We start from the raw sequence: 144,179 nt of genomic DNA, 5'->3' as shown, positions 1-144,179 counted from the left end.
GCAAGAAACTTTTCTAAAGAGGGGCATTTGGCAAGAAGAGCATTCAAAACAGCTTTACTTTAACAGAACTGAATTACTGGATGTAGAATAATATTTCAATGGAACCTGTTTGGAAGACCTCATATTGGTGCATACCCAAACACTGCATTTTCCTCCACGTACAAATCTTGTGAAGGGTGAACCAGGCGTGTGAGGGGATATCCTTTCTGCCATGACAAGTTATAGAGCATCTTACAGGCTCACTTCCTTTTTACATAACATAAGGTGAAAAATCTGCTTGACATAAATCAGCTATGGAAGAACACCAGTTTACTAAATACATCTTTAAATTAAGGCAGTATTCTCCATCAGTACTAGATCAAAATCTCAAGTTATATTTAACCTCTAATGAGAAGCAGCCTTATTTTTTGGGGGTTGGGGCAAAGGGCCAAGAAAGCTAAAGTCTTTGATTCCATTTCTCCATCACATAAGCAGGGATTATAAGTATTTGGTTACCCCACAATGGCTTTAGGAGAATATATACAGTTCTTCTGTGTCATATTTAATAAACTCCCACAACACAGTATGTGTAATCTAAATCTAGAATATTTCAGATCTAACTGAAAAGAAAGCATAGGAAAATATGTGGATTAGAAAAATAAAGTGATTATTAAATTAGAATAATACAATTTCAGATTTGAAGAATGATTATAAGAATATCAAAAAGGGAGGGTCAGAGAGACTCTTTGTTTCTTTGATTGTCACATTGTTTAGCAATGGGAAAAAAATGAAACAATACTTCAAATGGTAAGTAAACAAAGAATAGTCATCCTTTGTTTTTTCTACATCTGTTAGTTTCATCCACAACAGCTATTTCTTACACCAAATTAAACCTCCACCCATCCACGTATAGCCCAATACCATCACGGTTACAGCACAGTCTTCATGTCTCTCCCCTTTCTGCCCCAGAAATTCCTGTAAGAATTATTTGGAAAACAACGACAAAGTAAAATATATGCCTGTGAGGGAAGTAGCAGGGCCACTGTGTCTACAATGTTCCATGGAGCCACAAGCCACTTCGGAGGCAAAATGAACAGGTATTACTGCAGTGAGGAGGAGGATATGTCTGGGAGCAGCTGTGTACACTGTACTACAGGGTCTGCCAACAACCCATACGCACCCATGGACCCACAGTCAGCATCCCTGTAGTGCATATGTACATACATTGCCTCTGCTCCGCAGAGCAAGAAAGTCTCAAGACAAAAGCCACAAGCATTGGCCAAGTCTCTCACCTCTCAACCCATTGCCAATATAGATGAGAAGAGAGGCTCTTCACCCTATACTAAATACAAGGTGACTTCGAGCATCACATCACTTTCTCACAGGACTCATGTGGTGAGTCCTGGCAGCTGGAGAGGTGGGAGATCTGGGAGGCACATCTGTTATGAGCTGAGCACAGAAGTGTTACACTCAGGCACAAGATTTCTAATGGAGCATAAGTAATCCATGTGCTAAATTCATGTGTTTTCAATAACAAACATGTTTATGGTGGTGCCTATCACACTTTATTAGTTGAAATCTATCGAAGCACCTACAAGAGTGACATTCCTGTATCATCATAAAGAGAAGGACCACCTCTTATGACAAAGCGTTCATAAGTCTTTTCAGACTTTGTGAGCCCAAGAATCTCAAGAATCTACCCACAGTAAAATTTTACTGCACACAGCACAAGAAGAGAAGAAAGGAAAATACTCACTTTCAAGTCTCAGGATGAATTTCTAGTAGTTACATTTTGGAAAACAAAACAACTTTTTACCCCATTGGTCATTTATTTTTACACTCAGTGACACTTCACAGACATTTCCTGGAATAGCAAAGGAGGTAAGGCTCAGGCATTCCTAAAGAGGCCTTAAACTGGCTGCAGCCTCTACGAACTCAGCTCTTTAGGTATCACCTAGAAAGTAGAACATGTATTTTTACAAAACTGCAGTGACACAAAATAGAAGTGACCTGGTAGAATTAGGGGAGATTTTAAGCATCAACTGCTGTAAATTCTTTTGAACTGAACTCTATTTCATACTCCAGAGCAGGTGTAGAGAGAAAGCATAGCTGCATATCTCAGTTCAGAAGTCCTAGCATGAGCTACAATATCTAATTTTACTAAGTAAATCAGAAAAGACTTCAGAATACAGAAAAAGAAATTTAAAGCAAGCACATCAGTCACATCTCTGTCTTTGACTCTTTTTACCTCTTTATGATTATAATGCAAGACATTTTAAAAAGTTAACAAAGCTGCAGAAACAACTGCATTTTCTACTAAAAGAAAGTAAGAACCACAGCTCTTGAATTGAAACAGTTTCCCCATGGCGGAAGAGAAACAGGGTTTCTAAAGGTGAATACTGAGTTCTTCTGCTGTTACTTACAGGCACAAAGTTTGAAAATAAGGACATTCCTGTTGTATACCAACCAAAAGCTAAAATTAACTGGTAATTTGAAAGTTGCTTGACTAAAAGAGCATTCAATCTGTACTTACTTTGGACTGCTGATATTTAACATGAGAGTAAAACGAGCAATGATGACCAAAATACATTACAGGGTAGAAAATTATTATTTTTAGATCTCTTCTAATCTTTGAAAATGTTTACCCCCAAAACTATTTTCAACTTAATCTTAATTCCATTTCTAAAAATTCACAAATCTGATGGGAATTTTTTATAAGTAGTAAGTGATAAGAAGGAAGAAAAATTATGGTCAAGGGTCATACTACTAGACAAAAGCTCGAGAGACTGTGCTTCATCAGTCTCTACTTATAAGTGTGATGCAATGAACTTGCTTATGCAACACTACGGTAAAGAAAAGATTCTCACAGTCTGCAAGATAACTCTATGGAAGTGAAGGTCATAAGAGTGAACACACAAGGAAAAAGATATTATTAGAAGGTAATGCGCTATTTTTTTGTCTATACAGAACACAATAAAATTCCTGCTCCTGATTATGATTTTGACATGAAAGTTGTTCCTGCTATAATGCCAAAATGCGTATTTAATGGCAAAGAGATTAATAAAAAGACTTCTGAGTTCTAACAAGTATTTAATTCAAAGTCATGTCTTCATATCTTTTATTTCCAAGGGGTGGGGGTCATTTTTGGTTTTGTGGTTTGTTTTTTTTCTTTTGTAACAGTAAGATTTGGGCAAGGAATAGATGAATGTTCTCAACCTGATCAGCTTAACAAAGTACTGTTTGTACTTTAAATACAAGCGACAACTTTGAAAAAAAAATAGTAGTACCTCATATTTAAGTACGAAAAGTTTATTTCAGCTTAAAACAATGTGACTCAAAGCTGAAGGACAAACCACAGTTCTTTACTTAATACCTGCTAAACTAAGATGTGAGTTATGTTCTAGAGTGTTCCTCTATCAGTAGGACTCCCAAGCTTCACAAAATTTTCCAGCAATTCACTGATCATACTATGGATTTAAACTACACATAAAACCTAAGGAAACAGAGGAGAGAAGCCTTAAACACTGCATTGGAACTCAGTAAGTTTCTTCCCACCTCTGCCAAAGATTTCCTAGGTTATTTTTGTTACACCAACCAGAGGCAGATTTCCCAATATCCAGAACACAAAATCCTCAGCACACATCTTCAAAATTGCTGAATATCCATACAGTGAGTGAAATACAGAGCAGAAATCCATAGGCAGCCTATTGCATTGGGCATCTAAAAGCCTGATTGTCCAGCACCTGAAATTGTGAACTTCTAAACCTCTAAACTCCTTGTGTTCAGGTAATGAAAATTTAATTGCTTTTTTCTTTTTTTTTTTGCATATCACTTCACTCTGTCTGCAAAACAAACAATACCACTTTATTTTCTCAGAGAAAGCCTTTTGTAATTAAATTATAACAAGCTCAAGTTTTGTCTCTTTTCATGAACAGAAAGCAAGACAGCAGAACCATAATTCTGACTGGAGGCTTTAAGCTCAACTACAATAAAAGCAACCCATCAGTATTTCTATATATTAATTTCTTAAGAGACAGTTATTGGATATAAAGGATATGAAGGAAATTATGTAAGGCATATAATAAGACAGAATGTTTTGACAGTGGAAATTGACAAATCGTTTCAATCTCTGCACAAAACATGAATGATTCTAAACTGGTTACAGAATATATATGCTATGGACAAAAATGTTCTCCAAATTTAACTGCATTTTAGACGGGAACAAAAGGCTTTCTAAATATAGCTTATATTCTGTGCATTAATGACATATGTTATAGTATTTGCAGTTATGACTTGGTAACAAAAAGCCACATTCCTATGACCATGCACACTGCTGAGACCAGAAAAAAACACAACCTCTGAGCTTGCACAGTGTTACTTGGCAAAAGGGTATATATGTAAGCAAACAGAGACCTCCAGATCTGTAACACAAGTTCAGGCTAGTCTGAAATGCTGTGAGGCTTTCAAAGCAATTGACTTTCCAAGCTGGTTTAGACCACTTCAGTAGATCAAATTTAAACACTCAAGGTTAATAGGTTTAATCATGAAATCTATGTGAACTTCAGTATAGATTACAGGACAGAGCCCATGATTAGCTATAAGGACATTCAAAATATGCAGAAAGTGGTCCTAAGAGCAAATCTGTGGACACTTTAAATTTGACCATGCTTACAGTTTCAAGTAGAGAGGTGTCTATTATTTCTGCATAATGCTGTTAAACACATACTAGCCACTCTTTCCTGATGTATTCTATTTATACATGTGCTATTTTGTTTAGAGCACCTGTTTCCTCCTCAGGAGGAGTTAGGACAGGGAGTTTCTACAAGAATGCAGTTCTAATTTTACAATTTGAGTAAAGGAAAATTATCCAACCTTTCTAAGCTTTCAACAAAAAAAAAAAAAAAGAAAATTATATGCTGAACTCATAGTCATGTTTTACTTTAAGTTTTGCAACTACGAAAAAAAAAAATCAAGTGCACCATTACCTGGGGGGGTGTGTCTTCTTTTTCATTCCTTAAACCTATATCTCCTCACAATTTCCCACGATTCCCATAAAAGCAGTAGTTTCGTTTTGACTTCACCCTTCTGCTCTCCTACAGTAACTTTACTCAAGGAAAAAGGAATCAAGATACCACCTTTCAAAACGTATTTCCAGGACTGAATTTGCATATTCTGTAATTCTCAGAAGTAGAGATCTGCCAAAAATGACACATTAATATGAACACATGATTCCAAGCAGTGAAAATATCATAAAATGTGAGAGTACGAGCAAGGTCTAGAAGAAAGCCGTCTTAACCAGGTCTTTCTAAACACTCAGATGCACCAATTTGCAGACCATTCTGATCATTTTGCAGAGGTTGAGCACACTTCAGCTCACAAGTGTTATCAAGTGAGACCTTAAGGCATTTTCAATGGGGTTGAAAGTACAAGGGAAGCAAAGAAATCAGAGAGCACTGTACAGGCAATGTTAAGAGGGTAAATTGCATTCATGTCACAAGGCATTTGCACTTTTTCAAAGGATCTAAGCTGTAGGCATTTTGCTGTCACTAAAAAGACAAGAATTTTTCCTGAACTTCAAATTTGAAGAACACAATGTTAAAGAAGCACATTATAAAAAACAGCATCAGCAGCCACTACAATTTTTTTCAAATCTAAGGGAAAGGGGTAAGAGTGTCTGTTACAGATCACATTGACCATATGAAAAATCCCTATATCATCAGGTAGGGAGTTCATTCAATAAAATTCACATGTACATGCTGAGATAAACCTTATTTAAATTGTGTAGAGCCACAGAAGCAAGGCTAGGTTTGATAAATTAAAGTTGGATCTTACCACTGTGCAGCTTGCTGGTCCCTCCTTTCCCACTTGACCCTTTGGTCCCTGGACAACAGAATGAACTCATTTTACAATATAAATTGTCCTCCTACTGAGAAGGACAACACTGCACCTTTCACCAGAGCAAGTTCAGTACATTATTTATAGTCCAATTTTAATTATTTAATTTTTCATAACCCACTGAGAAAAAAAATTAACTAAAAAGACAAGCAACATAATTGTCCCAATTTTTCCTTCAGCACACTCAAGAGGAAAATTCCCCAGAGCTTACAGTTTCGGAACAAAAACCTAATGGTACCTCCAAATTGAGGTACCTCCAAACAGTGGACTCCATCTGAAGAGTACAATGTTATATCCCTAGGAGACACAGGCTGCTTCTCAATGCTCTCTGAATTGTTAAGAACAAATAAAACTCACTTCACTCAGGTAGCTCTAAAATATGTACAAATACTTTTCGGACAGAGGATTACTTGCTGATACAGCAGAGCTATGAAATCAGCTGTCTTGTGGAGAACCACTTTTTATGTAACTAAATCAAATTCTCAGTTGATTGTCCACACAAAGAAACTTGAGATCCCTTTTCCCATCTCTAGTAGCATTTTCATTTCCTGTTTGCTTGGGGTTTTTTTTTGTTTTTACAATACATCACAATGTCTTTTTCTGTGAAAAAGAAGAGCAATACTAACACTGTTTTAGTTGTAATAGAAAAGCCCCAAACTAAATCTAATGAAGTTTGTACTAAAGCTCGTCTTAAGCTTTACAAAATAGTGTTTTAAAACAACATGAACTAAAAATTGTTGACAAACAAGGAGCAAGAAAATGCCAGAGAAGTTCCTAGTAAATGATACAAGAATCAAAAAATTAACCATTTTGTCTACATTTAAACCAGAATTGCCTTTCTTGTATGTCTCTGCGTCAGTCCTAGTTTTTAAACCAAATGGAGTATTTTAAATGGCACTAAAACACACCCGATATATGAAACTGTTTAAATTAAATCATCTTGAACAGGCCAGCATTAAAAGATCTAATGGTGACTGGTTCACATCATTCACATTTTCCCCTCTGAGGGGAACAAAGATTTACAGGACTTCACTTGAGGACTAATTTTGAATACTGAAACAAAGTGCCTCATCCTGAATGAATGAAAATTGAAACCATTTCAACACAGCAACGCTGGTTGCAAAGGCTTGCAGCATATATAGCATCCAAAATTACTAATGATTAATTATCTACCAATTAAACATAAGTGGTATTGCACTCTAACCAATGGCTATACTGGGATACCACATTTCTTTATTTTAAATGGTATTTAGTGCAAAGCATAATGTAAGTCTTAATCTACAAACATAATAGAATCATAGAACTCCTAGATTGGAGAAGACTTTTGAGATCATCGAGCCCAGTCGTACCTGTCCACTACTAAATCATATCCCTAAGCACTTCATAAAACCATCTTTTAAATACCCTCAGGGATGGTGAATCAACCACCTCCCTGGGCAGCCTATGCCAGTGCTTGATAATCCTTTCAGTGAAGATATTTTTTCTAATGTCCAATCTGAACCTCCCCTGTAGTGACTTGAGACCATTCCCTCTCATCCTACCTATTTGCCCTATTTGGGCAAATAGATCAACAATCACCTCACTACAACTGCCATTCAGATAGTTGTAGACAGTGATAACGTCTCCCCTCAGTCTCCTCTTCTATAAGCTAAACAACTCCAGTTCCCTCAGCTGCTTCTCATAAGATTTGTTCCCAAGCCCTTTCACCCACTTCATTGCTCTTCTCTAGACTCATTCCAGGACCTTAATGTCTTTCTTACAATGAGGGTCCCAGAACTGAACACAGTATTCAAGGTGTTGCCTCACCAGTGCCAAGTACAGGGGCAGAATCACTTCCTTGGACCTGCTGGCCACGCCGTTTCTGATACAAGCCAAGATGCCATTGGCCTTCTTGGCCACCTGGGCACACTGCTGGCTCATGTTCAGTCGGCTGTCAACCAACACCCCCAGGTGCTTCTCCTCCAGGCAGCTTTCTAGCCAGTCTTCTAGTCTGTAGCACTGCATAGGTTTGTTGTGCCCCAAGTGCAGGACTCACCATTGGTCTCAGCCCATCGATCCAGCCCATTCAGACCCCTTTGTAGGGACTTCCCACCCTCAAGCAGAACAACACTTCCTCTCAGGTTAGTGTCATCCTCGAATTTACTGAGGGCACACTTAACCTCTTAATCCAGGTCATTGATAAAGATATTGACCAGAACTGGACCCACCACTTGTGACCAGCCTCCAGCTGGATTTAACTCCATTTATCACAACTCTTTGGACCTGACCATCCAGCCAGATTTTAACCAGAATACAGTATATCTTTCCAGGCCAATAACAGCCAGTTTCTCAAGCAGAATACTGTAAAAATCATGTCAAAGGCTTTACTGAAGTCCAGGTACACTATACCCACAGCCTTTCCCTTGCCCACTAAGCAGGTCACCTTGTCATAGAAGGAGATCAGGTTAGTTTGGCAGGACATGCCTTTCATTAACCCATGTTGACTAGTCCTGATCACCTGGTTGTCTTGTATGCTCTGTGTGATAGCACTCAAGATGACCTTTTCCATGATCTTCCCCAGCACCAAGGTCAGACTGACAGACCTGTAGTTTCCTAGATCCTCCTTCTGGCCCTTCTTGTAAATGGATGTAACATCTGCCAGCCTCCAGTCAAGTGGAACTTCCTCAGCCAGCCAGGACTGCTGGTAGATGATGGAAAGGGTTTTGGTGAGCACCTCTGCCGGCTCCCTCAATACCCTTGGGTGGATCCCATCTGGCCCCATAGACTTGTGGGTGTCTAATAGGACAAGTAGGTCTCTAACCATTTCCTCATGGATCATCTGCCTCCATCACCTGCTCCCCCTCCCTGTCTTCTGGTTTAGGAGGCTGAATATGTGAAATTCAGATCTGTTTGTGAGGGGACAAGCCTTCCTCATCAGAGTTAGACACTTCAGTATACAACTCAAGACAACTATCGTACAGAGGATGCAAATCCTGAATATTGGCATGTAACTATTTAGAGTAACAGGAAATGCCGAGAATGAATAAAAAACACCAGCTCTCCAGTTTCATGCTCAACTGGACATCAGACATTTTAATAGAACTTTAAGAGCGTGCCTATACGCAGTAGGGATCCAAAGCTGAAAAAAAATTACAGCCACACTTTTTCCTGTCTTAGTTTTTTCTTGTGGCTCAAGACTTTCTGGCTAATTGGTCCTTAAGGTAGTCTTTTGTCATACGTTTTTTCCTTTTTCTAAGTTCATAAGTTCACATAAAATTTTCACTAACAACAAGTCAGGTCAGGAAGGGGGCTGTGTTTCACAGTAAAAAGAAAAGTGGTTTTGGAAAATGTAAGGGAAGTTGTTAGAGGCTTTGGCACAGGTTTACTGTGAAATTTGAAAAATATCTCAAAATATTTGGGTTTATTATTTAGAAGGCATAACTTGAATTCTTCATAGAAACTTCTTCTATCCTAAAAAAGCACAATAAGGGAAGACACTAGGAAAAGGGCTCAGGCCCCTCTGGAGCCTTCCTTTCCACATCATAACACAGCATAGGAATACTGTGATCACAGAGGTATGGGATGTGGGGAGACACCATCCCACGAAGTCTGGACAGAGGAAACAATGAAAAATGAGGAAGAACAGCAAATAAGTTTGTTGAATCTTGTATTAAAAAAAATGAGGCATTTGATTAGAGAATGCCAAGTCAAATAATTACTCTAATTATTGTTTTCCTTAGTGGTTCATACTGTACTGTACAAAACATTTCAAAGAAAACATTTTTTATTTGGCATGAAATGCCAAATGGCATGAAATCCTGAGCCTTGATCTATTCTTCTTAGTACGGGAGATATAATCTCAGAAGAAAAGTGTTCTTCCCAAAGTCTTAGCTAGACCTGTTCTGCTTTCTGAACTCTTTCTAGAGTTCAGAAAACCAAGTAGCTTCATCTGTCTCCTTCATGTGAATTGCAAAAATCTCTTGCCCCATTAACAGCAACTTCATACTTGGATGAAGTTTTGAAACAATTCCTTTCTTCTCCTACATAAGGGTAAACCTCTTTAAAAATAAGCATTTCTTGGCCAAAACTGCATTGAAGCACAACACACTCAAGTTTTTCTCACTTAAATGATGGAAAAATTCCAAAGAAAAGGCAGGAGAGAGGGCAATGCAGAAAAACGAGGTAAACGATAGGTATGAAGAACAGCTTAAGGAAAGGAAAGCTAGAGCTTCCTAGGGACAGAAGAAAAGTGAGCGAGCATATGTGTAAATAGCATATTTATGCAGAAAAAATGGAAGGCAAGAGAAAGAAGTAGGTTTGTTTTGCTTTTAATATAAATACATATTGATTTTTTTTCCCAAGAATGATACAATATGTTTACCTCTAACTCTTCCTACTAGGTTTACATGCTATTTTCCTTTCTTATTCGAGAATGTAAAACTGTTAAAATGCCAAATTTTATTCCCAATTCAGTCTAATACATCAAGATCTTAACAGTACTCAGTACCTCTAATTCCTCTGTAACATATAAACACTTACACCTTCATGTACCAAATCTGGTTTATGTCATGTTGCAATTTAAGTATTAACATGACTCTGAGAGGATTAATGCACCAGCAAGTGCTCGAACTTACAAAATATTGTCAATTTCACACTGGAGTTACACAAAAAACCTCTTCTAAGAAAAGAGACACCGACAGAGAGTAATAGTAGATGCTGTAATTTAATCTCAGAACCCCAATGATGTCAAACCTCTTGAGCATCATATACAGTTTATGGCATGGTATTATCACAATCCTTCAATGGAATTACATTTTTGTACCTAATCTCTCCCTATCAGTTACACTACACAAACTCTGAAGTCCAAATACAAAGACACCATAGGTGTGAGTGATTGCAATTGAGTCTTTTCCTCCAACCATATTTCTAAGCCTGAGAGTGATAAATGGCACACCAGTTATAAATGGGCAATAGGGTCAGTGGAACTAAAAGCTGAGAGTTCAAAGAAAAGTCACAGTTCTTAAGAGTTCAGGAAAAGGCCAGAGACTGATGTTGCACTGCCTAATGATAAATGACCAGGGTCATTATACTCCAATTAGAGAAGATAGTTGGTTGGCAAATTACTGTGAATGCTACAGCCTCAGACCATCCAAAACACCTTACTGCTCTGTAAGCATCATAGTTTTCCTGTATCAGTCTAAAATTTTTCCTTAACAATAGTCACAAGACATTCTGACAATAAGAAAATTAATTACATGAAGTAAAAATAAATCATTCCTAATTACAATAGCCCACATGATGACACCAAAGTCCAAGAGGAGAAGGAATTTGTCATTATATCTATGAACAAGATTTATCATAGTATAATGAAGGTCATTTTAAGTACCTAAAGTGGGGAAAATGCAGGAATGATAATTTAGGCACACAGGTTCAAAAACCTGACCCAGGAACAAATCTGCACAGACTCATGAATCACTACCTGTGCAACTCAGAAGTGAAAGATGAAGCTGGCAGCATATTTCTTATACAGAAAAGGTATAATGTTCAAGCCATTTTCGTAGACATCGATAAAATTGGGTTCTAGACCACCCCATTACTCTTACAATCCAGGTGAACACTCTACACAGCAAAAACACTTTCCATCCTGTGCTACTACACAATCAAGAGATGAATACTGATGGATCTGGAAGGAACACCAGAGGACAGACCAGAGGGCCTGGCCTTTTGCCATTCCCATACAGTAAGGAAAGATAGGAAGGTTCCTCATTTCAAGACTAATATTACTTCTACATTTTACACGACCGAATAATGTAAAAACAGTCACGATGGTGAGTCCTGGAATAGATCTCCTTCCTGCTAGATAAGATCTAGATTCCAGTTAAGCTAAATTGGAGAGATGTCCAGACACCTTTAAAAAAAGTTTCCTGAAGAGACATTCCCAGACCACATTTTCAGGGTTTGTGCAGAGCTGAAGGCACCGGATTCCCAGAATCTTCTTATGTCATGATCTTACAGTTGACTTTACATGACAAGGCCCTAAAATTGGATTGTGAAAGTGATCATGTATGGTAGCATGGAGAAAGAGGTGTGTTGGATATTAAATTGCACGAATTGTATAAAACCTCCTCTCCAAAATAAACAAACTTAATCTTTGCTTATTACTGTTTATTGCATCTCTGCAATAACAAGAACAAAAATATTTCTATGTTGAGTATTTTTACATAAATGTTTGAACAGCAGTGAGCTAAAGACAGATATATATTTGCCAGAAGACTGAGAGAGAGATCATGAGGAATTTTACATGGAACAGCTATTCACACTTCATAAAATATTTTCCAGAGATGTATATCAGTGCCTACAATAAAATAACATAAAAAAGTAATAGCAGACCATTCTCACTCTCATATGAGGAGGTGACTTTCCCCTTCTACTCCACTCTCGTGAGACCCCCTTCTGGAGTAATGGGTCCAGTTATGGAATCCCCAACATAAGAAGGATATGGAACTGTTGGAATAGGTACAGAGGAGGGCCACATCATGGAGCACCTCCCATATGAGGACAGGATGAGAAAGCTATGCTTGTGCAGCCTGGATAAGACAAGGCTCTGAGGAGACCTTACAACAGCTTTCCCGTACCTAAACGGGGTGTACAATAAAGCCAGGAAAGGATATTTTACAAGGGTATGTAGTGATAGGACAAGCTTTAGACTGGAAGGGAAAAGATTTAGACTAGACATAAGGAAGAAATTCTTAACGATGAGGGTGGTAAGGCACTGGCACAGGTTGCCCAGGGAAACCGTGGATACACCGTCTCTGGAAGTGTTCAAGGCCGGATTGGATGGGCCTTGAGCAACCTTGTCTGGTGGAAGGTGTCTCTGCCCATGGCAAAGGTGTAGGAACTGAATGATTTTTAAGGTACCTTCCAACACATACCACTCTACGATTCTACGATACACTTAAATGATGGATAAAATGTCCTAGAAATGCTAAAATATTTCACCTATAAAATGAATTACAAGAACATTCCATTTAAAAGAACTCACTTGCCTTTAAAGACTAGAGTTGCAATTGGAATAACATCCAGAACATTACTTACTGTTATTTTAAATATCATTATTCAATTTCCCCTATCAAATCAGTCCTTACCATGGCACTTTTCCCTTGTTTTCCAAACTTAACAAAACAACAGTATAAATTTTCTTAAGTAAAACATTCATGAGGCAGGAAATGGGTAAATTAATTCCCTATCGCATTTATATAGAGAGATTGGACAGAGTCTTTATGTGCTCATATAACACTTGCTAAATGAGTGTTCATCATTACAAATACTAAATGGGCACCTATTCAGTTTTATGCTGAAAAGTGACTGCTCTCCGTTCATGAAGTTCCTGAAATACAAATCGCTGGAAGTTAGGAAGATATTCTTGGAAAGTATCACTGCATGCTGATACATTACGCATTCTTCATTAAGCGTCCCCTACTGACAATTATCAAAGACGTAATGCTAGGCTAAACGGAATTGTGTTACAACCCCGACAGGACCACACCAAGAATGCTGTGACCAGTTAACAGTCCTGGTTTCACAAAGACTACACATCCAGTTAACACTATTTCCTTTATTATCACATGCTAGAGAATTGTATTCATTACATGTTTTTTCCAAATGTTTTGGAAGACCTGCCCAGGTCTTTCTTCTAGTTGTATATTTTGAGCCCTAATGGTATTTAGAGGAAATTTTTCCAAATAAGCCTACTTTAGCAAGCAAGTAAGTCTGACTGGTCTATAAATTCTCTGCAACTTAAAAAGCAATTATTTTATTTAATACTGTTTTGAGTTCCTGGCTCCCCTTCTGAAGCTTGCCTGGACACTCACCTGGGCACAGCATAGACAAATCTTGTTTAGCCTGATTCTCCCACTGCTTCAGGGCTGGTAACAGGGGCAGAACAGACAGGGAGGTAATGATCAAGTGGCCGCAGTTTGATGAAAGGGCTGGGGTGGACTCGGTGGGATTAAAGCAAAGAGAAGTAAATGATAAAAGATGGGAACAAAGCTGAAGTTCTAGGGATGTCTCCAAACAGATTGTTCTAGAACAGAACTGTGGTTCCCATTCATGAACACAATGAAAAACTTAAATAAGAACCTGTTCACAGAAATACACTATTAGGCAGCCAACCCTTCTTCAGCTAACCCTTTTGTAGGTCCATTTAGAGGAGATTGCATTTGTTTTGTAGAGTGTAGTTTTGATACACTATATCTGAAGCATCGTTTAACTTCGTAATTCATTGCCTTGTTTAGCAATTCTCTCCTTTTCCAGTTCCCTCCTTCATTACTTAAATACCTTCAAGAGCAAAGATGGGATCTCACAGTCTAACTTGCCACACAATCCTAACTCAGTCCCCTGCAGGTGAACTGAGCAATGCATGACATTCAGCAAGTATTCTGCAAGCGGTAGAAGATAAGGGAGACATATCTGGTCATATGCCCATTTGACCCTTTCAATAATATCAATACAGCACTATTATAGACTGTGCTACAAAACCAACAAAGAAGTCCTTTGGAAGTTCAAGTTCTAAACAGCAAAAACAAAAGTCACGTCAGGACAGAAACCAAAGGCTTTCAAAGTTTGCCATTCATTCACAATTATGGACCCGGGTTCACTTCAGAATACCATAGCTCTCAGGGCATACCTCCTAGCCATCTGAAATACAAACTCACGCGCCTGATGTGCGTGATGGGAGTTTTTAAACAGCAAAGAAATCTATGTGTTCGAGTTGTTCCAAAAGTGATTTTTCTTCAGTGGTTCAGAGGAAGGGGGTTTGAACCTTGGTCTCCAAGATTCCAAAGCATCTTGATCACCATCTATTGGAGAAACTACCTTCAGCTCAGCTGGAGCTATTCCACTTTGTATAAACAATGAGACACCCTGCCTAGACAGCTGGTGGTTGGGGTCACCCTCTGTTCATGCAGGAGAAGCAGCAACCTCAGCATGAACCCTCAGCTTCCTGGTACAAGTTTCCATAAGTGTTACTTGCTGTTTAATGACAGAACCTTTCTCTTTCTCTCCTCTTCTCTCCAATGAGTGGTCCGGAAGATTTCTTATTTATAAGAATTAGACCAAATTTCTTTAACTAGAAAATTCCAAATCTGCTCCATTCATACAAGGCAGACATAGGAGCTCTGGTTTCTTCTCAAAAATTTCAAGCTCTGAAAAAAAAAAATTAGCAATTTTGAGAGCAAAGCTCAACCTTGCCTTGAAGTCTAGATATCAGGAGCTGCCAATTGTTGCAAAGGAAGCACTGAACTTTGAAGTCCTGCACTTTCATTTAGTACAGCAAAAATCTTCATAACTCACACTTAAACCACAATGACTTTCCTCCACAGTGCAGACTGCTCCAAAGCTCTCTGGCAAAAGACTCTGAACTTTATCTTCTATTAAGAGAATACTGTTAAAAAAAAATACAATTTGGCACTTCAAAAGAGACATTTGACTTGTCCTTGTCTCAAATGGTATCCCCTTACAGCCCCTGAGCAACTGCAGCCTTAGCAGCATTTCAAAGAGAAATGCTCTAGCACTGTGTTCATCTGGTATCAGAGAAAGCAGTTAGTCTGAGCTACTCTAATTCCCATTATACTATTCTTTGCAAATGGGCTACTGCTTAGTGAGACATACAGTTTCATTTTCTCGGTCTCGTTTTTAAGCTGTGGTACCTAATATGGCTGATACTTAAGATGCAGGAAAGGTGTTTCAATATCTTTGTTTTCATTAAATCTGAAGAAAGTAATTATTGCAGCCATTTAGTGTAGTAATAGCTGAAAAACATCATTAAGTTCCTAAAGCCTGTGTTAAAATGTAGCCTGCTATTCTTAAGAAAATAATTTTAAAACTATTTAAGTGACAGCATGTGAAAAAAACCACACATTGGTATATGGTGTATATATACTTATGCTCTAAAATAATTTGCCATATTTGAAACAAAAAAACCAAAACAAAACAAAAAAGCCCCCACAACCACAAACTCAGCATTACCAGTATTTTTCTGCATTTAATTTAAAACACTTAATTATCCATACTGCTTCCTATTAGGTTCTCACATATACTCCATCTGATTGAAAACCTTATAGCAAGGTTACCAACAGGAACAGAATCAGGTCAGCACATTAAACTAGATTTTCTTCTACATCAGCTCCCAGGCAAATCTTCAGATTTTCCATGTTATTTAAAAGGACATTAAGAAGGCCTTGTTCTTTCTACCTCAGTGATTTATTCTTCCCATATGTAGATGTAGTAATTCTTTAGAAGCTGGTTAAGTATAAGCTCTAGCAATTGCAGTAGGATCTTAACGGACTAACTTTGATTTATCAATACTATAAAAGTCTATCCTTACTTTTCAGAATCTGATTTAACTATGGGATGTTCTAAAGAATAATAATTCTTAAAATAAATTAACTAAAAAATTCAGTGTGTGACACCCCAACACGTAACTGCAAATACAGTAATAGCTTTTACATAAATATTTGATTATTTGTTATAAAATATTTACAAAAATAATCTCTAACATCAGAAGTGTCAAAAGTTAAGCTTTTATTAAACATGACTTGGTGATAAGAGATGCATTTACACTAACACCTATTAGTATTGTCAAACAATTTGCATATCTGCAGTACACTCCCACACAAAGTTTTGTTAAGAGATGGGGGAAAAGGAAATCTTCACTTAGCAGATCTAGCTTTTAACTAGTATGTATTTTGCATTCAGAATTGGGCTAGTTTTTTTTCCCAAATGCTGCTAAACTTAGCCGCAGCTATGAGGATTCAGCATTAGGGTGCAGACATGAAATTTTGGAAGTGCTTCTACTCAGATATTTTACACTTGGACCATGTGGACTCTGTTCGTAACCTTGATTTGGTACAAACCACTGAACATCTGGAACCACATGTTTTGTTGACTCACTTCATGCTGTATTTAAATATATAAGGGGTCAGCAGTCACATCAGCTGTTCACTGTCAGAGTCACCACAAGTTTTTTCTCCTGATCAGGAAACAACTGCCTTATCTTTCTGCTCACAGAAGCTTGCACAAAGGCACCCATTCATTCTTACTCAGAAGACTGCGTGTAGATCACAGGACTCACAGACTAAGGCACCTAACCTGCAAACACACATGTGCTTAAGACTGCACACGTGAGTAGCCTCAAGGAATTCAGTTGTGTCACACAGGCAAATAATACAACCAGTACACAGTAAGTGATATAACACATTATTACCACTAAACAAATCATCAGAAACCATCTCCTGTATCCTGCCTGCCCTTTCCAGTATTCTTCCCCACATCCTCTCTGCTGAAAAAAAAAACCTTGATTCACTGGAGCTATTAAATGCTAAATGTAGTGCTATTCATTGTGAACCAGATGATTTCCCTCTTGCAGAAAGATGTAGGCTGTCTGTAAGAAAGTTTTCAATATATTTCTTTTTTAATAAAAAAATAACTGCTAGATCTGGAGTAATTACCTAGACTTACTTAGTTTATTGTTAAAGACAACAGTTTTATGGCTTTAGGAAGTTAATTGCTTACTATTACAACAGCTTTCAGAATAGAAGAATCCCTGCAAAAGGATCTGCGTAATATCAGATTTACATGAGATGAAGAGCAAGTGGCAAATACACCACTGTGTTCTCAAAGATATTTAGGTAAAACCAGAGGCATATTCTTCACACAGGCGTTTCCTAAGAGCTCTGTATCTGCACATTCAATTAGGCCCAGTGGAAAATTCAAAACCTTATCTAAACTGTAATAGTACATGAAATTAAGAATTACATTTTATAGCAAAGATGATAGTATTTGTTTCCATAAACGTCACTTAGAAAGTCATAATTTTTCATATCAGAAAACGTCACATCAGTAGTCAGTCATAGATACAGTCGGTTTTTATGTACCAGCTTTATCACCAGACTAATAGTAATCAGAATGCAAATATTAGGGTCCTGCAAAATAGTGATGACAAATCCACCACTCTTGCTGCCACCTAAACGTGATCAGCAGCTTGCACAAGTGGACACTAACTATAAGACTAAACAGGAACAAATTCTTCCCTAGGCTACTTTTGTTTATGTTTAAGAAAAGAACTGTTCTTAAGTTTCTTGAAGTTACGTAGCAAAACAAAAAACATATCATATCCTATGGACCTGGACAGTACATTTATATCAAAGATACTGTTAGCTTGGTTGGAAAACCCCTTAGGAAAATCTTACCTTATATGGAAGAGACTTCTTTTTCTCTTCTAAGGATGAATTTATCTCTTCACTTCAGTACCTCTGTGCTCTCTTCTGACCTAATTTTGTCTGTGATAAATGCCAGAGTTTCAGTGGAGTCACTTGAGCTCCTGTAAGAAAAAAACTGAAGTTATAAATGAATGCACTCAACATTCCTGCTCTGACAGATTGCTTGTCAGGACACTAAAAGCCTTGCAAGGCTGTAGGTAAGGTAAAGCCCTAGAAATGCCATACTTCAGACAAAACTACATTTTAGTTTTCTACTAATTATTCTGTACTAACGTAATGAAGTTCAAACTCATGCAGACTAAGCAGGTCTACGATTTGTACAGGCCTGATAGAGGCTGTTTTACAGGATTCATTCCCAGGGTATTGCATGGTTAAAAGACATTCAAATTAAATTTCAGCCTTGGTTTAGACAGGAGAAAGACAACAAATGCTTTCCACTGAGAAGCACTGCAAAGCACAGATGGCCAAAGATGTTTCTCAATTTAACTACTTTCTATTCTTTTCCCACCCACTTTAGTAGGAATGTTTTCCACTTCCTGATAGATGGTCAGAAAACAGCATGAAATATGGAGCACAGCTGGATCTGTTCTTGCAGAAATAGGTAGAAAATTACTACAGAAGGTGCAGGGTGGCTTCCCAACCCATCCCTTCTGAATAGATTCCAGAGTGTGGTGGAGGACCTGCCACCAAAGCCCATGTCACTGAATGAGGTAGGCAAAAAAAGCTCACACACATTAGGAAACAAAAACATGAAAAGGGCTGTACTGGGCAGGGCCAAAAGCTCTTCCAGACCTATATCCTGCCCTGCTGCTATCCTGTCCAGTAATGGATCCTAGGGGAAATACTATACGCTCCCAGCTTCTGGCACCCTGCAGCCTTGGGGCTTACTGAACCAGCAGGTTTTTCTTTCTAAGGCTACCAGCAATGTAAGGACTCAGTCTTCACCCACACTAAAGCCCTCCTGGATTTACACGATTTAGCTCTACCTCAACAGGAGAAAAGTTCCTTATAGAGCAAAGACTTTAGCTGGAGGGGAAAACTGAAGACAGTAGATCAGATTATGTCATAGCCACACAAAACATTTACGGAAGACAAGAGAGAGGAACTGTCTCAAAGTATGTGACAACTTATGGAACAATTGATAAGGGGAAAACAATTAAAATAGTATGTGGCTACATGATATATTATCTTAAGTCTTAAGATAATTTAATAAAAACCATATGAAAGGACTGTTTATAGTAGAAACTGCAACAAACTGTACTATTTTAATATCATGATCAGGTTCACTGATCCACTGCAAACATTCCAAAATAGTTTTGACTTACCAGAATACATGCAAGTATATGACTATTTTTCTGATGTCTCAGTTTGCTGAACAGGCAAACATTTTGTTAAGTTAGAAACAAGAAAGGAACGTCCAGTTCTATCTCCTCTTAGCAAAATAACCCTATGAGATATCTTACCTGAAGCACAGAACAAAAGTTGGCTGCTTACGCTGTTAATAAACATACATTTTGTATGAGATGAGCAAGAAAATATTTTCATCAGAAGACTAACTTATCCTCTATTTGAACAGCTTCATTCTTCCTAGAGTGTCCCCTCAATCCTCTGAAAATGGAAAAATAAAAGATAACATTTTTCAAGCAACAGTATTATCAGATTTTTGAACTAACAGTAAAATGCATTATTGTATACGTGCTAAGGTGTACTGTTTCCTAAGCTTATATGATAGAACTCCGCAATGTCTTAAAGGAGTGACTGAGACTCTGAAAATTCAATATTTAGTAATACTTATCAAGGCTGACTTTCAGGTGCCAAAGTGAATCATTAAAAAAAACCCCAAACCGAAACAACATTATTTAAAACAGTACAGCTACAGCTCTTCTTCTGTTCATTATTGCAAGAAAGATGGGTAAATTCACATAACTACTGCAAAACGCTGTCTACTCATCACTTAGATATCAAAACTTGCAGACCTACATAAAAGGAACACATTTGTGAAAGTTGCTACGGTTCATATTCTTGTGAATCACTTAATTTCTTCACCTCCTAGAAAGTATTTGGATTTTCAAAGAGGATTTAAGAAAAACAGGTGTCTTTCCCCCAATATCAATGATGCCAAAGTGTTTAGGGTAGCAGAATTTTTGAAAGCTCACTCTAAACTAAAAAGAAAATGTAAAAAGCATGGATGCAGGTGTATTAATCACTAGCATTCTCTCTTGCACCATGCTTCCACATTTGTTTTCATAGTACTTAAATACCTAAGCCAAAAGCAACCTGATCATGTAGAACTTCAGAGGAGACAATCAGTTTGAAAAAAAACCAACAAACCTCCTCACCCCAAAACCAGCATGACTTGAGCACCCCAGATTCTTTTACAGCAAAGAGATATTTAAACATCCCACTGCTTCGCTCTTCTTAAAATAAATTGTACTATTAGATATACACCATACAACTAGTATCAGAATACCAGTTACGGCAAACAGTAGCAATATATTCAAAGCTTCATACTGCTGCTGTTAGATACTTTCCTAGTTTGAGGACTCCTTTTTATAAACACTTTCTAACTTGTACTTGAATTACTCTAGCCCTTAAAACTTTTCTTCAAAATGCTGAATAGGATGTTAGGAAAAGCAGTTGGGACTGCAGTAGAGAAGGGGAAAGAAAATAATGTTTTACCTATCGTAGAATCATAGAATGACCAAGTTGGAAGAGACCCACCGGATCATTGAGTCCAACCCTTCCTATCAAACACTAAACCATGCCCCTTAGCACCTCGTCCACCCGTGCCTTAAACACCTCCAGGGAAGGTGACTCAACCACCTCCCTGGGCAGCCTGTTCCAGTGCCCAATGACCCTTTCTGTGAAGAATTTTTTCCTAATGTCCAGCCTAAACCTCCCCTGGCAGAGCTTGAGGCCATAATGTTGACATAGCTTGAGGCTATGTCTAATGTTGCTCTCTGCCTTACATGACTATACACATAATAAGGTTTCCAAAACTAGGATGTGAAACGCCATGTTTCCTCTACTTTGAAATCAAGAAGGGCATTTACCTCTGAGAACTGGAGTAGAAAATTACACGAGTACATTCTGCACCAGTTTGTAAAGTGAAATATTGAGAGAGAGGTGACTGTCATTATTATAACTATTACTATTTTTAAAAGAGTATCAGAAACTAACAGGGCTAAAGACAGCAAAGTCTCATCTTCCTTATATGTCAGCCTGCAAAATAGGTCCTGGTAAGGCATGAAAACCACTCCTTTGAACGTGTCTGGTTTCTGTGGCACCATAAGTATGGTATCAGTGACTCCAGATTCAGTTCTCTTTCTTCTATACTTTTGGGGGATCACAAAGGAGGAGTTGTCTCAGTGCACAAGAGTTTGCACAGTGGTTTAATCTTCTAGGACTGAGAGGACTGGAAAGCAGTTAATTCAGACGTAAGTGATGACAGCAAACCTATTTTTTTTTCATTTCCTTCTCCATCAGGAGGGAAGAAGTACAACTAAATAAGGACTAAAAGCTGGACCAGTTGCCACTAAGTGGTCATCTCAACAAGGTTGTTTTGCATGCGTATCCAAGTTTCTGCTGCTGCTGTTTATGCAAACAGTGATCCATGGTAGCCATGCAAAAAACAGGCTCAAAATAATTCTATTCTCTGGACTCTTACAGTTCACTCGGGACACAAAGGCTTCAACACAGGAAAAAAGGTGCAAACTAGAAGCTGTAAACGACAGTTTAAGTCCCACTTTTATCTTTAGTATTATCCCCAAAAATAGTTTGCTGAAATTCCATTTAGCACAGAAATAGCTAATAGCTGAGTAATTCCCTGTGGTGCACACACCTCAATAGTTTTAATATCATCATAATAAAACTGAATTTTAACTGACTTTGACATTACAGTTATTCTAAAATGAGTGTTACTCTGCTTTTAACTATATCCTAAGTAACATTTTCTTTTATATTACCTATAAAGTGACAATGTTATTCAAGGAAAGAAATACAAATTAGACTTGGAGTGTGAATAAACCACATCCCAAGGGCTAACTAACATTATGAAAAGTCTGTTTGTTCCATATAGCACTCCCAAACCTGCATAATCGTATTTGACCTATTATCTCCATAGATTTTTCACAGTTCCTGTTATACTTCTTAAATGCTTCTTTACTTCTGAAAGTGATTTTTAAAATAACTAATGTTTCAAAAATTAAAAAAAAAAACTTTAAATATTTTTTAAGGTTGAATATTTGAAGACGTCTGAGTAGCTTTGAACAAAAGCACTGATTACCAGCTTTCAAGATCAAACCACTGAGCGCTTGCAAAATATGCTCTCATGACAACCTGCAGCCATCCAGAATTTTTAAAAGTATGAGGCTAAGGTCTGTGTCTTTTTCTGAACATACAGCATATTCCATTTTCCCCTTTGTGGAAGAAGAATCATAATACACAAACATATATATATATACACACACACACACACACATTTGCACAAATCCCAGACTACAGCCAGCAATTGTTGTCTAATCTATAGGAGGAACAGATGAAAATTGGCTTTGCAGTACATGATAACAGTTGTTTTTTTAACATATTTCAGGATTTCTTGGGTGGGAAACAGGGAGCGTTAAAGGAACCTCTCTAGAAGTTCATGGCTCTAAAAGCAAGACTCAAATCCAGATCAGAAATGCAGTGCTCAAACATGTGGTCTTACCTTATTTATCTTTTATTTTTGCACAGCTTCCTTTCCATGCACTGACAAGGGCATAACTTTCTCCACTGTCTTTTACAATTAAAAGATGTTTAAGATAGTTATTCACTCTTACCATTAATGACTTCAGTACATGAACAGCAGAACTTTTCACTCAGCTGGGGTTTCAAGAACACACTCTAACACAAACCAGAAACTGATGATGAGACAACACATCTCCAAATTTAGTGTCCCTCCCTGCCTCAAGTGAGTGTCAGGTCCAGTTCCTGAAGGGCTGCATTTGCTCAGGGATACTGCTCATAAACTACGACAGACAACGCTTGGCTCTCCAAAACTGAAAGCATGTTTCCAAGACGTGTGTAATCAATCTTTCAGAGAAGGAATTGGGCAGGAATAAATTTTTCGTACTTTTATGACCCCCTCATTGCAACATATCACATTAAGATTTTTCCAGGTGTGCACCATTTCATTCCATACACATTACAACTAAATATTCCCACTGAACATTTCCATTACAGCATAAGCTTTGCTGAATGAACCACACAGGGCTCGTAAGCCTTCATACTTGAAGAGAGGATAGTGCTGCACTATGTTAGTTTTAAAACATTGGACAGAGAATCAGTCCAGAAATCTCCCAGTATAGTCTAGAAAGAGATGAAGAACAGCAAATCCAAAGATTATAATGACAAAAACCAAATTTCTGCACTTCTGTTCTGCAACAAGGCATGTGTATAGTTTGCAATAATACAAGGGCAGGTAAAGTACTGATTGTGTGGAGTTCATAAAAAAAAAAAAAAAAAAAAAATTGCTGTTTTTATTTTGCATCTCCCATCACTGTCAGTACTCTATTAAGAAAAATCCCATAGCTCAGTCTGGAACTCCATAGCTACAAGATGCTTACTCCAGGCTGAACTGAGCAAACTTGCATAAACAGAATGAAGATCCATTTGATAAAATAACTGAGTGTCATTACTGCACGCACTAACTTCATCCTTGACTTTCAGCAATCCTGCTCACTGAATATTTTGTAACAAAATAAGTTACCGCTACTTTTCAGCAAAGCATTTGAAGTAGGACTATGGGAAAAGCTCAGTACCAGAAGCATGACATATTTCCTCCTGTTCAGGGACAGGATTTTCACAGAGCAGGCTGGCAGCTGAGGGCTACAGTCTGCCCTCAAGCTTTCCATTTGAAAAGTGACAGAAATTGATTGTCACCAGGCTCACAGCCATATGACGTGCTGCCAGCAATCCACAACGTGACACAGTCAGGACAGAAAAGCTGAGCTCCACATAGCAGGTAGAACACCACATTCAGTCAAAAAAACCAGGAAGGATAGCAGCGAGCACAGAGCAGCTTCTGCATTGATGAAATTCATCAATAGCAACTCTCACAATTGGCCTAGTGGTGGCCTCAGTTCTCCAGCTCTAACAGAATGCTATAACCTTAAAGCAGTGGAAAAGTATTTGTTATGGCAAGAAAGAATAATAAATATAATAGGTCTTGAGAGCTGAGGTTTTTAAAATTCTTGACATTGAAAACTGAATATGTAAGAGATGTTGTGCTGTAAATTTGGCTTGTATTTAATAGGAGAAGTTTGAGTAAATAAACTTGTATGATGTTCTTTCCTGCCCATACGACTTCATATACTGTTAGGCTGTTAATGGGAGAAAGAAAATTTCAGAAGTCCTAAAGCATGTCGAGTGAGGAGAAAGAGTTGCAGAAAAGCTCTTGTAGATGTGCTACAGCAGACCCATTCCATCCATCTTCAAGGTTTTTATCATGAGCATATCTAAACATCTTGGGCTGTCTCCAACATTTTCACATACTCCTGTTTTGGCCTTGCATACGTGGGACTGAGTGGCACAGAGGAGCAAACATTGAGCAACACTTAAATTCATCAAAAAAGAAAATGTTACCAGCAGTCCTACTCTAGAAATTGTAAAAGACTAATTGTACCTCCCAATATGTCCTGCAAATAATATAATGCTACTCTGCAGCTTTTGTCCCCATGACAACTTTGGACAGTCATTTTTGGTATTTTTGTAATGTGCACCTCAGAGTTTTGTGTAGGAGGAACTCCTTACTCTCTGTAGGATGAAGAAACATTGTAATACTTGCCACAGGAAAGGAAAACACAAAGGCAAAAGACTTTTTGGCAAGAGTTTTCTTTCTTTGTTCAGCCTTCTGGTAAAAACCTAGCTAATTTAATTTGTGGCAAGTGATGCAAGAGACAAGGCAGAAAGTTGTTTGGGCACACACCAAGCCCAGTGTTACATGGTGAGAATCTGCACTTGCACACTTGCTGTCAGAGCACCACCTTCCCCTCCTGCACCCCTGGCCACGGCACAGCAGGGTCACAGAGTTTTCCTGCCCTTCCTTCATCAATGAGCAACTCAACACTTGCCTGCCCTCCACTTACCAGCTCTGCAAGTGGAACCAATAGCTGGCTGAAAATTAGCTCAGTACATGCTGACATACCACTACGGAAAGCCTATTCAAAAGGTTAATAATTTTTAAAATCCAATTAGAGAGCCAAATTAGCTAAAGTAATCTTTGGTCTGCCTACTAAATCTCAAACTAGGTGAACACAATAAAGATTAATTCCTTCTTCCTTTCTGCTTAAGCATCAAATAGGATGCTAGAGAACTCTGACCACCTCCGTTTTCAGGTGGGCACTGTGATGGTGCCTTGTTCAGAACAAGTTCAGATACAGCAGAAGAGGTAAAGCCACAGACCCTGACTACCAGCATCAGCCACTGAAGTATCGTGACGCTGATTAAGTAGGTAGGGGATATTGTCGTGCATACTAGAACAGAGACAAATCTGCCATTTTTGGAGGAGCTAGTGTGGCACATTGGGTCAAAATTATGTGGTTTGCTAGGCAGCAATTAAAATGTGATACCTAAAAATACAGACAGCAATTTTATTTCTTCAGTCAAGTGCTTCTGTGGACTTTTTCCTTTGTGACTTAGACCAACTCAGATCACCCTGTTTTCACTGTCACTTCTTCACATATATGCATTTCCAAGCAGACAAAAAAAATGTTAGCCAGTTACTAATCCACTAACTAGATATTAAGTAACCAGCTCTAGGCATTGACTGAAATATCATCCCATCATTTCATGGCCTTTCTCCTCCCTGCTAGGTGTCAGTAGTAGCCATCAAAAATAACAGAGAAAACTATTTCCCTAGAACCTTAAAAAAACCCAAACAAACCACAAGACTTCCAGCAAAAGCTCCTGAAAACTTCCAGCATACTGCTATCTTGAATCTGTCACTAGTACATAACCCCAAGGCAGAAAGATTAAATTCACAATACATCAGATTATTTTTAAACATCTTCTAATAAACTATCCTTGATTCTCTTCAGTGCAGACACCTGGGGTCTCAGAAAGCTACATCAGAATCCTAAGAGCACTTCCTGAGAGCTGGTATCTCCTGCCAAAGCAGTGGGATTGGTACCAATAAAAAAGTGAATTTCAGAACAAAAGGACTGGCCACTAAAATCATTGCACTACCAATCACTAGCCATTTTAAAATCAGAAAGCCATTTAGTATGAGTGGCAACAATAACTACAGCCATTAGAACAAACGTCTGAAAGAAACTGCCTACCCTAACAAAATAAGTAATCATTTCAGGTGTTCTGTAGTGAAATCTACAACATATTTCCAATCCAAGGAAAGAATGAAATTGTTCTGATTCACCTGAATACATCACTTGTTGGAGTGAGTCCAGAGGAGAGCCACAAAAATGATCAAAGGCCTGCAACGTCGTCCCTGTGAAAAGAGGTTGAGAGAGTTGGGGTGGTTCAGTTTGGAGAAAAGATGACACCAAGGTGATCTTATTGTGGCCTTTCAGTACTTAAAAGAGGCTTATAAAAAAGATGGGGAAAAACTCTTTAGCAGAGCCTGTAGGAACAGGACAAGTGTAATGGTTTTAAACTAAACAAGGAGAGGTTTAGACTAGATATTAGAAAATATTTTTTCTTATGCTGAGGGTGGTTGCCCAGAGAGGTTGTAGATGCCCATCCCTGGAAACATTCAGCCTGATGCTTGATGGAGCTCTGAGCAACCTGATCTAGTTGAAGGTGTCCCTGCTCACTGCAGAGGGTTGGACTTGATGACCTCCATCCCTGGAGGTGTTCAAGGCCAGGGTGGATGGGGCCTTGGGCAGCCTGGTCTAGTGGGATGTCCTTGCCCATGGCAGGGGGGTTGGAACTAGATGATCTTTAAGGACTCTTCCAATCCAAACCATTCTATGATTCCCCAACTGCCCCTTCCTGCGGCTCAGTGGCAGCTGCTGCTGGCAGGGGCCCCCACCCTGAGCGAGGGCTCCGTGCACACAGTGGGAGCGAGTAGTGGGAGCGAGAGGTTGTGCCAGGGCAGAGAAGGACTAAGCTCATGGCCCCAAAGTGTGGGAAAGGGCAGCTGTCGCCCACATGTGGCGAGAAGTCAGAGAATGGGTTGGAAGGGACGGTAAAGATCGTTCAGTTCATCTCCCACCAGACTAGGCTGCCCAAGGCCCCATCCAACCTGGCCTTGGACACCTCCAGGGATGGGGCAGCCACAAATTCCCTGGGCAACCTGTGCCAGTGCCTCACCACCCTCATCATTAATTTCCTCATTATGTCGAGTCTAAAACTTCCCCTCTCCAATTTAAAGCCATTGCCCCTAGTCCTATCACTACAAGCCTTTGTAAAAAGTCTCAGCTTTCCTCTAGCCCCTTCAAGTATTTGAAAGTCCCTATAAGGTCTCAGTGAATCCTTCTCTTCTCCAGGCTGAACAATCCCAACTCTCTCAGCCTGTCCTCATAGCAGGGGTGCTCCAGACCTGTGATAATCTTGTAGCCCTCCTCTGGACCCGTTCCATCAGTTCTGTATCCTTCTTGTGTTGAAGACATCAGAACCGGACACAATACTATCGGTGGGGTCTCATGAAAGCAGAACAGAGGGGCAGAATCACCTCCTTTACTCTGCTGGCCACACTTGATGCAGCCCAGCATGTGGTTGGCTTCCTGAGCTGCAAGTGCACATTGCTGGCTCATGTCAAGCTTCACCTCAATGAGCACTCCCAGATCCCTCTCCGCAGGGCTGCTTTCAGTCACATCGTCCCCTATCCTGACAGGGGATGCCTTTGGGCAGAGATCATCCTCAGGACTTACAGAACTACACCCAGAGTGCAAGCAGCCTCCCCCAGCCCTTGTTCTGCAGTTTCTCATCACTCAAGGCCAGAGTTTGATACTCCCAGTAAATCTATGCAGACAGAATAAAATTCAAATGCACCAGAATACTTTTCCCCTGGAGATCAAAAGCTCACAGCCTTCCCAGATAAGCAGCTGCCTCTACCACTGCAGAAAGCATTCACATTTGTAAGAGCGTGGCAGTGACATACTTCAGGCCTTAGCAAACCCTGTTCCCTTAGACAATACGTCATCAGAGATGCCAAAGAGATCATTCACATCGTTACCCCCTCTAGAAAACTTAAAAAGTATAACAGGCATAAATGCAACCCATACCCATTCCAGACAAAAGCCACAGGCACTGTAATATCTGCAATACAAAAGCATTGTCAGTAATACATCACTTTTATACATTTAAAAAGATAGGCTGTTCCAATTAATGCATTCTTTTTAAATTATTTCCTATGTAAGTTAGCTTAAAGGCTTCATAGGAAAGTTAAAAAAAAAAATGGACAGACTGTCACTGAGCTCTCAGTGAAAATTTTCAGATCCCCAATTTAGAAAGATGGGCCACTTAAGATATAGAATTTTTTACAATATTGTAATAAAGGTGAGAGCTTGGTCAAAACTGAACAAATGGGAAACTTCAAGCACGTTAACTTTATTCCTCATTGTTAAGCTGTCACCATGTAAGGTTTTTCAGGTAAAAAAAAGGTTCCAGTTTCAGCATATCTGTGACCATTTACATTCTGTCAGATGTCATTTTAACCTGAGTGTTTATCTTTCTCTGGTGTAGGAGACCTGCTAATAATGGTGAGATTTGTAACTCAGGGACTCAGTACATAAAGTACCTTCCCATGTGCAATCTGCTAATCTTCTACAACCCACTGCTGTGCATGCTGTTGGGACATTTGCTTTTTCTCTGGAGAACCATAAAACTAGTTCAAGACAACACACAGTGCTGGTGTCAAAGTCAGTCTAGTGCCAAGCCTAACTGCACAAAGTGGTACAGAGGTCTCCATTGCTACCTACAGGGAGAGAACACAAAGCATCACAGCAGCTATCTCATTACAGTCTCGTGGCTGTTAACCCTGCCCAAGATGGCTGCAAGACCAAAAGTTTATGGTTTATTCCAAATAAGTTTTTGTGGAGCCATGACATACATGCTTCTTGTTACTGCAAACTACTTTCCAGAAGAAGCAGTAATAGTGAGGGGAGGGGAAGGAGTCAGGTCCTGCAAAGATCTCTTCATCAGTGAGCTGAAATGTTAGCCATAACTGGCTGTCATGGTTTAGCCCTGACCTGCCTAATTTTGGCAGCGAAAATAGTGTAGCTGGCTATAAATTTCCTTCTCCCTACCTCCAGGGAAAGCAGAAAGGAAAATGAGAAGAAAAAAGACTTGCAGGTTGGAAACTAAATCTACACTGTTAATGAAAAGATAATAATAACAAAAATAATTGGAAAATAATAAAATAGATACACCTATACGCGATTGCACTCCTACACCTCGATAACTATATGTCACCACATATGCTGTGTACCAGACACAAGGGAAAGGGTCCATGGCTACAAGGGAGCTGGACTCAGGAACTGGATTCAGGAATGCATGGATCCAGAATTAGGAGCAACCAGACAGACAAGGTCCTCACTGGACACCAGCCATCACAGAAGAAGGCAAGACCCTCATGATCTCTCAGTTTTATACCAAGTACGATGCAAATGGGACAGAATACTCTGTTGGTAAATTTGGGGTGACCTGCCCTGTCTGCCCCTCCTTGCAGGTGTGGTCTCGTTTTGCCACCTCAAGGATGGACTCAGTTACTAAAGTATAAGCATTGGCCTTTCTGCACACCACTGCCCTGTGTTATCACTGCTAGAGAGAAACTGTCTGAAAAACATGCATTAGCATTCAGAAAACAATGCAGTTAGCATTCAGAAAAAGAAGTTACTTAGGTATGACTGAGTTAAGAGTCACAAAGCTGACTCTAATTTAGCTCAAACCACAACACTGACAAAATCTGAAAATGCTGTAAAACCTGAGGCAAGGATATACATTGCCATGAGTCAGCCAGACTGAGATTACTAGGTGAGCTGGATTCAGTTGAGTACAGGTTTAAAATAATACGATCCTCTGTTTCGCTATTTAGGAGGCACGAACATGACTTCGCTTATCCAACAGGGCTAGTAGCCTGTGACTCAGCTTACAGTACTGATTTTGGCTTGAATAGTTACTTTTCTTCTTAGCACCCACTATAATGCTGTGTTTTGCATTCAGTATGAGAATAATTTTGATAACACAACCCTGGTTTTAGTTTTTGCTAAGCAGCCATTATATCAAGTAAAGGACTTTTCATCTTCCTATGCTCTGCTAGTAAGCAGGTGCACAAGAAGCTGGGAGAGGACACAGCTAAGACAGCTGACTGGAATTGCCCAAAGGGATATTCCATACCTTGTGATGGTCAACCAGTGGTGCATCACTTGCTTTGTACATTTTTTTTAATTATCATGATTCATATCATTCTCTCTTCCTCTGCTGTCAGATTAAACTGTGTTTACCTAAACTCACAAGGTGCTTCTGGTTTGGTTTGTGGGTGTTTCTTTTTTCTTCCCCCACAAGTAACCGAGGGGGGAGGCAGGTGTGTCAGTAAGCAGCTAGGGTCAAACAATGACACCTAGGAAGGAGAGGCTCAGAAGAGACTTAAAAATTGAGTAAAAATGAGCTTGCAGCTGTGACACCAAGCAAGAGAGTAGCAAAGCAGGCACTCAGCCAACAAAGTAGGCTGCTGGTGGACAGATTTGTCAGCTCTGCACTCACACAAGCCTGGAGTTGCAGTCCTGTCAATGACATGGGGAAGGAGGAAAGCAGCGGGTACATGAACAGCGACTCCTATGGAAAAGAGGGGGCTTCTTCCAACTGCTGTATCCTTCACACTTCCACCCTAGGACTCCTGTCCAATATGTGCCTATTTCCTTTCCTTCTTCCACAGCAGAATATAGAATCATAGAATAGTTAGAGTTGGAAGGGACCTTAAAGATCATCCAGTTCCAACCCCCCTGCCACAGGCAGACACACCTCCCACTAGATCAGGCTGCCCAAGGCCCCAGCCAACCTGGCCTTGGACAACTCCAGGGATAGGGCAGCCACAACTTCCCTTGGCAACCTGTGCCAGAGCCTCATCACTCTCATACTGAACAAATTCTTCCTTGCATCTAGTCTAAACCTGCCCCTCTCCATTTTATAGCCATAGCCCCAAGTCCTATCACTACAAGCCTTTGTAAACAGTCTCTCCCCAGCTTTCATGTAGGCCCCCTTCAGGTACTGGAAGGAGCCCTGTACTCCACCTGTTAGGGGCAAATCTAGCTTTGCCTGCATTCCCAGGAAGCACTGAGTCTCCTCTGGGAAAAAAAAGCCTGTAAGTTGATCAAAGGCAAAATGAGGGAACATAGCCTTCACTCTCCCGCTCAGCAGAAATCCTAACAGAATATCTTTGCGTGTTCACACCTCTGAGCAGCTGATAACACCTCTTGTTTCTTTTCTGACCTCTTCTGGGATCAAACGCCACAATATTTTCACTCTCTTATGACTACAGAACTTAGGAGTCTTCAATGTTTACTCACAGTCCAGCACTTCCCTTTAGACATCCTTTGTGCAGCACCCTTTTATAGGGGGCATGTAAACAGCATTTGTAACCCTTAGCACACCACTGAAAAAGAAATTGTCTTCATAGCAGAAATAACACATAAACCAGATTAGTTTAAAACTACAAGCCTCTCTTAGTCAAAGCCTACTATTATTTGGTAGCTGCCTCTGGCCTCTTGAAACCATCTTTGCCAAACAACTGATTTCGCCCTAAGAAAAGAGGAACATTATTGTCTGCCCCAAGTCCACTATTTAGTTTCAAAAGTGTTTTGATTGGTGGTGGGGGGAATTAGACAAGTTATTGGATAGAGATAACTGAGGGTAAGTGCAAAGTGTCACAACTTCACTGACTTTCTAATGGAAAATAGCCATCTGAACCCATGACACTTTTTGCACATCAACAAGAATTGACATTATACATTTACAAAACAAGCCTGATGCAAACATATATAAGACAAAACACCTATAAAATTACTACAGAGCAGATAAAAAATACATCATAAATACTTTCAAGTCTGTATTTTTAGCTGTATGCCTACTCCAAGAACAAAGACAGGAACATAAAGACACTATCCATGCAAGTGTCCTTCCTAATGGATTACGACCAGTTTAAACACTTGACAGACATTACCTATTTTCTTCAAAAAGATACTCAGCTTCGCAAACCTTGTGAGGCACCGTGTCAAGGGAGAAATTATTTCATTTTAGTTTGTTGCTAATTAGAAAACAACATTACTGCCCTTCTCTGTCAATTACAACCCAAAAGTAATTAACTCCATCACTTCCCATTTCAGGTAAGCAATTTCAGAGTACAAAGCACTACAAAGTCTCTTAAGAAGCCCAGATAACACAAAGACATCACTGTCTCCAGTGGAAAAGACAAGAACAATTGCCAACAATCAGTACTGTTTTACTTGCCCAGTGCAAGGCATTTGAGTAACAGTATTAAACTGGACCAAGAAAAACAGGGAGTCAATTCTTAAAACACAGCATTATAAACCTTTGTATGCAAAGCATATTAAGGATTTCATCCTACAGCTGGATACTGAAGTGAGAAATTATCTCTTCAGGCACCTTGCAACTACCACAGAACTAAAATTACCATCAGCAGAGACTGGAACAAGCATCTGTGCCTAATACTCATTTCCAAAGGTATTGGAGATGACAAATTTTTCTTCAGAGTTTCAAAGGGAAATATTACATATTCCAAACCAGAACATGCTTGTTCAAAATAGATTTTGAGCACGGAAGGGAAGAGATAAGAAGTCTTTTGAGCATTCAAACTTAGCTTGTACTTCTCACAACAATATTATCTCCCCCAAGGAATGTGAGTTTTGTCCTTTTTGCAGGGATGACTATTTTGGTTGTGGTTTGTTTTTTTTTTTTTAAAAAAAAAAGAATCTGTTTCATGACACACAAAACTTAAAGAATCTTTCCAAACAAGAGTTTAATGACTAGGTTACAAGAATGTTGTTACCTTGAGCTTTTAGAAGTTACAAGACCTTCAGTTCCATAGATCAAGGCTTTTCTCGAAATCCTAACATTCTAACCTCTTCCCTCACAGATAGAGGTCACAGACAAAGTAAAAGTTTTGTCTCTTGAAGGAAACCTACAGGAATTATTGCTCTCTCCCTGTTGACTGCATGTCCATGAAATACAAATGCATTCAGAGAACTTCAAACACACATAATGAAATGGTCCCACAGTCCCACAGTGATAGGAAAAACACAGACACAGGTAGGGACTGCACAGATACCGGCTTAACCCAGCACAGTGAAACATAACTGCTTCTTGCCAAAGTTCATATTTGACTGCAGCTTTTATAATTCAAGACAAAGAACACAGATCAGGCTAAAGCGAACTGAAGATTATTCAGCATCAGGCACAGTCTCTACAACTTTCATTAACCTGGAGAGACACTGCCAAGATACAGTGCAGAAGACACCTCTCAAGCTTCTGAAGTGCTCAGTTAAATCGGTCCCCAACAAGTAATTGTTCTTGGTGGTTTTTAAGCGTGCCAAGAGTATACACAGAAAACATCTGCAGTTTGTACTAGCTATCCATACCTTTCCTATTTCAGGTTCTCAAACTCTGAGTTGCCAGATAGCATGTGTGGATCATATTATTTTACCTATAGGTCCTGCACAGGCATACACACCATAGCTGTTCCAAGAAAAGCAGTCAGGAGCCTGCAGAGGTGAAAACTGAAGGCCATGCTAATCAGCAGGAAGCAGAAGAATCCTGATTCCATGTCACTAACACTATCTGGTAGCGAAGGCAGAGTCATGAAGCATACACTAAAACTAGAAAGCTTGGAAAGTGGATACTTGAGTGATATAAATGGATAAAAACAAGGCAGAGGAGAAATAGGGAGTGAAAGAACGAACCATGGAGCCCAAACCTTTATTTGAGAAGCCCTTCAGTTAAGGCATGAAAGGAGAGAATGACCACATTCTTAACACTCATGATGGGTCCATGCAGCGAAAGCCATTCTGAAAATAAGCCTTTCTCACTATACATTTCCCAGCCTGTGGGAAGGGATTTGGGTTAATACTGACAACCAGAAAGCAAGTCAAGCCGTTCTTGCAAAGTGCTGCCTCAAGAAACCATTCCTGAGAAGTGGGAGTCTCTTCCCATACTTACAGTGAAGATCTGAAATTGATGATGAAGAAAATTTCACAGTCAAGTCCATGATTTTAAGGCCATGACAATAAAGTTGGAGCACACATGTGAACAGCAGCAATGGCTGGAGCAATAAGAAACACAAGGGTTTACAAAAGTTTTCTGACTTTGGTTCCATAAGGATCAAAGCTGAAATAGAAGAATTGAACCAAGCAGGAATGTTCTGCTGATAGAAACTCAACGCAGGGGAATATCAATACCTTTAGTTTGCCTACAAAGAAAGACACTTCTTAGGAATTAAGCGTTTTCAGTTAATAGCTCATACATCAACCCCAGGATTTCAAAAAATCTTCAAAGACAAAACACGTAAAGAAACACTAGGTATCAATCACATGAAAAATAATTGTTTCACCTAAAAGAATCACTCCCCTATTGAATTCTACCTACAGCATTTTGCTAAAAGACCTCTTAGGATAAGAGCTTTTTCTTTTTTTTTTTTTCTATCTGTATTAATATCCTCTCCAAAATCAAGTAATGGAAAGATGCAAACACTTTCCTCTCAACAACACGAGTGATACTCATTTTTCTTGCATCCCTCTAGACACAAAAACAGAATATATTTTTTAAAAAAAAAATAATGTTGGTATTTAAGTTGGAAAATGCTGCACAGATTAAGTGATTTATATAGTGGGAGTGGTGCATTTTTTTCATCAACATTCTTGACTTGTGCTTATATAAGGCCTCCCACAGACACCCAGACTCACTGGATTTTGAGAACAGGGAACAAAATAAAGAGTATGAACAACCACCACTGCCTCTTCGTGGACCTTTATGTTTGTTGGACAGTATCAGTCTTATTTCCTGTGTGCTACTGTTCATGCCCAGTACCTCCTTCTAGCTGCAGGCTTCCCATGTGTACTGGAGTAACCTAAAAAGAATCTTAAAGATATTTAATATTGACATTATCACACTTTTAGGTTTTTTCAAAATGTTTGAACTTGAAACACATGCTTTTGACTATGCTCATACTTCACATTTTCTAGAGCACTGGATCAGTCATTTACTGCAGTTAAAGTACAGATTGTCCACACCTAGGATTTTTGATATTATTGAAATATCAGATGAAGTGCAGCAGTATGACAGGTCAGCCAAAAAGAAGACATATGGGTAGGGGAGGGGAAAAGAAGGCACGAAAGAGACTGCCATGCTTTCAGGATCCTCCATGGTATGAAGTAACACCTGGAAAAAAAAACTCCTTACATTTACTTGATCATGCAGGTGATTCAGTAAATTAATTTGGGTTAAATGACCTTAATCTTTTTGTGTTCCATAAACTGAAAAAAAGCTTGATAAAAATCTCTCAAGTCCTACACTGAAGATAAACATCTACTTACATAACTCAGCCACAGATTATTAAGCAGCCAAATGAACTGTATGCTTTACTACCTTATAGAGTTTCTGCGCTAGGCATCACAAATAAAAGCTATCTGCAATCTTATTGCCATGAAAAAACAAGGTTTGAAAGATAAAATAGCACCGTAATCATTCAGCTAAATATTTAAATTAATACAAAACATTTAAAAGATATTAAAATAGTAAGATGCACATATATTTATGCTCTACTAGACAGACCTTCTCAACTCAAAAATTGGAAAATGAATATTTTCAGTACTATGAACTACAATGGATTATTTCCATTCTTTAAGAAACTGAATAGAACTGAAACAAAGAGCAAACAATCTCATCCTTGCTGGCTTCCTTCTAATTTAAAAATCTTAGATATTCTTTCCAAATGAAGTACTTTCTTCTTCATCTTAGAAAGAGTGTCTTTTTCCCTGTGTTTGTCTTGGAAGATTATATAGATGATGAGGGTAACTGGCTCCTGCAGGGTTAGAGGGAAGCTTTCCTTCAAAGTTTTCACAAACATTCCAACTCAAAACCTGTTAGCAATAAATACATTAAATTGCCCTTTCACCTTTGTTTCTACCATTACTGAAAAATGCAAATGAGAAGTCTAATCTGTTCAAAACCTTGTTTAAGACTAGACAGTACTAAGTCAGCATATTCTTGAGTTTCAAATCAAAGCAGAACAGATGCAAAATGTGAAATCTTCTAAAATGAATCTTCACCCTTTTCAAAATATGCATATCTTTTTCCTTGAGAAGTGGTATTTCACACAACAATACTTTCAGACCTAAAACCAGCTCTCGAGTAGTACTGTACTTGTAAGTGGTCAATGTATTTTTTAGAAACAACAATAAAATAAATGGATTGTTTGACAAGTTATGAAGCACTTCAGTACTGAAAACAGAAGAGGAAAACATCCCTAAGAAGATTTTGAATTGATGGCCATACTGTATTTTATATTGTGATCCAGTATCTCTCAAGAGAAAACAGCTTTCAAGACTGACATGTACTAAGATTGAACTCTGTCTCTTCTTGCATGGGATGCCCACATTACTGCCTACTACATTTCTAAATGAACTTAATCACTCCTTGTTCTGTGTATTCTTTTTTGAGTAGACATTCGAATAAACACCACTTGCATGCCTGTAATGAAAAGTTGAGTGTCGCTCCAATAAAAACATACAACGAAATATTCACATATTTTACTGTTCTAACACAAAATGTTCTCTATGGAGTGTAGGAATTAAAATAGTGTCAGGTAACAGGATTACCTGAGGACACAAAATTTTGCATAAAATAAAATTAAGTTTCTTCATTAAAAACAGAGAGTACTTCAGTTCTACAAAACAAACCCCGTAAATCTTTTCTTTCGTTTCCAACAGAAATTTAATTAGGACAGATAAAAGGTTTCTGAGATATTTTGTTGCAACAACAGCAACTGCTTTCAAGAAAGGCATTAATGTCAGGTTTTATTTCTGGTCACTTAAATAACTAAAATATCAATTTAAAAAACGTATTCATTCTTAAGCTTCACAAATTTCATTTTTTAAAAACTTCTTTCTGCTGCTTAAATCTATTTCTAGACATTTTGCTCAGAGGGTGATATAGTTCTACTGAAAATACTTTTAAATTTTTTTTTCTAAATTTTTTTCTAAGAATAGAAGGAAGGTGCCATTATTAGTTTGCCTCAGCAGCCAGTCCCTACTAGCAGGAAAGACTTGGAACAGCTACACACACAAAAGTGTTAAGGTGCAGTATCATACAAATCAGTAAAGAATATACAAAAAGCATTAGTGTATAATACTGTGACGGTCTTGTATTCACATACAGTAACGTCCAACTACCTGTAACTAAACTGGCCATAAATCCTGAAGAACCTTATCTATAAAATTAAGTAACCCATCAATATACTGTATCTCTTCTAAAAATACCCGTATTTTACACTAGTATACAAGGTATCTGCTTGCAAACACAGAAGTAGCCATAAATAAAACTTTATTCTTTCTTTTCATTTACAAGCTACCAAGTACCATGTATTCACACAGCACTGGACACTTAAAGTAGTTGCAGTCACAAAATGATCCAGACAGCTGTTGATAAAGTAAAGGATCTTAAGAGAAAAGCAAAGTAATACTGTAACAGAGAAGTGGCAAAAAAAGCAGTTTTGCCATAACGATCAGACTTGCATGTTGCATCAATTCTGGTTGAAACGACTGAGCGCCATGCGATTCTCGGCTTTAATTGTTTGTAGTCTGGCTAAAGTTTGTACAGTCATTTCTCTTTTGCAGTTGTTAAAATAAAAAAAAGTTAAAAACTATAGCAGCAACAAGCAAACCCTGTGACAGGAAGGCAAGGTTTAAGAACTAAAAAAGTTTTAACAATGTGCTTAGGAAGGTTGCAGAATTTATCTTCCATCAGCTGGAGTTCGACTGAGTGACAACATGATTCGGGCGTATCTTTCACACAGTTCGTGTGTGGAGTAGGAGGGTAGCTTTGGCGGGTCATTGAATCCTTTAATCTCTGTAGAACAATCTAGCAGTTTTGGCAGGAAATCTGTCAGCTTTTCTTGCAAGTTAGCTGCAAATAAAACACGAAAACACAAATATAAGCATTTACGGCTGCATGTGGAATTCTTGGGTTTGTGTCCAGCATTGACTTTTTTATTGGTGGGTGGGAAAAGGAGGAGTATCACTTCGAATAATCCACTTTCTTCAGGTCTGCCAGCAATAACTAGAACATACTAATTCCTAGTAAGAGGTTAATATAAATGCCCCTTCAGACGGTCTACCAACACAAATGTTTTTCCATTCAAAAAGCATATTTCCTTTAAGGTCTAATACTCCAGTGCAATACACGGGAAAATTGTTAATTTAAATGCATAAGGGATTATTCAAAAATCAGAGTGGGTCAAAATATATTACCAAGGCACAAAAGATACAGGCTCAATTCAAGACACTGAAAACATCACATTCATAAGAAAGGTGTGCAAGGGCCTTTTATCTTAATGAATAAATCACTTACGTTCCATTTCTTGTCCAAGATAGGAACACCAACGGTTTCTCATATCTTCCACAGCAACAATATCTTTTTCTTCCATTTCATCCACCAGTAGTAATGGCAAACACGGGACAATAAGCTCATTCATAATGATCAGGCCATTATTTACTTCCTGATCATCTCCCGATTCAAATAGTGCTGCAGCATGTTCATTTAGTTTCTTCATAAACCACCACAAAAAAGGAAAGCCTTTAAGTATAAAGCATTTCACATTCTACTGCACATCAGTTTGTTTGTTTTATAGTAGTCTTCCTTAAAAGCTACCTGGTAATTTGTATTAACTGCAATGAAGCTTCAATTTTTACAGCAACAATGCATATACTTTATTAAACCACTTGATCTTTGCTATTACTCAAGCCATCTCATTTGACACCTGCCAACTCAACCCCTGCAGCAGTTCTTTTTAAGACTGAGGTCCTATGACCTGCTTTTGTTTTCTCACTATTTACAAAAGTAATACAATCAAGGAAAAACACATTTGATTCCTGCTGATGCCTTTTCCAGTATTTGTCTCCCCGTCAAACTGTGCCGAGAGGGTGAGCCTGCTCACCCACACTGTCAGCTGTTGTTCCAACCTAGCCTAGACAATGGCAGTGAGCACAATATTTACAACCACAAAGATGATGATTGATAATTAAATAAAAATGGGAATAATGCTTTTCTCCTTACTTGTGCTTTTTTTTCTTACACAAGTCTAAGTATTAACTTGTTAATGAAAAGGGGTTTGGGTTAGTTTTGTTTTGTTTTATGTATGGCAACACCTTTTTACTGATTAATTTTGTTAAAGCTATGCAGCAAGTTCAACTTTTTGAAACATACTTCACCCTTCACTTACTAGCAAACATTCTCGTCTGTAGTGAGATATCAGCTCTTCATCATGCCCTCTGTACGGGCCTTTGGACAAGAGTTCTTTGTTATTCTGGTAAGCATAGATAAGGTAGAGCAAGGCTTCCATATAGCTGAAGTAAAGAAACAAAAGCATTAGATGCAACACCTGGATACCACATGACTCAACGTACTCTTCAAAGGACAGGAACTTCACCTGCTTGTGTGACTCCCAAGACCACCCCTGCCCACCAATCTCTTCATAATGTTTTTTCTACCACAGAAAAAAAAATTGTGAATTTTTAGCCTCAGTAACTGCAAGTTCTTCCAAATTCTTGAAGTACAAAGAGATGGAAGAAGCCACAAAAGTATTTCAAAACCAGAAGTGCCGCTACACTGTCAATATTTCTGTCTTTAATCTAAATGCAGAAGATAAATACAAGCCTAATTGCTGAAGGACGAGTAACAGAGGGCCTAAGAACCTAACACTTAATCAACAGAGACCCCTTTGCACACAGATTAACAATCTCCCCTCAAACCGTTGCATACCACTTCTAGCAAACACCTTAAACTGTTAATTCTCTGATTTGCAGAAACCCAGTTAAGACAGATAGCCACTGAAAGCAGTTCAGGCACCTACCCTAAAAACAAGCAAACTAATAAATCTAAAAAGATAAATTTCCTAATGAAGTAGTTACAGGAGCAGTATATTGTGCACTCACTCACACCTAGTGAAAACAGGAAGTCACAGTCAATGTTTCAACTAACAAAACCAAACCACCTAACTACTAAAAATGGCTAAAAATTATGTGAGTACACCCAGAGCATATCTGAAAAATACATGTCAGAATTTTCGAAAATCAACGAACTCAGGACTAATGCCTCCCAATGAGACAACATAAAGAGAAGGGAAACTGTTACTTGAAATAGCAACAGTTTCTTAAAGCTTTACTTAATAACAAGTTGAATCCTAATACCATAATTTCAGAATCTACCATGAAGTTATTTCTTCTGCCATGAGATCTGCTCAAAGTCCTTCGCAATCCTAAATCTTTATTGCTTAACTAATGTAAGTGCAGTCACTGCTCACCAATTTCTTGTCCTCAAAATAAAAAAAGCTATGTTTTCATTAAAAGTAGTCCTATTACCCTCTCTGCAAGTCCCTTTCTCTTACCCACTGAAAACTCTTCAAACCACTGATCATCCACACAACTGACCAGAGAGCAGAAAACATAATGTAGGAGGAAAGGGGAGAAAATGACTGAAAGGAACTGGAACTGCAGGTTATAAAATCAGAGGAACAGGACCTTGTCTCCCTTTCCATTCTTACTTCAGTAATCTGTGAAACTGCAGGTTGAAATTACAATGTTAACCATCATTCATCTAAATTAAAAACTTGCTGTTGGTAGTGGCCCTGTCCCTAGTCCCTCTCTTCCAGCTCCTTACCATAGTCGTGCGACCCTTCCCTGAAGCAACGGCAGTGCCATCTAACAGCAAGGTAAGCTGTTTGAAATCATCGTTACTATACATCCAAGCTCCAAGTTCTTATACATGTTGAGAGTCTGAGGAATATTACTACAGAGTAAATTAGTAAACAGGTTCTGCCTTTTCATTCCTGAAGTACACAGAAGTTCCAGCCTATGAACCGTAACCCTAAAATCATTGAAGCGGCTCAAAATTATTCAACTTACTGGGTGGTCTAGGCTTTGGAAAGATGCAGAAAGCACACAATGGCTAGATTTTAGCACTGCTTTGAAAAAGACATTTCGGTCTAAACTGAAAAACTGCACTGGCTTTTCAAGAAAGTTGAAAGTCAGTTGCTAAGGCTTACAGACTGTTCACTTCTCAGTTACTACCACAAGAGTGAGCTGCAGGTAAAACTCCTGCCAAGGTTCATTAGCTGGCTGCATTGATCTCACCCACAGCAGGTCCCTCCCTACTCTACAGTGCAGTCAGAAAAGATATGCCTGAAAGACCCTTTAACTCTCCATCTGCAGTGAAAACAGGGCCTTGTGAAACACCAAAATGGATCATGAATGAGCAATGAAAGTAGGCATGAACAAGATACACCAAACTTCTATTTTAATGTTGGTTTCGTGTTTGTTCAACAGGCTACTATTATTTATATAAATTAAGAGAACATCTGAGTAATGGACAATTTTTGGCTACATCTAGAGATTGAGTACTGCTAGGTAACAATTAGTGTTATCAAAACTAGTAACAGTTGGTCAAATGAAGGAGATGGGTTTCTGAAAAAAAACCAAAACCAAACAAACCTCAAAACAGATCCTGCTAATGAAGGTTGTATTTTAATTATGACAATCTATGTTTTCATAAATATTTCCAAAGTTACATTTTTATGATTTCAGTGTTCATCAATGTAGTCTCATTTTCAGAACAAGAGTGGTAGCTCTACCTTCTAGATGTGAACTCAGTAAACATCTCCGTTCTTTGGGAACCTGTAGCTGCAATATGGGTGCACAATTGCAACAGATGCCTACAGAGCAAATCAATGGATACCTAGATCCTCACCCATCCTGTAAGCATGCTCAACTCTAATCTTACAGTCCTTGTATTAAATATCCCTTGAAGAACCTACAGAATTGCATTTCTAACCAAAAGTAAGGAATACTACACTTCTTTGGAAGTCAGATCAGTCTGATAATACAATATTTTTTATTTCTGACCAATATCAGGGTCTAAGACTGATCATTATAGGCTTGTTTCCTAAATTACAAAGATGTTTGGTATACCTTAAATTAATTTGCAGAATTAGGGTAAGTCATGGAAAATTATACCAAAAATGTTGTTCAGCTCAGAGCAGAAACCTATGCTTCCCTCCCTCCCCAAGTCTAATCAGAATGTATTATGGTAAGAAGCAGATTAGTGAGAACACTGGTATATTTTGTAGTTGAAGGTGCCATCCTGGAGTCCCAGTGCCAAGGAACTTGAAGATCACCCATTCCTGCCAGCATGCTTAGAGTGTGCATGAAGCCCAGGGATAACAAGGAGGATTCCTATATACCACAGCGATGCCTGTGACATTTTTGCCTCCTTAAGGGATCAAGACGAGAGAGTTTTGTTGTTTTTTTTAAAAAGCCAAGGAATCTTCTGACCTGTGTTTCCCCATAAGCTGTTTACGACTGACAAAGTGGCATATTGCCATTTAGGTTATTGATGAATGCATTACTTATTACATGCTAGCAACCAGAAGACAGACTATGGGCTCATTGTGTTAGCCACTATACAAAGACACAGCTTGTCATAAAGACAAGGCAGTGTCTTTTCCAATCAATTCTCCTGTTTTGTTTGGAAACTTCCACTTTTGGAAGCATACAAGACAAGAAAAAAAAATATGAAGCCATTTACTACACCACATACAAACAAAAAAAAAATATATTTTATTCCCACTATAATTTCCCTACATAGTGTGTGGTGTTTAAGAATAGGAAATTGCAGGAATCTCTAAATTAGATGTAAGACCGAAGACAATAATGGATCAATTAAATGCTTAACTAAAATAAAGAACATGGTAAACAATTCTTAATTTAAAAAATACATTTACTTATCCATATTACATTTTGCCTTCAAATTGCTCTACTACATTAGCTCTATACTACCACTTACCTCTTTTTTTGGAAAAACTCCAATCCTACCATGAGAAACATGGTTGTTTCCCTGAAATGTCTATAGTCTTGATGCCATCTCTGCATATAAGAAAGGGTACATAGAAATTCATACACAAACATCAAATTTTTTTTTTATACCCACTTTACTTAAGTCTGCCTCAATCTGCCTTCCCTCAATAAAAAAAATTCTTAAATATTTAAAATACTTCCAGGTGAGATTATTTTTTACAGAATGCATTACCATTTGAAAGAAACACAAAGCATCTTCTCAGAATCACAGTCGGAATTATATTTTGCTTCTCAAAAATAGCTGAGAAGCTAATAACCTTGTTTCCTTCCCTACATTATGCTCAGTTATTTACTTAGAAAGTTTTAGATAAGGTTTTTTTTATACACTGTATATTAAGCTTTACTTTCAATATAAGAATGACACAGAAAAAGCCTGAACAATTTACATAGGAAGTAACAAAAAAACAAGTGCAATTCAGACTGTTGAGATGTTTATATTGTAGCAGAAAATTTATCTCACTGCATCACCTTTTATACAATGTGACTACCAGCACACTTTACAGGTAAGTGCTCTAAGTGAGAAAGGTGCTTTTACTGCAGTTGGTTAGTAGTCAGCTTTCAAAAGACAAAGATAAAATGAGGGACAGCATACCATAATACATAGCCACTTACATATTCAACACAAAGTGCATGAGAAAAGGTCCATGAAATGCCAATTCACTATCAAGAACAAAAACCAATACTATCTTGGGAGGAAACACCAGTTATCTGCCTCAAAAGCTGAAAAAGTGGCATGTGATCTGCAGGGGCATAGCATACACTGCAATCCCTCACTCTTAAAGCTAAGTCCAGAATTTTATATTCTACATGTGCAATGCCATTCAGAAAATGGTAAAATATTGAGCTTTGCACAGTCCAAAAAATCCAACAGAAATCTCACTATGAGAGTCCCCTCATAGTCCTCTTTCCCCTCATAGGTAAGGGAAGGCACATTATAATGTTGTAGCATTGACTGTAGGTCCTGAAGCAGGTAGGGAGAAATGACAAGTACATAATTTTCATTTGGTTTGTTGGGGGAAAGATTACTTCCACAGTCCTCATGAATAAGCTGTTTGGATCTAATAGCACAACAATGAGGTTTTAAGTGGTGCACTGAAATCTGCCTGGGACATAAATATCCACTGTTAAGAGGCCTTTATGAGCAGTATTAGAGCTGAAATTGATGCAGTAAAATCAGCTACAGACTTAAGTTTAAATACGAGATAAATTATTTTGGCAAATATTAATCATAATTATTTAATGTCCCAAATTTGCTGGTTTTCTTTTCAAGTTTTTCTAAGTAGCACAAGGGGAAAAAAATAAATAAGCTGGTTATGTATGGCCTCGGTAAACTAAAGAATCTGGTGCTCATAAGAAAATAGGAATAGATGCAGAGAGAGCTGGAAGAAAATTACAAATGTGACTGTGCCTGTGACCCATTTCTCAAGATGCACAAATCTGAACTCTGACCACTTTCACTCTTCCACTGCTAGCTGGTTTTGACTAGCAAAAGCCAGTTGGCTCCTATGGTGATAAATTATGAAATACTGATAGTAACATTGAGACACAGTAATTAGTAAGGACAAACTCAAATTTGACATTTATTTAGGGCTCTAATCATTGGAATTAGAGATGTGGAAAAAAACAGGTGAGCAGCCTCCTCACAAATCAATGGTCTTTCAATAACCACTTTTAACTTCTCAGTGTAAGACAAAAAAAATGTGAAATCAGTTCAACTTACTGAATTTCATATTACAATTTAACTTAAGGCATAAAAAATACTGACCTCATATTCCTCCATGTTCACTTCATCTGGCTTTATCATTTCAAGTTTAGCTTGAGCAACCTTCATTATGTTACGGCACCTTACAAAAAGCACCAAGAAATCATGGAATATTACTTGAAATTTGAAAAGGATATTGTCCATACAAAGACATAACAAATAGTATAAGCTAGAGCCTTATGCAAAACTTTATGAAAAAACTGTAAAAAACGTGCATGGTATAATCAGCAAGAGAGGGCAGGCTTCAGAAGTATGTGTGATGGAGGTCTGTGCTATTTAAGAATTACTTCTTGCTTCATTTTGCTGAATCACTACATTGCTCAGTCTCTCTTGAATGTTCAGATGGCTTGAAGCTCCCGAATACTTACTTAGCAAAAATAACATTAGAGGATTATTTACTATGCAGAAATCAGACTAACGTGCTCTATCTTTCATTTACTTATTTCTTCAAATAAGTAAATATATGGAATTTCAAGAGACATTCCTCCTAGGCTCGCAAGGCTTTTCTGTCTACTGTTGCCTTTCAGGGCACTGAAGAATGCAAACTACATAGCATTCCAAAGCATTTTGGGAGAAGGTACAGAAATCTATGCGCAATGTTATGAGCAACTGAGTATCTCTCCTTATTTCATGACAGAAACTCAACTTCTTGTTTACTCCTTTTATAGAGATTTTTATAAAGATATTAATTTTTAGAACGTATACTTGCAAGCTATTAACTAGTACATAAAAGCAAACACACACGCATTAGCCTCCCCTATATTACACACAGTACCTGAATCCAAAGGGGCGTCTCCACCCATCAGAGAACATTTGTGAGCACAGGAAATAAGACATGCAGAGCTTATTACCTTTCATCAAAGCTAAGATTGTGATCACCAAACTGTTCTAGTAATGTTCTCTCAATTATCTTCTTTGGTGCCTGGTTCTGGATGAAGTAAACAATTGCGTGACGCAAACGGTAATCACATTCAGGTGGTGGATCTTCCTGGGCTAATTTTAGCAGACGGGTGTATTCCAATTTAATTGCCTAAATAATTTTTAAAAATATACGTTATTCTTTCTGGCTTTTAACCCTTGAACACTACAGACACTAACAAGATAATTCATGTTCCATGGCCTTTTGCCTACAAAATATTTTTTTAACTATTCCATACTCCATCCTTCTAACAAGTCTGAACAGTGTTTGGGGAAAAGGAAAAAAAACCCAAACAACTACCACCAGACAAAAGTTGTTCCTGTGTCTCCCGAACTAAGCCTGCCAAAACAAAACACAAACACAAAAGTAGTTCCAATCCTGTGCTACGAGTCCCTGACAGAAGAATTATCCAATCCCTGGAGCAGCTTCTTTAAGCATTTACAGACCAAAAGCAGTAAAAGTTTTCAGATACTCTACTTAAAGGAATTTTCTTAAATTTCATAGGTAACAAAGCTACCCCTAACACATGGCTATAATGTGAATACACTAATAAAAAATTCCATGAAAAGTTTAATGAACATGTACGAATTTGGAAACATTAGGTTAGAATGGAAATGTCTTTGAACAAAAAATAAAGTGAATTATTTCTAAAGAATTTAATACTCCAATAGAAATAGTATCATCCTATAAGGCAGGATGGAATCTTCACTGAAGAATTTTAGATCTACCTTAGAGGTCATCAGAAGTGTTTGCTTTTCCAGCTTTGCCAGTGCATTAGATTTTAATAAACATCATCTGTTATGTTAATTAGATTTTATTCACTGAAGCTATACAACACAAACAAGAGCAACAACAAGAAAAATAATTAGAAAAATGGTGATAAATGTAAATATGTTCCATAAGTTATCTCTAAAAACAAGAGGTGACCAGATTGTTTGCTAAAACTAAATGTCAACCTGAAACAAATCACTCAATGCCATAGCTTCACACATAAGCAAAGTTTCAAACAATATATACACAAAAAAAAATCCTTCAAAGCAGGCAGAAAAATACCCATTTGATATTTCAAATTCCTTTATGTTAAGATACTTGTCAGCAGCAGGTAACTTCTTTAACGTCTACCTATCTGAAATTCAGGTTCCCACTCTCTGCTACTACCCATTCTATTTCAGGACTAACCACATGGGCAGGATACTGTTCATGCAGCCTTAAACACAGAGCACAGAGAATTTCAAAACTTAAGAGAACTTTCTGCATCAAGATTTTTAAATACTAATTATATGCATTGCTATTAAAAAGGAATTTTTTGAGAGTCAATTACAAATAGCAAAAGCCACAGAGCTGCTATTATCTTTGTTTAGAAGAACTTCTACCATTAGAAAAGCAACACAGACAACTATGCAGCTAACCTCATTGATTGGGGTAGGCCAGAAACACCAAAACGGTTTCTATTAGACATTCAATTTTTCAGAGAATTAACTTTGAAGCAGGAAAAAAATTAAACACAAAACCTGTATTTTCATATAGATATTTAAATAAAATAAACCAGCATACTACAGACTCAGAAATCCTATGTACAATGAAAAACAACACTATTACTTTAAAAAGAATACAGGGAAAAAACAGTAGAAAAGAAGTATTACATGGTTTCATTTTCTCACTGAGAATGTTACATAAAGATTTTAAGGTAAAGCTTCCGCAAGGAACTGTCTATAAAGTTAAAAAAATGACTGGAAGAGGACATCTGCAAATATCTTAATGGGATTGTACTACATATGTCAGAAGCCTAAGATCTAAAGAGGGACTGAAGCCTTGGCCATAACAATAACCCACACCAAATGGGGCTTACCTGGGTTACACTAAAACAAAGACATCATAGAAAAAAAACCCCACAAATTTCTTGGAAGAATTATTTTATAAAACACAATCACATGAAAAAACCCAGACTATAACGCTACTGAAAAATATCACAGAAGCTTTTACAATAAATTTATGGAGTAACATGGGATTTCACCTGACAAGTTTCAAAACATGAAATTTAGTACAAAGTAGGATCACTTTATCTGCATACATACATGCTAATGTATTCCTCAAAAATAAAGCATGTTCCACCTCTCCTAAATTACTGCAAACATGATTCAGCAGAAAATGAGTAAGGAAACCTTTCTAATTTCCAACAATTTAGCACCAGAACATCTTGTCACTCGAAGACAAATCCTGGCCACCATGAAGTAAAAACGTTTAAGCATTCAAAGTTAAAGACCTAAAACCATTTTGATTGAGTGCTGTTTTGATAACTCCAAAGCACTAAATATAATTTCATAGCGACTTGGGTTTCTGTTTTAAAATAATCAAAATGTGCTTCATATTAAGAATATAATTCAGTATAATTAACCCTTCTGGTAAAGAGCTGGATAAGATCAAGTGAGCATTTTTTTTTCCAACTTAGAGAGGAAAAACAAAAAAAGAAGATTGACATCTTCTCATTAAGTGAGAAAACCAGGAAAAAAAAAAGGGGAACAAAAAAACCCAAACCAACACTGAATCCCAAACAAAACCCGTTCAGCTAAACCAAGGCAAGTGTGCCTCCATTCCCTGAGGACAGACACAGCTAACAGAGACAGTCTTGCAAACAAGTCTCATGGTCATAATGCTTCTCTAAGTATCCATTACAAACCCCAAACTGACAAACAAACCAACAAAGCCATGAGATTTTGAGTTCTGTATCAAGGCATTGGAGAATTTTTTGGTGGTGATAGCAGTTGGCATTTTTTGGGGCTTTTTTTTGTTTGTGTTTTTGGTTGGTTGGTTGATTGTTGTTTGTTTAGGGTTTTTCTTGTTTCTTTTGTTTTTTTAGTTTCTTGTAATGCAACTATAACATAACAATTACAAAAACAGGCTGCTACTAAACAACAAGCAAGAAACATCTTCACCCTCTCCAAATCACATTTGAGAGGATTTTACATCAATCCTCAAACTAATTCCAACGTAATTCCCTTTCTAATACCCTGATAATTTTAAAGAACATGAACTAAAAATGCTCAGAAGTCTGTGTATATAAGAAAACTAACACATTTTTAAATCTGGTGTCATTGGGAAGAGTAATAATGACAAAAAGCCTAATGACTATTCTCAGGAACAAAACACTGCATAAATAAATAGTATTGACATCCATGCAGTTACACAAAAGAAAGTAATTTAGAATTACTAAAAATCTTTTAAGGGGTAAAAAGAAAGAACATCTCTGAAGTAATCAACAAATGACTAAACACTGATGTCCCTGGGTGAAAAAAATGATGTCCCAAGTTCTTGTGAAGGCATGGGTTTTGTTACCAAGAGGGGGATATACCCTCCATGTTCTCATTGATTACACATCTAGGTTTCACGCTGCTTGCTACTATTATTAGAAAGCTAAAACGCAAAAAGGTATATAAGTTACTGATATCAAGGTAGCGTAGCGCTGAATCAACAGGGAAATAGCTACCAATTTTTCAAGGGAGAAATATCTAACCGGAGTACTGATATCACAGAAGAGTATATATAAACACTAGAACAGTCTAAATATACAAAGGGTGGAGGAAGAAAGCATATCTAACAAGAAAAGGCAGAGGAGAAAATGTTGAAAATGTCGTTATACCTTAAAGAACCCTGCTTCTGGCCCACACCTGTCATAAACATTTCTGGCTTTACCTATAGCCATGATAATACCTTGCATGTTCGGGGTCAGCATGACCTGCCACAAGGGATTTAAGGTAAAAGTTTGGAATGATTAATACTTTAATGACCAAATTCAATATGCTTTTAATCTCATGCAAGATAAAAAGTAACTTAATGCATGCATACACTGAAATGGCACATTTCAATAAAGATCTCGTGTGCATATTCTGCAAATCAGTCATGACATGTACATATTTTTACTGTAACAATATATGATTAAAGGAAGCTTACAAAAAATTGGAGAACTGTGTCAAATAAAATTTAAGTGTCACATGGTGAAAACTTCCCAGGAAGGGAACATGCATCATTCAGCATTAGTATCCATCAGAAACTACACATTGGCCACAAAGCATTAAAAAAAAAAAAAAATTCAAGTAGAAAAAGAAGAAAACACCCAATCACACTTTATATATAAATACACTAAGTGCAGAGTAAACTACATTGCCTGTATTTATGCCTGTTTTAACATCAAAATAAGGGACTCGGTGCTGCAAATGCAATTTGGTTTTCTGAGGCACTTGCAGAGAAATTCATTAAAAAATGAAATCTGAAATATTTAACAAACACAATGCCAAACATAAGACACACATCTCACAGCTACTTACATCACTCATATATGATTTGATACACCTAGGTTACTCAAAAGCCTTTGCCTTTCTTTATCTGTGAGTAAATTAAAACAACAGTCTCCTGTCCCTGTCCAAGGTATGGCTGGCACAGCAACAAAAGATGAAGAATGCTAAACTCCCTAGTAGAACTTCCCACACATAAGAACAACATTAAAAAAAAAAAGTTAAGAATATGCTTACAAAAGGAACAGGGAAATTGGGAAGAAAGTTATCCTCTAGAAAGACAACAGCATGGTGACAATAGTGAAAAAAGGAAAAAAAGGAAAAAAAAAACCAACGAAAACACAAAAGCACATCACTAGGTGAGGTTAAATCATTGCGTCTTTAAAGGTGGAGACTACAAATCTGTGAGAAGGCAAACTCAGTGTGATGATGTCAATTCCATTATTTTGTTCTCCATCCCATACTCAAGTTACAACTGATCACAACTACAGGGCGGAATGACCTGGAATATCCATGTATACAGGGAAGCAAAAGCTCCCCACAGGCCACCAAAACCACGTTTTGACACTTGAGAACATGGGCTGCACCAACTCTATCCCCAGCCAAAACAAACATGGAGAAAGCAATATCAAGGCAGGACAGCTTGATGTCCTGGTAAGGTTGCTTTCTGCTGCTAAAATAGAGCAGGAAAAAATAACTTCTCTCAGGATAATATAAGGCTATCATCTGTTCCTCAAGTAGTATCAGGTACATCCACCACCCTAGGTCTGAGATGAGAGAAAAAACAAATTTTTGTATTTTTTGCTTAAGCTTTGGAATAGTCCACTCCACCAGCCATAACGGTTTCAGTTTGAAATGCTTAATCTTGGCAAAATAAGGGATCAGACTTAACCATTAGCTTTATTGGACTGACAAGAAGCACAAACATTGAGAACACCACTCACTACCCTTTTGCTTCTTAAATAATTTGGTAGTCCACGATCTACCACCAGCATTTCAAAGGCTATCCAGTCCAACACAAACATTCAACTTCCACAGCTAAAAAGACAAATACACCTCCAGTGTAAAAGGTACCATGCAAAGCGTGCCCAGTTAGAGTTGCTAGTGCTTTCCTCCCATATTTCATTACATATTAAGACATTATGGTTACAAAATGCTAAGCATTTAGTTTTGCAGAAATCCGTTAGGTGCCACAATGTGCAAACATGCCAAAAATTCTCAGCAGGCAGCACAAGAAAGCACCGAGAAGTGGTGCACACAACTGCAATCAGATGTACCTCATCGTCATAACCCCCCTCCTCTGACTCAATCACAAAAGTCCCTACATCAGGAATCGCCACCTCTACAACTCGCTGGTTAGGAGCTGGTTGAGCTGGGGCATTATCAGAGCTCTGCAGAAGAAAACCAGTATCAGTATGTGTGCGTGGGAAAAAAAAAATAATCAGAAAATAAGGAAAATTATGGAGAGACGCAAACTGAAAGGGTGATCAAATAAAAAGACGTGCACTGCTGAAGTTCTGAAAAATACATAAATATCACTTGAATCCTCTAATACTTAGTTTCGTAATTTCTTAAGCAGTACATTTTAAAATTAAACCATAATAATTAAAAACATTTCATTTGTTCTTTATTCACCAATTACAGCCTTACCGGTTAATATGCCAGTATTGCAACTCTTCTATTACAAATTTAAGGTAGTTGTTGAAGGATAAGCCTGTGAACAACCACTTCTTTTCATACATTTAACCAAAAAATTAATAAATATATCTGAAGTATGCATCAAATTCAAACTAAGGGATGGCAACAAGCCAAAGGCTAACATTTCCTTATGATCTGGGAAAAATAAATAGAATAAAGGTCTCTAGAAATCATATTTGAAACAATATTAAATGTGCATTACATTCAACACGTTTGATTTTTCAGAAGAGTAACGAGGCAGAAAATCAGGGGAAGATAATGCTAGTCACTGAAATTTTTACTATGTTGAAGTAAGTTTTAAACAACAGACAAAACTCAGCTCCTATGGCCTATCATTTTATAATAATCAGTTTGCAACATTTGCAGAATTTAAACCTTGACTCTAATCTAAGTAAACACAGAATGCCATGCTAACTTGTTCTGCAACTATTACAATAGCCTCATTTTTCATAAAGACTCCAGAAATCCACATAGTATCTGTTTACACATAGCACTGTAAAAATACAAAGGAAGACTTGTGCAGAGGAAAAAAAAAAGACAAAAGTGCAGAAAATAGACACAAATGATCACGTAGTGACTTACAATCCTGTTTGTTACATATTCTGGTGTTGGCTTTCCTTCCGTAAAAAATGGACAAACAAAAAGCGGAGGAAAATAATACATGCCTGCATGTCAGAATGCAAATGGAAGTAGAATAATTAAAATGCATGCTGATACACTGAGAAGGAGGTGCAACTCTGCCCAAGTTAAATTTGGGTACACAAAGAGCAGCTTTTAAAAGTTAACAGAGTGCCATCAGATTATCTAAAAATTTGCTTCAGATTTGAACAGCCAAAATACATTTGTTTCTAAATAAAAGGAGTTTGCATGGTTTGGGGGTTGTTTATCTTTATTTGTAAGGAGCCATCCACCTTGTTGCAGAACAATGCAGAAAAATACTTGAGTAAGACAAAATACATCTGCCTCATTAAGCCTATCATGATGCTCCCCATGTGGTTCCTCAATCAGAGTCTTATGAAGTCCCACGGCTGATCGCTGTGCCGAGTGTCTAATCTAAACTAAAACACTTGATCCACAGAATCAAGGCTGTAAGGTGCTTCCTCATCCCACCAGGATGGATACCAACAAACCCTAGAAAGGGGACAGCATAAGGGTTTGATATCTTGTTAGCTACCCCTTTCATCTGGGGGTAACTCATGTTAAACAGGCTCCCCCCTAAGCTGTTCTGTGTTCTGAGAACTCAAAAAATTCAGATATGCAGTAGCCCAAAGCATTAGTGGTATAGCACCTTCTCATCCAGGGTTAGATTAATTTCTCAGTTGGCCTTGATTTCAGTTTAGTAGATAAAGTGTGTTCCTCTGCTCTCCAGGCGCCACAGGAAAGAGGGATGGAAAACATGTTGGGTGTACAAGTCACCAAGTTGCCATGTCATTTTCCCAGGCTTTAAGAGAGCTTTCCTGTTGGCCTCAAAGACTAGACTGCTTCTGCTGAATGAGGATTCATACTCAAGAAGCATGCTTCACATTTTGCACAGATCTAAATCGTTCACATCTCTCGTGGTTAGCAGGGGTGCCTAAGGAAGTGATACTGTACATTTCATAATTTTTTCCCTTATGGATACAGTTCCAAGACCGATGTATGTACTGCTTTAAAGGCACTTGCTTTTGTGGCAAATACATTGGTCATGTATCTACATACTTAAAGGAAAGCAAAAAAATATCTGCTGAAAGAAAACTGTTAAATTAGATTTAAGATTAACAAATAATTCATGAAGTAGTTAAATTTTCAACTCCTTTTAGTATTTGTTGTATGAAGTGAAAATAGAATCACCCAATACTAATTCCTATAACCATTTTAATATACGCATCTAATGAACCTCAAAAGACAATTTTCATCAAGTTGTGAATTTGCATTAAAGCTACTGAACACTGCCAGGGGACCTCTGATTTTTGAAAGCTATGTTAACTTCCATAGGTCTTTCAAGGGAACTCAATTACAGTCTTCTAGTTCTCAAATGAAAACCTGAATATTTAAAGCAGTAGTTTTCAAGTTTTCTATGCCGAATGTCTGTAATTAATCCTGAAAAATAAATGGAACCATCTGACATTTTGAGAAGATAGTGGGCAAAAACATGACTGTCATTTCAACAATATGCTGTATTCTTGACAAGTACTTTAATCATACAGAAGACATCTATCTTAGTATTTTTCTTATACGACACCCATTACTGTAGTCCACACTTTCTGGATGGACTTTAGTGTTGAACAGCCCCTAAAAAAAATAGCAATTTTAGAGTTAAAAGTTTCCACATATACATCCTTTTATCAGCTATTATATCATTTTCGCTTGCAAAATAAAAGCAAAAGAAGAATTTCAAGCTTCAAAATATCCTCACCGTATCCATTATAGCTTCTGGGCCTCTATCTTCTTGTTCAGTCAAAGCTTTATTGATTGCTTGCACAGAATCTTCTTTTAAGTGCTTTGAAATATCCGTTCTTGATGGTTGCTCTAAATATTCTGGTTCTCCTGCTTGAACTTAGTGACAGAAACAATTTTGTGTGTTAACACAAGCATGGATTTTGAATTGATTAATTTTATTTGGATCACTGTCTCAGAGATACAACTAATCCACATTGAAAAAGCAGGCTAGGGCACACCATTCATGAATACAACTTTACACCAGTCTGTCTCTATCAGGTCACTTCACACTTTCACATAAATGGATCCGTGATTTTAGATTAAAAACAACAGACCTCTCCTGTCAACAGACCTATTAAGGCTCTTGAGTGAGAGAAACTCATCAATCATGAGTAATAAAAAGATGAGATTCTACTCAGACTTTCTGTGGGATACAGACCCAATATATGGAATAACTTACAGCCAACTTGAGCGTCAAATGTATTACTTTGCAAAATAATCAATGCATTGCATTGTTCTGACCTAAGAGAAATCTGAAAGTCTTTCCCATTTGAAGGCAATAAATTTCCTAAGTACAAATAATGTCTTATATTTCTTACATAATGAAAGCAATTTTTGGCAGACAGATAAAACATTCATTTAGTACCTTCGATTACTAATAAAAGAACTAAGGTCAGTCTAAAAGTGTTTGTGAAGTAAAAACAAATATAAGATGAAGTCATTCTCCATAAAGTTTCCAAAAAGAGAAACTTCATTAAATCACTGTACTTTTTACATTCAGTTTGCAGTTGTAGATAGTTCTGAGAAATATATCCTCAGTCTTAATGGCTCAAATACAACAACGAGAACATCTGGACAGCAGCGTCACTACTCAAATCCACCATGCCATCTGTCACATAATGTGCATACAGGCTTCTTCAATGGAGCAAAAGGTGGATGTAACCTAAAACCTGACAGATTTTTCTGTGTGCAAGCAATCATTTGTTTTTACAGTCAGATTGCCAGTGGTAGTTATTACTTAGGTTACTAACAGCACTGGTCTCACTGTTGCTGTTCAGAGCCTTTTCTACAGTTAAGACCTTCACTTTTACTTAGTCATTTCTTACACAGGACCTAATATTGCTAACTCTAACCAGTACATCACACCAAATAAATTATTCTTCTCTTCAGACTGAAATTCTGTCCTAATGTAAAAAACGAAGGTAGGTTTTCTACTCCATCATTCTGAAAAGAAGAACATATATCACTCATGGACCAATAAAATGGCCTCAAGCTCCGCCAGGGGAGGTTTAGGCTGGACATTAGGAAAAAATTCTTCACAGAAAGGGTCATTGGGCACTGGAACAGGCTGCCCAGGGAGGTGGTTGAGTCACCTTCCCTGGAGGTGTTTAAGGCACGAGTGGACGAGGTGCTAAGGGGCATGGTTTGGTGCTTGATAGGAATGGTTGGACTCAATGATCCGGTGGGTCTCTTCCAACCTGGTTATCCTATGATTCTACGAAATTCTCAAAACAGACTGGTGAGACCTGCTAATAGGTATCTCTCTTCAAAGGTCAAAGGCTTCCATGTAAAAAACAAAAAAATTAGTAAAAGCTAAACAGAACTGGGAGGGAAAAGAAAGAAGAATCAACAAATAATATTTTAAATGCATACAACGCCCAGGCTGAACTTCAAGTACAGTTACCTAGATCAAGTGAATAGTTATAATTTTAGATTACACAAGGGCTGGGGATTAGGTTGGTGATTGGGGGTTAGGCATTGTGGCTCGGGCTCGGGTAGGGGTTAGGGTTGCGGGAGGGGCTGGCTTTGGGGATGGGGCTTGAGGTTAAGAGCAAAGGTTAGGGGTTAGAGGGTGGCGATGGTGCTAGGGCTGGGAGTAGGGGGTTGGAAGTTGCCGGTTAGGGGTTGGGGCTGGGGCTCAGGTTAGGATGAGGGGCTTATGCCTTGGGGTTGGGAGCTGGAATTTGGGCTAGGGATTACGGTTTAGGGCTAGGGCTGGAGATTAGGAGGTGTGGTTGGTGTTGGGGATAGGGATTTGGGGTTAGGAGGTGGGGTTGGGGTTAGGAGTTATGGCTTGGGGATTTGGGGTTAGACTGGGATTAGGGTTAATGTGAGGGGCTAGGGTACAGGTTAGAGGGTGTGGCTAGGCCTGGAGTTTGGGGTTCAAGCTTGGGTTTGGAGAATTAAGGTTGGGGTTATGGCTTGGGGCTCTGGCTTGAGGATTTTGTTGGGGTGGGGGGTTACAGCTTGGGACTGGGTTGGGGTTTGCTGGTTGTGGATTAGGGTGACGTTGGGCTGGGGCTAGGGGTGGGTTAGGGTTGGGTCTTAGGGTTAGGGGTTGGAGGTTAGTGGCTGGGGCTCAGGTTAGGATTAGGGCAAGGGTGAGGGGTTGAGGCGATTAGAGGTTAGAGGGCTGGGTTGGGGTTTGGTGGTTGGGCATTGTGGCTGGGGCTCAAGCTAAGAATTAAAAGTGAGGGCTGGGGCTCAAGCTAAGAATTAAAAGTGAGGGCTGGGGATTAGGCTAGGGACTAGGATGAGAGCATGGGGTATGGTTAGAGTGTGGGGTTGGGAATGAGGCTAGTGTTGGGGTTGGGGGTTTGGGAATTAAGGCAATGGTGAGGGCTAGAGTTAGGGCTACGGGGTGGGGGTAGTGGCTGGGAGGTGCAGTTAGTGTTGGAGGTTAGGGAGTGGGGTTGGGAGTTGTGGGTTGAGGGTTAGGGAGTGGGGTTGGGGATTATGGTTTGGGGCTAGAGCTTAGGGGCTAGCGCTAGCCTTTTAGGGCTAGGGCTTTATATATATAAAAGTAAAAAGCCAGAAGCTAAAAAAGCTAGTTTTTTTTTTCTTCTACTCCTTTTACAAACAGATAAAAGTAGCTAACCTGGAGCAGGTGAAGGTGCTGGTGCCCTGGGTATCTGAGATAACAGCTTCTCTTGCTGTGCTTTCTGAGCAAGTTCTGCATCCCATTCTTCAAGTTCTTTCTCAAAACGTTTATTGTCTTCCTTGACATAATCCCTTAGATCGGAAGGTAGCGTGTCCATTCCAACAAGCATCTGTCCTGTTTCTTTGTTAAACTCCTCTGCAGTAACATGAAATTTAAATTTCAGGAAAAAGAAATAATAAGGGGAAAGAAAGTACATTCAACAAATCTCCTCAGGTGAATTTTTGGAAACACAAAGAATTGCACCAAAATCCCAGCATTGTATCATTATTATTATTATTATTATTATTATTATTGTTACCATTATCATCATAATTATTATTATTATTATTATTATCATCTGTAGGGCACTCCTCTGCTACTGAGATGTGTGGCCACTGCCCTTGTGATCTTTGGATTATGCTGGTTTTGGATTATATGTTATACCATCAGATCATTGCCATTTTGAAAGATGAGCCTTTTGGGCCATGAGCACTCTATGACTGTGAATATTCAGGAAAAAAAAAGTCAAAAGAAAACTGCCATAGCTTGACTGCATTCCTGACACACAGAGCTGGACAAAACTACCCAAGACAAAAAGGGAAAGAGTGGCTTTACTGGGATTTGGGATGTCAGCTGGTGTGAACACCAGCTACACTGAGTAACCTTCCTTTCTGCTTTGAGAATGGTCTCTGCAAGAGTATCACAGATCCTAGGGGATCAATCAGCTGCAACTGTCCCCCAGCAAGCAGGCCTCAGAGTAGCACAGCTGCCCTACAGGGCCCATAAACCCTATGGCTGCAAGTGCACTGCTATTCTGGCAATCTAGAAATGTCAAGGTTAATATTGGTTCTCATTTGAAAACTGAACAAATCTGCACTCTAGCTTTCTGCCCTGTGAAAAGATGGGGACACAAAAGTTTTCCACCACTTGTTATTGAATCTCTGGCCATTTTCACAATCAGCTTACCAGCCACTATTAGCATGAGTATTGCGTGGCCTGATAAGGGATCACTGCCCACTCTACAAACACTTCTGTACAAGCCTGACAGTTACATACCACTACATGACCTGAAAATACATTTGCCAATCCATGTATTGCTTTAGACCTACAATCCAAGCAGTAAACCAAGTTATTCGCATTTCAATATACTGCATAAAGCCTTAAGTTTCCATGATCCAGTAAAGTTGAGTTCTGAAGCTTATGAAAAACGCTTCATAAGGACTTTAAATGTTAAGAGGCTTATTTCTCTATTTCCATATTTCTGTTCTAATCTTCAGTGAGATAACTCCAGAGTTCTGAACATCCAATCACTTGGCCAAAACATTTACTAATTAGCAAACTTACTTTATTTTGCTCTCTTAATAATGTTAAAACACTGGCATTATCTTTATTATTCGAAAAATCGAATAGCAATTGTCCCACCCACAAACACAATCTTAACAGTTATGAATGTAAACAGACCTTTCAATAATCATTAAAAACATTCCAAAAATGTGGAAATCCATTTTAAAGAAGCCTGCTTTATAAATACATTCAGCTATTCTATATCATGCAGAAAATATATACATAACATTACCTTGTATCAAGTATTGTTCCTTATCATTGATATACATTAAACAATATGCACTAGCATTCCTGTAACCACCAAAAGAGTCTCGTTCCAGCTCTTCCCAAGTTGACTTTGTCACAGAAATATCATTGTATTTCATCCATCTGTTCTGGTGGTGGTCATAAATATATGCCCAGTAGTGTCCTGCATTCGCTTGACCTTCATGAACTAGCACAGCATGCAACCTATAAGGAACCTTAAAAAAAACCCAAACAAACAAAACCAAAATGTCAAATTTTTCTTGCCAGCATTTAGGCCCTACTACCTGCCACCAATAACAGCTACATTAAATAACAGTAAACAAAAAGTAAGAGGGTCAAAACATGACACACAGGAAAAAAAAAAAAAGGTAAAACTAGCAACCCTATCAGCAAAAGGACTTTGAACTATCTTACTTACCACTACTAGTTACAAGAGAACTTCGAAACATTTTGAACCTACACTAGAAATATCTCTTCTGCTTCTGAATATTAAGGAAAGAGGATTCATATTTTCCTTGCATCTACAAAAAAACCCTCAAATATGTCAGCCTTGAGCGCCTATGATTTGCTTCAGTTCTAACCCGGTCAACTTGTCCTAAAGTCTGGAAAGGCATATGCAAATTCAAAGTAATAAACTCTGTGCCTTCTATGTGCCAGTAAGAGAATTTATTTAATGGAATATCTGGGAGCAGAATACTTCTATCACTCACAGGTAAAATGCAACTCTTTTCCAGTATTTTAAACATATTGGTAAAGCATTGCTAAGAGAAGCATGAAACACATTAGGAAGTCCTCTCTTCCACCCGAGACAGAAAAGGAAAATATCAGTTTCTAGGATCAATGTAAAAAGTATCCCGGGTTACACATGTTCACCAACAAGTAAGAAAAACACGAAACTTAGTTTCAATGTGCTGGAAATTTGAAGGAGAGAGAAAGAAGCAAGATGAATGAGTGCTTCCTTACTTACAAGTCTTTTCAAAGCATCTTCATGATCTGCTCATTTTAACCCGCTGAAACAGCACATGCAACATAGAAGGGAAAACTGATCTTCCCTGCTATGCACAATGTGTCTGAATGACAACAGCTCAGATAGAATGAAAAAACCGAAACCATCTTTTGCTGGCATCACAGTCTGGACTGTAGATAAATGGTCTACTTAACACAAGATGTACCAAATATTTGTTGCAAATATCATTTGAACACCACAATAATCAGTAACCATATATATATAAAGAAATACAACGTGAGAAACTCCTTGAAGTTATTTTTAACCTGATCATTCTCTTCCAGGTTATATGCAACTACAGGAGATTTTGCAACTCATCTTGAGCTGTAAAGCTGACTGACTGCACAGCAGCTGGAATCCAACAGTCTGTCATTCCAGAGACCAAACCGCACTGTAAATCTCCCCAACACAAGAAATATACACAGAAGAAATTCTACCAAGTCCTTAAATCTGAAAGCTCTGGGTTTTTTAACATCTGCTAGCAAACTAGGGTGAAAGCATTCTGAAAATGACTGCAAGCCCTGCATATGCATGGGCGTTAAAATCCCATGTGAATTTAAATCATTTCACTTAAACCCATGCTAAGTGGGTCAGTTTGAGAGCTTTCCTCCAGCTCTGGAAAACCAGCTGTCATTCATCCATGCCGAGCTTCAGGAAGGTTCTCCACAGAGGTTTGTGACTGGGCGACAGACAAGTTCAGTGCCAACAGGCACCTCTTGCGTGAGAATGGACAACTCTCCACAGGGCATCATTATAGTTAGGGTTAGGCTTAGGAGTTGTCCCCAAGCCTCTCTGACAATGAGCCATTATATCAACAGCAATTAAAGGTACAGGGCTACACAAAAGTAAACAGTCGGCATTAAGCTTCTTAGCTTATACCTACTACTCATGAAACGGAAAGGAGCTTTACCACTATTGTCAAAGGTAGCTACAGAACAGGTATATCAAAGATTAATTCCCACAGGAAAAAACAGGTGTGTCATTTCCCCACAGCAAGTTCAAGGAAGGACGGAAACACTCAAATAAGTAGCTGATAAAGTCTATTTATTCAGAAGGACAAGATAAAATAAAAATTTTGGGAATATATTTCATGTGACAATCCGACAAGCATTTTACAAACAACTGCAGTTTCCTTAGAATCAAAGCAGACACAAGGAGAAGATTAAGAGCTTCCTAAACAGTTCATGCAAACACTAGGAAGTATCCTGCAAATATAATATGTTTTCCTTAAAAAGTCTAGTTTTGTGTGCCCAGACCTTATCGTAAAACTTACAAGAGAAAAGCTTTCAATACTACAATTTTAACATTCAGAGGAAAAGTTCAATACTGTGGAACTGCTCCCAGAAAATGGGACAACACTAAGATGTCGGAAAGCAGACAGTTATATGCACCTGCCTCCTTCCAATTATGCCAAAACACCCACAAGGGAAAAATCAACAAAACTGCAGAAGGGCTACCTTCGGTTCCAGCCTATTTCAGATGGGTTCAGTACCTACTTGTTTCCTTAACACACCCCACTTAACACACCCCACTACTTTCAGGCACGGCACAGAAACTCCCTCTACAAATCTGTATATCATCTTCATCCTCCTCTGTTTCTGGAATTCTGTTTCAAAACGAACAAAAAAATCTCGTCTGCATTATACAAATCTGCACTAGGACAACGTGTTTTACTAAGTAATCTCCTTTTTCCTTTATGATCATTGCTGACTAATAACTTCACCATGCAGAGGTATTTCCTTCTATTGCACCTAAGCCAACAGAGACAGGCTATTTATTTGGATGCAAGATCGCCAAATTAGTTCATTTTACTGTTAGATGACATGTAGCCTGCAGCCTTCCTGCTATAACACAAGTATTAAGGAAAAAAATGCCTGCCAGTAGCAAGCTGAAAGAAAGCCATCTAGGCAAGTCTGCCTGAAATACTTAACGTCAGAGCTCAGCTGCCAGGAACTATTATAAGCCATGTACAAAATTAAGATGTACCTCAAGGAAAACTGTAAGCTGAACAGATCTTACTTGGAAAGAAAATAGTTCTTTTTACTAACAGAAAGTAACAGAAGTGGTAATCCTTAACCTTAAAACCTGCCAAAGTGAGCAAACACGAGGATGTGAACATAAGGAATATCAGAGGAGCCACAACTCCACAGCAGAGCATTCTGGAAATGCCATTCAGACTACACAGTGTGAGAATCTCCCTAAAAGGCAGCTTAAACTAATAGTCAAGATTGTGACTGATACTACATGTAGACAGAGTTTTAAAAAAATAACAAAAAAAAAACCAAAACAAAAAAAAAAGCAAAACCAACAAAAACACCCACTGGCATTATTAATTGTGAATTAAAATTAGGAGCCTTGAACTCCAAAGTATTAATATGGAAGTTGCATTGTTGTACACAATGGCAATAAGCATCACAGTACAAAAAAGAATAGTTTCTTGTGTCTAATGCTTTGTCATCTTAAAGCCTTAAGGCAACCCAGCTATACATTCAAAATGGGGTGAGAAAAATTCTTTGTGTTACACAAAAACTGAAGTTCTGCGTTCACATAAAAAAAAAGTGGATAAGAGATAAAACATATTGGGGCTTTTCATCACAAAGTTGCTTAAATTTAAGTACATCTCCTGTAAAACAATTCTAATTGCGTCTTCCACCTGACTATGCATAATTAAAAAGTTTGCAAAACCCATTATGACTTTTCAACAAAACTTCTCAAACCACTATACGTAACTGTTGTATACTTGCTCTACTTCCAAGTATCTAAGAACTTCAACAAAAGTGACACAAGGAATACATTTTGAGTTCTCATGCAGAAATTGTACTTACTTGGACCATTGTTTTGTCAGAGTACATCAATTCAATTGTCCGATGTATTCTAGATATACTTTCTTGTAAGTCTAAAAGAAAAATGAAAGAATCTCTTCCATGAGGCTGCATAATTGCATGTGGCTACATCTTATGTCATTAAAAGCCAAACAAGGGCATGTCTTACATTTGGTGCATCTGTTTATCTACCTGTGTGATAAACTCTAAACCTTCTCAGATGATAAAGCAAAGAGTGATTCGTGACACCACACACCACTGCTTATCTCCTAGAGCTCAGCCAAGTCTACCCCTGCCGGAACAACTACTTCCCTTGTTTCCCTCAGAGGAACAGAACAGGCTAAGCTCCACCCACTCCAAAAATGCCTTTGCTCAGAAATTCACTGAATTTATAGAAGGGGTAACCCTACTCTATACCCCCCGTCTGCAGAGCACCAAGTCACAGCACAGGCCAAGCCATTATCACACCGACAGCTCAGACACACGTGCAGAGATGTTCTTTGGCACGGACCCCACCTTGTTCCACTCTACTCCCCTCAACACACAGAGAAATGTACATTGAAACACCTATGTATGCTTCACTCAATGCCCAGCCTGTATCTTCAGTTTAGACACCTTCAGTCTACTACAATCTCTAACTGACTTCCCTTCCTATATGCCACGGATAAGTCTGAAAGTACTAAACTCAGCACACACGAGAATATTAAGATGATTTCCCCCACTTCCACAATACTTTTCCAATGGCAAGTACATTCTTCATCTTGTTGCATTACCTCTAGTGTCATTCTCTACTTCAGTCCTCCAGCGATGTAAACAGCCTTCTAGGACAGACAGCTCTTCCTCAGTGATGTGCCTTGGCGCTGGATGCATTGGCAGATCAGGAGGAATTCGTGACTGAGTGAATGGTTTATGTATTACTGATCTTTGTGCAGGAGATGTGCTTGGGACATCTGAAGATGAAGGCCCCTGCTGCTCTATTGTGCTGCATTATTTCAAAACATGAAATACAAAAATTGAATCATGTATTCCAAATAAAAGCTACACCATAAAAATAAGCTTTTTATCTGAAACAAGATATTTTAAAAACTAGTAATTTCCTGCAGTGCAACCCAGCAAAGTTACCTACAGCATCAATATGGAATCACTATATGACTTCTAAAAACTTTGTGGTGTATTACATGTTAGCACAATAACAATTCTGGTTGCCATTACCAACAGTAAAGGAACTGGATCAGTCAAGCCACGGTTTGCTTTACTTGTGCTTTACACATTCAAATAACGTCATACAAGTAATTGCTGTGGTTTGAATCATTAACAGCCAAAGTGCAGAAAGAAAAACTACCTTATGGCCCATTGACCATAAAACCCAATAAATACAAGTTCCATGTTTAATAACTTCTTCATGTCTTATGTCTAGCAGAACTTTCTCTTGCCAATCACTTGCCTACAACTCAACTTAAAAGCAACAGTGAAACAACCTCTTATGACACACTGGAAATTTAGCAGAAAACCATATAAACTTGTTCCAAACAAGTCTTGTCACTCAAAGTGGCTAACTTAGGTGAATTCTACAAAAGCAGCAGAATATTAAAAATGAGAATTTGTTAGAGATTTTTCTCCTCCTATCAAGACTACCCATATATAATCATATGCATGAAGGAATCTGAGGTTCTAGCATGCCACTGTAGTTTTTACTCTGTGTAGCATCATGATACAGTCTGAGGAATCTGGATTCTTCAGTAATTTAGCAAGTTCTGAAAACATTAGGAGCTAACAACGTCACATCACAAAACATACTATTACATTTCTACAGACTGTTAGCTTTACAGAACAACCTTCCTATATAGGACTTTGTTCAAAGTATACCACTTCTGGCATTGCTTTTCATGCAAACAATGGTATCTTAGAAGTTTGTCTTCTCTTGTCAATCATCATGATTTCTATTGGCATGTATCAGTAAGATGTCTGAAATTTTTTAAAGGATTTTTAGATTAATTTACTTTACGTTCTCTGAAGAATAGTTATTAATCTTGACTGGAGCAGAGCCCATAACCCTATTTTTCAGCTGCAATATGAAAAGCTCTGTTACAAAACCATTTGCGCTCACTCAGTCAAACCCTATCCTAAGTTATACTCAACTTTATTAACTGATACTAATAGTTATTACTAGCTTCAATAATGAAGTCATCAGGGAGAATAAGGTCCAATAATGTTACTTCGGCTAGTCTGTATTTAAAAAGTCAGACTGCTAGGGGCCAGACAATCTCAATCAGAAATGTAATTAGCAAAGCAGAAGAGGAGCCTAACTCCCAGGTAAAAATTAACAGATAAGTTGTACACCAGCAAACTTGAAGCTCCACAACACAAATATACTGCACAAACTCAGATTTGTGAAAAAACACACTTGTGAAACAGTGACCTCACCTGATATTGTGTCTGTTTGGAACTGTAGGTGGAAGTGTGCTTTGTTTGAAAATGGTAATTTTCTACCTAAGGACAGTTTTAGAAGCGCTTACAACAAACCCAGATTACAATATTGTGGTTTATTTAAGTCTGTCATACTGAAAAACACTCCTAGGAAGAGAGCAGAAATTTTACGCTGTATTCCATAGAAGATGCCTACTTCTGTTAATCTGGTGAACAAAATAGTTAAACGTCCTCCTCTCTCCCTCAGCAGCTGAGTTTGCACTGAGGGGATGACTCGTCTCTCTCCTTGGGAGAGCAGGAGACAGTCCTTACCTGGGCGATGTCTGGGCTGGCAGCGTGCCGCTGGCAGTGGCACTAGCACCCAGGTCATCGACAGGAGATGTGCACACCGGCTTGCTGGAGGCAAACTCCAAGGCATACTGCAGGACATCTACCAAGGGGAATCGTTTAGGACCAGAACCATAGCTTAAATATCTGTTAACCATAAAACGTATTAATGCCATGACTCACATATCCAAAAAAAAAAAAAAGAAAAGAGGATTTTTTTTTTTTTTCTGCTTGACTGCAATGAAATAATGCAAGCCTCTCCTAGCACATTTCATGCACCAGAGTTACCACGTTTCTACACAGTTTCCAAGAAAAGCAGTAAAAGAAAGGAGACACAGCAGGGAAATTTACAGCAAATAACTACACACAAAGTGCACAGTTGAAAGCAGTTATTCTATGTAGCCCATAATATTATTTGCATTTACACTGTAAACAGTTATCTATAGTACCGTTCTAATCTCTGTTGTAAAACCATGAGGTACTCTTTGAGTCTTTTGATTTCATCCCGTTTAATTCTTGTTATTTCTCTGTTTTTGTGCATGTACCTGTAAAACATGAAAGTTAGAAAGAGGTGTCAGCCGACAGTATTTCAACACTGAAACTGAGATCTGTACCCATCAGCCACATCACTTAGTGTTACTAAAAACAACCCCTCTCTAGAATCTTGTTTTACCTACAGTTTCTTAAGTATTAAAACACACCTGAAGAAAATGGTAACCCCATTACGCTTCCTCAACTTTCAGAACATGCGTTATCCCCAGTGTCAAACCTCTCTTCATACCACAGATACCTCTTGTAAATGCATACAAACACATACTAGGAAAGCTTCTAAATTAAGTGGTTTAAGTAGCAACTACACAAAAATACTCCCGTTTCATTGTTTAGGCTCACAAACAACATTTAGCATCTAAATGAAAGCCAAGTATCTCACCTCTACATACAGACAGCATGCACTGATGCTTAGAGTCCTATTCAATCCATGCAATCCATCTGGAACAGCATGAAATATCTGACTACTCACTCTTTCCCAAATGGACTCAAACAGTGTGATTTTTCAAACTATTTTGCCTGTGTACACAACTACTTAGCAACAAATTAAAGATAGAAGTATATGAATATTCTGGCACAAAGTAGCAGTATGCCTTAAATTGTTATCTATGTGTATTTTCTAAAAAAGAGGAAACCCATGAAAATTGTAATTTGTCCAGCTAGAATGGAAATTTACTGCAATTTAAGCAAGTATAAGATGCACCAGTTACTTAACCGAAACTCATGAGATTTAAATCATATTCACACTAGGACTTTGTTGATGATATTATACTGTACCTGTCCAGATACAAAATTGGAGGAAATTCTAATTTGTTGTGTATCTTCTCTGGTCTCCCCAAAGCCTGATTAAACTCAAATCTTGATAGCTCAAAAGTTAAGACAGGAGGAAGCTCAGTGAACCAATGCTGAACAAAAGAAAAACAGAAAACCCCACAATGAATGCCTTCCAGTAGCAGATCTTTAGTAATAACGTTACAATATCTACAGACTGACACAGCCATAGTAGAAATTGGGTTTATAACGTGTATCAGCATAAGCTTGCCAAAGTTCCCATTTTTGCCCTTCGCTGTGGACACAGACCATTTGTCACACTTGCTTCATCAGAGCTTTACAACTCATCTATGCCTATCTGCATCAAAGCAGAGTAGGCAGGAAGGCTTCTTTCCTCATCTGTCTCACTCTTAACTGAAAGTGGTCTACGCTTGAACCTACCTGCCTTGCCAACTGTCCTGTTCTCCTTTAACTCTCAAAGGCCACTGAAAGAGTTGTTTATATTGTATCAAGTGCTCTTCCCACCAGCTGTCCCAGACTCAAGTTTCTGACCCTTTCATTCACCTGATACCACCCAGTTTCTAATCACCTCCTCTGAAGCAGGATCAGCGAGTGCTTAAGGCTGGGTCAGACAAGCTCTCTCAGCACAGTAAAATTGATATTTTGTTGTAATCTCTCCTGCACTAGCAGCCTCTCCTGAAGTTTCTGCTCATGTCTCTAATCACTGCTAATTCGTTTACAGACCAACTCATGTTATCATCACCTTATCCTAGCTTTCTCTGAGTATTTAGTAGAGGACTATCCTTAGTCCTCATTTCTTTGCTTACACGCTTCATTTTTCAACTACAAGAGAAATTCAGCTCCTATTCCAGCATTACAGTCCCCCTTTTCATCCCATTCTTCAATATAAAGACCACATTCTTTCAGTTTAGTATGTTTTGGAGCCTAGCCAAACAAGGGCAAATCAAGCTTCATTGCTGCGGACATTGTTATCACACATCAACGCCCACACCCTGACCGTGGCATTTGACTCAAGACTCACTTCAAGTTCTCCTATCCAGCCAAGTGTTTTGAATCATCTTTTCATACAGTAACTCCAAGGCAGCCTTTTCTTCCTGATGCTAATAGCTAAAATTTGGGTCTAGGTTCTTATTACTCCACATCTCACTGCAATGTTTCCTCTCTTCTTCCCTTGCCTGGCCTTCGTGCATGCAGCCTTGCCACACTAACTGATTTCCAGGATGTTGCTGCATCTTCCCAATTTGTTGCCTTCAGCATCATTCCTGATCTGCTTACACGCAAAATGAGTTGCCTTTCCTTGCCTATGTCAACCTCCACTAAAAACCTTTCAGTTTTCAAGGAAACAATCATTACTTCTCTCTTGCAACAACTTCATAAAGCAGCAAATTTCAATACTAAAGCCAGCAAAGCCACACCACAACCTTTCCCCCTAAAAAAAACTTTTATTACAAGGCCCCCCAAAGCACTTGCTGCTGATGTGCTGAATTTCACCAGCCATGATGCTGACAAATGTTATTTCATACTCCCCACGCTTGTAACTCCAAGTATGTACATAGATCTCCATCTCCTTTTGGATCCTGATTTAAGCTCCTTGGGATGTCTCTCTTCTGTTTGTTTATTAGCTTGCTTGCTGACACTCTACTCCATGACTGAGGTTTTTAGGCATCATGATAATAATAGTAGTAATAATAATAATGAACAAGCTAAATACTCCATTAGAGACAATGGTGGGAACAAGGGGGAAAAATAGGGTGTTGCTTTCAGGATAAAACACATGCGACTGCAACATTAATATTACTCTCTTTAAGCTTTGATATCTACCAGCTCAGACAAACACCACTTATATCCTTTGTCTAGTGGAGACAGACTTGGTTAAATGACAAGAAATTCAGTTTCTTTCAGTAGCTCCAAACCTTCCACTGTACTGTAATATCTTTGGGGCATTATGCTTAAGCATAAAATCTAACAGCAGCAACCACTATAAATAACTTCAGTGTAATAGAGCTAATTTACTTGGCCTTGGTAATAATACAATAATTTTTTCTAGACTTATGACATCCTTTCTTGTTTTGCCACTGTTGTCAATCAGCCACATGTCTATTTCACTTTCATTTCCATACACTTAGAAGCCAAGCTGATTAAAACCTTGACTAACATTCTAGACCTTCACACAACTATTCTTCTGTTGCCCATAGTTTCCTGACATTAAAGGTTAAAAAACCCTCAGAAACCAAACCAAAATAACCCCAAGTCTGACATTCCTAGTCAAGCATTTATTGAACTGACATTTTATGCTTGAATGTACAAACAACCTTCAGACCATAAGATGAACAGTCATGCTTTTGTGGTAGGTACACATAAGATTTCACCTTGCATGAAGAAACTGAACTTTGGATTGCACAAATATATTTATGAGATTTTATTTTTTCCTTCCAGTTATATTTCAGAAAATATGATCATTGTAAGAGGTCAGTTCTACAATTGCCAGAATAAAAAATTGAGATATCCCATGGAAGAACAACACATCCAGAAATATGTGTAAATACATTTGAAAACGCTTATTAACATCTGATTTGTTTGATTAATACTTCGTCAACAATAGCTGATTAGAAAAAGGGACTGCAAAAACTTCTTTAAAACTTCTGTTGATAACACAAAGCTGGAAGTATAACTTGAGACTGAAGGATGATTTCACTGTGTGTTGCTAGACTCAGTAATTAAACCCTTTTAATCATATCAGCATACACAGAGGAAGCAAAATTTCATTACTGAAAAAGACTGTCATGAAGGAAGAAACTATACCTGAACTTGTTACTTAAGTGGAAGAAATCTCCTAAGATTTCACATCTTCAAAGTAACTAATGAAATACGAACAATTGTGTAAAGAGAAAGAAGCTCAGCTTCTACAGGTGATTGGGATTCCCAAATTTCCACATCAATAACCCACAGGTTATTAAGAGAGAGCTCTGCTAGAGAAAAATGCTGGGCACATTCATGTATGCCAGCCATTTCAGAGTACACTGTCTTGGCTCTACAATCACCACCACCAAACTCTTCTCCCTAACCCATGACTTGTGCACAAAAAAATCCCACTCATCACCTCATCCCAACACCATACATTGCAAACATCAACTTCTTAGGGGGATGCCTTCTGAATCCCTTCACCCACACCTCCCCGCTCTTACATTTGGTAGCCTCCTGCTCTTGCTAGAACTTTCCTGGGAGGAACTGCAGCCTATAGAGCAAATATTGTCTGTTGCAAGCAAAGAGAAGAATTGCACACTGTAGGGGGCAAAAGAGCATGATGCTGGGTAACACTAATAAAAAAGGGAGAGGGGAAGGAGGGTAGACACTGCGGAGGAATTACAAGCCAGAATTACAATGATGCTGCAAAGCAATTGTCAAATGCACAGCTCATGGTTGCTGATTACAGCATGGCAGAGGGTGAGCAGGCAGAGCAGTGGTAAGCTACGCAGGACACTATACCCATACTTGGAAGATCATGTATCAGCAACAGGTGGGAAACAGCCTGTGCCAAATCACTGTAAGCACTTAATCGTGCCAGCTTTTAATAAGCATGAACTTTGTATCCTATGACAAATACAAAAAAGAGGATACTCTGGATACACCAAAAGAGATCCAAGCCCCTCAAATTAACAATCTAATTATGCCAGATAACAGAACCTGCACAGCAGTAGGTCACATAGAAAAAAACCCCAAAAACAAAAAAACCAAAAACAAACAACAAAAACACACAAACCCCAGTGAAAAATAAAGATTACTACAAAAACACCTTGAGAGAAGCCCACAGGAGTACTTAACTCACCTCCTGACCAGACTTTGCAGAATTCTCTGAATGGAGAGATTCAATTTCCCCTTCAATCATTGCAGCTTCTAGGCACTCATGCAGATCTTTAAAGCCATTAACCTGGAGTGGATACTGGCCAAACATTTCTGTGTTTTCAAATTTTTTACCTTCACATAAGAAATTAAACTGTTAAGGCTGTAGGAACAAACATTTACCTTTAGAAAACCCTAACAATCCTAGGTGACCTGGCCTAGCCTACTGAACAATACCTATGCTTTCTTATTAAACAAGTCAACTACATGTATGAAAACAAGTTACTCGAAAAAGCTGCTTGAACGTAACATTGAAATTTACTGTATTTTCCTCCTCAGGCTATGTTTTATACTGCTTTTGCACCTACCGGTAATAAGCAAAACTCAAAATGACTTGGCACCACAGATGTATGCGAATTTTTAAACATATAAATCAAAGTTCTTCTGCAAATAGCAGCTCAGTAATACAACTCTACATTGTATCAGCAAAGTCAGTGGAATTGTTGGTATGAAACAGCCCTTTGTATAAATATATTTTGCAAAAAATAAATCACAAAAGAGAACATTCATGATTTCTGTCCCAAAAACAAGACCATAATTTGCTAACAGTATATAAAGATGTAAGCTCAAACGTAAGGAGAAATATGGCTATCAAGCAATTTCAATCCACAACTTCAATTTATTTCATTCTGAGGTCAGTAACTCGTCTTACATTCGGCATTTTTTTTCCACTGGTTTCCTTTTTTTCTTATCTCATCAGTCAAGATGAGAATGTAAGGGATGAAAGTAGCCAAACGCAAAGGAGCAAGAATGCTTGCTAGTAACAAGCAATCTACAGAATGGTTTTGAAATCTGACAACAAACCACAAAACACTGTTCCAGGCTGAGGAACAACCTGGAAGTCACTTTAAAGTTTATAGCTGCTTCATTCAAATGCATCTTGGGAGTCATTCACTTTTGGAGTGGGGTACAGGAGCACCAATATTAAAAAAAAAAATAAATTCACAACTACTGGCTTCCTGGAAACAGACAATGCTGCAATTCTGCAGATCAACTAACTATATACAAACAAGATAAAGGGAAGCTTGTTGTACAGTTCCTTTCTCCTCAGTATTCTCTCTGACACTGCCCTTGAGCAGGTTTCCACTGACTTACTTTCAACAAACTATACTTTTAAGAGGGTGAGTTATCCATGCCAAAAACTGTGCAAAAGAGAATGCAACAATTAACATTTTAAAAAGCATCAAATTAAGCACAGGAAAAGAGATTAGCTCAAGTAAATACAGTAACTTCCCTTCTATATACCACTCAGCGGCAAAAGTGCTTTGATAATAATTTCTTGCAATAATTTTTGCTCAGCTCACCCTAACTTCAACGCACTTGAGAGTTTACACTCAGCTCCTGGAAGTTATTCAAAGAGCATTTCTGGACCCTCTGCAGATCACTTCATTTACCCACAGTCTCAAATTCTCAGGACAAACTTTTTGTCACAGACCAAATGCCTTTTCTCCAACTATTCTTCTGCGGAAGTAGCTAAAATACTACAATTGCATCATTCAACTGTGTACTTATACAAACACTGAAAATACATGAGCCCAAAAGTCCAATTAAAATTCGGATGCGTACCTTCAAGTACACCTACTGCTAGAAATCGTCCATAAAACAACTCCACCATTGGGTTCTTTGGTTTCTCTCCTTCCCTGAAAACAGAAAGTGCATTAATGCAAAAATCAAAACTATGAACTTTTATAAAGCTATGAGCAGAATATGCTGAATCCATTATGAGAATGCTTCCTGGTTTACTCAGTTACCGTTCATTAAGTTTTGTACTTTCCTCTAATGACAATGATTCATATATTTGCAATGATAAGTATATTCTGAAAATTAAGTTTTAGAAGTGCTTCACTCTAGGAAAATTTACGTAAATCAGATTCAATTCGTGAGTGGTTAAATTGTACAAAACCCTTGTGGAAACTATTTCCTGCAACACTCTAGAAACAATTATGTATTCAAAAAATAGTTTATAGATGTTCATTTATACAAATGACGAGCGCTTACTTCTGAGAAGTATATTGAACATTTTGATAAGAAAAAGCAAACCAAACAACTAAAAATCTACTTTGCACTGTATGGCTAAAAAATATACAATCCAGTTGGAAACAGAGCTAGAAAAATATTTTACCTCTCTTCTTCAGCTTTAATTTGGAAGGCATCTTCTAGCCAATCTAGTAATTTGTGTGTAAATTCACTAACATCTTGCTGTTGAAAAATAAAAAACGATCAGTATATGTTCACATACGTAACAGAACACAATGAAGTGTCACCTTAGAAGATCAGTACAGCGGTATTCACCCCTCCACCATGAGCTCTAAAAATCATACTATGTCTAAGATCACAGCATGTTTATTTTTCATGGCCGGCTCTCGGAGCAAACCAAGGCTCTGGTATTCCTCAGCCATTACACTGTTTTGTGATTGTTGTTACCTGGGCTCAGCTTTCATACCACACTAGTCCAATGGTATCTCATGAATCCCATTGTTCAAACCCTTGTGTATCTAATAAGTGTTGACTAATATTACTTCCACTGAACACTAAATTCAGCATGCTGTTGTAATTAAACACCTTAGCCACATAACCTCATGTGGAAAAATAAAGCATCTGAAGAAACAAAGCGTTTCTCAAAAAAGCAAAACTATACCCACTATGACTTGGGCAAGAATCCTGAAAAATTACTACTAGGACCTCCAAACCAATATCTACACAGACATATAACGTACTAGGACTGTACCAGCCCTGGATTTTTGTGTTAAATGCTAAGAATAATCTCTTTCAAAAACCACAAACTTAGAAGCTAAATTAAACCCTAAAAACCTGTGGAACTATTAGTCAGTTTCTAAAATAAAAGGAAGAAAGTGTGCCGAATATAACAGTCATGCTGTCCGTAATGTTTTTTGTTAATAAAAGTGAGCAGAGATCACATAATATTAGAGAAAAAGCTTTAAGACTGTGTTAATTGATGTTTATTTCCTGTGGTTATTTTGAATTTTTGTTGTCCATTTTAGGTGTTTCCTACTGCCAAATGACCATGTGAAAACACGCATAAGCTTAGATGAAAATACATCGATATTACCTGTTGGGAATCATTTGATTTAAAAGCATCTTTAAGGATTTCAACTGCTCTTGATGGGTCAACATATTTTCTCTTTGAACCAACTAGAAGTGCAAACAGGTACCTCAACTCACGCATGAAAGGCAGATTCCTATGTTCCTGTATTTGAAGAAGAAAAAATATTCAACAAAGGGTTAACAAAAATCTACTTTACAGACATATTAGCCAACGAACTAAGCATATATCCAGCCAATCATCATAATATATAGGCTTACTTGTAGTCCTACCAAGGTAGTGTGGGTGTCTTTTACTTGTTAGTTTTTGAAAATAGTATTGTTCTCTGGGAAGAAAATAACATTTCAGAAACTGAAAGCTCCCTTCTCAACTAGATATGGCTGTTTCACTTCAAATGGCTCTGAATACACAAGTGGATCAGCTGAGTTGCATTTAACACAGAATTTAGTGTTCCTGAGACTTACAAAGCCTTAAGTAGCAAACTGAACAATATGCATTGAACTAGCCGAACTTTCTGTGAGCTTCCACATTACCTAGTACCTTCCTAAGCTTAATTTTTACTGAAGGTTAAATTTATACAGTGTACACAAATCATTATTATTTCTCTTGACACAAGTAAAAGAAATAGCCTCCTCTCCTTTCTACCTACTTTTTAAGTATACTTCATGCAGAATATGGAGTTCTTTTTCTGGTACCCAGGAGAGAAGCAGAAGAAATTTTCTGCCTGTATAATGAAAGCAAGTAAACTGAAACAAGTCTGTCATACCATAGATTAAACCATGTTACAAATGCTGTGGAGACTGGATATCACTCATGCTTCTGAATACAGAGTTGACAAATACTTGTGAAATTAAAGCCCGTGTAATACTCACTTGTGATTAGAACAAAGTAACATTCAAAAGTAGCACAGGTGTCAAATGCTGGTCAAACTCGAATTACTTGATGATAAACTATTTAAGATGCTGATCAAACAGCCAATCCGTTTAGTTACTCTTATGTCAATCCAGCATGCATAAAGGTTTTTGTACATAAAGTCTCTCTTACTTCAGCTTTTAAAACCGTGCAGGATGAAATGGAATATATTCTGCATAATAATCCCCCCCCAAAAAAATACTTCTAGTCAACTTTTACATATAATATAAAACTTATATATAAAAATATATAAAAATACTTCTTCCCAGGTTTTACTTGCTCTTCTAGTTCAATTTGCAAAACACCTGCCAATTATAAACAACGTTCATGGAAAAGGCTGAAGACTTCATCAAACGCCATCCTAATTGAACATTAAATCACCATAATTTAAGATAAAATCAGTCTCCCATTTAGATATTTAAAGCACTTTATACCAACTAAACAGGGAAACAAAGTGTGAAAGTGATTTTTTCCTTATTATTCTAGCGATCCATTAGAAACCTGCAGAATTTCAAGTTTGCGTAACAGATATATTTGTCAAGATGTTTCAATACTAGTGATAATGCATGTGTATAATATAGATGATTCACTGCAGGATACTCTAGATCTCGCCTTCCTTTTGTTAAATCTGAAGCACACAGGCTGTGAGTATTATTCCATTACTTATCCAAATTTACTAATTTGGCCGAGTTTTAAGCACACTTGTTTTAGGTTGAACAACTGGATTTCTCAAAACAATTATATCTGTAAAGCCTAAAAAAGTTCTCAGAAATTAGAAATATCCTTGCTGTTTCTTGGAAAAGCTCTACTATAAGCATTATGTGTGATCCTTGACCAGAATACGTGAGCATTGCCACAAAAAACCAGTGACTCTGACTAAACAAAGCCTAAACAGAGCCAGTCCCTCAGACAAGGTATACAGTTCCACAAAGGTCTTTCACATTAAAACAAAAGAACTAATAAAGTAATCACAGCAAATAGCTCTCAATTTTAAAGCCTACCGTAGGTGCAACAACACACAAAAAATTAAAATCAATTCTGAAATATAAACTAAATGGGAAGTTCATAATCTAAAATGTTCTCTATTTTATCACCTATCCTGCCTGCATAATTTCTTAATACACTGATGTTGGGACAATTTATGATTAAGAAATGCTTCTAAAGCAATCTACACATTAAATACACAGCAAACATTCCATACTGTCAATGACTATGACAAGACACTGGCTAACAGTGTTGAAACAGGGGTAAGGATGTGCTAACCTGCAGCACCATTACCCACTTTCTGTGATAAGAAAATATTTCCTGGAGATATTGTCGATCAAATACCTAGCTGGCCTCATTGCGTACATGAAGAAAGATCTGTGGATATGACAGCAAGAGGTAAGAGAACTGGGAGAGCAAAGAAGCTGCAGTAACTACAAAGAATCGTATTTGTTTTAGAGAAGGAAGCCAAAGAACACACCAAGAAAGAAAAATGGCTTTCAAATTTAAAAAACAAAAACATATTGGAGACATTAAGTGTACGCACCTAAGTTTAAAATCCAGAAAGGCAAAGTCCAGTTAGCTGAGGCAAACAATAGAGTTGTTGTTTGGCTGTTTTTGTTTTGCTTTGTTTTTTTTTAAATGACAGAATTTACACCAATGACTTCCAGACTGAAAATTTTATATGCCAAATCATTAATAGCATTTGGAATCAGGATACTGACAGAAGAGAATAAAAACACCCCACTATGCAATATTCCCTGAAGTACAACCACATGCTTTAATTCCAAATCAAGAGTCTGTCATGACCTTAGCATTAAACACTGATTTCCACCAATTAGAAGAATAACAGGATGTAGACCAGAGTCTTAAAAATCTGAAACTATTAAAACTTGGTCTATATTAATAAGGAAATCTGATCCAATGGAATGTCAGGTATGTACAGTACTTAATACTAGGCTAAAAATAAAAACCAAAACAGAACTAATTCAAGATAGTTTTAAAGCAAGAAAGCAGATGGAAGTAAATTCCAGGGCCTTTTTTTGTCAACTAGTAGTTTATATTAGAACTTTAATCAATTTGCCTTCACCTTATAAAGAAAAAAAAAGCACCATGTGTGGAGGCATACATGGTTATTATTTGTATTTGTCTAAATTACAACTAGCAAAATTATCTTCTTTCCTAAATTCTCCCCAAAACATATCACAACACTAAGATAATGCTTTTACAGCTGTAAATAAGCCAGACAAGTACATCAATTAATTAGGTTACTTCATTCTGGAATTTAGGTTAAAGGAGAGAATACAAACTACTGCCAGAGATTCCTAATAGCAGGCTTGCAGAAGTAAGGTTTCTGCACAAATCCATATACTCCCCTGGTGTCACACCATTATTTCACAATGCATTAATATTGTCTGTCATGGTGAGAAACGGGCAGGATATTTTTCAAAGATAACAGCTTGTTATTATCTATTTCACACCACTTCTAAAACGTCAACTGCTTTTTACGTCCTCAAAAACAAAGGTAAAGAACTTGGAACATTTGGAGAATATTACTGAAACAAAAATATACTCCTAATAATGAAACAGGCAGGCAGTAAGTCGACCTAAAAATTAAAACCCAAATATTTCAGTACAACTCTTTGGTAAAGCATGAATATATTCCATCTTTCTTACTAAAATAAACTGTCCCATCATCTTCTTGTGACATGTTCTCAATACTACTCATGCTGTATTTGCACACCATCTCATGATCTAATACAAACATTTAATAAAACCCAATTGACAATTTGCTCTTTGAACAGAGCAGGGGAGAAATTATACAGTTCTGACTGAACATCCAACTTCCTCTTTATGTTACATATGTAGAAGTTTAGGAAACAGACACTATCCTTTCTATGTCTATTTTCTTTTGCTTTTTTAATTGCAGCTCTGTTGTGGTGTAACATAGCAGGCAGCTAAACACCACACAGCCATTCATTCACTCCCACTCCCCCCTGCAGCGGGATGAGGGAGAGCATCAGAAGAAAGATTAAAACTTGTGGGCTGAGATAAAGACAGTTTAATAAGGCAGCAAAGAAAGGGGAAATAAATACTACTACTAATAATGATGAAAGAATATACAAAACAAGAGATGCACAATGGAATTTCTCACCACCTGTTGACTGATGCCCGGCCAGTCCCCAAGAAACGATCATACCACTGGTCAACACTCTCTTCAGTTATATACGAGTATGATAACATATCATATGGAATATCCCCTTGGCCAATTTGGGTCAGCCATCCTGTCTGTGTTCCCTCCCAGCTTATTGTTCATCCCCAGCCTCCTCATTGTCAGGGCAGCATGAGAAGCTGAAAGGTCCTTGACTTAGCAGAAGCTCTGCTCAGCAACAACTGAAATGTCAGTATGTCATCAACATTACCTCTCATCCTCTATGCAAAACGTGGCACTGTAACAGCCACTAGGAAAAAAATTAACTCTATCCTAACTGAAACCAGGACTAGCTGTTACTTTTTCTAGTGAACATTCCAGTCAAGCCTGAAGTACCAAATAACTAAGAACAGGCTGAGAATGCACTCCTTGTAAAGCCTGAAAGAAAGAGGTGAAAGGCAATAACCTAATTCCTGCATATGCAAAAATTCACCGCTCTGTAAGCCCTTGCTAAAAATCAGGGCATCAAGTGCCTTCATGATTCATGCAGCCACTTCCTCTTCACATTTCTTCCTTTCTTTTTCATAACATAGAAAGCAAGGTGTCTCCATGTATCTGCTCTCAGAAGGCATCCATGAAGGAAGAAAAATTGGTCTGTTCTGTGCATCAGTCCATGATGCAGCTAGTCTGAGGTCATAAAGAAACTCAAGCCAAGTCTCACTCTCCCCAGTCCATATGAGTACCAGAATAAACATGAGAAAATTTATGCTTACAATCCCCTAATATGAAAGCCACAATAGACAAATTAATAACTGGAGGTTTAATCATGAGTTACAAGTAATTCACACCCCCAAAAAGGAACAAAGTGACAAGGCCAACACTAACAAAGTTGCTGGTAAACCTACACAGATGAAACACGTGTGGGCATCTGAAAAGCATGCCTGTAGCTGCACAGTGTGAGCGGTCTAGAATTAAATACATGTGTTAATACAAGCTCCATTCACCTTAGAAATGCTCACCCACTAGTTGCAATGCTGCTAAGCTTTATCAGCAAAGCCCTTCCATTGAACCAGGTCTAAGCAGCACTACTGCGAGCAAACTCTGCCTCTCTCAACACCCTGCCCTTTACTCTACTGTGAGGCTAACTTATTTTACAGAAGACCCATAACAGGAAGCTCAGAGAAATGTTAATTGGTATCCATGAAATGCATGCTAATTTGAGCTAAAGAACAGCGCAAAATTCAATTACAGAAGAGAAAAGTCCTTATCGGCCATCAGGGGAAGTTAGCTTCTAATTTTACCTTTTGGTTTCGAGGCAAGTCTTGAGCATTTGCAGGAGGATTGAAATTCAAAACTAGTCTTCGAAACTCCAGTAGGTTAAATAATGACTGAAAAGAAAAGTTGGAAGATGTTTAAATACTTGTAACAAATAATACAAAATTCTTCCAAATGTGCCTCAGCAAAATAAATGCTAAACATACGCAATGCTCAATTTTACTTCAGATGCTAAATTACTCCACTTAACTTTGGTAAACATATTTTCACCAGAAGACAATTATTTTTGTTAAAACAGCATAATAAAAATGTTTCTTTACACTTCGTAACATAAATGAAAAATAATTTTAGATTATAGTTACTTTTTACAAAAATTTTATTAATAGTATAACTGTCAGTTTTCAAACTGAAATTAAAGTCTGTTCAGTCATGTAAGATTCTTCTTGTAGACCCTCTATCATATAACTCCTCAGTGCAGAAGAGTACATCTTTGTATATGGAACTTAAATCCACCTGTAATTAACTGTGCTTGTTGCATTCTGTCCACTCCTTCCATTATTACAGGATCTGGATGATGTACATTAGAGTAAGGAAACTCTGTTAAATATCTTTGCAGGTAAGGAACTGATACCATTCTCATTTGACTGACAATAAGACATGAAAAAAGGTGTCTACAGGCACATCCGCTAAGAACTCCACAGTGCAACACTGAGCCTGGAGTCACAAGAGTACAAGACAAAGAGTACAAGACAAAACAGTGGCTGAGAACTGAAGCCCCTGCATAATGCATCGTTGCTTTTCTGCACAGGCAGAAAGCATTTCAATAAAATTCACTTCATTACCACAGACTAGCATTTTGGTGAAGAAAGAACAGCAGAAAAGTTCTAAAATATTTTAACCCTGCTCTTCAGAGAAATACAGGAAAGATTTGCTCTCCTATTCATATCCTTTGGTCTTACAATCTATGATCAACTATTTTTTTTTCCCACTTGATCACATATCAGCTACTTATTTTGGAAAGGCAAAGCAACAGACTTCTATCCTGCAACTTGTCCTACAAAGGTGAAGACTTAAGTGATGTACCACAGCAGGTTTTATAGGACTTAAAACCCATAGTGTCAAGAAAGAAAAACTCAATTGTGAAGAGGCACTGCATTTATTCTAATAATTTAAAACATGCTGTAAGGAAAAATAAGATGAGTTTGTGAACAGTTGCAATGTTCCCTACTCTCCTTTTGAGAGAGCCTGTAACCTTTTCCCATAGCACACAGTATACAGCACCTCCAGCAAAATGAAAAGGCTAAGTTGTCTTTCCTAGCAGTCTGAGAGTTAAAAAAAATTAAAAATTAAAGAATCAAAGAACCAAAAACATCAACAAAAAAAAAAAAAGACCTTTCTGATCTTTCTAAGTCACAGACAAATGAGTAGTCACGCTTTTTTCTTTTCTGTACAAAATACAGGTTCCCCTTCCTTCCATTCTAGCAGAGAAGGGAGATTAAAGCAGAGTCCTTTGTTTAATTACTCAAACCACAGTAAATGTTAATATTTAACTCAAGTGTCACTCTAGAAGTTGATACTAATTGAAGTTATGTCTCAAGATGTAACAGCATTCCACTGTTGGGCTCTTCATCGAGGAAAATATAGCAATGTCTTACAAACAAAATAAACCAGCTGTTGAAATAGTGTGTCCAAAAACTGACTTCTCTCCATGACTAATCTGAGTATCATGGAAGTGCCAAGCAGTTGAGCCAGCCAATTTCATAATACACACACATGAATTAAGTACAGAAAACTGTTCTAAAGTCTAGAATTTTTGCCTGGCATTCAATCCACAAGTTTTTTCACAAAAACTGTTATTATTTTAATCCAGAACTCTAAACCGTGGACATGTAACGCCATGCTTTACTAAGCTGAATGAACCAATTTCCACAAGCTGCTGAGAATTAAGAAGACTTTCTGATATGGTCTTTTCTTCTTTACCTTTGTTTGACTCAAAATTTTTTACGCAAGATATTTAGTTATTAAACTTTTCTCCAAAACAGTTCATGCTGCGCATCTTTGTAGTGAGATACAACACAATGCTTATAGCTATAGTCTGCCAACATCGCTAATGCTAACAGAGCTGTATCATGTTGTATCTTTTCTATATTGAGCTGCATCAACTTCAGTAAACTTCCGTCTTCATAAGAAAAAGATCATTTCCCAGTCTAAGTGTAAACAACTAAACAACAAGTGTGCTTGAGACCAACCAATATTTGTGCCCACAGTACCTCAAGAAGGAACCTACCGTCCTGGGGTAGGGAGACACAAACACACTCACCTAAGCCCTCACTGCAGGGAAGACTTCCCATAGCCAACCACAGCAGTGCTTCAGAAAAGGGCAAAGCAAAACAAAGCACAGTTTGCCAAGCCATCTGTTGACTAGGCTTTTTATACCCAGGGTAGCAGAAGCTGCTTCTGCAGCCACCAAGACACATGGCAGAGACTGTCCCCAGCCCAAGTGCCACCAGCTGGCCCTAGGCCAAAGCATTATTGGCCTTCCAAACACATTACATGGGGTAGCACTTCACCTCTCGCCCACTTGGCTGCAGCGACAGAAAAGGTGTCAGGAGTCCCAGTGCAAGAAAACAGGCTGGATCTGAAAGTGGCTACTTCACATCTACAGGCCTTATCAAATATTTTTATACCTCACCAACTTAAACTATGCAAAACCTATGCATACAAGAAAACTTCTCTAGAATGTGGGGTTTTTTTCCCCCCTAGTGGATTTAAGCCTATTTAAAAGCTGTCATCTAGAAACTTGATCAAGCTAAACCTAAAATAAAATAGGTATATTTTAATATACCTATTAAAATTATCATGCAAATCAAGAGATTTTTCAATACTTCCCTCCTATTATGTCGGTTTGTGGGCTGAACAACATAGTAAAAGAAAATGAGAATAAACAACATCAAAAATCCAGCATCAGTTTAGGGTGTGCAAACTAAACGACAGCAGACATACTATTGCTTTCTGCTGCTGGCAACGATGATGCTGTAGACTTATTTTCAGTCATGCCAGAGAGACTTAGGTAGAGACGTAGCTTTGCAACTGCAAGATGCTAAAAACATTCACTTTTTTGAGTAAGGTCTACCCACACTACAAACAGCCCAAATGCAATTTTAGAATATAAGCTTGTCTTGGTTCCACCTAAAATACCCTGCTTATCCCTTTTCTTCCCCCTTAACATATAGTATTATCAAGCATAAAGACTTGGGCAGAATTTAGGTTGCCTGAGTAAAGGATTAATTCTTAACATTCAGTAACTGTGAGCCTGCCATAATACTGCAAGAATATAAATTAGTCAGCATATCAAATCCGTAAAAGTTTGGCATGCAACACAGATCATTAGCACACACTAGCAGAGTCCTAAAATAGTAAAGTTACTGACATCAACAACACTTGGACTAGTGAAACAGTACTTGTACATCTAGATAGAAGATGATCTATGAAGCTACCACATAGATCTTTAGATAGGCTCTCTGATGGATTCTTGCAAGTTCGATAAGCACGGGGCATCAAACCAGCTGCTTCACTAATGGATGTATGAAAAGCTTTTGTTTTCTTTGACCAACAATTTTGGGTTTGTTTCCACCACTGAGAAGAAAAAAGCAAAAAAATTTGCACAAGAACTGAAGAATTTTTTAAATATTTACCACCTTTATAGAAGTTTACATGCAAATCCTATTTCACAGTACCATAAACACAGCCATCTTCCTATTCAGTTTGCAAATGTAAAGCTTGGAAGCAAAGGACTTACAAACTGTTCTGCGAAACAAAGTGATTCAGATTACTAATTCTAAACCAGTCAGCAAGATGCCAAAAACATTCTCATTTGGCAGAAAATCATCTAGGATGCTTAAGCAGAATGAATACATTTGACCAGTGATGTAATCAGTGCTGCAATGGCTGCAGAATACTTGATCATCTCCTAGAGCAATAAGTAAGTGAGGGATGGAGAGCAGAAAACTCACAGCTAATGAAGCTTAGCAAACAATATTGGACACAACTACTTGCAGGCAGCCGGACCACCACCAGCATACTGTGAAATGTAGTCATCATTCCAGTTTCTTTTAGAGCAAACCCAAGAAAAGCTGTGCAATTTCCATTCCTGTGGCAGGTCATTTGCAGGCTCACTTTTACCAAAGGGAAGGGTAATAACAGTAGGGAAGGATGCCACAATTGGTGTAGATGTGCATAATAATACTTATATGTTTCCAGCAAATACTGGTTAGGAATTTGTCCCAAATCAGTGCCCATGATTGAGATTTAACAGGTGAAAAATGCAAAGACTAACTTCTACATTGGCAAAGAAAATTTGGGATGAATTTAATTGGGCTAGTAACCAATAACTAGGTAGAAGGAAGAGTATTGCACTGCTACAGAGCTCCTGAACAAACTGCTTCAAGTACTCATATTTAGCTAAAACATGATCTTGTGTAAGTTGAAAGCTTATATGTATTAACATATTGCAGCACTTATTTGCCTCATTTAATCATCTGGGGCCTGTCACACACTTCCAATTATACATTTGTTAAGATTTTAAAGCCACAAAGAAGAGACCACACCTACCTTCACTTTGCACAGCAAGAAGAGAGCAATATTAAACAATGAATACACCATTACAGTTATAAAAATGAAAAGCAGAAACAGAACTTTGCCTATGTCATTAAGTACATTATTTGGAATAGTTTAAGGCCTTCCCTGCTTTTTCTATTTACTGATCTACTTTACTATTTTGCCTTTTGGTTCATATTGCTGAAGCCACTTCTCAAAAAACAAAGTCCATGAAGTAGCCACACTGTGTACTGTACTACACTCCCTTCCAACCAGTACTTTGTTACAACTCATGCTGGGGCTACCTCTTACACCACTTGTGCATGCCTTACTTGTGTAAGAGGTAAATCCTATTTTAAGAATAGGAACTAATCACAGGTATTAAATGTGGTCATCAGGCCTATATTTGGGCCTATGCACGCAGTAAGTCAGCAAGCATAAATATAATAAGAACTCTTCCTATAAAGCTTAAACTAAAATAAAACTGACTGCTATATGTATATGCAAATTAGTTCAACACATTTTACTTAAAATATAGAAAATACTTATTGTAACAAGACTAAAAAGTATTTTAAATATATTTTCTCTCAAGCACATAACCCTGTGTATTGTCTTCTCCCATTTTGAAAAAAGTACCTTAAGAAAACAAGGAAGTCATCCAAAACATATTCCTGACATTATTTCTTTCCATACACTGAGAATCTGGCACAGTCACAAGCCTTACTCAAAGTCCTTGTGTTCTTTAGAAAACTGTAGGTGAGGAAGAGGAAATGGAAGAGAGGAAAACAGCTTAAAAGCCTGGACTTAAGCAGGCTCCTCTTCAAACTGAACTGTGAAAGTACAGGAAAAGGAGATTTTTCTCTCTCTGAAACATAACTCCTACAGACAGATATGACACTATCTCATGGTTAGACTTCAGCAGAACAACCCCACACATACGGTGGTAGTAGTCAGGAAAACATTTAACATTCTCATACTTGGAGAGATTCAGTCCCAGTTCTTAACGGCTGTGGCAAGTAACTCAAAAAGGACATTTTAATTTATAAATAGTCAACCAATCAGCATTCCAAACTGCTGAAAACCTAAGCTGTCATGTTGTGCTTTTCCAAAAGCTGAGGTGTAGCATTGAAGATGATGGAAAACAGTTTTCATACTGTTTGATCTAGAAAGCCAAACTAACTTTAGACCTCTAGCAGACTTATGTTAGGTCAGCATTTTAAACAAACAGCTCATCATAGTATTTAGAGAAAATCTACTTTTTTATAGCAACAAACTTGGAACATTACTGCAATTCAGAAGACAGATAAGTATGATATGAGACATGTTTAGAAGAATTCACTTTATACTTGTGTCTTGGCACACAGTACAAAATGCCATTTAACCACTCCTCTATTACACATTCAAAGCAAGAAAAAAAACAGTCTGTTAGGACACAAAATAACAGACAACATTTCCTTACATGGTTACAGTTTTCAACTTCTTGCCTAAATGCACAACAACATGAAATAAGTTTGTGGTATAACTTCAAACAACACACCTAAAAAATGCAATGGCTTCAGGCCCTTCTAATCCCAGGAACCGCACATAGGATGGATCACAACCCAACACCTACTCTGTGTTTTAACTAAATGAACAACTAGTTGTGAGTCAAAGCTAAAGCCATCATCAGGTAAAGCTTTCCAAGTCTTCAGAACAGAAATTTCAAAAAAAGGGAAAGGAATATCCTGTCACCAAATACAGGATAACTGAACTTGGAAGTGACAGGTTGATTACTCAACATGGGAACAGAGCAAGTGATGGAGGGAGGGAAAGCAAGAAACTATTTCCAACATCACTATTCCTCTGCCCATAGAACTCTATGGAACAGTTTATACCACATCCCCCTGTCCCAGGCTGTTCCACAAACAAAACAAAGGACAGAAAATATTCCATCAATGACCATTTTAACTCAAATGAGAAATTTGAGCTAGATGCCAGTCAGCACACAATGCTTCCTGGACATGCAGTGGAAGAAAGGGAGTCATGTACAATGTACATATGTGACTCATTATAGGTAACACCAGACTCTTTTTATTAGTTCACTACCACATCATCCATCACAATCCTTTCCATTCAACATGACAAGTAGGAAAAGCAAAACAATGCAAAAGTTAGATACTTGTGTTAGGCTGCTTCAAAGACAGTAAGAACAATAGCTGAGCCACCAACTGTGAAGAAAATACTTGCTTAATTCACCTATCAAGCTGGCTTGCTTCTTGTCAGAACCAGAAGTTTAGGATCAAATAAGATCCTCACCCTAGATAGACTCATAGAATCATAGAATAGTTTGAGTTGGAAGGGGCCTGGAAGATAATCTACTTCCACCCCTCCTGCCATGGGCAGGGACACCTCCCAGCAGATCAGGCTGCTCAAGGCCCCATCCAGCCTGGCCTTGAACACTTCCAGGGATGGGGCAGCCACAGCTTCCCTGGGCAACTTGGGTCAGTGCCTCACCACCCTCATCATGAAGAATTTCTTCCTTATGCCTAGTCTAAATCTTCCCCTCTCCAATTTAAAGCCTATCATTATGTTGTCCTATCACTACATGCCTTTATAAACAGTCCCTCCCCAGCTTTCCTGCAGGCCCCCTTTAGGTACTGGAAGGTCACTATAAGGCCTCCTAGAATCCTTCTCTTCTCGAGGCTGAACAATCCCAACTCTCTCTCAGCCTGTCCTAGTATGGGAGGTGATCCAACCATCTGATCATCTTTGTAGCCCTCCTCTGGACCCATTCCAACAGTTCCATATGCTTCTTATGTTCAGGATTTCAGAACTGGGCACAAGGAAAGCAGGAAGGCTGCTCCTAAACACAATACAACACAGCAAAATACCATAAGTGATGTTAAGGACCCTGAAAACAAAAGTTAAAGATCAGCCACAGAGATTTGAGATTTATGCTTGTAAGACAGTAGCTTGTTAATTCTTTGTTCTGCAACCCTTTGGGGAAGGAAAAGAAATAATTGTCTCATTTTTGAATGAGATATCAGATTCTGACAGACTTTTGGAGAAATAAGAGTGGAGAAGCCAAACACTAACTGTCCTTTTGGATAACTCCTTCCCTAAATGGAAGAGCTACAATGTGGACAGACCCTCAGGAACCCACAAGTCCAAGGAAAACACTGCATGTAGTACTTCAGGTATGGGACTGTAGGGGAGGGGAAGTAGAGCAGCATTCACAACACAATTTTCATATGACTCCACACACATTGTCTTCCTTCCCCCAGAAATTTCTCTTAATGCATAGAGTAAATAATATTCACTAAATGACCAACTACAGATATCTCCAGCAAGACCTTTTTTAAGGGGCAAGTACTACCAGAGAATTACTTCTCACACATGACTAAAGCTCTACTTGGAATTCCAAAAGATAGTTGCTCTTATGTAACATCTTAAAGCAAAACATCTGGGAGACAACTTGCATGGGCAGCAAGCCTACAGTTATGATTCCCATAGTGCATCACTGTCCTTTGAGTTAGATGTCTTCTACATCTCACATCCTGCAAACACTTAACTCATGCCCAGCATGATACAAAAGAGCTGCTTCACAGGCTCAATAAATGTATTATTTATAAGGTTGGGGTTTTTTGCTAGACTATAAACTCCTAAAACCAAGGAAAATTGTGAAGTTACCTTTTTACAAGGGAGCCACTGAAATCTGCTACACAAAAGGAAGTAAAACCACATTTTTGTTTCTTTAAAGAACATATCTCTTGAACTCTATTTCAAGAGAAGACATATGCAGTTATAATAAATAAAAAAAAAAACCACAAAAACCACAACGCAAAAAAACCCACACATAAGCAACCTTCCAGAAATATCCTTGACGTTTTGATTTAGTGATTAATCCTTTTATAAAAGCTAATCTAACTAAGAAGTATGAAAAGCATGTATGAGTGAACTCCTGTCAAAAATGCAGGTTTATTATAGGTTCAAGAGGAGGTGGGAAAATCATTGAAGGACTTTGATTCATTTCTCGGCAGGCAAGGAAGAAGTAAGCATGCTTTAATACGGTTTTCATTTGTCCTGTTTTCTTGGGGGTCTCTTGTTTTAAATTCAAGATACTATCAGTCAAAAGTCTTCAACAACAGGACAGATTTTTAGAAGTTACTGTGGAAAAAATCTTACTGTTCATTCCAATGATGTTGAATGTAACTATCGAAAGCAAAACTGTCTGAAAAGAGACATTTCCCTTCTTTCCCTACAGAAGAAGATGACTTCCACATGTGCATATTTCTCTAACACGCAAATAAATACAAACTAATACATAGTATTTCTAGCAATGTTTGACTCGTTAGTATTTGCTGTCTTTCACTGCAGACTTCAGGAATTTCATGCCCTTAAAACAATTAAAACAAATCATTGATGATTGCATTTGACTGAATCAGCTAATTAGTAGCTATAAAAAAAAACCAAAGTACATTGCATAAGGAAACTGACAAAATGTCAAAAACTAATTTTCACCCCTTAAACAGAAGGAAAAATATTTTTCTTTCTTTGCCATTTAGTTTTAGATTATATTACACAATGTATCATTGTGACTGACAGTAGTTAACATTTAGATATTGTTGACCTAAGTGATGTGTCATGTTTCAAAAGACTCCTAAAGAAAGACTGAGCTTGAAAATACTCCTGCACAGTCAAATACAACCCAAGGAGTCAATCTGCCCTTTGCACAAATAAATATGGTATTAGCTAATGCTCTAAATTAACATGCATTAAATTTCCTGGGGTGGATGTTTGAAATGTAAGCCTTCCTGGCTGGCAGACATTATTAACAACTTACATTTTCAATCAACTGAAGTTATAAATCTTTCCATAGTTTGCTTGAATTACTTTCTTTAGACCTACATACGGAAGTTCAACTACCTTTCAGAATCAAACAAAACCAAAATTCCAAATGCGCCAGATTTTCACCTAATATGGGTGGTGACTTTAAGAACTAGCCAGCCCTCTTTAAAATACATTTTCAAGGTTTACAGTTGCGCATCGGGTATAAATAACATGAGATCATAGTTCTAGCATAGGTTTTTACATTCCCTAGACTCTGTTCCTATTTCTGTGGTAAATTAATTAAACTACAAGTTTCCTTCAAAACATTTATTTAAATATTTGCAGTTCCCTATGTACAAATATTTCTTTTACAAAAATGCACATATACATAATACCAGTTATCTTGAGATCTGGAATTACTCTGGGCAACTTCCATTACCTGCCCATCCTCATGGGGAGAAAAATGCATCTTATATCCAGCATGAATGTCTTATGTTAACTTATACCCACTGCCTCTCATTCTCCCAACATGCACTACTGTAAAAAGCCTGGCTCCACCTTCTCAATACCATAGTTTCCCAGGTTGACTCTTTGGCCTGTCTGCAGTTAATCAGAAATCTCTGATTTCTCATAATCTTTCAAAGATGCACCACTACCTGCAGCTCAGTGAGTCCTGCGGACACAGGTGGGTAAACTGTCTCAAGTAATCTGCAACTCAATCCTCAACCACTGTTCAGAGTTCCTCTCCCCTAATTAAATACAGTGGTCTGGGAGATCTCATCAGCTAAGACTGAGGAAAACCAAGGGACTGAATACTTCAGCCTTATCTGAGCCTGCTGTCACTAAGTCATCTGCTCTCCTCAGCAACAATAACACATTCTCCTTGCTCAGCCTTTTCAAAACCTCTTGTTACCCTAGACATCCCTTGAAGCATCAACTCTAGGTTAGCTTTCGCTTTTCTAGTACCATCTCTACATGCTTGGGCACCATTTCCAAACTCCACCTCTGCCTCCAGATCCTGCACACTGCCTGCTTGCATTGGAGCTTGTCCATGAGCTCCGTGAGCAGCAGAATCTAGCCCTTCTTGCAACTAGAGGATGTTGCCAGCTTTCCCAAGATCCTCTGTCCTTCAGAGCTGCCTTCTCTGGGATTCCAGATATCAACTTCTGAAGAAGTCAGCATCTGCTCTCTAGAACTCTAGGGTCTGTAACCTCCTACTCCCTCCATCGGCATCTTGAACCACACTATTTCATGGTCACTGCAGTTAAGAGTACCCACATCACTACATATCCAACCAGTTCTCCCATTTTAGGGAATAGTAGATCCAGCTGTACATAACCTCCAGTAGGCCCACCAGTACTTTTATCAATAAGTTGTGCCTGGTACTCTCCAGATATCTAGTTTATGTCCTGCTGTACAGGACTTCCAGCATGTGTCAGGATGCTTATTAAAGTTCCCCATGGGAACCACAGACTTATCCAGAGACTTCGCTGCCTTTAAAGAAAGTTTCACAACCTCATTCTGAAGAGGGTAGTCTGTAAGAGACTAACCAGGATGGGACCTTCACCAGCCTCTCCACTTATCCTGACCCACAAAGTCTCACCCTGAACTGTTATCTTGTCCAACACAAGCACCACATACATTTGAGCTGCTCCTTCACAACAAAGGCAACACCCTTCCTTATCATCCCTACCTGTCTTTCCTGAACAGCCTGTATCTGTCCGTCATACCACTTCATAAATTCACAGCCCACTCACACCTTGAGAACTTTCCCAGTTCCACAACTAAAACACTACTAGAGATAGGAAATATCTGGAGAACAGCAACAACACAGATCAGAGGTTAGAACAGATTCTATATTGGCAACAACGCAGCAGTCAGCTTGGAAAAAGAGACCGCTGATCTGTTGAAAGACAGTCCACAGAAGTGTAATGACAACCAACCTTTAACTGTCTTGTCCACCAAGAGACACAGAGGCACACCAAGAGACTTCAGACAAAGCTAGTGGGAACCAGGTTCAAAAAACAAACAAAAATTAGGTGGTTCTTTATGCACTAGGGAGCACAACTACGGAATTTGTACTCAAAGAACCCAACGTATAACAAGGTTGCAAGGTTGAAGTGAGATAAGCATATAAAAGATAAGTCCAGTGGGGATTACAAACTAAACAAACCAGAAATGATCAAGATGAAAGCACTTGAAGGCTTGGGAGTGTTTTAACAAAGCAGCATCATGTATAGCATTTGTATCCCTGTAGGCATCCATTTGCAGAACTCGCTAGGCAAAACATTGATCTAAATGGACTCAGCCCGAAATACAACAGCTGTCACTATGAAAGTGAGAATATTAGTTTATCTGAAGTGCTTCAGCCTGAAAGTAATTTTCTTTTAAATGGCTATTAAATATTTTATTTACTTCCTCTCAAAATTTCAAGCTACAAAGTTACAATATGCTGAATTTGCCTCTTGTGGACCAAAAATGTTTCCCCCTATCGTATTCCAGTTCCACCACAGTTTTCTGTGGGTTTGGATGCCTTTGAATATACCTACAGATTTACAGAAATGTACAGATTCAGCAATCACTTATAAAAAAACTTTTAAAAAGATGGATTCATAAATTTTATGTACAATGAATTATTGATATTAGAACATTAGATTTCACGGGACAAGTTGCAGTATCTGTACTAACTTCCCTAGTAAACCTACCTTTAAAAACAAAAAAAGTTGCTTTTAATGCAGCTAGTCATACACAAAATCAGACTAAAAGCAGACATATTGGCTGTATTAGGTAAAACAATCCAAAGCAGACAAAACTGCATCTATATCTGACCTTCATTTTCCTCATTCTCCAGTTTATTTCTTTATCAGTTATTCCTTCTTGAACACTACTCGGTTGTCTACTTCCTTGTAGCTATTCTAGTAAGCATTCCATGACTGACAATGTCTGGCCTTGAACACCTTCAGGGATGGGGCTTCCACAACTTCCCTGGACAACCTATTCCAGTGCCTCAACAACCTCACAGTAAAATTTCTTCTTAATATCTAATCTAAGTCTACCCTCTTTCAGCTTAAAACCTTAGCCCTCATCCTATCACTGTACTCCCTGACAAACCAACCCTCCCCAGCTTTACTGTAGGTCCCCTAAAAATACTGGAAGTTGCTATAAGGTCTCTCCAGAGCCTTCTCTTCTCTAGGCTGAACAATGCCAGGTCTTTTGGGCTGTCTCCATAGGGGCAGTGCTCCAGCCCTCTGATCATCTTCGTGGCCCTCCTTTGGGCTCACTCTAACTGATCCATGTCCTTTCTGTCCTCCAGAACTGAACACAGTACTCCAGGTGAGGTCTCACAAGATCAGAGTAGAGGGGCAGAATTATCTCCCTCGACCTGCTACTCAGATTCTGTGTTTCTGTTATTTCTTCCACCTACCTCCATTGTCAGCCACCTCCTCTCAGTCACTTATGTGCATACCTTTTTATATTAAAAGTCTGTTCTGGATCTGTAATTCAGCTTTCACATTTTCAGGCACCCACAACTGCCACTGGTATCAGCATGAACTGCAAACACCCAGGTTCCTCACAGGCTTGACTAGTTGTCTTCAACAACTTTTTAATCAGAAAAAATTTGAAGCTTCACTTAGTTATGCTACAGTACTTTCTACACTTCAGTTACAGATTAGCATGTTAAGAGATTCAACAAATAAGTAATGCTGAAAAACATATCATGCAGTGGCCTAAACTTGCCAGGAGAACAGATATCTTAAGTTATCCTCTTAAAACAAGATAACTCACCTCACATTAAATACAATGAAGAGCATACACAGCTAATCGAAGAGGGTGACATACCTGAATGACAGCACTAAACCAACATGTGTTGCCAACATTCTTTAATCCTACTGGACAGTTGTCTTGCCGTTTTCGATCATAAGGGTTTGGAGAGTCACTCCATACCTCTGGATGTGTCCTCTTTAAACTTGCTTTATTTTCTGCAATACTGGCTTCTAGAACTCTTTGGGAACAGAAGGGAGGGAAAGATGTGAGAAAAAGCAAAAACAAAGAAAGGCATAGTAAAACACCTTCAGTTACTAACAGATCTTCCTAATTACATCATTCCTTAACTCATTGTTGGCTGAACTTGGTTTTAAATTTATATGCAATAGTATGTCTTCGAAAGTAAGATGCTATTTTACTTTAAGTTATCTTAAAGCAATTCCATTAGCTTTTGGAGAACGGGATCAGCAAGTAAGTGCGTGATCAGCAAGTAAGTGTGTGAGAGCTCTAGCTATAAAAGCTAAGTCCGCAAGTCATCAATTAGTTAAGAACCAGACTCAAGTAGGGTGGACAACAAGAAATTTTAGGCAGCACTATTAGTGTAGTATTTTTATCTACAAATGTTTTTATTGTTACACAAAGCACAAAGTCACCAACATTTACTCTACTGACAAGGAAATCAAAGCTAGCTAGGCAGCTTTCAAAAATGGAAGATGATTTTTTAGTTTCCATTTTTGCAACTTACACGACTGTATTTACCACTTTACATAGTGAGTAATTACTTTATGAGCCATGAGAAGACATCTTTCCACATTTTTTAAAATCCCAACCCACATGTTAACTGGACACTTCAAGGACCACGCTCTTCACAGGAAACTATTCCTATGTTATATACACTGAATGTCCATAATTCATAAAGCTGATCTGTACAATGCTCCCAAAGTCAAGCTTCACTCAACACAGTATTTCTGTATCAGCACATATCCTTAGCCTGGTGATAAAGCACACCTTAAAGGTAATTTGTGGCAGCCACATAGTCTAAATAGAAAAATAGAGATGGATACATTCAGGTCATATAACAATGTCTCTAACTAATAAGCAAAGATGCCTAGAGTGTGCACCACTTATCCCCAAGTATCTCATCCAAGTATCATACAAAAAGTTGAGCTGCTATTGAATCACTATGTTTGCCAATCACAGGATTTCAGGAGCAGCATAACAAACTTTGAAGCAGTCTGTGCAGCCTTAGGGGTTCCCCATTCACTAGACTCGCTAACCAAAGATGGGCTGGTCTGTAAATGGAGTTACTAGACAAAGTTTCAACATCTTAAAAAAAAACCCCAAAGAAACAGGGGACCAAACCACAGGATATAACCCCTCGTTTCCCAACTGTACATTTTTGTTTAAAGCTCTGCTCCTGTCAAATAAGAAAAGGTATCTTGCAAGATAGAAAAGAACTACGAAGCATTATCTGAATTTACAGTAGATAACTGTTTTGGGAGATACACTAATTTGCTATTGCAACTTATTTTGAAAAAAATAGAAGTGTTCAGAAGTTGAGTCCATATGGTTTGAATGCAACTTTTGTATCAATATATTGTGGAAGAACCTAAAACTTGACCAATTTCTGATATTTAGATTTTGACATATAAACTCATAAACAGCATATCATCTTTTCAAAAGGCACCGAAAGGACAGGCTTATAATCCTGTAAGGCTTTCTGTTCTAACATCTCTTAATGCATGGAGATGGAACCTGATTCTTCAGTGGTAAAAGCCTCTTACACTAGATATGATAATGTTATCTTGCAAGAAAACCTCAAAACGTAAAGACACAGTCAAATTCATTTCCCTTCTCACTGATACAATTGTTCAAAAGTGTTAGAGGAGCAATGCACTTCTCCATAGAGTAAAAGTTAGTTGCTGGGGAAATTATAAATTAATTCAAAAGAAATGTCATACATATTTCAAATGATTTCTCATTCAGGTAGAATTGCCCAAACTCTTGTTTAAACTAAATTCAAGGGACCTTTAAAACTGATGGGAAGATTCTGACAGACTGGAAAAAATTAGAATGATGTTATAACAACACTACAGTACCTACTCCATACCACTTTTGTTTCAGGGAAATACAAAAACTTCCCCCCCCGCTCAAGAATATTTCAAGATATTTTAAGATTCAAGTGCAGAAAAATAAATACTCCCAAAGTGAAACAGTTTCCTGACCCCAAGGTATTATCATTTATCAACTTAATTACCGACTAAATTTTCTTCCTGTATTTGTTCGTATTTCTTTAGCAGGTTAGGGATTTCCTACTTGCTAGCTCCACCTCAAATCTGTTTCTATGTCTTAATAAAGTACACGATTCTCAAAGATTCATGATATTTTTCCTTATTTTCAGTCATAACATTATCTGTCCTCAGAGAGCACATACAATAGCTGCACACCCTACGTACCAAATTCATTTTCAGTCACAATAATAGCTGTGATGTGAAACAAAACTAAAGTGAGCACAGTAAACAGGAATCTAATAACCAGCTCAAAAGCTACAAAAATAACTGTGTTTACCAGCATAGCAAGTATAAGTCTAATGCTATAATGTTCACTACATTATATTCATACAGTCCTGACTTGGAAGACTACGACAAAGAATCTTACTCGCAGACTGCTTTCAATAAAGTGTACTAAATTTTTGGAAGGATGCTCAAGAATTTAGCAATTTTGATTACACCACCCAAACACCCTCTTTGTGACCCTCAGAGACCACAGCAGCAGTCACTAGCAACAAAGCCATAAGCTACATGCAGGGTATAGCATGTATTTAGCCCCATGAGATCAAAGGCTTCCCCACCTCCAAGTGTTGGAATCTTGTTGTAGGAAAACTCTGAAGTCAGGGTTAGTAAATACCAGCTTTGGCATGGGACTTGAAAACAGTGTTTAATTTCTCTCCATAACACGCTAAGAACTGCGGAACAGCTTTCCAGAGCTGCTTGCATGAGGCCAAATAATACCAGACAATGCAATAAGCCTCAGGCAATGTGAGCCCACAGCATAAAAGTTCAGCCACACCATTTTGAGGAAGCCCACCAAACATGCTGCAAAAAAGCCCACTCTGGCAGACTACTCAGCAAAAAGAACAAGGAAAGCTCTTCCTATTAGCACTGTCTTCTAGCTAAACATCAACGAACGTCTCTAATCCCACATCCTCCCCAGTTTCACCACTGATCTAAACACACAATGCTTCGCCACAGTCCCCAGCAGTTTCACTGACCACATTTAAAAAAAAGAAAAAAAAAGTCCAGGGGTTTTGGACATCCTTATGCACTTACAGTATGGGCTCTCATCTTAATATGGCTACTATCCTAGGCACAACACAGGCCAGTTAATTTTTCCTTTCAGTTGTCATCTTACTAACTTCCCTGGTGAAGCCCTATCTGGCCAGTCTCATCCTCCTTCAATTCATGAAAAGTAATATAATCAGGAGAAACTTTTTTGTATCAAGAAATACACTGACCACGCATATTTCCCTGGGAGATTTAAATAGAGAACAGTAAAAAAAAAGAAAAATACTTTAAACATGCCACATACAAAATGTTCAGTGTGGACACTTGGACATTTCAGCTGCACTCTTCTCAACAATCATATCTGCCCTCATTAAGTAGCACAAGGCTACTATATCCAGGAAGACAAATCCTACGTGCATTACATTAATTACAGAAATCAAGAAATTCCACAAATGCTCCCTTGGAAAATTTAACAAAATCATTGCAAATTAGGTTCCAAACTACTATGAATACCTTTGAAAAAGACATCTTCCACACCAAAGACTATTTAAATACACTTTAAATTTGCTTATTATGGACTTGATTTCTGCTTCTTATTTAACTTATAAAAAACAAAAGTAAAACACTGCAGCTTGACTTGTTTACAACCTGTGTTCCCCTTTTTGTTTTGAGAAGTCCCAACAGACACTGTGCTTTCTTTTGGAATGCCAACATTCTTCTGTAGGGTGTTAACTACAAATTGATTTTTTCATTTAAAAGAAAAAAAAAAAGTCTGAAGTCTTTAGCTTAGGGAAACTGATTGAGAAGTTCCGATGAAGAATTCTGAACTTCCTGTATTTGTACAACTCTGACATGATTTGCCATCAACTCAGAGTATATTTTAGTAGGTCACTGATTTAATCCAACACCCCAATGCTGCCAAAACCCCCTAGATTCTCACTCTTCCCTGACTCGATTCACAAGAGGAGTCCCATTTCTATTCCTTGTGCCATGACACACTGAATCTTTTACTGACTATCTTTTTTATTGCTTTGGGAAAGAAATTCATGCAACAAATGCTCCAAAGGCTACTATAGCAAGTACTGAAGATGTGGTACGGTGTGCAGGCCACATCCCTCTTGGTAGCAAGAAGCTCTTAATTTGGTACATGCTATTGTGTGTGATTATGCCATCAAATATACATCTCACCAGAACACCAATACATTTCTCTATATGTAACTGAACAGGTTGTCTACGTGCCCTTGTACATCGGGGCGGGGGGGGGAGGGGGGGGGCGCAGGGGGAAAGAATGCATATTTTGTTATCTTCTGCAACCAGAAAAAATACATCACAATTTAAGTAGAATGTATTTATAGTACTTAGTGATGGGCTAAGCAAATAAGACACAAAGGTCTTTTTAGTCCAAGAAGTGGAAAACAAATTCTACAGGAAAAAAAACAAGGCTTCAAGGCTCCCAAGAGTGAGCATAGAAGAAGAATCCAAAGCTTGGGAAAGGGAGGAAAAAAAAAAAAAAAAAAAGGAAAAAGATTTCTACTCCCAGAAATAGGACCATCTTTCTGAGTATCTGCCAGAATTACAGCTCCAATTACGACAATTTTGTCCTTCAAAAAGGAACACGCAAGAGTTGAATTTCTCAATCAAAACTGGACAGAACTCTCACTCTAACCATGTATACACTCATATACTGAGGCCTTAGAAAAAAAGCACCCCTTAAAAATCTTCAAATTATTGACAATATAAACTCCTCTCATCCCATCTTACTCTCCTAAAATAAGTTACCTTAAACTCTCATAAGATGGCTTTTATCACAAATGGGGAGAGGAAGGGTATGTTTATTCTCACAATTAGCACGTTTACTTTTCTAAAGAAAATTAGTGTAGATAAAGTAACATTCTCCATGTGCTCATAGTTGGACTTCCCTGATAAACCAATTAACTGCTAAATACAGTGAACCGAGGAAAAGAATTATTGTGGTGAATCTCCCCATGTAATTAATTTATTTTTACAAAATTAGTCTTTCACAAGGAGGTAGTACTTAACCTTGTAACACAAGGCTCAAATCACTGCCCCTTCCCCTAGAACAAGACCAGCAACAGATGAAAGAACCCAAACATCCCTCCCAAGGCCAGCCAGGGATGAAAAGAAAACAACATTCTTCCCATATAACCCTACACTCAGTCTTAGTTCAAGTCCCAAATATTTCAGAATTATATTTAAATTTTCATATAAACATACACATTGTACAAAAAGTCACTGTAAAATCTGATCAAAAGTTAACTTAAACTCTTATTACATCCAGCTTGAGAAAGTTAAGTTCATAAAACTTTAAACTAAGAAGTTAACTAAACACAAAGCCTTTAAATCCTATTTGTTTAATAGGTTAATAACATAGTTCAGCTAAAATACAGCAGCTCCTCTTAGTATACTCAAGTCATAGCATTACTATCCCCTTCCTCAATCTCAGCCTTAGCACAGAGGTAAGCAAATGTTACTGTAAAGCGAACACGGCAAGAAACAGAACAAAGAATTTATTAGCTTAATTATATTTTTCATTGCTGTTTACCTGATACACAGGAGAAACATTTAGTTTTAGATCCTACTTAAATATGACTGTAATCCTCTATCTCCATTCACTTCCTCAATATTTTAACAAACACATCAACATGAAACATACTATTAAACCCTAGCAAACACGTAACAGACTGTTTTCCAGTGTAGAACATACAATACATTAAAGCAACATCCTGAAGCCAGGCATATCAGTAGCACAAGTGAAAGTAAACAAGTTATTCTTTGTTAAATTAAAAGTTAAAAAAACAATACAGGCCAATCTCCAACTCTTTAATTTAATTTCTGCTTTATATAAGTTGTTCGTTTACCTGCTAATGGCTTGTTCCTCATCTGTTATTCCAGTCTCCCTGAATGCCCTGTTTGATTCCTCCAAACTCAAGGCAATTGCCCTCTGAAGATCATCTTTATCATCTCCAGTGAGATCAATCACATCTGAAAAGCAAAACTATCTTTCTCAAAATTAAAAGTGAAACAGAATGAAAGGCAAGTTTTACTGTAGAGGAGAGAGAGCCCATGTGGATTGCTGAGTGCCATTCCAGTCCATCCCTCCTGCACCCTTCCAACCACTAATCCTGCTAATGACTCTCTTTCACCTCCTAGCCAAATAAAAACCTTCAGCAGCTTGCTCTTCCCAAGAGACAATGGGCGATAGTCTTTCTTCCTCCTAACGATCTTAAAGCTTCACAAAGCTATAGGACAAATTTAGGAATCCATAGTTTCTGAAATAACCTCTTAAAGCAATATACTTAAATGTATTACTTCAGCTACCATAATCAATTGCATATGAACATATGAAGACAACCTTCTCTTCAAGAGGATATCTTATCCAAGCATCGGGTTTTTTCCCTCCTCATGGAGGAATACGTGCAGAGTTTTCCCAATACAACCCCAAATTCTGCTTCTGTGCACTAGAGAGCCAAATACTTTCATAAGGTTTCATAACACATGGGGGAGTTCCTTACGTAATTCTTTTCTATCCTGTTCATGCATTCCTTTTCTTAATGGATTTAAGTGCAATTTCTGTCTACTAGAAGTATCCCATCTCAACAGGATAATTAAGAAAAATACTGAAGTTGAAATGAGGATCCGTACTTAGACATATGGGAAATGCTGGATGACCTACTGACTGAATAATGAAGATGAAAACAACTTTACTTCTGCTTTCCTCTCCAGCTTCCATTATCTAAAGAATCAAATACTACCATCCTCTGTAACCCCCTCCCCATTTCCTGAGGGTAGTAACAGCACTTCCCCTCCTAAACAAGGAAAAATTTCTCTACTCGTATCACACCATGACACCAATCATCCCCACATTTGCCACAGCCACGCTTTCAGAGCAGACAGGTCCAACGATAATGTCTATCAACTGCACAAGACCTTCAGGAAAGCCAAGGTCATTGGTTATCACAATTTTGAGGGCCAAAAGCCTCTTTTTTTCCAAGTCATCCAGACAGAAAAGTGGAGAAAGCACAAAAGGAGACTTTTATGTGCAATATTAGACAGACATGCATGTGGAGCATTGGCTGGCTTCAGCCTCCTCCCTCAAAGGCCAAAGTTTACCCAAAGACGTAGAAAAGGGACTCCAGTCTGGTGTTTGGACAGTAGAAACTAAAAGACTCTCCTAGAGACAGATACAGGTTCAAAACCTGTGTTTGCTTACAGAGATGAGCAGCTTGCCTGCATCTCTCCTTCCAGAGGCCAGCTCAATCGCTCATACCCAAAGAGCTCCACCTAGTCTCTGAATTTTCTCCTGGATGGGCTGACTCACTGTAGGGATAGCTTCCTCTGTTTCCCAAAGTTTACTCGTCTGTGACATTTCTAATTGGATCAAAGTAAAACACTGTACTTTATGATACAAAAATCATTGCCATAGCTGTGTATGAACAGGAAATTGGATGACTTGTCCTCATGGAAAGCTGAAACTTAAGAGAAGTTGTAAAAGAAGTGTTTCTCTTAACACCAGTGTCTTCAAAAACTAGCTTTCAACTTAGCCCTTTCCGCCCCCAAACAAAGATGGTTGAATTTCTATTTTATTTCGTAAGCTTTTAAAGGAATCACTCTTGACTAGAAAGTAAACTGGACAACCTGTCATTACCTGGAATTATGGAAAACACACTATGACCACAAAACCAGCACCTCACAAACCCCACAATTTTATTCTTGTGTCTTTTATAGTCAGCTCAGATCACGCAGCATATCAGGATATTTTCAACTCAGATGCCTTAAATTCTCCTTCAGAAGTATTAAAGCAATTACAAGAACCACCAGCAGAAGTCTAGAAGTCCCACCCAAAGGAGTTTTGATATATGAGCTGCTATGCTGAAAAAACATATTTCAGGCTAAAATAATACCTGAACCTGGGTCACACGCAAGCATGGCTCTCTTCTACAGCTCAAGAGCAGAAGAAAGGTCAACAGCAATGAGAGGATCCCATGAATACCCACTGTACCTATTATGCTCTAATATGTGGTGCTTCATTTTCTACCCATTTGCAGGTAGTCACACACAAGCACCTCATCTCCACTGGAGACAAGTTGTTTTTCTCTAAGTAGTAATAGTGGTCAGAAATGAAGATGGATTAAACCTCAGAACAGCAGGCACACATACTGATGGAGAAAGATGGAATTACTCCAACCACCTGCTTACAGCAGGAAATATTCCTTTTGCTAGTCTCTAGTCAGATAAGAGCGATGAAATTCTTACACAACAACAAAGAAGAAAGTAAGTTCCTTTATATGGGGAGTGTTTTCCAGAGAAGATCACATAACTTGCAGTTAGGTTATCAGTTTAACAAAAGCTCCCATTGTTACACTAAAAAAAAAGGAAAAAACAAACCCCATCACACAAAAAACATGCTATCATGGTCAACTCCAACTCACACTTTCATTAAATTATTCAGCTGCTTTGCACCTCCCTAGCTCCTTAATCTTTATTAATATATACCACCACTCCATGTATTCATAAGTTTATTATAATTCATATTACCAGTGATTCCATCACTTTAATATTTAAACCTCAAATCTTTGACTTCCACTTGCTTTCAAGAAACAGTTTCCTTTCGCATGCATAGGTTTTGGACCAGACAATAAAAATGTTGTTTTCACATATATATTGTTCCTGATCTGCATAAGAAAAGACAACACAGTGAACACTGTCCGCCAGATACTATCACCACACGAGTGGTGCCATTTATTCATGTCATAGAATGTTTACCTAGCATAGCTTATGTCAGAAAAATACACTTCTAAATATCAGCTGATCCATGGTAACATACTCTGTGTAAAGTTTTTGTTTGTAGCAAATGTAAAATCAAAATGTTTAGGAGATTTAAGCTACTGTATTTTAACCCATTTGCAGTAATTGGAGCAGGCCCAAGGTCTTTTTCAGCACTTCAGCTAACCCAGTAACTCATTAAAGCTGCAACAGCTCACCCAAGACTTGAATCTTAAATCACAGGATTATAAAGAAGAAAACTCAATAGAAGTCATAACAGCAAGGGAACAATCGGAGACTAAACTCTTCTTTTTTAAAAAAAATTTATTTATCAGCTTGACTGTACATTTTGCAATCCTGTCAAGTTAGTTACAGATTATACACATACATATAGTACATGAAATTTATGCAGGTTTGGTGGAGTGGGAAGGTGTGTTTAAAAGTACCTTCATGTTTTGTCAACATGGGGATTTCCCTTTTTTTTAGCGAAAGGATATCAAAATTTCAAGCAGTTTTTCTACAACTATGACTACTTTGCCTTCTCTCTTAATCAAACCTATGACTGTTTATTTTACAGTAATTATTAGTGGAATTCATCCACAAAACTGATCTACTCAAGTTTCCCATGTGACCAACTGATTTCTGTGTTCAAGATCTGAGTTTGAAGACAAAAAAAAAAGCAGTCAACTTTTACGCAAAGTATTTATCAGACACACGAGTTTCCTGTGACAGGTTGAAGGATGCATTTCATAAAAGGCATTAAAAACAATGCCACTTATCCAATTTCATAGTACCAGACTTCAATTTACATATGGTGATTTTGCAAACCTTTTGTAAAACTTTAGATCTCAGTGGCTCGTCTTCATAGAGGTAATTTTTATTGTATGCCTCATGGCCTTAGAAAATGCAAACATTCTTAACTAAGCCATAGAATACTAAAGAAACAAAAAATTTTGCTTCTAAAAAGATTCTTAATGAACAATGAAGCTGCTCATCAAAAAAGGCTGGCTTAGGTCCTTCATAACATTTAGTCAAATGAAATTAATATGCAGAATTAATCAAGTGTTTTACTAAGAAATATATTTTTTGATTAAAATATTATAATATAATACTAAGTGCTTCTGGTACTTAAGATCCAGGGAGTTTGACATAGTCTGTAATTCTACAAAGAAATTTTAAGTCATACATTGAAATTCGTGACAAATGTGCTAATGTATACATTGTAAATGCACACACTATATATAGCAGCAGATCGATGGGTAGATAGATGGATAGATAGATATCTACCTTCTTTTCTAAAACAACTTCTTATCAATCTGTTTACATAGGAAGTTTCCACCATCATTTAAATAAATGGTTATAATTTGGAAATTGCCTAAGTCATTAAAATAATTACTGCATTATTGATTTGTTACTTATAGCAGGAAGAGGCAGAGAGTAGGAGCTTCAAAGTTAAGTAGGCTGGGAAACTTGGCATGAGAGACAGATCTGAAGTAGAAGTTGAACCCAGTGACAGGCAATAAACAACCAGTGACACGCCTGCTGGCACAAGGAGAGGAAAATTAAGGGGCAGGCCCGATGCATTCAGTAAACAGGTGCCAAGTATGGAAATTCAGCAAGACTCCAATTTCAACATATCAACAATATAAAAACGGGAAAAAAAAAAAGAAAAAGAAGTTGAGACTACATCAGTCTTGTTTACTACAAACAGAGCTAAGTAAGATCCTATATTTTACTGTCTATTCTGCAACATTAAACATCATGTTGGTCTTGAAAGTCCACTTGAAAAATTAATTTAATTGGCTGTATATGACAGTTTTGGTTAAAACTAGCTGTGGAAAGAACACAGAGCATCCCAACAGCCGCTTAGCGAACCCAAACTACTCTGCTGATGAAAGAGCCAGCAAACGTTAGCTACCAGTGTCTTACAGAACCTTCATCATCTTGGCTGCGTTTACACTGTGCTAGGATGCTAACACCTTAAACTGATGATTGTCACACTGATAGGGGAGGGAAGGAGAGAGGTAGTCATGGAACAGAGGATCAACTGAATCTTTGAGATGGAAGGAGGACCTCAAGATACAAGACTCCTGACATTTTGAAGCAGGGACTCTGCTACATGAAGCTGGATACACTCTCTGTGTGGAAATGACACAAATAATCCCTGAAATAGAAGGAAACATCATGAAGACACAGTGATATCCAAGTTACATAAATTGACAGAAGAAACTACTGTCAAATTCTACTCACAGAAACAAGAAAATGCACAAGAAAATGCACAGCTATACAACAAGGACTGACTAGGACTTGTGCCAAGAAGGATCTAGAACTTGCAGGTGATTCATGTTCCACCTGCAATTCACATGACAATGTTAAAGAAAATATGAAGCGTTCCACTGAGGCGTACTGTCAGAGTACTACATAGACATTCATGGACATTCACACATTTCTCTTAAGAGCTCAGCTGAAGTCTTGGTTATTGTTCTCAGTGCCACAGTTCCCCAAAAGGGAGAACCCTTTAGAGAAGGTCTAGAAGAGAGGAAGAAAAATTGACAATAGGCATAGAAAATGCATCCACAGACTTGGAAAGAATTTCGGCTGCTTAGTTTAGATCTCAGAAAGTCTGAGAAGACATTACGATACACCAGCATGCAACACTTCAGAGATAAAAGCAATAGAGTGTACTATAACCTCCACAGAGGATAACACGAAGAATAAAGGACTTAACTTGCAGAAAGTGGGATTTAGGCAAGACATTAGGAGTCTAAAAGTAAGGACAGTGAATAATCACAACCAATTACTGTATAAAATTTTCAGGTCTCTACAACAGAAGTTTTTTTAAGAAATGTTATATAAAGGTCACTCCAGGAGGGTCTGGGTGCAGTTAAATCTACCTCATTAGAAAGAGCTGACCTAATTACTCTTGAAACCTACACAAAAGCTCAATCTCTAGGAACATGAAAATACAAAAAGCCAGGTCCCTAGAAGCAAGGAAATCTTCAACCCTCAAGTTGGTGAGTGTGTGTCATGTTCTAGTTACATTGTATTGTGTCCTTATAAAAAGGCTTGAAATATCTTGTTTCAACTGTGGAATGTGCAATTGCAAAAGACTAATAATTTATTTTTTGTGAAAAAGAATTTCTAGTTTTCAAAAGAAGAGAGAGTATTTGTCTTGACAGCTATTTCACTGGAAGACAATTAAACTTCTAAAATAAATGTCCTCTCTTCATTCTGCTGCTTCCTTTAACCCTGGTTTCTGCTAGTTTCTCAAATGAGAAGGAAATCGATATATGCTTAGCAATACAACAGTTCTGTCGTGTAGCCACAGATGAAAAAACACTGAATTACTTCAAATGGGAAAAAAAGGTTTCTAGAGAAATCAATGAAGTAAAATTACTGGAAAGCACAACCAAGCTTCTTTTGATTTGCTTTAAGTGCAGTGCCTAGTATTTATGCTACTAAGCAGAAGACTTAAGCAATCTTAGATTAAAGGTGTTCTTTTGTACACTGTAAATCTAATGCTTAAGTACTTTCTGCTCACTAACAGACTACAGAAAGGGGAAAAAAAAAAAATCCAAGAGTATCACTAACTTTGCAAAGGCATCAGATAGGTCAAGTATGCATCACTCGACGTAAAAAAGCTACACTTGCAGGTGCTTGCATATGCCATTTTGAACAGGCAAGCATCATGAATAACACTGATTGTGCAAGTCAGCCTTTGCTTTTAAAGAAGAGTAAATTTTATGTATTTATGCAAACTCTTTATGCAGCCGCTGAACTGTTGCATTTGCTAATAAGAAAAAAACGGTTTCCTTACACCTTCCAAAATACAGAATTCAACTCTCAAACAGCTAAGTGACAGCTATCGTTATTAGAAAAGCCCGTGCACAATCCAGGCTAAGCCTTGATCATTAAGGCATACACATATTTTTTTACTTTACCCTTTGACTAAGTAACTGTTTCAAAGAAATTTAGTCAGTCAAGCCCACAGAATATATTTGATATACCTTTATGGAAGGTATACATCTGAAAGCCTTTGTAAGTGGCTGGAGGGTTTCTGTGGCATAAAAGACAGTTCTGATATTTATCTATAACTTCCTCTCATCCTAGTTTGGATGACTTAACTCGGCAGGACCATGAAGCTTGGTGACTCATAACATTTTAAGTTCCAAATGCACAGAGCTAGTTATGCAGTAAGGAACAGTAAGGGTGAGCTATAATTACCTTCATGTAATTACACCTACGTGGGACAGTAAACGGGAGTCAGATTTGAAAGGCAGGATACTGTCAGCAACTCAGCATCGTTACTGAGAAGTGCTAATAGTGTTCTTTGCAGAAAGGAACACTGATGGTTGGAGCTATCATTGCTGAATATGTTTTCCATCTATGTCCACCCTTCCATTCCCTTCTCCCAAGTCATCTGTTGTCTTTCACCATACTCTCTTACATAACAGCACTTACTAACAGTGGGCCCTGAAATTCATCCATTTTAAGAGTACTTCATTTTTTTAAATTCATGATCAAAATAGTTACAGGCAAGCAGATCACAACAGAAGTGTTGTAGGTTTCTGCAAGAAGCTGCCACTAGATCTCCAAGTGGGGAGGGGGAGGCGTGTGGCTCTATGGTCAGATTGGTCTAGACTTTTGTTCCACTGTAGGTGTTTAGTTCTTGCCCCATGAGTCCTCCAGTGTGAGGAAAAGCTAACCAAGACACCTTTACCTCATAACATGTTTTCAGTCTAACTAAGACAGCAAAGACTAGCAAACAACCCATCGTTGTTGCCAGTGAGGCTTTGACCAGACACTAAAGATGTAAAAAATAGATTTTAAAAAAACCCAAACCTCTGTCTGCTTTTTCCACAGCAGTTGCCACTTCTTGATTACTGACTTGTACTGCTATATAGCTGTAAAGAATCTTGATCTGCCTTCAGCCTTCCAGAACAGAGAAGAATCCTGAAATTCAGCTTGGAATGTGCAACTCAAGACTTACTTTTTCAGTTTGACCATCAGTTTGATGGGTAATGTAGACTTCACAGGCTTCACTCTCCCCTCTCATATCCCTGGTCACATCATATCTTCAATAAGGTTGTATAGCACAGTAAGTGGCAGCAAAACTAAACACATCAATTAATACGATTGCTAACAAATCTAATTAAACACAGACTGCAAGAGAATCCAGCTTACTATTCCACTGCTATAGTAGATCTTCAGTACTGGAGACTATGACAAGTGTCAAGTCTTGCAAACAGTCTCAATTTCCTCAATGTCAACTTTCTGACATTGCAAATTAACTACATGTGGGATTTCGTGTGTATTTTCTTTCTGAAGGGGAGAAGAAAAAAGAAACAAAAAAAAACAAAAATAACCCCCTCCCCCCAAAGCTTAGTGGGGGATAATCCAACTACCTATAATGCACTCAGTGCATTTTATATGGGGTTGTTAGTAACACCCAGGATTAAAATGTAGTTTTGAGATCTTACGCTTATGCTTTGAGAGTTTATGCTTATGTTGAGCATAAACTCATTTCAAATTAAAAAAAAATTAAAAATAGAAAAGTTAGAAAATGTTTACATCAAGATGTCAGAGACAAAAAGACAACTGTACACACAGTAAGGAGATCCAACTAAACTTTACAATGGCACCACTCCAACGTAAGTGAAATGAAGAGGGGGAAAATCCTCCTATAGGTGAATCTACATAATTTTACTCCTCTAATAAAAGCTACATAGACGTCCTGCATGTATGGTCAAAGGATCAATATATAATTAAAATAGTCTACATCCTTGTTTAGAATGTTGGAACATAAATACAGTATCAAGAAACTAAGGTTTTATAGAAATTAATCTGACTACAAAATTTCCTTTGCCTACTTCTTCTATGTTATTTCCCGCATTTATTTGTGGAACACGTTTAACATCTTTTCCTCCCATAGAAATGACTACACGCTTAAGCAAAGGAATAGAACCAACAAGGCTCAGAGAAATACAAGCTGTCGGATCTCCTGCATCAACTACATAAAATTGCTTAAAATTAAGTATATTTAATATTAATTTAAAATAACTGCTTTCTTACTACAAAATGCACCCCTTCTTGCCTCTCTCTTTGTGAAAGTCATCCCTGTCAGGGAGAAATTATGCTTAAAATGCTAAAGCTTAATATTCCTAAGACAGGCATCTAGAGGCTCCACTCTGATTTTATTTTGTTTTGACAAAAGAGTATCCAGCTTTTGCCTTAAATTAAATGACCTCAAAATGCTGTAATAGGAGGAAATAAAAAGGAAAAAAAGAATGAAAACCCCGTTATTTACTCTCTGATCACTACCATATGTACATGTAAAGGTAATGCTTAAGTATATCTAAAATTTAAAAAGTACACTGAAATAACGAAAGGAAGAATATGTAACAATCCAAAAATTGTTATGTAAGAATTATCAGCAGATTAACAGCCATCTCATAGTCACAGGCAAGCTTTTAGTTCCTTGTCTTTAAGTTTATGAAAAGAAAAAATACCTACTAGTGTCTGCCTGGCTGCCCACGCTGATGTATCTGTCATTTCCAGGAAGGGCTGTTTGATAGTAAGTTGCCTCCTCTAGCTGGGGAACTTTGGCATTCTTCGCAGTGAGGAAAGCCACAGCCAACTCCAGATTACCATTGCTGTCCTTTAAACATGAATAGAACAGGAAATTAAGAGTCCCCTCAGCCTTTTTAAATCTTTATTAACAGTGAAGGACAACAGAACAAGCAACTTAAAATATCAACGACATTTTCAGGTGAAATATTAAAAAGGAAAGTTTACAAACTTGACATGTTCTGCATAATTCGCTATTTTTAACTAAAATAAACACAAAACATCTTATAAAAATTTACTTAGGTAAAAATCCTCTTATTTCAGAAAAAAACTAGTTTTAGTCAACCCCTCAACAAGCACAATCAGCATACTCTCAGTTTTCAACAGCAGTCAGCTGAATTCTTCTGAAAAATCTACCACTTCATTTTTAAAGCCAGAAGTAACTGGCTTTTGAGGTGTAGTTGTGTACGTGACTTATTCTGACACAACAACTATATACATGTATATATATCTCATTTAAATTCACTGATTATTTTTTATCATCTATAAACAGCTAAAAAGATCTGCTTGAGAAAGACAAGACTTTTTTTATTTGATTTGATTTATACATATATTTGGGAAAACAGAATGCAAAAAGACCTGACATTCTCTACTTGCATCAAAGAACTATTCTGTGCTGCAAAAGAATTCATAAGTGTTTAAAAAAAAAACCAACAGTAAAACTATGGCAAATTAGCAAAGGGTGGCAAGTTCAAGAAGAGTTCTTGATTCTACATACTGAGCAGGACCTCCTGCCATCACAGAAAACTTAAATCCACCTTGACAAGAAAACAAGATTTAACTCATCAGGAGTTGAGCAGCTACAGTAGCACCACAGCACCACAAAACACTTGAGGCAGAAGGTAAAGGCAAGTCTCATCATTCCTGCATTACCATTTTTGAACAGCAGATTAATTTTTATGTCAGTACCAAAAGAAATCAAGAGTCCTTCTAAAATGAACAAGCCATCATTATTTGCTTTTTTCCCCCCTGAAATACATCTAAAAAGTGTTCAAACTGTGAATGGAAAGGAAGGAAAGGAAGATACATAAGAAAGGGTGAGCTTCATAGCTTTCACAGGCAGTTAAAAGATGTACACATTCAGCTACAAGTATGATACATTCAGCTACAAGTAAGATACATTCATCTTACCTTCAGTGCCTGTTGTAGTACCTGGATGTCATTGATACCAGTGATCTCCCTCAGTTGATTTAAAAATGTTTGCTGGTGCTAAAAACAAAAACAGATCATCACAATAAGAGCCAAATAACAACAAAGTCAATATACTTACAAGAGTATGCTTCTCTATTATAAACATTTAAAAGTATCACCATATAAGCTTTATGTGCCACAAAGAGGAATAACATTTGTTATTCACGTTTGTCTTGGATCCTGCAACTCAGGCACTTTTAATTCCCAAATGTAATGTTTTTCTGTGGTGCATTTTGGTGGAGTTTGGCTTTAAAACAAACAAACAAAACACCCACAAAAACCAGAAACCATAACCCCCAAAAATTGATGATATGGGAGGTTATGCAACATGGGCTTAAGGCACCTATATAAAGCCACAACTGGCCCTCTTAAATAAAACTTCATAGCATCAGTCTTCAAAAGCAGGACGAGAAATAGTTGACCGAATTCCTTCAACTCCCAATTACTCTCAATCCTACTATTTTCTTAACATACTCAATTGCCAGCAATTCCAACATCAAAACTAAGAGATTTATCTTTACTGATTATTTAGATGTTTTAACAGAAAGGCTATAAAAATATCCACATAAACCAAGAGTTTCTCAAGACTAAAGCAAAACTTAAGGAACTCACCTTAATCACCTTCCTAGACTAGCTGAATGCAGCTCTCTCAAATCACAACATAAGACAGTGTCTGTGACTGAATTTCAAGTAACACTTGGGAGTTAGAAAAGAGAAAGAGGATATTAGTCTATAAAATATTCAATAAATATGAATTTTGAGGCTTCCCTCCACCTCAAAAAAATTCTGTAGATATCACATCACAGACACAAAAAGCAGGCAGTAGCCTGGAAAAATTCTTGAACTCCAGCTAACCATTAAAACCGTTTTAAACATTAAAACCATGAAGAACCAGAGGACTGACCACTTTTCCACGCTAACATTCTTCCCTTTGGTAGATGGGAAAAGGAGAAAAGCTTGGTGGTATTTGCAAGAGGCTTTTCTATTTTATTGTTTGCCCACTACATCTTGAACTCAAAACAATAGTTTTATCTATAAAAGAGAAAAATTTGTTAAAGTACAAGGGTTTGTTTGTTAGACAAAAAGAATAATTCCTGTCAGCAACAAATAAACTTTCTCATGTTATTCTCCAAATTCAACTGAAAAAAACAACTCTAATTGTCTTGCAGCTACTTCTAAAATGCTTTTCTTTAGAATTAATTATTTGGAATCAAATATTCAAATACACTGCTTCTCTCCTTATCACAGCTTTGTATAGAAGAGGAAATTAAGAACTGCATGAATGATGAATTCAGCAGTGTGAAATTAACCTGGCAGGCACTGCTTCATGCCCTAATAAGTTGAAATAGAAGGCGTATAGTTCAGGATGTTTATGAATTACATACACAATCTTCCCTTCATTTATGATCCTAAGGGACATTGCTAACAATGCATCTTGCCTTCCTCCTCCTCCCCCCGCCCCTTTTTTTCAAAAAAATACCCTTAACTATTGGCACAAGAAAAGTGAAGTGATGCAGGAAAACAAACTCCCCCTCTATCCCCATCTCTCACCCCTCATTTGTTTACTCTGTGCATTTCATAGTACTGTACAAAGGCAGGACTTGTTTCCCCTATAAAGTTGGTTTCCTGCCCCTAGGTCTGAGTATTTGGGAAAAGTAATTACAAAAGAAGCAGGAGTAATTCGAGTGCAGTGCACAGCAGAAAAATGGATTTCTTATTGTACTTCCTACCAACGTGATGGTTAATAAAATGGAAAACAGTTTCACCATAAATTATTATAACAAGTTATAACAGATTTCTGTATTTTCCACAGTATATACAACACTTAGAAAGGCTGACTGAAGGATATTCATTGTTCACAGGGGTTCAGAAAAAACAGAAGAGACAGTTTACCAACAAACAATCTCTGAGCAGTTCAAAATATTGGTTGTTAATTTATAAGCACAGCTGCGACTTATAAACCTAGACATGTGTAGTTTATACCCAGATTTCAGTATTCTGGTGTAAAGATGTGGTTCGAGGCCCTCTTCCCGAGGACATATATACTTAACAGCTCAGACTCAGACAGAGATATGTTCCTTTCTCATCAAGAGATCATTTAAGTACCTAAAGACACTTCAGGGCACTCAATAACCATTTAGAAATTTTGGTACTGAGTGAACAACACAGAAAATCCATAAGCATAATAGTTACAAATTAAGCGGAAAATTAACTATTATCCTGAATACTTCAAACGGAGTAAACTGCTTTGGTGACATGAACACATGATTTAGACACTACTGTAATTTCAGGTAGACACTAATGGCAGCTTGTCCACATTTAATTGAGTTATTTCAAATCACACAGAAGTCAAAGAATGACTACACACTTCCCTCCTTAGAAGGAGGAGGAAAAAGATAAAAAAAAAAAAGCAACAAAAAAGGTAAAATTTCAGCGGTCTCCACCTGATCAATGCGTTCTCCTAATACTTGCTAGCTAATAGACCACTAGGTCTTCAGAAACAATTCTGAAAGCGTGTAGGGTAGCTTAAAACTCCTTAATGCAGTATTAGATTGGGGGCCTTCTCTTCCATGCATTCACTGCTCTCCCCTCTCAAATCTGACATACCTGCATCATCTGTACTGTGCGCAGACCGTTATTGCGACTGCGATTTTAACTCTGCCATTATTCTCCTTTACTATTACATTGACAATAGGTTATCACACATGAAACTATTAATACAGGTAATTCTATTTGTTTTCATGACAAATGACAACAAACCCTTTCTTCATTCATCAATCAGAGAAGAAGAAATTTCTTTTTGCTTTTCTTTTCACTTAAGAAGTTTAAGGAATACAATCATACTCATATTCAGAGAGATGAGATTAAAGTTACATCAAGAATGAAGTAATTTAGTACATCTGCACTAGACTGCCAAAGTCAAAATGGGCAAAGCTTATTTGTTTTGAATTATACGCATATTCCTTCAGTATATGCTAGTGTGGCACATAAAATGATAAAAAACCCAGATTTTATTGTATTACTACCTCTAACTGAAGTTTGGAGATTAGTTTCTAATGCACCAGCTGAACAATTAAATCTCTACTGTATTATAACTTATATTTAATAGAAAACTTATGATGGACTTCCACACACAATGGGAGCCACCCTCCCTTACTTCTACTAATGCTACATCTGATTACATCTACCCTAGAAGATTTAATCTTCCTGGAGCTTGGGCTATCTTGAGTAGAAGTGACTGTAGCATGTAGACCCTCAACTGCCCACGAACACTAATATAGGTATTCTAAACAGTTATGATCATAATTCATTCAAAGGCTTGCCAAAAAAAAAACACAAAAAAGACCCCTCACATCACACTAAAGCAACCTAAAAAATTAAGAAATTGGCCTACAAGTATTTACAAACGTCGGAAGCATCTACAACAATACACTAATGTATGTTAACTAAACCTGATCAGCAAGGGAGATCTAGAACACAACTTGCACCCCTAACATAAACAAGCCGCTTCCTTTTTTCAACACAGCTCTTCCCCACTTCCCTATTTTTTTCCAAGCTTCCATTAGTAGAGGTTCAAATTCTGACTCACTACACTTTAGTTCAGCTTAATAAGCAAACTCTCTCTTAAAAATGCAGATCCAAAGAGATTATTCCAATAGAACCTGGTGCAACTACTGGTACAAAGAAACCCACTTCAGTTCCATCAGAGCTTTTCTGCCTACTTCCATTTGCCATCCTTTCCTCCAACTCACATGACATATTCTATTGTTTATGTATAACGCAGATTCTCCAATTTAGTGAGTCAATGCTCCACATGTATCTGCAGAATGCACCACCAAATGTGTTACATTATACATGCACACAAATATATAACACATACATAAACATAATCCATATAGCTTGAATTGCAACCCAACACCACAAAGGCTCTAGTTTGTCACACCAGACTCTGCAGATGCAAGTACTGCAGAGCAACCCAAGTCCCTTGTCAGGCAAAGGAGATGGTCCGCTGATGCTACAAGCTGCCCTGAGATTCAGCTGCTCACACCCCTCAGTCCCACCACATCACACAGAAATTCATTCCCCAGAGCTTTCATGCACAAGCTATTCCCAGGCTTCCCCCTTCCTCTGACTCCCAGAGGTATGTGGTATGTATCTCCAGGCTTTCAGCTCTTGGAAGATTTTAACTAACAGGAAGCGCTCCCATTTTCCTGGATGGAAGCCAAATTTGTATATTAGGAATGCAGGTCCTTATTTCCAATTTTTTCCTTTTGCAGCCACCCCTCCCTCTCAGGAAATGCCCAATTAAGATTATCTGGTTTGTAAGCTCACACAATAGCATATTCAGTAGCTGTGCCAGCACCAATGAAGCAGAAGAAGATTTACACTGTTATCTGCTTAGGGAGGTGCTGTGCCCAAATAGTTCCATGACAGCACTGTAAACTCTGATAAGTTATCAAAATCAGACCAAAAAGCTCAATTACACAAACATTTTCTTGGATAAGGTAAATCTTATAAATTGGCTAATTCTGAATTCTACTGCAGATAAATTCGGGGGGGGAAAAATAGTCTGTTTATTTTCTCATCTCTGTAGCTTCTGAAGCAGCACATGTGTAAGCTTTAGCTTTATTGATGGCAGCATCCAAATATTTGTATTTGCAACACAAGCACTTTCAAACTTACAAGACAAACCAATCCTCTTCAGTTTCCAAGCACAGAAAAAGTTGTATGTTTAGCAATAAATGAGATGGTCCAACCATTACTAGGAGAACACAAAGCCTACTGCCTCACTACACAGTTCATTTAAATAGTACATAGTGAAAATGAACTACGGGAATCTCTTCCTTCAAGGGATGAATACTTGTACTAGACAAAAACGAAATAGTGGAAGACACAGCATCTTCCCTCAGTTCCTCCACACAGAACTCACTTACTTTACTTTTCAGTGTAACATCAATTTATAAGAGCTATTTGTTAGAAGAAAACTAATATTCAATATTTTCTGCATGCTATTCAGGACAATTCGAACACAACCCAAGATGCTGAGGACCTGCTAATGGTACTGTTTGCAGACAAGTAGCTAATAAGCTAGTTTCCTCAAATAATGTTGCTGTATTGAGAATACTGAGAGATTACAGGAATGTAATCCTCTGTAAAAAGGCTTTCAGTTTCTACTACAAACGCAAAATAGGAAATGTACAAAGGAGGAGTACACTGAAGACCCTCAATTACTACTGTGAAAGTCATTTTATGCCACATTAATCATATCTCCCAGGAACACTTAAAAGGCCCCCATACACTGCTGAGCATTATGGCTTCCAGCAACATAGATACATTAACCATCGACTAAATATGCTGTTGGTCAACAGGCTAGTAAAACCTACCACCTTCCATGAAGATATTAGGTTGAAACACAGGGAAAACAGAGTTGACTCCAGAAGGTTTTGATGCATGGCTTTGCTCTTAACCATCTCTTTCCTCAAGATTTCTGTGCTTGTGTACAGAATAAGCATACATAAATGAACAGGTAAATTAAGAAGCCGATATATGTACGTATATATTTTTAAAAGCAGTATTTTCCTAGTGCAAAGACCAAGTTACATCTCTGCACTGGCTTTAAGGTGTTCATTCTTACAGTACCTTCCTAAGACACAGAATTATGCTCCCTTGCCTAGTATCTGCTAACTGGGTTTCCTTTTGTTCAGTCCTGAAAAGTGAAACCTCTTGCATGACACTGTATCCACTAAGAAAGTGGGTAAAGGTATATTTTTTTTATTCACACACAAATACAAAATGCATCTCAGCTTTGGCTTGGACAAAACCACCTGTGGGGAGCAAACCACATACGCAGAGACTGCAGATTTTCAGTCCAGGACTGCTCCATGCAGACTGCCAAAACCTGCCAATTACAGCAGCAGCTTGTGCAAAGCAGACACCTGCCCACCTGCAACTGCACTGCGAGCAAACTTACTTCAAGGAAGCAAAAGTACACATTTCTCACAGGAAAGACTATTGCGCAGGGCACCATCATTTTACTGTAGAAGCTATTAAAAATGTTCTTTTGCATGCCTTTTAAACAAGTAATGAAATCTTGTTTTTCTGAGGTCTAAAAGGATGCTGCAAAGCCCCACATTTTAACTTCCTGCCTTGAGATATTTTCCTTTGCATCCCAATCACAGCCTAACTCATCACTCCAAATACATGCTATTCTGGCTCATCTTTGAGGCTCTTCAGAATCCTTTCATCACCTATTTATTACCTGTTACTGACAGACTTAGAATTACCTCTCAACTCCCTTCAAGTGTTTATCTTTTTTATGGGTTTGATTTTGGTTTTTTTCCAAACAACCATTGTGATAATCTTACCCTGTTCTGCACAAAACAGAAGAGCTCCCAAGAAAACAATGTCAAGCTAGCCCCTTCATTCTTGCTCTGCTGATAACAAGGACAACTCCACTGGAACAAACCAACCAAATCCGTAAGCTGCAAACATCCTCAGCTGCGTAGAATCCCACCCTCTGCAACACTCGCACACAATAAAGTTTAAAGGTGCCATCAGACCACAGGCTGCTTCTGATGAGCAGGCTGTCCTTTGTAGGCTGTAGCTCCTGCCAGTGCTGGCCAGCCTAAAGTGGTGTTGCCAGATGCCACCCTCTCTGGTCATGAGCCACTCTCCCCTTGAAGCCAGCACTGGCACTTGCCAGAACCTCCAGCAAGCCAGCCCCAGCTCTCAATAAACCATCAGAAAGCCACTTTGCTTGAAATTAATTTCTTGCTGACTTAGTGAGATGCAGGGGTGGGACAAGGGAGAGGGACGGAACTAAGGCTGTGCCTATATCCATTACATTAAATTGTTGTGGAGCAGCAGCCTTATGAAAATATACTGGGTTTCTGCCTTTATTTTAATCCTGATTTTATCCAGTCAGAGACAAGTCCTACTTAGGCATTATTGCAGAAAACTTACTCCAACAAGAGATGAATATAAAATTTACACAGCAACAGGGATCTGATGCTCCTGTCATGCCTCAGTGGTCAAAGCCACATACCATGTAAATGAATGCATACACTCAAGCCCACTCCTGCCTGAGCTGAAACCGTGTATGCTGTTCTCCACTTCTTGGTTTAGGTGTCCACGTCCAGGAAGATTTCATTTATGCAACTGTTAATGGCGTGAGTATCAAAGACCCCACCTCACCTCATACAACTCCACCAGCTAAGCGATAGGGAATGGCTTGACTTCTGTAAAGCCTTTGGCATGGTCCCCCACAACATCCTTCTCTCTAAATTGGAGAAATATGGATTTGATGGGTGAATGGCATGGTGGATAAGAAACTGGTTGGATGGTCATATTCAGAGAGTAGTGGTCAATGGCTCAAAGCCCAGATGCAGATCCATGACAATTGGTGCCCCTCAGGGGTCCATACTGGGACCAGGGCTGTTTAATATCTTCATCAATTATATTGACAGCGAGATTGAGAGCACCCTCAGCAAGTTTGCAGATGACATCAAGTTGAGTGGTGCAGTTGCCACACCGGAAGGATGGGATGTCACCCAGAGGGACCTGGACAGGCTGGAGAAGTGGGACAGTGAGAACCCCATGAGGTTCAACAAGGCCAAGTGCAGGGTCCTGCACCTAGGTCGGGGCAATCCCTGTTTTCAGTACACGGTGGGGGATGATGTGATTGAGAGCTGCCCTGCAGAGAAGGACTTGGGGGTGCTGACCAATGAGAAGCTCAACATGAGCCAGCAATGTGCACTTGCAGCCCAGAAAGCCCACCACATCCTGGGCTGCATCAAAAGAGCCATGGCCAACAGGTTGAGGGACGTGACTGTCCCTGTATTACTCTCTTGCGAGACCTCATCGGAACTATTGTGTCCAGTTCTGGAATCCTCAACAGAAGAAGAATATGGAGCTGTTGGAATAGGTCGAGAGGAAGGCTACAAGGATGATCAGAGGGCTCGAGCACCTTCCATACGAGGACAGGCTGAGAGAGTTGGGTTTGTTCAGCCTGGGGAAGAGAAGGCTCCAAGAAGATCTTACAGCGACCTTCCAGCACCTGAAAGGGGCCTACAAGAAAGCTGGAGAGGGACTGTTCATAAAGGCTTGTAGTGATGGGACAAGGGGGAATGGGTATAAACTGGAGAGGGGCAGATTTAGACTAGATGTTAGGAAGAACTTCTTCACCATGAGATTAGTGAGACACTTCAACAGGCTACCAAGGGAGGTTGTGGATGCCCCATCCCTGGAGGTTTTTAAGGCCAGGCTGGATGAGGCCTTGGGTAGCCTGATCTAGTGGGATATCCCTGCCCATGGCAGGGGGGTTGGAACTGGATGATCTTTAAGGTCCCTTTCAATCCTAGCTATTCTATGATTCTGTGATAGCAGGGAAGATTTCACAAACAATTTTTGCACGTTAAATTCAGAATAGTACAGCACAGAAATCCTAAATAAAAGTCACACTGAATTTTTTAGGACAGGTCTGCATTACAAAGAGTGTACGGTATTCAACAGCAGAGACATTTGGGGAAAGAGATCAGCTGTCTGTTTTGAACAGAATTGAAAAAAATTAACAGAGACTTTAAAAAAAAATCACTAACCTGATTTCCTAAAGAAATGGACCTTGTGACCATAGAGTATGCACATAACCAACCATGTCTGGCCTCCTGTCTCCCAAGAGCAATAGCCCCAGCACCCTGAGGCCACTCTCCAGCAGCTGACCACAAGCCCGGTGCTCCCCAGCACCCTCAGCCAGCCTGTGTGCAGCTCCTGATCACCCTGCCTTCTGCTGCCCACTTCCTGGGCCGCAAGAAATTAGGTGAGATGACACAGGGGGTTGGTGAAGAAGAGCAGAGGGGAAAACCTCCACCCCACTGAAGTGAGGTCTTCCAGAGATGAACTCAACCTGCAACCTCAACCGATCACCCCACTCCAACTTTTAATCCAAGGTGCATTACAAGACACAATTCTATAAGAAAACTCATGCACCATTATCTGCATTATTCGGTAAAATAATAGCTTATTCTGCCCTCTACTAATAACTTTAAAAGAAATCCTGTGAAGAGACACACACTATTGGCTGGAGAAGGGGGAATGGTGGAGTGCTGGGATAAATGAACTCCTCAGAAGAACAAGACCACAAATAACATTAAGTCACCTAAAATCTGTCACAGTATTTAATAAGTTGCCTGCAAGGTGACAGGTTTCCGACAGCAGTTCCATTTTCTCCAGTGAGACAGCCTTCCCTAGGTCAAGCGCCAGGAAGCTGCAGGCAGGTGCTGCACCCCTGCAGAAAGGCTGGCCTGTGAAGGTCAGTGAGCAGCTTTTATTTTCATTAGGTAATAACCTCAGTGGATGCAGATGACATTAGAATTAAAATGAACCTCAAACACAACAGAGATGCTAAAGTATTTAAAGATATATTGAGATTTGTACTGAGGATTAGCATATAATTTTATTACCTCACAATTAAGGCAATAGTAAGTTCAGCAGTGTACTCCACAGAAGGCAATTTTCCAGGTTGCTTTCTTTCAGGAAGAAATTAAAAAAGAAGAAAGAAAGAAAAAAAGGAATCTCAACAATCTTTTTTTTTAATGGACTTTGAATTACCTTATATTGAAGTGCCCATTTGCCACAGCTCCTGTTCAGGGAGCTGCATGTGTTAGGAGACTGTGTCTAGAAACTTACAAGAACTTCAGTTTATAACCCCTATTTGTTACAATTTAACACTGTCACTCTTTCTCATCTTGGTGGTGCTTTGGCATTATCACTAATGGCGACTTTCTCCATCTTTCCTCACTACACATCTAGCTGAAACTTCATAGGCTGACTTGAGTCAAAAGGGTTTGAAATAATCCTCTAGAGAGTTTACATCTTTGAAGAATAACGTGAAACACAAAATTTACAATTCTTTCCAGCAGTAACATTATGCCAACACACTGCCCATCAAAAGACAGAACTAATAAACTCCAACAGCAAATTTCCAATCCTTTTCTACTTAGTAAAGTCACAAAGCAAGCGAGTCCTCAGTATTTCTGCTGAGGATAGTGGGCAGCTGCAAACTCCCTTCCTGGTGTGTAACACCACAGCACAGTCTGTAAATTGCATACACCATCCCAGTCAGCACTACGAGGTAGATGGCACGTTCACCAGTCATCTTCAAATCAGCTCCAGAAAAAGCTTCAAGGCAACACGCCAAGTTTGCAAGAGCTGGACCTGGTGATAACTGGGATATCTGTCTGTCTATACCATCAATAAATCCAGAGGTTAATCAGTAGACCAGCAAATTGTACCCAAAAAAGCAGCCCAGTCAGCTTCAGGTAAGGGGACAATTACTGACCTGTCAGGGTTGTCACAAGAGATGTCACACGAGACTAGAATCAACTTGTAAAAGTTACTGGTAAGTTGAGGGTTTTGGTTTTTTGGGGTTTTTTGTGTTTTGTTTTTTTATTTCCAAAAAAGCAAAAGAATATTGAGGAAAAGAGAAGACTTAATTCTAGTATCCCACTAAAAAAAAAAAAAAGAAAAAGAAAAAAAAGGAAAAAACAGTCATAAACTTAGGTGTCTGAATTAAAAAAGTTTGCTGACTAACATCACTGAATAGTTAAACAGTCATAATGTAAGAAAAGAAAGTGGGAGTGGGAAAGTCTCTAAATGAAAAAAACACAGTCTCCAAACGTGAGAAATTACATAGGAGACATGAGCAGAATTTGAAGAACAGCCAACAAACCAGAAAGTAGGTAATACCAAGAAGGGAAATGCTTGCTTTGCAAGCTGTCCAGAAGCTATTTAGCCTTTTTGTTTAAAAAAAAAATAAAATAACATACACAGATATTTACAAGCTTAAATACTTCCTCTTCTGTATTTTCCCATGATTCTGCACCAAAACAAAGCAAAAGTTAAAAATTGCAAAATACAGAAACAGTTTCTCAGTCATAAAATAAAGATTTCTAGGATACAATGAAATACATAGTATTGCCTCCTAACCAGGCCATGTCTACCTATGCACTTTGGGAAGTGTTAAAAAAAGTACATTTCCAACACCTGTGGTCCCAGAAGAAATTACTTTTTCAAAAGCAGCCAACTTTCAGAGGAATAAAAGGAAACTGAACACAAAACGAAAGTGGAGTAGGAGTCTGTTCTTGCTAGCTCCTCCTCCTCTGAGAAGAATGAAGAACATCAAGTGCCTGTGCACACCCAGTCTTTTCCAGCTGCAAATACCTGAATGTAAGTGAATACTATTTTCAACTTCCGTGTAGTGCATTTTTTTTCCTGGCTTAACCCCAGTAAAAACACAGCTAAATTCAAGTTCTTGAAGAGTTGCATGGGGTTTTGCTTTGTTTTAATAGAAATTTTATTGCAATTCAGAAAGAGTAATTTTTGGTTTGAAAGTAAGATTAGAAATTTTCAGCACAGATACCTAACTTTTGTTGAAGTCATACAGCTGTGAGAACAGCTGTCACAGAAACCATGCGCAAACTTGAGCCCAGTATTTACTATTCACTAAAAGTAATAGATGGCATTAAATTTGGATATATGCTTCATAATCCAAAACTTTTACATCTCAGACTCAGACCCTAATTCAAAGTGAATATCCTGTTTTAATTAAAAGGAGCCCCCTGCATTATGACATACAACACAAGTGAAAGGATCACACATCAGTTGGTAGTAATGAGCAACAGAGGCATATAAGGTCATTTTATCCCATGCATTAATTTCCACAAATTCTGTCTAGAACAAGGTAATATAAAAGGGTCAATTACATTCAAATAGGTATAGATCATGCCTTGAAAACACTAATGTCTGTCTGAAAAAGCTTTTAGTAAATACGTTATTCTGTCTATGTTTACTATAAAGCTTAAAAATATGCTTTCACCTGATAGCTAAAAAAAAGCTTCAGTCAAGTATAATATAAGCACAAACTACATTTGATTGACACCTAAACTTCGATAAACTGGCCTGTCGCCAATTAGTTGATAATAAACATTTTAAAAGACATATTGTGCAGGGTACAGTTTTTTTCAGCAAGAACCCACTGGTTAAAATAATTCAGAAACCTGCTATAAACAAAAGCATCAAGTCAAAGCTTTGCATCTCAGAATAAAAAAACATCAGAATTTGCATACTGCTATTTCTGCTGCCTTAAAAAAAACTGTTTCACATACACAAATCTGTGTCATGTGATGTTTTCAAAGTTAACCTAGATGCTTCAGTCTTCAAGTTCTCCAACATACCCATTTCTCTAACATCCTTACTGCACTAAAGCTGTGGACACTCAGTGTTAGCACCTCTCATGACAATGCTGTTTCTGTTACAGTCCCATCATCAGGTAACATTAGGTTTCAGGAAAACTCTCATGTCGGTGGCTCTCAACACACTCCTGAATTTCACCCATTATGGCAAAGAAAAGCAAAAGTATGTAGCTAATGACATCTTGAAAGGACTAACAGTTACGAAACCTAACTGAAAAATTCATCAATGCCTTCTTAAATTGCAAAAGTCTACATCTAAATAGATTAAATGTTTTCATTGTCATTTTCAAATGCTTGGATTTAATCATGTTACTAAATCCATGCAAAACCAGCCCATAATTAAACAGACAAGAACTTGCAAAGCCTGCTGGAAACGACCAAAGTTAAAGTCATTTTGCATCACTCTGTCATTTACATCATCTTAGGACCCAATTCTTCCTTCATAGCACTTCACAGGAATCTCAATATTTATTCAAATTGTTGCTTAATGTTTTGTTCCCAGTAAAGCCTAAAACCACAGATTCTTCACCACATTTCCCAGGAAAACTACTGAGTAGCTCAGTGTGTTAAAACCATTCATCTACCAGAAGATATAGTTCTGCAGCTATCGGAAGAAGGCACCATAACACCTCTGCCACTGCAGATCACAGACCAGTGTATTCATCCCAAATTATCCAGGCAGGGAGGTGCAACTCACTGCAGCAAAGGTACAGGCTCACACTCCCTTTATTCACTTCTGAAAGCTGGGATGGTAACACAGAGCAGAAAGGTAGTATGGACAGGATTACTCTAAAAAGTTACAGGAAAACGTTCCACTAATGTTCCATAGAGCCTTTAATTGGTGCATTGCAAGTTTTGAAGTGCTAAATAAATCAAGTGGTAAAGAGATGGAAAGCTAGCAATACAATGATAGCACACAAATTTTAATGCTGTTAGAAAGCAACATTTTAGACAGCGATTATACTCAACTGTGGAACACACTACGGCTGCTCTCGCTTGGCTGAGGTGTGTTGGCACAATACAGCTTATAACAACATTTATATTCAGTACAGCATTCACGTAAGGTGGCATTAAAACAAACTGACATTTGTTTTTCAGAACATATTGTTGCCAGATTAAAAGTTATAAGCGTTGACAAAAAAATAACACGAGATGCCATTTGCCAATCTGATGAAGGAAACGGGAAAAAGTATTCCTTTTACTTAGCATAAAGCCTGAGTTTGTACCACCATACAAGGCATGCCCTCGCCATCCTGTTCAGCAGTAAAGCATCTCACCACCTCAACATTAGTTCAGCCTCACAGCTTTAGAATACTTTGTCACTGTATTTTCTCTTTTTTAAAATTAATAAAAAAGATGAATTTATCAGAAAAGTTTCTATTTCACTTAGCTTTACGTGCAACTAACCATTGTGATTCACTGTACCAGCTTTTCCCTATTAATTGTACTTGACCACCCATTAAACAGAACCTTGCACATTGCACAGCTCTACCTACTCCACCTACTGCACAAAGAGCTCTCTGGCGTTGTCACATGAAAGTTATATTAGTCTCATTCCAGTCAAGTATTTTCTACTCTTGGCAGATACTGACTTCTTTAACAACACCCCAACTGATAAAGTGTTATAATCAGTTAACAGAAGTGGCCTTTATTTCCTAACAGGGGTAAAAAGACTGAAGTCTACCCTGAATTCATAAAATCATTTTGAAGTACGTTGTCAAAACAGCCTTTCTTACATTACTCACCCAATACCCTGGCTTGCTATCTGCATTGTGATGCTACACTGCTACCCCAAGCACGAGTCAACAGCTCCCTCATGAGAAGCTGAATTCTCTTAAATTACAGGTGTATCTAAGATCATCTCATCTGTAACTCAGTCACTGGGCTTTGACAGGGAAGTCTAATCCACCTATCTAAAACAAACCAAACAAAAAAAACCAACAGCAACAAAAAAAACCAAAATACACACAAAAAAAACAACATATGTACAAACCTTCATTATGACTCAAAGCAACCTTCTCCATCCATAAATAATCACTGGTTATCACAAGAGAACTAGAAAGTGAAAGTGCTCATGACACTTCCCTTTCCCAGAAAAGCTCCCACATGTGGTCTTCCTACTCAATGAAGGCAGAAAAACTTTCCTGTCTCAGTTCAGGTCCTGGCAACACACCTGCCCCCGGCTCAGATTTTTAAGAGCTCTGTTCCATAATAAATACAAGAAGTCAATAATAATTATTTAAAAAAAAAAAAAAAGCCCAAAAAAAACCCGAAAAAGTCAAGCTTTTAAAGGAATTTATTCCTACATGAAAACATGTAACTGAATACACTGCTCTTAAACTTTTTGTTTACTTTTTATGTTAAGGACTACCAGGAATATCACATTTGGCTCTTAGCTTTTGCCAGAGGAGCAACCAGGGATTGCAAATTAGCAGAAGCACCACTGAGTGCCTCAATAATCCATAATCACTGGCATTGCCACCGATGGCTGGAAGGGGGTGACTGATAAACCACCCCAAACAATTCCTAGCACAGGTCATGTGTGAGGGTTAGACACCTTCCAGTTAGTTCTGCAAAGATTTCAGCCCAGGCTGAAAAGGCAGTGTCCAGGTCAGCTGGAACGTCAGGTCAATTTAACAACTCGGCCACTGCACCAGTCCCCAGCATCCAGATGTTCCTCAACTCAACCATTCACATCACTGAAGTTATGCAGTGAGCTTCTCGTGGACTGAATAGTCCGACTGCTGACACTTGGATGCGTTCTTCAGCCAGGAAGAGAAGATTTAGCCAAAACCAAGGGAAATTATACCCTTCATTCTATCTTCCATTCATCTTCAATTAGAGAAGTATCAACACCAACGGATTTCACATGGTTAAATGGATGCTACTTCCTGCCTTAACAGATCTTTTCAGGCATAAGTGCAAGAAAAGCCAACTGTTCAATTATCCTCCTACTTACGTTTACAAAGCACTTTTAAAAACGTGAAATATTTTTCTATTTTGAGACATGGGCAATTCACTTTTTGACCTTTTCATAGAGGTTGATGGGTTTTGTCACCTTTTGTACTTGCTGTTCATTGTAGTTGTAGATATAGGGTGATCCTAAAAATATTTTTTTAGGAAGTACTACAGTTATTTTTAAATAATATTACAAAAGGCTGACAGAAAAATGTATGAATCGCACATTTTAACATTCTGAAGCAGGATTGGTTTCCAAGGTGTGGATCAAAAGATACACAAAGGTAGTATTTCAGATGCTAGTGATAGTACTAGCGTTGTAAACTCGTGCTACCACAAACAAAATCATTACTTAACTCCTATGAAATTTTTTCTAGGATGCAACAGGTTTGGAACTTCTATTGAACATTTCAGAAAGGTGCAGATTCATAGCATATACCACAGAATGCAAGACTACATAGCTACCAAAAAAAACCAAACATACAGCCAGCCATACACGTGGGCACCCCTCCCATCAAAATCCATCAGAACATTCACGAAACCAAAAGACATTCAGCATACCAGTTTGACAAAGGCTTTCAAAACCACTTTGAATCACTAACCTTTGCACCTTGCTCTAGCTTTCAGAAAATAGAAACAGGGGCATACGCAGAAGGTCTAACTGCACACAATACAAACTTTTTAATGGCCTTTTTTTAATACATAACAAAATACGTATACCTAAGAGAGTGACTCCATAGCACTTCACGTAATTCTTGCAAACTGCTCAATTGATACAAACACTTTCAACCTGGTTATTTTACTCAAAAGCTCTCAATATTTGCACAAAGCTCTCAATACGAGTGGTAGCTGGTACAACCCCCGCCCCCCCAACCACACATTCAAGCCCACCATACAAGAAGCCCACCAGTCACACAGTCCAAGCACGGGAAGACAGTTCATGGAGAGAGAGATATGTAGCCCAACATCATCACATGATCCAAGCTGAGACAAAGGAGGACACCTGCATCGTGGTAATGGGCAAGAGCAGCTCAGGCCACATGACAACAGCAGGATCCTGAAAGCCTCTCAGATCCACTAGGCAAATGGTCAGTCAGGAAAGCCTGAACTCAGATGATTAAAACAAAGCTTTTAAAGGTTGTATCCCTGGGAGGTTGTCGCCTATCAAGATTAAAAAAAAAAAAAAAGAGTACTACTCCGCAGATACCTTCCTTAGGTACCACGTCATCAATGGATATTCTTTGGAATCACACCTCCTGCCATTCAGGACTGCATCAACATCCCTACTTCAACTGTTGAAAACGTATTACTGCATATTCTTCCATATCAACAACTACTGCAGAATTAAGAAGTCAGTGGCTATTGGCTTCAGGAAAGAAAAGCAGTCAGGACATATTATTAGCGAAATCTTCCAATAAGAAGTACATTAAATAGACAGGATGCGCAGAGCAGAAGCACACACATGAGCTAGTACAATTTTCTCCTTAGTACCCCAGAAAAGAGCAAGGGAGAGGAAGTAAGTAGTATCAGACTGCGCTTAACGCCACAGCAGTAAATACCCATAAAGGTTTGTGCTTCTTAAAAAAAACAAAGGAAAAACAACAACAACAAAAAAATGAAACACAAGCTGAGCTGACACACCTAACTTTATTCTACTATTCCTGTGATTAGACTGCCAACATGCTGCTGAATCACAGGTCTGAAATAACAGTGGGTGTGAGAAACCAAAGGACAGCTAAAACAGACTTTAAATCCATGTATCAACCAACACCTGGTCTCTCCCTAGAAGCAGAAGAATTTGATAACACACGCTGCTGAAAGGCCAGCTAAGTGTCACCCTTTGAAGCCCAGCTTCTTCCATCTACTGATGACCACCACAATAATTATTAGTTAGAGCTGACACACGGCTGAAACATGTATGATCTCTCTACATCACTTCTTCCAATCATGAGAAAAATCATCGTTCACCCACCCCCACTGCTGTACCTGCTGTGCAAGAGACGCTGGTAAAGACAAGGGTCTGCATAGCACAAGGGGCAGCCTGGGATGGTCTTTCTCCAGGACGAAAGCCAACATACACATGCACCAACACAGGCTGTCCCATAGTAGAGGTGAAGAACTGCCTGGAGCAAGGGAATCCCACAACACATATGCTTTAGCTCTTCAGCAGCAAAATACGAGACAAAAAGAGTTTTACTGGACAGAAAATACAGACAGAACAAAATGAGAAGCCACTTTTTTTTGACTTCCCAGGCCATTTACCTTTATTCTCATACTTTAGTCTTAATATGAACATTATAGATAACCTACAGACACCTAACAACATTAGAGAAGCATACAAGAACTGCGAGCAACAAGTGTAATGTTATTAATTATTTGCTTCAGGAGATAGATTACAAGTTTTAACTAGGAGTCAAGATGACCAGTAAACACAAAAGAAAAAAATTTCTTTTGACCCAATCCAGATGCTTCAGTTACACAATAATCTTAAGACAACTTCAGTGGGAAATAGGCTGTTTGTAGCTACAGCATTTATTAATACAAACCTACACCTCAAAGTACTGCTGAAGTTTGACACATGCTTCCTGTTTAACAGAAGAGAACATCTGATGAACAATGTTGGGAACCACAGTTTTGAATAAGGTATGCTGACGACTCAAGCACCTCTCTTGGAAAGCCAATATATTTCTGCTTGTATGTGGTTTCTTCACACTAACAGCAAACAATCAAGACAAACTTTGAGGTCTCCAAAATAAACTCTCTTTATTTGTAGAGCATGGGATTTCCTTCCACCTCTCCACCTTCCAACCATGCATCAGCCCATAGGACCTTCACAATTTTTCTTCTTATTCACAAATAAGCTGAACAATATTAATGTTTGTCATCCAATTGGCTACTGATTAGACTCACTAAGCAAATAGATATTCACTTAGATATTCACTTTGGAGTAAAATAATACCTTTTTTGTCCCTAAATATTCTCAGGATTGTCCTCCACTCACCCAGAATGCAGTTAGGGATAAAGTAGGTAACAAGGAATTTCAGACAATACAATAATAGCATGATTCAACAGAAACAAAAAAAAAAAATCCCTGCCATGAAAAAAAGCTTGTTGCTTTACACATCTCTCTAGCTACTTAAACAAGTAATCATAATCCACAGATGTTGATTAAAACTTTAGAACTATTGCTAATTTCATTTTTTACTGCAGCATGGATTACCAAGTGGTCTATCACAACCAATCTCAAATGACTCTTTAAGCTTATTCTTGATTTGCAACTAAAGCAATCCTGAACTACTGACCCAAAAGCAGTAGTTTAGCTGAAAACTGTAACATTTCTCCTTGGGTATTATTGACAGAAAGTGCAAATATGCAGCTCCGACCCGTGTCTACCAGGTATTAGGTAACAGAGTATTGCATACAATAACCATGGAATGTTTTAAGTAAACCATCAATAACAGGTTTGGTAAAAGATAACCTTGCTCACAAAAGTTGTCAGGTGCACAGCAGGAAGTGCCAAATTAAGTTGCTAAGCAAAGAGGATGCACACATAGCACAGGACCTGGCAGTAAACCCCTGCTACGTTAGCCTGTTAGCACACTCCAATTTAAAACTCTACCGACTGAGGAAAGAAGAATCATAGAATCACCAGGTTGGAAAAGACCCACCGGATCATCGAGTCCAACCATTCCTATCAATCACTAATTCATGCCCCTCAGCACCTCATCCACCCATCCCTTAAACGCCTCCAGGGAAGGTGAATCAACCACCTCCCTGGGCAGCCTGTTCCAGTGGAGAGACCAAGTTAGGTCGGGACAGCCCTCGCCTTCTTGCTGAAGAGGCCAAAATCAGTACTAACTACTTCCAACTATGACAGCAGGCTTTGGCGAGACATGCCTTTCCCTCCAAATAAGCTTCTTGAACGCAAGTTGTGCCATTTTGACCAATTATACCTTAAGCACCTCACTCCCACTGTCCACTCTAGCGACTGGATGCACTAAACTTGTACACTAACAACACCAAAGCAAGCATACCTTTATCCTTCTAATGAAAGCATCATAGAATCATAGAATAGTCTGTGTCAGAAGGGACTTTAAAGATCACCTAGTTCTAATTGTCCTGCCACGGGCAGGGACACCTCCTACCACTCCAGGCTGCCCAAGGCCCCATCCAACCTGGCCTTGAACACCTCCAGCTCTCAACTTTCCATCATATTTTTTTGTTGACGAATTTCCCGGCACCTCCCCGCGCGCAGCAGGAAAGACCCGCAGCGGGTGCCACTCGCCTCACCCCCCAAGGGGAAGGAGAAGATGGGGGACACCGGCCCCGGCCCTGCCCTCCTCCGCGCCTGCGGGGCAGCGTGACGGCCGGGCGTGTGTCACACGCTGGAAATAGCGCTCGCCTTTCGCGGCCCCCCCCGGCCTTGGACGGACACACACACACACGCACAGAGGCAAGACCCGCTCCCCTCACCCACCCCCGGCCCTCCGCTCGCCGCGTGCGGGCATCCATGCGGCGGCGCCCCCCCCCCCAGCCCCGGGGATGGATGGGGGGCAGGGGAGCGCCCCGCGCTCCCAGCAGGCCGGGGGGAACCGGCAGCGCGGGGAGGCTGCCGCCGGGCGGGGAGCGGGGGGGCCTCGGGGCCGGCGGGCAGGGCCCCCCCCCACCTCTCCGTCCCGTTTCCCCGCGCTGTGGGCAGGGCCGCCGCGTTCTCCTCACCTTGGCGGCGCCGCCGGGCTGCAGCACGTTCTGCTCCACCGTCATGGCCCCCGCGCGGCTCCCGGCTGCGCCCCGGGCTCAGCGGGCGGCGCCGTGCGGCACGGCGGCTGGGCCGGGCCGGGAGGCGGTGGCGGAGGAGGAGCCCGAGTCGCGGGCCATGGGGGCAGCGCGGGGGCCCCGCCGTCACCGCCCCCGCCCTGCCCGCAGCGACGCCGGCCCCGCCCCCCGCGCCCCCGCCCCGCGCGGAGCTCCGCGGCCGCCGCCCCCCGCCTCCAGCCGGCAGGAGCGCGGAGCCCCGCACCGACCCGAGCCCCGCGGAGCCCCGCGCCGCCGCCTCGCGCAGCCCTCCTCTCCGCCCCCCCCCCCCCCGCCTCACGCGGAGCTCCGCCGCCCCGCCCCGTTCGCCCCGGCCGCCTCCATCTTGGCGGCAGCGCCCGCTCCCAGCGGAGCGCGGGGGGTTCGGCTGCTCCGGGCCCCTCGCAGGGATACCAGAAGCGGTTACTGTTAGGGAAAGTGGAGTCGTCTTTATTTAAGCTAAAGCAGAGCTTATTTCGTCTAAGCCGTCGTAATTTTTTTGAAAGCTATGCAGAATGTCTTCCTGAGAGCTCGTTTTCTCTCTCTTGACAGCATGTTTTCCCTCTCTCCTAGGGAGTTTTTCAAGCAGTGGTTTTCCCCAACACTGTTCATTCCTTGGGGGTGATAACACCTTGTGTTCTGTCTGAGCTGTGCTGATGTGCCTTCTTCTGCAATGACCTCTGTTTGCAGCCTTTCCCCCTCAAACCCAAGGTCAAGCAGAGAATTGGCTCCAAAGCTCCAGGTTAGAGAGGGTTTCCACTGTTGTGAAGTTCATAGTAACCTTGGAAAGTAACAGAAAATGAAAAGATTTCTGGGAGAATTTATCCACGTGCGCCTAAATGGGAAATACATCCTGTCCCAGCTCTTGTCTTGCTGCACACCGTTGATGGAGACCGCTTCCTCGTGTTACCCAGGGCTGAGAAAAGGTGCTTGCTTTCCAAAACGAGTCTTAGAGAGTTGATTTGCCGGCATTTTCAGTATCAGCATGGGCACTGTGCCACATCCCCAGGGATACCAAAGCTTCCCGGAAACCTTCTCGGAAAATACACATGCATAGCTGCACTTTATGCTTTTTAAGATATTAAACATACATGAAGGTACCTTGCCCAGCTTGTAGCCCACAATATAAGCAACGGAAGCGCTTCCCCCTCAGGAGTGGGAGCCTGTCCTGCAGCCAGCCCTGCCCAACAGTCATCAGCGTGTTTTGGGCTGAGCACTTTCTGGGGTTTTTTTCAGGAAATCTCTAACCAGTTCCAGCGTGGCCTCTCCTATGGACACCAAACCTTAGCACCAAAAGGCTCTTAAAGTTGCAGAGCCCTTCCATCCCTTCTTGTAGGTTTAGCTGGGTGAGCTGTGGGGTGATGATGTTCAGCATTACAATTAAATGGGAATGTCCTTAACTATTAAGGTCCCTGGAGGTGTTCAAGGACAGGTTGGATGGGGTCTCCAGCAGCCTGATCCAGTGGGAGGTGTCCTTGCCTGTGGCAGGGGGTTTGGGGCTGGATGATCTTTAAGGTCCCTTCCAACCCAAACTATTCTAGGATTCTATTGTTTCACTAGTGATTAAAATATGGGGAGGGTTTCTGGTCTTGGCAACCCTCAGTGAATTTTGGCCCCACAGATAAACAATATTGGGAAAGAGACTGTCTCCCTGTCACTTTGCTCTGTGGAGTAAAGGAAAGGAAGGGAAAGGACTTGGCTCTGGGCGCCAGCACATGGAGGGAGGAGCCAGCCTTGGAAAGCCCCAGGGGTACCTGGCTGGCCAAAATGGATTTGAACAGAAGTATCTGAAGGGCAGCAGAGGAGCACATCCAACCCTGCACAAGAAGCGGTAGCTGCATCCTGGTTAGGTTTCTCCAGCTGGTGAAGCTTGGCCTGTAGGAAAAGCTGAGGAGAGCAGAACTGTTCTGATAGCCCCAAGTATCTAAAACTGCTGAGCTGGGAGCCTAATGCAACAAAATGAATTGTGTCTATGGCGCGTCTGTCACACAGGACCTTAGCATTTATGACTCTGTAATTCAATTCCCCCCTCTCCCCTCAGCAGAATATGAATCTTTTTGAAGCTGCTAGTATCAGGTAATGACATCACTTGGAGGATTTTGGACTTCTAAGTAAAACACCAATTTTTGCACAGTTCATGACAACCTACAAACACTGCTTTATTTCACTGTAGCTTCTGTGCAGGAGATGTTGCAATTTGATCAATATTTGCTCTTCTAAGGTTTATTGCTTGTAGATTGTATCGATTTTAATGTTTTTTGCCTTTTATGCTGCAGTACATAAGGTGATTTTTAAAATTAATATTCCCAAAGAATTTGTTGTACAGAAGACAAGAAACTATGCAGATAATATAATGAGATGAGAAAGGCCTTGCAAATAACTTTTCTGGGGATAACGGCAGAAATTATCTCTGCTCAGACTGATGGCTATGTATAAGCAAGATAACAGTAGTAGTTTGGGGAGGGCAGAGGGTGTTAGGAAAAGTTTTCCATCACACTGCTGTGCTAGAGTGATGGACTAATTCCTTCATTATTCTCTTCCAATATAAAGTCATGCTTTTTCTCATACAATTTTACAGCTTCTACACTGTGTTTTTGACATATGCTGCACTATTTGATTAAGATAATGTTCATCAAAGCTTGTCATTGTTTATATTATTTGAAAATTTTTGCTTTGATTGCAGCATTTTTTTTAAATACATTTGTCTTACAATATTTTTTCAAGTATTTTCTCCATTTCACTTAACTCAATGGAATAGCTTCCCTGATGGATGGAATGTGTCCAAAAAGAAAGCCTTGGGAACAGAGTTTACTTTTTGTCCAATCTGCCTAAAATCAGGACAAGATGACAAAGTATCATCTTCCATTAAATTCCTTTCCTTCTCCTCCTATCCCCAACAAAGTTATCACTTTTAAGGGCTCCTCCCCTTCCTCACTTTTATTTTTTTAAAGAAAGGATGAGCAATCCATTCCTGAGACAGGGATTCATCACTGTAATATTGATATACTCTGAGCCATAGCCATGAAAATTAGGATTCTGTGGCACATATGGTGTTGCTGGAAACCAGACAGAATGGAGTTTCATGTTCCACTTTCAGCACAAGCTCTGTATGAAGTACATTGCGCATAAGACTGGAATTCTTACCTCATCAGAAAACACTAACAATTTTGTGAGGTCTACAGCTTAGAAAGAGCTTTTGACTAGTATTCCCTAGTGTCTATAGTACATTAAGGAACTACTTTTTCAGAAGAAATTTAACAAGCAGACTGCTTGGTTTCACCCTTCCTTCCTTTCCTGCCTTCAAATTCCGTTGACTGGAGCTCAGGTGAATTTTGTGCAAACCTAGCAGAGAATTCAGCATGATAGCTCAAGGTCCAAAACCTGGCACACCTGCAGTGGTACAAGCATGAAAAGAACCATATAGGAGACGTGTTTTTTTCTCTTGTGTAATGTTGTCTAATCTCCCATAGAGCAGTACCTGTAAAGTATTGTTTCTGAGACCTGCTACCTTAACAAAGAGGCCATGGTCTTAAATTTCTGAGCTCCTGTTGCTAGCCTGCAGTGGTCATTTAGCTGTCACACTTCCAGAGCTACAACCATTTTCTCGGTGGTCTTATTGATGATACTAGTGCATAGAAAGAGAAGGGATCAAAGGCTGCATGATGAGATTTGTTTATGAGTCTCAAAAGTTGAAATTTATTCTTTTTTTAATGACTTTCTGTTGCTTATATTGTTGGTTACTAGTTGGGCAATGTACCCATGTATGTTTAGTTTCTTGAATGGTATAATGCATAGCTGTACATACGTATTTTCACGGAAGATATCATGTTTCCTCTTAGTTCCTCTTCACCTTTTAATAGTATTACAGGGTTTGGTTTTTAAATATTTGGCAAAGTAGTGCATAACCTTTGTCTCCAGCTGCTTGATCTGGCCAGCAAGGGTTACCCCTGTTCGCATGTTCTCTTCACCAGCAGTGGTGGAGAAGAGATCCACCTGAAATACAACTACAGCCTCCCCTCCCCCCTAAACCAGTTGTTTTCTTCTGCTAGATCAGTTCCCCAAAATGGTTCACTGACGGGCTGTATGAACAGCTGTGCCAGCCCAAAAGAGAGGGTGACACAGGCTCAGCAATGATACCCGTTGAGCTTCAGTTCACCAATTTCTAAAATCAGTAAGTGGTTGCACCTTGCTGATCGGCAGACCGCCTGCTGGATGCAAACTGTATTCCTGCTCACCAGCCTCCATGTGTTCCCATTTTTGTAAAAAGCAAACAAAACACCAACCAACCACAAAACACTTCAGCACATGTTTTATTGTATATAAACATCATGTACAACAAGGAATAGCTCATTATTTCCCTCTATTTTCAATAGGCTCGGTTTTGTCTTTAATTAAGTGCATAATTTATTTAAGGCTTTAATTATACTCTGGCTGCACTAGTAACAGCTGAGGAAGTACAAGTCAGGACTTCTTGAGGTTTTTTTTTTCCCCCAAATGTGTAACCTGCTCTATTGGCCATAAGAAAGTACTGCTTTAAAAAGTGCTGTAAAAGCTACAAAGGCACAGCTTCTGTAATTAACCCTACAGAAGAGTTTTTCTGGATTCATATTTATATAAGCCATTTTGGAGCACATTCACTCAAGCCTTTTTGCTTTGCAGGAAATAGCTCAGCCACCTGAAACAAAACCACCCCCAGCCAAGAAGCTTTTTAAGCAATGCACCTTTTAATTCATAATTAGACACTCTCTGTGTCACTGGTAATCATTCAAACATTGCTTCACTGCTTGCAAAATCTTACGTTGTTTATTCCTCATGGGAACCAAACCAAAAACTAACCAAAGCTGCAACTCGACAAAGAGGGCACTCATTATTTGAAAGCCCTTTGAAAATCTAAAAAATAAAACTAAAATGATGTGAATGTGGGGTTTTTTACTGCACAAAGTACAGCTACAAATTCCACTAAAGATCCCTCATCTTACAGTTGCGTCCTGACAGTAGAAGCCTATTCATAGACCTTCTAAAAGTTAGAAGCTACGGTCAAAATGAAAGTTCTGAGATTTAGATTACCAAGTCCATACAACTGCAGCTGGATCCCACAGAAATTACAGGCTCTCCAAAAACCTGGTTTAAGTGCCTAACATTTAACTTTAGCCATCTTCACATTTTATTTACTTTCTTGACCACACCTGCGTATTGATCATATATTTCACACAATCTTCCTGAGAGGCCATAAGTTTTTTTTCCTATATGGCTAAAGATAATTTAGAGCTCAGCAATGAATACTAGTCCTTCCAATAGGCATGACCCACCATTTATCAAGCAGTAGAAAGTTTCAGAACTTTTCCCCAAAATACTTCTTTCTGTCACTGGAAAGGTAACTCATTTAAAGGAGCACATTTCACAACAAATCATTATCTTCACTGAATTTCCTTTGACAAAAAATAATAATCAACACTCCCCCTGTTTTAGACTTCACCTAACTATTATTCCCAATGTTTATTTTGAAACTGTTTCAGCTCAAACATTTATAATTTTTAGTATCACAAGTGTGTATCACAAGAGACCTGGGTCTGTTTAGCCCGGAGAAGACTTGAGAGGAGACTTTATCGATGCTTATAAATATCTAAAGAGTAGGTGTCAAGAGGATGGCATCAAACTCTTTTTTAGTGGTGCCCAGCAACAAGACATGGGGGAATGGGCACAAACTGGACAGGAAGTTCCACCTGAACATGAGGAAAATCTTCCTTACTGGGAAAGTAACAGAGCACTGCAACAGGCTGCCCAGGGAGGTTGTGGAGTCTCCTTCTCTGGAGATATTAAAAACCTGCCTAAACATGTTCCTGTGCAACCTGCTGTAGGTTAACCTGCTTTAGCAGAGGGTTGAACTAGTTGATTTCCAGAGGTCCCTCACCTTCCTGTGATTTAGTGATTCTGTGCAACAGTCACATATTCAAAGTCTAAAAACTTATTTTTATTTACAAAGTAATTAAGTCAGTTCTGCAGAAAAATCTCTTTTATTTTTGTTAATTTTTCCTTTGAATATATTTTTTTCAAATGGCAGAACTTCCTGCAAAGTAAAAAGTCATGTTCTTGTCTTCCATTCATCTTCTCATTTATTTCTTGCTTTCAGATAAAGCAAATGATAATTTACCATGATGACAGCCTATTATATCTCCTGGACAATTTACCAGACACACAGTCACGTACATAATAATGACAGGCAATTTCTTTGTTAGCTAATGACCTTGCATCTGATTGTCCATGTGGATAAACAAGGTTGCTCTCCATCAGGATATTGTAATCCATGGATAAAACTAGAAGGCAAATGAGGACTAGTACAAAATTCTCATTTTTTGCTCCCATCATTTTTTGATGCCTGTATAGTCAACCATAATCTGCTACTCAAAGACAGAGGAATGAAACCACTGAAGTGTATTATTTCACATAGGCTTCAGGTATTCATTTCTTAGAGTAATAGAAAAACACCTCACCTAGTTACCTAAGCTCCCTGCCCTCAGTATGGAAGGGAGTTGGATGCTGCAAGCTGGGATTTACAACACCCAGCAACCTATGACTTGCTAAATTGCTGAAAGAGACATATGCCCAATATCCTACCTGTACTATGGACTGGGAAGCTACTCTTGAACAGGTGGGAAGTTGCTATAGGTAAGGATTCATGTTTCACAACTGAAGTGTAATGATTCTTGCTCACATCCAACCATGCCACTTCCTTATCAGAGCAGCCTTGTTGTCTGTGTGCTCCTCTGGAATGATGGGAATGTGGACACCAACCCTCTGATGGTGTAGGAGGACCTGGCACCCAAATCTTTCATCTCCTGGAAGAGTACTCTAAACACAGGGAGATTAAATAAGGACAAACATCATTACAGCCTCCCTCACTAGCTATGTTTTTAAATTCAAGCACCCGAGGCTGCTGTGTGTCATATTGATTCATTCCCGTCAGCGTGCTCCAGGCATAGCTATCAAATGGTCTTAGGGAAGATGAACTAGGGAATACCACCATTTCCCTCTTAGGGAATGTTTCTAGGCACCCAGTCCAGACAGGATGGAGGCACAGCGAAAAAGAGCTCCCTAGCACTTGGGAAACTTTACCGATGAGAATTTTTTGTCTAAAAATTTAGGTGGGATTTTGCATTTTTCTTTTGCTTTTAGATCTCTGTTTCCAGTCAACCTGGCTGTAGACAGACAGTTTTCTGTAGAACATGGTGGGCATTAGCACAAGGTTCATGGTATTCAGCCCTTAGGAACATTAAAAAAGATCAGACAGTCCCTCACAGGTGACCATGGCCTCCATGGCAGGACATGATTATATCTTTTTTTCCAAGAAAGGACAAAAAATTAAGACAAAACAGACCTTTAGGGTTTTAAAAGGATCTTGTAGTATTTTTGTAGCATAAAGTTTTCATGACCTCAGCCCAGAGGGTTTTTTTAAAATAATATTTCTTAGTCTGGATCACACAAAACTACTGAGTAGTAGTTGTAGTAGTTTCTTCAAAATGAACTGCATACTTGTTTATTTCATATTATCTGAGAGGTTTTATCTCTGTTTTGTCTAGTTATGGGACCATGTGCCCTTCATTTTCTTGAATAGGCATCAGTTTGTTTTGTACCATATTACTGACCATAAGAAATTATATCTAAAAAGTCAAGCAGATGTAAAATATTACTGACATGTGGGTGCGGTCAGGCTCATGCCATTTTGTCTCTTTTACCTGCATGTAGAAAATAATTATTTCTGAAATATTTCTTGGAAGAAAATAAAGTATTCTCCATGTTATCTTAATGACCCATGTTATTTGACAACATTTACTGACTGCAACAATAGCAGTTTTGTACATCAGGAGGTGTCTGAGAAAACAGACAAGGATTTGCTTTTTTTTCTTCTCCTTGTTTTAACCAACAAGCCTGCTTCACTTCAGTTGGACAGAACACCTACAGTTGCACCTGCTGTAACTGACTTGCTTTATCTGAGCATAGTGCACACTTGGATGATTAAAGTGACACTTCAATAATTCATATTGGGTAGGTCACCTACCAGAAGGAAAAAAAAATGCAAGTTTTTAGTCAATATAAAATGGCACTTTAAGACCTCTTTATTGCTATTAACCCACTCAGAGAAGCCTTAAGGGTAGTGAGTGGCTGTTGTCAGTGGGGACTTTGGACACTGCTGTAGGACAGCCTCGAAATAAATACGCGACTATACTCTCTGTGTATTCACATGAAGGACAATATTGGGCTCCAAGAGTACAGCTGGCATTGCAAAATCTGTCACTTTATATATTCTAATGAGATTTCCAGTCCTGCTTGTGCTGAGACAACCGACTGAAAGCAGTCACTTAATACATGCAACATTTAAAGCTGATCTTGTCAACAGAATTCACTGACTCTTCCTCATCACGCTTGGTATATTAAAGCGAAACCCACCTAACAGTAAAGTCAGCTTAGTGACCTTCACTACTGCAGTATCAGACACAGCAGACGCAAAGCCTTTAAATGTTAAAACATGGACAGCTGGGGTGAAACATAAGACTTAAAGGATGACACATTAAATAAATGGGAGTCTGATGAGATGAGATGAGGTCATAAATTGTGTTAGTCAAGTGTTTGACAAATGATGTCCAGTGGCACTTGGTTCTCCGTAGGGACTTTCATTGATAGTCTTTAGTATTGCATTGGTAAAGCTTTATTCAACTTGTTACACTATTACCCATTTGGTACACGATACCAAGGAAAACCATCTTCAGCTTTGGTGGCAGAAACTCAACATCTGTGCAGAAATGGGGGAGAGATACACCAGCTAGGACTCCCTGCTGCAAAATTAAAGAAAGGGTTAATTTGGGACGAGTCAGGGAGAGTACATGACTTAAAATGGAGGCAGGACTGAGGACAATGCTTTTGGGGAACTTTGGTGCAGAGGTCTCATCAGAAACAGTGAATACTGATTGACAATGAGAGCCACCCTGAACAGCAGTTCATGGATGCTTTATTGAGGCATGCTACACATGCACATGCTTTGCTATTTAAAGCAAGCTCAACATAATATTCCAGAGAATCAGTGAAGCAATAAAACCACCAAAGGCAAAAATCTAAGGGAAGTATTTGTTATATAAGTAGACAAAATTAAGACAATAGAATAGTTCCTCATATGAACAAGACGAGAACTGATTATCTAAGCAGGAAGGCAGAGACACATAAGAAGTTTTTTTAAGAGTAGCTGATCAGCATTACAGGAAGGTGACATCTCATACACTTAATTTAGTGGTCTGTCTAGAAAACAGGAGCAGAGCTATTCATTCTGAGACCTTACTCTATTTTTGTTAACCAAGGATGGGAGATGGTATGGCTAAACAGTATTAAGGAATGGCAAAATGTTTAACTGTGGATGGACATACTCATTAGCAGAGAGGGACTGTGGGGAAAGAAATCAACCACAGTACTTTGCACCAAGTTAGGTAACTGGCATGGAACTTCTCAGCATGCAGCCTGGGAGGTGGCCCACATCACATCTCCACTGCTTTCTGAGACTTTGCAAACACACAACTTCATAGCCTGTCAAAAAGAAGCCATAATGTTGTACTGGAGATATGAATTCTGTGGACACGATAACAGAGCAAGACAAAACAAGACACAGAATTCCCTAACCCACAAAATATGCACCTGTAATAAGGTGAGATATTCAAGTAAACACAACTTATATGGTGCGGTGGAGTTCTGTTGTTGTTGTTTGTTTTTCTTTCAGATATATGATAAAAGGGAATTTAAACTGTTTTCTATTCCAGGGGATTCTTTTCTCCACAGAGAAGACCCATGGGTCAATGTCATACACAAATTAAGCATCTTTGTGTAAGGTTCTGTGATTCAAAGAGTGTATCTACAAATTCATCTAATGACGAGATTCAGTGGAAGGAAAACTTTGGATTTTGGAATCATACTTAAAGACCGTGTTGTATGGACTTCAGAGTCAATTTAAGCACAAGCAGTCTTGAATTTGAGGATTCATCTGAAAGGTCCTGCATGAAGGCATCTGTTTTCTCAGAATGAATATTGCTTCTTCTGACCCATCAGAATTTTCTTCTTAAAGCCTGCTACACTTTTTAGAGTCACCTAAACCTAAATTCATGAATTATATGGCTCTATTTACAAGCAACATGCCTAAGAATTTTACAGATGACCAAGAGAATTACTAAAGGCCAACTGAAACTCTTACCTGTCAAACGCACTACTCCCCCTTTGCTATAGTGGAGCTTGGACTCACACCCAGTCACTCAGCCTGCTCCGCTGCACTACAGAGCCTGCAGGGTGATAGCCTGCCTCTGACAAGTGTAAGTACTCGTTTCCTTCCCAGCTGCTTACAATTGCAAATCTTTCAAAACTTAAAAAGTCTTCCCTTTTCCAGCCCTGCCACACAGACAGCAGACACCCTCACAACAAAGCATGAAAAGACAAACTAAGGAAGTAGATGGTATCAATTCATTTTATTACTGCTTAGGAAGTTGCAACACCTTCTGGTTCTTACGTAGCTATTACTGCCACAGCATCAACACGTCAAATACCACTTTCGCGGACTTTCTGGAAACTTTCAAAATGCAAGCAGTTGGGAGCTGGCTCATTGCATCAACTAGATAAAGAAGCTGCGAGTTTGCAACATATACCAGTGTTGTGGCACAGAAACAGAGCAGATACTAACAGCTGTACCCCATTTCCTCTGGGTCTTCAGTGAAGTGTTGCAGCCCAGTGCCACAAGACCAGTTCTACAAATCAGGAAACACAGAAAAGAGGGTAATTGGGAGAAAAACACAAGTGTCAGAACAGTTGCAAGTACAAAATCTACTTCTGGGGTCTGAGTTAAAAGTGAGAGATTAACAAACTATAGCTACAAACCAGTTTTGGTAACATCTGAGCCATCTAACTTTGGATTTCTTACCTTGCCATGAGGAAAGCTGCAGCAGAACTGCTGTCATGTTGCCACATATGGTGTTCATGCTGGCAGTAATTCCAACTTCTCCTGTATTGCCGTATTACTTTTGACACTGAATAGTATAATAGAAAGAACACGGGTACTGGTAAAAAATGAGAATCATTCCCAAGAATTTATTTTACTAGGATTAATTAACTTGTAATTGAGCACTCAATCTATTCCAGGATGTTAGCAACAGTTTGTTTGTAAAAGACTCTTTTTTGAATGTATGCATGCATTATGTTGCCATTTAGGTGGTGCCGCCACTCCTTGCATAAAAATTACTTTGCATAATTCCAGGCAGTCTTGCAACATATTTATTTGTAATCTTCAGTGCTTGCATACCACATATTTTTCTTCTGCTTGAGAATGTTTGTAATAGACTTCTGTTGTAGCTATTTAAATGGAGCTAAGGATTGATTTCTATAATACCATGGAAAAAAGTGTTTGGATACTCATGGCAGAAATGGCTGGTTTACGACACTAATACTTTCTTCTGCTTTTAGGCCATCTATTATTTGTCAGGGGAAAACATCCCCACAGAAGAGCAGCTGGCCGGGGCTGTGCGTGCATGCCTCAATTGCAAAGTCCAGCAATTTTCCTTAAAGCGCTGACAAAAGCTGGTTTGTGCTAAGACAGCAGACTTTGCGCTGAGACACGTGCAGGTGCTCCACCCCGGCAGGCCACCTGCAGTAGAGATGGGACAGACAGCTGGAAGGGTTGCACCTTGAAAAACCTCAGTGCGATTTGCTGAGTTATCTCTATGCTTGTCAATGGACTGAAATAGTGAGTATACTGCTTTGATCAAGGAATAAACCAAGTGTTACGCATAGTAGGGTACTTGCATAATGGGTGAAGTAAACATCTGACTTCTCCCATTTCCAAGCAGAATATTTCAGTGGGAAAATTCTAGTTCATTCAATTCAGAGCATTTAGTTCACAGCACCTTTAGGTTTAGTGGCTTTCCGCTGAATCCAAGGTGGAGGTAAGTCCTTTCCCTGGTTACTACAGACAATTGAGAATGAAAGAAGGCTTCCAGGTTCTGTGATTCTGCATCAGAGCCACCTGCCAAGATCATTAAAGACAGTGGACATGTTTACACAGCACAGAGAGGCCCGGGAACTGAAGGCAGTATGATGACCTCAGAGGAGCATGGCGCCTATACGCACATACTCTAGTGTGGATGCCAAGAGGGTTGTACCACACAACTGTAGCTAGACTGATCGTATCTCTGCAAACTGTTCATGGCACCAAATGTGGACTTCAAGGGAAGCCATGGTAAGTTTGCTTGCTTATACGGGGTAGTAGGAAGGAAGATAGGCACAAAGACAACACATCAAATGTAGTATACATAGGGGAATTGATAGGGTGAGAGACATAACACAGAAGGAAAATTATGATCTAACATACTGCATGTCATTTTTAGCGTGCGGCGAGACTTTCAGATTCATATTGCATAGGCATTTCTGTCTCTTCATTAGATGCCAGAAATCTTTACATTTTTCTCCATTTCCTTTTTCCCTGTGCATTGTTTCTTCCCATTTTCTGATAATTTGTAATACTCAGGTTGTAAAATATAGGAGCCAGTTGTCTTTCACACTCACAGATGTAAAGATAGATCTAAGATTGAAATAAAAATGTTGAATGACTGAGGGTTTTTTTCATGTACAGACAAATCTCTTAACTATAAAGAATTGTCCTGCTGCTCTTCCTAGATACATAGTTTAATTAATACTGGATATATTTATTTTTCAGAGTGCCTCTCCCCCACACAGAAGCCAAGGTAAAGTAGGAATATTTAGTTACTATACAATGGGAGAACATAAAAAACAAAGCTACATTCAACAAAGTATTGTTTATTTTGATGGACAGTGGAGAGATGTAATTCTAACTTAAATGTGAACTCATACATATGCTATTAAGAACTCATATGAATAGCTAAACTTGATTTTTAACTTGACTGTGCAGAGTTTGCAACCTGCTTGTTTTGGTAGACATCGCAGTCCTGGTTTTACTAGTCTGTTAGCTGCACAACTCCTTGGCTTACAAAAGCTTTGCATGGTGTAGCAGAGAGGTGATATCTGCATTCCTTTATATGACTAAGTTACTCTGTCATGAACCTACTGTATACAAATTAAGATGAAGGACAAGATTCTTCATTCCACCCACGAGAAGGAGTAACTCATTCAAGCAGAGAAATATTTCAGACATAGCTTCAAGGTAATTTTGAACTAGCACAGACGTGTTCATTTGGTGACAAACACTCCTTTAAGGTCTACGCACTCCTACATGGTCTCCTACTTAGGAGAGTTGAAGCTAATTAATCTGGCAGACTGGATTTCTTCAACTTACCAAGTGATGGGAAATATATGGATGGGACACAAAAAAAAATCTGCTTCTACAGGAAACAGATCAAAATCCCCAGAGAAAAAAGAAATCTGGCCACTTGATGGTTGTTGTATTCAGTGATTGTGACATTCAAAATGCAGTGCAATGTATATTGCACAGCAATTAGTTGCACAGTGTGAGTAGTCCTTTTCATTTCATGTTTCATTTTCCCACATAGAAAAAAGAGCTAATGAGTGGGCTCTGTTTCCTTGACATTTTTCTTGACAAACACTTCTACTTCTGAAGATGTTCTTTAAAATAATACAATTTCCCAGCTTTATTCTGCCACCACTGTCCAGCTCCCAGTGAGACATGGGATGGCCCTCTGAGGTAACATGAGAGATGTAGTAACAGCTCATCTGACATTTTGTTTCTAAGATAATATCCAGTTTAAAATATACAGAGGTCAACTTAACTCAGAAGTTGTCAGCAGCCAGCAATGAACAGCAACCTATGCTTCAGGTGACTGAGAGTCTTAGGCTTTGCAAAAGCATTTTTAGTCTGAGACCGATTAATATTGACATCTTAGGAAAATATCATCAGTCACCTTTCACTGACTTCTTTCAGTACTAAGGCACCTTTCTGAGGAACGTGTGGAACAGGGTGTCCACACTAGATTTAAGCCATCCCTGGTAGAGTAAGAAGGTGGCTTGGGAGATTTTAATCAGCTTGCGTTTGTAAGTTGACATTCAAGAATTTACTCTCTCTTTGAAACTGTCAATCAAAAGTATTTCCAGATTTAGGAAATTATCCCTAAACAGACCTAGCCAGGAAGTGGCTTTTCTATTTCTTCATGCTGGAAGAATGGAAACTTCATGCTGCCGATTTTTTTTTTTCATTTCAACCTAATAAATTCTATTTTTCAGTAGTTGCAATAGATTTCATAGAATTCAAGTTTCTTTGAATTGTTTTAAATAAAACAATTCATACTTCAAAATTTTCTTAAAATGGTAAAATGTTCTTTCCTGGACTTTTGTTTTTAGTGTTTGATCAGTTTTCCTTTTCCTCTGATTTACATCAACAGCATATTATTCTAAGCTGGTGAAGGGGCTGGAGAACAAGTCTTTTGAGGAGCAACTGAGAGAGCTGGGGTTGTTTAGCCTGGAGAAGAGGAGGCTGAGGGGAGACCTCATTGCTCTCTACAACTACCTGAAGGGAGGTTGTGGAGAGGAGGGAGCTGGCCTCTTCTCCCAAGTGACAGGGGACAGGACAAGAGGGAATGGCTTCAAGCTCCGCCAGAGGAGGTTCAGGCTTGACATAAGGAAAAAATTCTTCACTGAAAGTGTCATTAGGCAATGGAACAGTCTGCCCAGGGAGGTGGTTGACTCGCCTTCCCTGGAGGTGTTTTGGTGCGGGTGGATGAGGTACTGAGGGGCATGGTTTACAGATTGGTGGGAATGGTTGGACTCTGATCTGGTAGGTTTCTTCCAACCTGGTGATTCTATGATTCTGTGATTCTATGATTTTTGAGAGAAATACTGCCACATTAACAAAAATAATCTCTGAACAAGCTACACTGAAGACCCCATCTACTATATTTGGCATACAACTTTCTATTTCTCTCCATAAATTGACAGGTCCTAGACAGCCCCATGTGCACCCAGAAGAGGAGCATAAAAATTATACTGTTATTCTGGTAGGCCCTCGTTTAAGACTTTTTTACATCTTCAGTGGTTATTTCTTTAAA

The 144,179-nt window shown here is 38.7% G+C and overlaps 1 protein-coding gene across 3 annotated transcripts; it reads right to left on the bottom strand.

Annotated features, from left to right (window-relative positions):
* Positions 1-37,662: 37,662 nt before the first annotated feature.
* Positions 37,663-129,187, bottom strand: USP25 (ubiquitin specific peptidase 25). Of its 3 annotated transcripts, XM_069870463.1 has the most exons (26): positions 129,052-129,187; positions 109,067-109,144; positions 107,822-107,966; positions 98,404-98,527; positions 92,316-92,478; positions 79,097-79,183; positions 73,754-73,891; positions 72,806-72,882; positions 72,250-72,323; positions 70,610-70,758; positions 66,769-66,896; positions 65,892-65,987; positions 65,428-65,589; positions 63,462-63,670; positions 62,692-62,762; positions 58,847-59,075; positions 57,229-57,426; positions 54,328-54,467; positions 51,512-51,625; positions 49,583-49,678; positions 45,878-46,056; positions 45,030-45,108; positions 43,194-43,273; positions 39,577-39,700; positions 38,706-38,901; positions 37,663-38,261 (listed from the first exon to the last, which is right to left on the bottom strand). In XM_069870463.1, the coding sequence occupies exons 1-26, from the start codon at positions 129,094-129,096 to the stop codon at positions 38,089-38,091; spliced, it is 3,354 nt and encodes a 1,117-aa protein (XP_069726564.1). In that variant the 5' UTR covers positions 129,097-129,187; the 3' UTR covers positions 37,663-38,088. The 3 variants fall into 3 exon arrangements, with proteins under 3 accessions (XP_069726564.1, XP_069726573.1, XP_069726583.1); XM_069870472.1 differs by lacking the exon at positions 49,583-49,678; XM_069870482.1 differs by lacking the exons at positions 49,583-49,678; positions 51,512-51,625.
* Positions 129,188-144,179: the final 14,992 nt, after the last annotated feature.

The sequence above is a fragment of the Phaenicophaeus curvirostris genome, chromosome 1, assembly GCF_032191515.1.
Source record: "Phaenicophaeus curvirostris isolate KB17595 chromosome 1, BPBGC_Pcur_1.0, whole genome shotgun sequence".
Lineage (NCBI taxonomy): Eukaryota > Metazoa > Chordata > Aves > Cuculiformes > Cuculidae > Phaenicophaeus > Phaenicophaeus curvirostris.
Note: the sequence above shows the minus strand (reverse complement) of the source record. Positions and strands in the feature narration are given on the sequence as shown.

What these genes read in the sequence shown, in the direction of transcription:
- USP25 (XM_069870463.1), bottom strand. Translation starts at nt 129,096, where the DNA reads ATGACGGTGGAGCAGAACGTGCTGCAGCCCGGCGGCGCCGCCAAG. An exon ending in GGAACAATACTTGATACAAG is followed by an intron (nt 57,427 to 58,846) that starts GTAATGTTATGT and finishes ATGTTACTGCAG; the next exon opens with AGGAGTTTAACAAAGAAACA. An exon ending in GAGTTTTTCCAAAAAAAGAG is followed by an intron (nt 39,701 to 43,193) that starts GTAAGTGGTAGT and finishes TCTTTACTTCAG; the next exon opens with CTATATGGAAGCCTTGCTCT.